Raw genomic sequence first — 144,179 nt, forward strand, 5'->3', positions numbered from 1 at the left:
GTCCAGAATTTTTCACTTGTATGAGAGCTCTCTTACACAAGTTGGGATTACATGAGAGCATGCAAAAGTCTTTGATTGCTTCACACAGGGTTGTGTTCTTAGGGTGACACTTCAGTTCAGAGACCTTTTTTTCCACAGGAAAAATAAAATAAATTTATACCTAGATTTGTTTTAGTTTTTTCACTCAAATGTTGGTCACTGTGATGGAGTAAGTCAGGAATTTGGTTCTCATGATATCTGATTCTCAAAATACCCCTGACAAGACTCCACATGAGGAAGATTCAGTGATATCTGTAGTGTCTTTGGTTCCAGCACCAGCATCCTTCATTTTCAAATCCCAGTACTGTGGTTTACCAGAAGAGAAATCACTTGGTAAAGACAGCAAATATCCTTAAATTCAAGTCTCCCCTACTCTTTTCCTGTTCCAAAGCAATCAATGACTCCAGACAGCTAAGACTTTGCTTGGGGAACAGTTTCAGGAAGAGTAAAAGTACAAGGATGTTCTTCGTTCCCCATTGCTGCAGTCCTTACTGTTGGGTATAGTCCGCCGTCCAGTCGGCCCGAATACCAGAGTATAAGGCTGACGTCGGTCAGGGCGCATTAGACTGACGTCAGTACGTCAGGGTACTAATGCGCATGACCGACGTCATATCCTCAGTCTTTTTTGCCGCATGGTCCGATGCAGAAGCAGTTTTGCGAGTGCAGGTTGGCGTTCTGAAATATTTCGAAACGGAGTTTCAGACCGAAACAGAGTTGGCTAAGTACCCGTTGGGAACATTTTGGTTTTTCTTGCCTCAGTATTTAACGGATGTCAGAAAAAGTGAATAACTGTATTTCTTGTGGGAAACAGATACCTCATAGGGATTACCATACCTTGTGTATACCTTGTTTAGGGCCTGAGCACGGCGTTGTTGGTTGCCGCTCTTGTGCTAGGTTTAACAAACGCACTATTAAGAGGAGGTTAGACTGTGCCAGGTTAGTGTTTGGGAAGCGTTGCAATTATAAAATGCCGTCGGATGCTCCGGCCCGTAAGAAGCGCAAGGACAAAACAGCGAAGCCTAGGGTTGATGAACCGGCAGTCCCGGACGTCGGTTCTTTAGAAACTCAGTGGAGCCAGAGGTTTTGCCAGGAGTTTCCATGGAGTCTCAGGCAGAAACTTTACTGTTACAGGATGTGCCTTCTCAGGAGGTAGGCCAGGCTGAGGGGCTTCTCAGGTAACTGTTCTTCCCTCTCTTCCCAAGGTAGTTAGAGCCTCTCCTTCTGTTGCCAAAACTTCTTTGAGAGGTAGGCCAAGTTCAGCTTCAGTGGGGCTTCTCCTAGCATTTCAGGTTCTGTACCTAAGAAACATATGCTTAAAATGGCAGAAGATTTGATTACTATGATTAGAGGTTCTATGCCCCCTCCTGATAAGAGGCCTAGGGTGGAACCGGAGTTTGATAGTTTTGAACAGTGTTCAGAGGCTTCAGAGTCTTCTGCGGAAGACTTGCAGGAGTATCCTACTTATTCTGATTCTGATGTGGATGATTCCACTCCTACAGCTTCTCCTCCTGAGGATTTCTCATTTTCAGAGACTCTGCATTCCATGAGGGAGCACTTTAAATGGGAAGGCCAGGATTACTCTGATTCAGGAAAAGGCTTAGGGAATTCTTGTTTTACCCCAGCATAGGCCCTTAGCTATTCCTCCTGTGTTGAATGTGGTGGAAGATGTTTTTGCAGAGGCTTCCCTGAACCCTGACTCTTTGCCTCCTGCTCCTGTTAAGCCTGATAGGTATTATAGGGTGCCCGAAGCTCATAAGTATTTGTTTAAGAGTCCTAGGGCGGACCCAGAAACTATTTCTCAAGGGCCTAAAGGTGTTAAGGCTTCTGTGGTTAAAAATCCTGTTCCCACTGATAAAGAAGCAAGGTCTTTGGATAGGTGGGGAAAGAAAGTGTATACTTCTTCCACTCTAGCCATGAGAGCGTTGAATTGTCAGTTTCACATGCTAAATTATCTCCTTTCACAATTAAAATCTAAGGTGGATGCTTTGGCGGAAGGTATTGAGTGTAAAGAGTTGCTGGATTTGGTTCATGTGTCTGAACAAGTGGGTAAGCATTCTTTGCAATGTGGTTTTGATGCTGTACAGGCCTCTTGCAGGGTGGCTGCTACTAGTTCTGTTCTTCGCAGGCATGCCTGGTTGAAGGATCAGAATTTAGCTGAGCATGTTAAGACAAGGATTTTGGATGCTCCTTTACAGTCTGATGTGTTGTTTGGATGGAAGCAGTTTTAAAGAAAATGGAGGACAAAGCTAAGTCTATGCAAACTGTTAAAGATTTTTGCAGGTGCAGCCAAGTTTAGTAGAAATTGGCCTGCTAAGGGGTGGACATATCCTGCTTATGATTCCCAGTCTAGGGGTAGGTCTAGGCGTGGTAGGGGCAGGGCTCAAGGTTCTTTTAGGCCTAGAACAGGAGTTCACCTGCTCAGACTTCTGGTGAGGGCAGGGGTCAGTCCTTTTAGTAAACAGACCCAATGACCTGTCTTTTCAGCTGCCAGTAGATTCTCGTCTGGCAGCTCCTTTGGGAGGAAGACTGTCTCTTTTCAAAGAAAATTGGGATTTAATTACTCAAGACAAATGGGTGTTGGATATCATTCACCACGGTTACAGATTTTATTTCCATACAATGCCCCTTTCAAAGGCATGCCAGCGTTCCTCCTCCACAAAGAAAAGAGGCTCACAAGCAAGTTTCTCAGTTACTCCAGATGGGGGCCATTCAGCCAGTCCCTGTATCAGAAAGGGGCCTAGGATTTTATTCTCGCCTGTACCTAGTACCAAAGAAGGGGAACACGTGGAGACCAATTCTGGATTTATCTCTCCTCAACACTTTTCTGGACATTCCCAAGTTCAAGATGTTGACGTTACAACAGCTTTTACCTCTGCTGGGCAAAGATCACTGGATGGTAACTTTAGATCTCAAGGAAGCTTACCTTCATGTGCCTATAAGGCTAAGTTGCAGGAAGTATCTGCGCTGGAAATTCTCATTATCAGTTCTCTGCATTGCCCTTTGGCTTATCTACTGCCCAGAGTATTCACAAAGGTTCTGGCTCCAGTGATAGCTTACTTCAGGCTTCAAGGAATTCAAATCTATCCTTACTTGGCGACTGCCTGATTCTGGCTCAAGAAAAGGAAGACCTTCTACAGCATCTGGAATATGTTATAGCAGTGCTAAGATGCCTAGGGTATTCTGTGAGCGAAATAAAGTCCAGTCTAGTACCCTCTCAAGACATGTGCTTTCTGGGTGTGAGACTGAATACAGCAGCAGATGGCCTTTTTAACCCCGGACAAACAAAAGTCTATCACTTTACTTCCATCAACTATCTCATCAGTCCGTGCTGACTGCAAGGACAGTCCTTCAAGCATTAGGGTTCATGGCATCTTGTATTCTGGTGCTTCCCAATGCCAAACTGCATATGAGGAAGCTGCAATGGTATCTCAAAATGTATGGACACAGCACTGCCAGGATTTGGACACTGTCATTCAAATAATACCTTGCCTTCAAAAGAATTTTTGTGGTGGGCTCAGGAATGTCACCTAAACAAAGGGACTCTCTGTGACCCGGCCAGAGGCGTCAGATTTTAACGACAGATGCCTCGGACATTGCTTGGGAGCTCATCTAAATGGAAAGTGGATACAAGACAAGTGGCCTGCCAGACTACAGCATCTACATATCAACATGAAGGAGATGTTAGCAGTCAGTTTGCATTAATGGCTTTCAAGGAGTTACTTCTTCCAGGGCAGGTGTTGATTCTAACAGACAACACAACTGTCATGTGGTACATCAACAAGCAAGGGGAACACATTCTTATCCTCTATGCAGGCAAGCGATGATTTTATGGGAGACTGCGCTAAGCTTGCAACTTACTCTTCAGGCAAGGTTTCTGCCAGGAGCACAGAACTCCTTAGCAGATGTGTTAAGCAGACAAATCATGGATCCCCACGAGTGGAAACTGGATCTTCATGTATTTCAGAGATTGACAGTGTCATGGGGAACTCCAGACATAGATCTGTTCGCTTCTCCACTAAACCACCAGCTGCCAAAGTATTGCACAAAGGGGTTTCATCACACAGCTTGGAAAGTGGATGCTCTATCTTTCAGTTGGAAAAACCTTCATGTGTATGCCTTTCCACCTCTACCTCTTCTTCCACATGTACTATTAAAGGTCAGACAAGACAGGCCAAGGATGATTTTGATAGCTCCAGATTGGCCTCGGCAACACTGGTACCCACTACTACGGAGTCTGGTAAAGAAGCCTCCATGGCCTTTACCTCTGATTCCTCATCTGTTATCTCAGAAGGACGGTCATCTGCTCAATGTCAAGCTTCACTCTCTTCATCTGACAGCCTGGCATATTCTGTGTTGAAACACAGCAGGTCTCAACTTCCTCAACAAGTTTTAAATGTGATTATGGAAGCTAGAAGACCTAGTACAAGGAAAGTGTAAAAATGGAAGAGATTTTTATTTTGGAGTACAGCAAAGAATTTGGAGATTTCTGAGCCTAATTTGAGTGTGGCTCTTCAATATCTTACTGAGTTATTGGACAAAGGTTTGTCCTTCTCTTCCATTAAGATTCATGCTGCAGCAATTTCAGCTCACTATGATTGTGACCCACCATTGTTTTCGCATCCTTTGTTCAAGCAGTTTCTTAGAGGGCAAAGAATATAAGACCCCACGTAGAGCTCCTACTCCTGCTTGGGATCTCAATTTTGTGTTGGAAAAACTTACTCTACAACCTTTTGAGCCTGCGGCTACTGCTGAATTGAAATACTTGTCATGGAAGACTGCTTTTCTGTTGGCTATTACTTCTGCAAGAAGGGTGTCTGAGTTGCAGGCCCTTATGGCAGTAGAGCCCTTTTGATTTTCCATAAGGATAGGGTATCATTACGTACTAATCCTTCCTTTATGCCTAAGGTGGTTTCTAGTGTGGCTTTAAACCAAACTATTCATTTGCCTACTTTTTATGCAGATCCCCAAAATAAAGGGAAAAGATTTTGCACACTTTAGATGTACACAGGCAATTCGTTATTATTTAAGCAGGACTAAGGATTTCAGGCAGTCTCAGCAGTTGTTTGTTTCTTTTGCTTTGAGTTCACAGGGCAAGCCTGTGTCAAAACAAACTATTTCTAGGTGGATTGGCTTTTGCATTGCATTTTGTTATTCCCATCATGGCAAGGAGATTCCAGCTGGGATTAGGCCTCATTCCACTAGGGCTACTGCCACTTCAACAGCATTTCTAAGGGGTGGCAACTAAGGATATTTTGGAAGCAGCTACTTGGAGTTCAGTGCATACTTTCTCTAAGCATTATCACCTTCCTATCTACTCTAAGTCTAGGGCTGGTTTTGCCACAGCTGTTTTGCAAGGCATGTTGTCAGCTCCTGCTTCTTTATGATTTGCCAGCCTCCCTTACCTCTGCTTTGGGATTCTACCCAATAGTAAGGACTGCAGCAATGGGGAGCGAAGAACATAGTACAGTTTTGTACCTACCATAAATGTAGATGTTAGGATCCCCATTGCTGCGATCCCCACCCTTCATTGCTGCAGTCCCTCTGTGTTTAGGGGTGGTTGTCTAGGTGAGGTTACATGCTTATATTTTTGTATATATTCTTGTATATATTGTACATATTTTTGGTGCAGGTATTTTGGGCCTTGTCTTTTTAGGGTCTTCTGACATCTGGGGCAAGAAAAGACTGAGGATATGACGTCGGTCATGCGCATTAGTACCCTGACGTACTGACGTCAGTCTAATGCGCCCTGACCCGGCGATCAACTTACTCTGGTATTCGGGCGGACGGGGGGGCGGACTATACCCAATAGTAAGGACTGCAGCAATGGGGATCCTCGAACATCTACATTTATGGTAGGTACAAAACTGTACTTTTGTGGACTTCAAGGACAGATGCAAGCTCATAAATATAAAACAGATGCTTGCCCTGATCGAGGTGTTCAAGTTTCTGAATCATTGATCCTGAGGACCTCTTAACATTGTTGCACACAATACCACAGTCATATGGTTCATAAACAAATGAGCAGGAACTAGGTTGTACTCTCATTGCAGACTAACCATATTTGCTTGAGATATAGCTTGACAGTGCACTTTCACTCTCCAGACATCCTACATTCCTTTAGAGCAAATTAGTGTGATAGACAGACTGAGCAGGAAGAACGCACCAATGGAAACTAGATTGGGGCTTGTCCAAGATTTGATTAATGTCTGGGGGAGTTCCTCAAGTTAGACCTCTTTGCCTCCTCTCTGAACAATTAGCTGGTAAGATTCTACTCCACAAACGCAGCTTCAGTAGAAAACAAAGCTTTCGTACAATGCAGTCCATCACTGTTTTGTCAGAAAGCTTTGTTTTCTGTTAAAGAAGCTGCGTTTGTGAAGTAGTGGATTTTTTTTTCTTTTTTAAATCTTTGCTGGCTGGTCACTTTCCACTTCACCAATTTGCTTACTTCGGATTTTTTGTTAAGATTGTACTCCTTGCAGGAAGGTGTGGAAGAAAGATCCCTTTTCTTTTTCTTGGACAGGAATGTTCCTGTGTGTTTTTCCATGCTTTCCACTAATATCCAGGGTACTTCTGAAGATTCAGAAGGAATATAGTGGCGACTCCATTCTGGCCTGGGCAACTATAATTCTCCCTTTAGGAAAGGGCCATGTATAATTACCACAAAGTTCCTCACAGATTGGATCTACTCGCGTATGAATAGGAGAATTTTGATACTCTCCAACCCCAATTAATTTCATGTGGCTGCCTAGATGATAGGATCTTAATTCCCTTTAGGCATAAGCTTGCTTAAGATGTACATAAAGTGCTAAAAGGGCAAGAAAGTCTGCTACTAGAAAATCTTAGTGAATAGAAAAGGTTTTCTAGTTGGCGCCAGTAACATAAGTAGCATCCATTCATGGCTAGTTCTATGGTTTTGTAATTGTGAGGGTTTCTATCTTGTGATGTTTTACTCCATCAAAGTTCATTTATCGGCCATTTCTGCATGTTTGCCCATGGAGCCTCCTCTTTCAGTGCATTCTCATGTTGGAATGCATTTGAACTAGCTTGCCTGTCTGATGTGAGGTTCTTAACATGGAAAACTTGTTTACTGATTGCTCTGACTGCTACAAAAAGGGTATCTTAGTTGCAAGCTTTTATGCCGCTAGAACCCTGTCTTATTTTCCACAGAGACAGGGTTCTTTGACAACTAGTCCTTCTTTTATGCCTAAAGTGATATCCAAGTGGCTTTTAAGCCAAACTTTTCATCTTCCTTTTGTCTTTCCTGAACTTAAGAATGAAGGAGAAAGGATGCTCCATGCGTTGACGTAATCCGACAACTCTGGTACTATCTGATGGAACTCGATCTTAGATCTTCTGATCAATTGTTCATTTCTTGTGAAGGTAAGAAAGGACAGCCTGTGTTTAAACAGACTAATTCCACATGCTTGAGGCTATTATCTTTTATTATGTACACCACAATCGTATTGTAGTCCTTGTCTTCATCTATGGCTTTTTGGAAAGGGTTAGATTCTATAAGTATTCTAGAAGCCGCAACTTGGTCTTCTGTACATACTTCTACAAAGCACTGTAAACTTGATCCCTTCCCTAGATATAGAGCAGTCCTTTTATGACTTTTCTGCAGGGGCTTCATCAGTCTCCCTTTCCATCTGTCAAATGTAAGGGTAACCTAGCTGTATAGCGGAGGCTCCTGCAGCAGTGATCTATATGATGAACATAGTACAGTTGTGTAAGAAAATTTGCTGTAACAGTAACTGTTAAAATGATTGCTGATGTTGCTGCTCCACTGCTTTCTCCATCCCCCTTAATTTTTCGTGTTTGACGAGGTGAGGACTTTTTTCTTTTGCTGTTTTTAGCATTGTCCTTTAAAGGCTCCAGCCTCCCTCTGTCTTTTGGCATGGAAACTTTGAAAGGCTTGGTTACCCAAGCCTGTCTTCTTAGTCAGTTCAGCTTGAGCTGATGTAGAAGGTGCCAGAGTCTTTGGAAGTGTGCCAGCTGTTCTATCCTATGCAAGATATAATCTGTAATAGCTAAGGCTACTGCAGCAGTGATCATTCTGACATCTGCTGTTATGGTAAGTTGACTTGTACATCTGTACTTTGTGTACGTCTTTCCTACAGTGTTTTATTTTTCTTAGCATGAAGCAGGCCAAAGATATTACTGTTTCATTTTGCCCAGACAGCACTAATGACTTCCTTTATATCATTGTTGCAGATATTCTTCGTGTTTCACTCTTTGTCATCACCTGTGGGTTATCCCTGCTGTGGTAGCCCTCGGTTGGCCTGAATACCAGAGTCAATGTTTTTGTGCACCCGCTGCCATCGCCTGTAGTCTAATGTCAGGTAGTCAGTGCTATAAAGCAAGGCAGCTGATATAATTACATCAGTCTTTCTTGTCGTGGAGCCCGTAGCAGAAGCAGTTCGCAAGAGTGCCTGTCTGTCGCTACCAGAAGTTGAATTTCAGCAGAAAATGTCTAAAGCTAAGTACCCCATTGGGGGGACCCTTTTTTCTTGCTCTAACCTATTTCCGAAAAAGTTAACAATTGTCTCTCCTGTGGAAAGCCGATCCCACACTGAGACTTTCATTCTTAATGCATCACTTGTTTAGGCCCAGACCACGACATCCCTCGTTGCTGGTTCTGTGCCCTCTTTAATGCTAGAACCATTTACCATAGAACTCTTTTTGTAGACAGTTATTTTCATGTTCCGTCTTCGAATTTCGATATGGTGTCTGCCATCTAACAATCCGTCGACATTCCGAAAAAACATAGAGATAGGCCACACAAGGCTAAGCTTTCTGATGACGCTACTGCAAAGCAAGTCAGTTCTCCGGAATTAAGTGAGGTGCTTTCGCAGCCCCTGATGCCCGACTTGCTTTCTACACTGGCCTCTGCCAAGACGCTTTCGGAGTCCAGTGTGTTGCAGAAATCCACTTAGTCTTCCGAGCTGTTTCTGCCTCGGTTGGGTCCAGAGCCGTGGCACAGACACCGGCTTCTGAGGAGGCATTTTGCACTACCGATTCGAGACAGAAAAACGACATCTTCGCATCAGACTACCGCTTCTCAGAGACCGGATTCTGTCTTGCCTAGAAGCCAGGCCACTCCTAGGAAATCTGCTTTTAGCCACCATCTTGCTACTGCTCCCCCACCCCAAGGTCAAATGCTTAAAATGGCGGAGTATCTCTTCTCCCTTATCCAAGGTACTCAGGCCCCCAATCCAAAAAGGAAAAGGCATCCTTCTCCAGAAATTGACAGAGTCTGAGGAATCTGATTATTCTGCTTTTGAAGAGTAACAGCATCCCTTAACTGTTTTAGGATTCAGATGCAGAGGAATCCATTTCTTCTGCCTCTCCTCCAGAAGACCTTTCCTTTGGGGAAGCTCTTCACTCCTTCAGGGAGCATTTTCAATGGGAATCTCAAGACTTCCCACAGTCAAAGAAACGACTTGGAGAGTTTCTGGCCCTGCCCCAGCACAGACCCCTGGCCATCCCACTATTTTAGAAGTAGTGGATGATGTTTTCCATGAATCCAGCTCAGCCCCTGATGACCTGCTTCCTGCTCCAATTAAAAGCTGACCGGTACTACAGAGTACTGGATTCTTACAAATACCTGTACAGAAATCCTGCTGCAGACCCTGAGGTCCTTACACCGGGACCCAAAGGAGCTAAGACTAGTTCTGCCAAGAATCCTCTTCTGACAGATGCCAGAGCTCTGGACAGATGGGGTAAGAAGGTATACACCTCTGCAACCTTAGCTATCAGAGCTCTCATTTGTCAGTTCCATATGTTAAAATATCAACAACACACTTTGGAACAATTAAAACAGGAGATAGCTACCTCTCCTGATGGTGCCAACTCAAAAGAACTGGCAGAATTACTACACTTTGCTTGTCAAGTGGCCAAGCACTCATTACTATGTGGATATGACACTCTAGAAGCCTCTAGCAGGGCAGCAGTGACAGGATCTGTTATTAGAAGACATGCATGGCTGAAGGAACAACCTCTCCCTGATCATGTCAAGTCTAAACGTTTTGATGCACCCCTAGATAAGGAACACCTGTTTGGGGAAAAAGCAGAAGAGCTGCTTAAAAAGGTGGAAGACAAAGCAAAATCTTGACCTAGGAGAGGGGGGGAAGGTACTGCACTCAGACCTACAGTGACTCAAACTTTCAGCATGGATTATACACTAAATACTAACAAGGAGTCCCTGTTAAGCAAACAGGTCCTGGACATCATCATAGAGGCCAGAAGGCCCAGCACAAGAAAATCATATGCAGGAAAATGGAAACGATTCTGCTCCTGGAAACAATCAAAAGGGGGCAGTACTTGCCAACCTTCTATCTCTCTCATCCTGGATTACCTAGCAGAGTTGCTCAATAGTGGCATCTTTCTCCTCTATTAAAATCCATGCCTCTTCCATCTCTGCCCATTATGATTCAGAACAACCCCTCTTCTCTCATCCTTTGATTAAGCATTTAAGCCACCCTTGGACCTGAATTGTGTTAGAGAAACTAACATTACCTCCTTTAGAACCTGCTGCTTCAACAGAATTAAAATACCTGCCCTGGAAGACTGCCTTCCTACTAGCTGTCACCTCAGCCAGAAGGGTCTCAGAACTTCAAGCTCTCATGGCTATCGAGCCCTTCATAATTTTCCATGCAGACATTCTCCCTGAGGATTAACTCCTCCTTTATGCCCAAGGTGGTATCTGATGTGACCCTTAACCAGGCCATTCACCTTCCCACCTTCTTTCCCAACCCCCAAAACAAGGGGGAAATAATTCTACATTCACTAGACATGCACAGACAACTTGGATACTATCTGGACCCTACTAATCCATTCAGAAAAACATACCAGCTTCTTGTAAGCTTTGCCCCAGGGGGAGAGGGGAAGCCCATCTCCAAACAAACCATTTCCAAATGGATTTCACACTATCAATTTTTGCTACAGACTACATGGGAAACCCATCCCTAAGTCTATCCCTACCCACTCCACTAGGACTACTTCCACTTCCACTGTCTTCCTCAGAGGAGTGCCTACCAGGGACATCTTGGAAGTGGCCACCTGGATCTTTGTCCATACCTTTACAAAGCATTACCACCTACCCCTCTTTTCTGAGTCTAGGGCAGGGTTTGCCACTGCAATTCTGCAAGTCCTCCTGACCCATACCCAAGACTCAACCTGTCCTTCCACCCTTTTCCTCAGCTTTGGGAATCCTCCCACAGGTGATTACTGCAACAGTGAAACACGAAGAATAGTACAGTAGTGTACACAAAATAAATGCAGATGCTAGAGTGCATTCACTGTTGCAGTCTTGGTTTCCCCTCCTTCCATCCCCCATTTAACATCATCCCCGGGGGGGGGGGGGGCACAAGCTTCCCAAGGTGGCTTTTAGCCACCAGGACCACTTCTCTCTTCCTTTGTGCTTCTGACGGGTTAGGGCAAGAGAAACTGATGTAATGACATTGGCTGCCTTGCTTTTATAGCACTGACCTGGCGTCGGACTACAGGCAACTGCAGCCGGCGCACAAAAACTTCGAGACTGGTATTTGGGTCCACCGAGGGCTACCACAGCAGGGATAACCCACAGGTGATGACTGCAACAGTGAATACACTCTAGCATCTACATTTATGTTAGGTTTAAACAATTGTACTTTTTCTTTACTAAAGGGATTCCCTGTCTAGGGTAGCCCAATGTACGCCATACTGTATCAAAGCCCTAGGATTGTAAGAATGTTGTATGTCATGTGTCGCCAACGTGTCCCGCACAACATGGGGCGTAAAGGTGACATATGGACATACATACATACCTCAGAACTTCTTTGCCACCATTCTGAATGCCATCTTCAGTAGTCTGCTGAATGCTCCTCCGCTTATGCTGGTTACCAAGCACTTTTCAGCTAAGTGTCCCAGTCAGGTTATCTTATTTTTCTTTTAGTTTGTGAGTTTACATGGCATCCTGAAAGGGAAAATGTTACTGTGGGAGACAGATTCCTCATAAGGACCGTCACAAGCAGTTTTTTTTTTTTTTTTGCTTGGGTGCTTCTCAAGACCATACTACATGCTTGATTTGTCAAGTTTGTTCCCATGACTCTTTATAGTAGTTCCTCCTCTTTGTCTTTCTGCATGGAGAACAGTCAGCGTAATTTGTTGGTGCTTGGTAGTATGGTGGATTCGTCCCATCCCAAGGGTCAGCTGTCTGCCATGAAGACTACCAAAAAAGTTAGGTCGGATTTGGCTACTGCAACCTCCCAGATGTGTCCAGAAGCTGGTGAAAGCCTGGAGGATTGCCTGGTTGCTCTGTTGAATTCCTCTGCCACGACAGTGTCAGAGGTCAGCATGGATCCGGCTTCTTGCATGTCCTAGGAGGCCCTGCAGACATCTGTTGCAGATGTTGAGGGGGACACCGGCTGATCCTATCCATGGACGAGGGTGTGTTCCGCAGATTCTTGTTTGGGAGGAGATTCCCCGTACATTGAGTATTAGCAAGGGTCTGAACCTCCTAAGGCCTTTAGGGCTGATGTTTCTCTTAAACAGCAGCAAACTAAACAGTTCCCTTTCTTCCAAAGATCCCCAGTGTGAATGGCAGAATTTTACACAGGGTTTGTGTAATGCACTCATGGCTTTGAAGCCTTTTCAGAGAGTTTGTTCCTGTCCCCCCTTGGTCGTTTACTCCATTAAGATGCCTAAAAGCAGGACTCTTTCTGATGAAAACTTGGACTCGGGGAAGAGACCTTTGTGTTCTCTCAGATTCATTCTCCATTGGACTGTTCTTAGTAGGTAGATTCCATTAGTCCAGATTCTGCCTTTGAGGAACTCTCTTTTGGGGATACTATTTCTCATATGAACGATTTCTTTAAATGGGACTGTTCTCAGGTTTGACATCAGAAGAGGTATTGCAAATTCCTCCAGATGAAGTTCCCAAAGCCCTCTGCTGTTCCTCTGGTCAAAGCTGCCCTGTTAGACACTTTTCACCTGCAACCCAGGCTCCTGATTCCCCAAATTCCAGCCCCTACAAGCCTAACAGATTTTATAGGGTACCTGATGACTACATTTGTCTACAAAAGTCCCTCTACTGACCCCTCTGTTGGTCTTTTCTGACAAACCTTCCAAGTTCTTGTCTTCTACTAAATTGCTTCCTTCTGACAAGAACAGTAGGACCATAGAATGCCTGGGAGAAAGTGTATACTGCTGCTACCCTGGTCTTTTGGGCTATTAATATCAGACCTGTATGACCAGATAGCTTGATATCCCTTAGCTCTTCTTTCTTAGGCCTATCTCTGACATTCCTGATTCAGAGGGGAAGCTTTTGGCCCTCTTTGTCAAACTCCTCTTAAGTTGCTTGTCATTCTAGTAAATGTAGTTATGATGCAGCCGATGCTTCTAGAGCTACTGCTTTTGTCTCTGTGTTGAGTCATTACTCTTTGCTTGGTCTCCAGCCTTTGCCTGATGATATCAAGGCTAAGTTGATACTCCCCTTGATAATAAAAATCACTTTGGTTCTGCAGCTGCTGAGCTTTTTAAATCCTTGCGAGAAAAGGACAAGGCCTTGATGGAATTAAAGCATATTTTTGTTTCTCTATTCCTGAATTTCAGATGATTTATCCTTCTAAGCCTGCCTCTGTCGTAAGACAGTCTCACCCTCCTAAAGGTAAAGGGATCTCGACCGGCTCCTCCTGTTAGTCAACTCAGAAGCCTCCTTTTCCAGGCAGGCCAGGTTCCTTCTGTCTGCTTCCCTCCATCTTAAGTCAGGTTCCTTTATCTTTGTCTTTCCCCGTCTTATCCCAGCTTGTTAAGGATCACTCAGGATTCTTGGATTTTGTCCATCATCCGTCAGGAATACTTAATGGTATGGAAATCCCTTTCTCCTTTTCTGGGCATTCCCCAACCACCTGATGAGTAGCTGCTTTTCTTTCTGGAGGTACTTCAGGGCCTTTTATCTCAAGGAACAATCCAAGCAGTTTCTGCTCCTCAGAAGGGGAAGAGAGTTTATTCCTGAAAGTTTTTCATCACAGGAAGGAAGGCACCTGGAGGCCCATTCTGGAACTTTCTCAACTAAGCACCTTTCTGAAGATCCCTTCCTTTTGGATGCAGTTTTTTCAGACTGTCTCTTCTATTTCTCAGGCTTTCCTGTTTTTTCTGGATCTCCAGATGCTTTTCTTCGCATCACTATTCAATCCTGTTTCAAGAAATATTTGCATTCCTGATTTGTTCTTGCATTTTCAGTTCTCTGTTTTGCCCTTTGGTTCCCCAGAGTTTCTAATAGGGTTTTTTACCAAAAATGCCTTCTCTGCCCTTTTGATTGCTTTTGCATATTAAGCATTTAAGCCACCCTTGGACCTGAATTGTGTTAGAGAAACTAACCTTACCTCCTTTAGAACCTACTGCTTCAACAGAATTAAAATACCTGTCCTGGAAGACTGCCTTCCTACTAGCTATCACCTCAGCCAGAAGGGTCTCGGAACTTCAAGCTCTCATGGCTATCGAGCCCTTCATAATTTTCCATGCAGACAGTCTCCCTGAGGATTAACTCCTCCTTTATGCCCAAGGTGGTATCTGATGTGACCCTTAACCAGGCCATTCATCTTGCCACCTTCTTTCCCAACCCCCAAAACAAGGGGGAAATAATTCTACATTCACTAGACATGCACAGACAACTTGGATACTATCTGGACCCTACTAATCCATTCAGAAAAACATACCAGCTTCTTGTAAGCTTTGCCCCAGGGGGAGAGGGGAAGCCCATCTCCAAACAAACCATTTCCAAATGGATTTCACACTATCAATTTTTGCTACAGACTACATGGGAAACCCATCCCTAAGTCTATCCCTACCCACTCCACTAGGACTACTTCCACTTCCACTGTCTTCCTCAGAGGAGTGCCTACCAGGGACATCTTGGAAGTGGCCACCTGGATCTTTGTCCATACCTTTACAAAGCATTACCACCTACCCCTCTTTTCTGAGTCTAGGGCAGGGTTTGCCACCACAGTTCTGCAAGTCCTCCTGACCCATACCTAAGACTGACCCATACCCAAGACTCAACCTGTCCTTCCACCCTTTTCCTCAGCTTTGGGAATCCTCCCACAGGTGATTACTGCAACAGTGAAACACGAAGAATAGTACAGTAGTGTACACATAAAATAAATGCAGATGCTAGAGTGCATTCACTGTTGCAGTCTTGGATGTTCTTCATCTCACATTGCTGCAGTCCTTACATATGGGTAGTCCGCTGTCCTCGGTCGGCCCGAATATCAAAGTATTAGGCTGACGTCGGTCAAGGCGCTTAAGACTGACATCAGGACGTCAGGGTACAAATGCGCATGACCGACGTCATATCCTCAGTCTTTTTTGCCGCATGGTCCGATGCAGAAGCAGCGTTGCAAGTGCCGTTCAGCGTTCTGAAATTTTTCAATTCGAGTTTCAGACCGAGTCAAAGTTGGCTAAGTACCCGTTGGGGAATATTTTTAGTTTTTCTTGCCTCAGTGGCTTACGGATGTCAGAAAAGTGAATAACTGTATTTCTTGTGGGAAGCAGATACCGATAGGGATTATCATTCTTTGTGTATTCCTTGTTTGGGGCCTGAGCACGACGTTGTTGGTCGCTTTGTGCTAGGTTCAATAAGCGCACTATTGCCGAAGGTTAGATTGTGCTAGGTTGGTCTTGGAAGCGGTGTAATTATAATATGCCGCCGGATTCTCCGCACCCGCTTCAAGAAGCGCAAAGACAAAGCAGCTAAGCCCAGGCAGAAGAGTCGTCTGCATCGGACGCCGGTTCTTAGAGGCCAGTGGAACCAGTGGTTCGACAGAGGCTTCTCTGGAGTCCCAGGGGGAGACCTTGATATTGCAGGATGTGGCCTCTCAGGAGGCAGGTCAGGCTGAAGGGGCTTCTCAGGTTACTCTACTCCCCTCCCTTCCTAAGGTGGTTAGGCCCTCTCCTTCTGTTTCCAAGGCTTCTCCCAGAGGCAGGCCAGGTTTAGCTTCTGTTGGTGTCACTCCTAGTTCAGCAGGGTCTGTGCCCAAGAAGCACATGCTTAAAATGGCAGAAGATTTAATTACTTTGATTAGAGGTTCTTTGCCCCCTCCTGATAAGAGGCCTAGGGTGGAGCCAGAGTTGGGGAGTTTTGAGCAGGCTTCGGATGTTTCAGAGTCTGAAGACTTGCAGGAGTACTCTCCTTATTCTGATTCTGATGCAGATGATTCGACTCCTTCTGCTTCTCCTCCAGAGGATTTTTCTTTTTCAGAGACTCTTCATTCCATGAGGGAACATTTTAAGTGGGAAGGTCAGGACTTCTCTGATTCCAGGAAAAGGCTTGGGGAATTTTTGCTTTTACCCCAGCATAGGCCCTTGGCTATACCCCCTGTTCTGGATGTTGTGGAAGATGTGTTTGCAGAGGCTTCACTTAATCCTGATTCTTTGCCTCCTGCTCCTGTTAAACCAGATAGGTATTACAGGGTGCCAGAGGCTCATAAATATCTTTATAAGAGTCCTAGGGCGGACCCAGAAACTGATAGTCAGGGACCTAAGGGTGTCAAGGCCTCTGTTGTAAAAAATCCGGTTCCTCCAGATAAAGATGCCAGAGCTTTGGATAGATGGGGAAAGAAAGTCCATACTTCTTCCACCTTAGCTATGAGGGCTTTGAATTGCCAGTTTCACATGTTGAAATATCAAAACTATCTTCTTTCTCAATTGAAGTCTAAGGTAGATGCTCTGGCGGAAGGCATTGAGTGTAAAGAATTACAAGATTTGGTGCATGTCTCTGAACAGGTGGGTAAGCATTCTTTACAATGTGGTTTTGATGCTGTACAGGCCTCGTCTAGGGTGGCTGCCACTGGTTCAGTTCTTCGCAGGCACGCCTGGCTGAGGGATCAGAATTTATCTGACCATGTTAAGACAAGGATTTTGGATGCTCCTTTACAGTCTGATGTGTTGTTTGGTTCTCCTGTGGAGTCAGTCTTGAAGAAAAATGGAAGACAAGGCTAAGTCTATGCAGGCTGTTAAAGATTTTTTGCAAGTTCAGCCTCCAAAGTTTAGTAGGAATTGGCCTGCTAAGGGGTGGACGTATCCTTCTTATGATTCTCAGTCTAGGAGATCTAGACGTGGTAGGGGCAGAGCTCAGACTTCCTTCAGACCTAGAACAGGGAGTTCACCTGCACAATCTTCGGGTGAGGGCAGGGGCCAGTCCTTTTGTAAACAGGCCCAATGACCTACCTTTTCAGCTGCCAGATCCTTCTTGCCTGGCAGCACCTTTGGGAGGAAGGTTGGCACTCTTCAAGGAAAATTGGAGTTTGATTACCCAAGACAGATGGGTATTGGATATCATACACCAAGGTTACAAGTTTTATTTCCATACCTTGCCTCCTTTCAAGGGCATGCCGGACGTTCCTCCTCAGCAAAGACTAGAGGCTCACAAACAAATTTCTCTGCTACTTCAAATAGGGGCCATACAACCGGTCCCTCTGCCAGAAGTGGGCCTAGGATTTTATTCTCGCCTGTTCCTAGTACCAAAGAAGGGGAACACGTGGAGACCAATTTTGGATTTATCTATCCTCAACACATATCTGGACATTCCCAAGTTCAAAATGTTGCGTTACAACCGCTTTTATCTCTGCTGGGCAAAGATCACTGGATGGTGACTCTGGATCTCAAGGAGGCTTACCTTCATGTTCCTATCAGGCTCAATTGCAGGAAGTATCTGCGTTTGCTGGGACTTCTCATTATCAGTTCTCTGCATTGCCCTTTGGCTTATCTACTGCCCAGAGTGTTCACAAAGGTTCTGGCTCCAGTGATAGCTTTCTTCAGGCTAAGAGGAATACAGATCTATCCTTATTTGGACGATTGCCTGATTCTGGCCCAAGAAAGGGCGAACTTCTTCATCATTTACAGTATGTGATAGCAGTGCTAAGATGCCTGGGGTATTCTGTGAACGAAATAAAGTCCAGTCTAGTACCCTCTCAGGACATGTGCTTTCTGGGTGTGAGACTGAATACAGCATCCCAGATGGCCTTTTGACCCCGGACAAACAACAGAATCTTTCTCTTTACTTCCATCAATTGTCTCATCAGTCCAGGCTGACTGCAAGGACAGTCCTTCAAGCCTTGGGGTTCATGGCATCTTGTATTCTGGTGCTTCCCAATGCCAAACTGCATATGAGGAAGCTACAATGGTATCTCAAAATGTATGGACACAGCACTGCCAAGATATGGACACTGTCATTCAGATAATACCTTGCATTCAAAAGGAATTTTTGTGGTGGGCTCAGGAATGTCACCTAAACAAGGGACTCTCTGTGACCCGCCAGAGGCTAGTCAGATTCTAACGACAGATGCCTCAGACAAAGCTTGGGAGCTCATCTAAATGGAAAGTGGGTACAAGACATGACCTGCCAGACTTCAACATCTACATATCAACTTGAAGGAGATGTTAGCAGTCCAATTTGCATTAATAGCTTTCAAGGATTTACTTCTTCCAGGGCAGGTGTTGATTCAAACAGACAACACAACTGTCATGTGGTACATCAACAAGCAAAGGGGAACGTATTCTTATCCTCTATGCAGACAAGCAATGATTTTGTGGGAGACTGCTCTCAGTTTACAGCTAAATCTTCAGGCAAGGTTTCTGCCGGGAGCACAGAACTCCTTAGCAGATGTGTTGAGCAGACAAATTATGGATCCCCACGAGTGGAAATTGGATCCTCATGTATTTCAGAAATTGACTGTTATGGGGAACTCCAGACATAGATCTGTTCGCTTCTCCACTAAACTACCAGCTGCCAAAGTTTTGCACAAAAAGGTTTCATCCCACAGCTTGGAAAGTGGATGCTCTCTCATTCAATTGGAGCAATCTTCATGTGTATGCCTTTCCACCTCTGCCTCTCCTCCCAAAGGTACTCCTGAAGGTCAGACAGGACAAGCCAAAGATGATTTTAATAGCTCCAGATTGGCCTCGACAGCACTGGTACCCATTATTGAGAAGTCTGATACGGGAGCCTCCTTGGCCTTTGCCTTCGATTCCACACTTGCTGTCTCAGGAGAACAGTCATTTACTCAATGTCAAACTTCACTCTCTACATCTAACAGCCTGGCATATTCTGTTTTAAACCCTGGAGGGCCTCAGCTTCCACAGCAAGTTTTGAATGTTATTTTGGAGGCTAGAAGGCCTAGTACAAGGAAAGTGTACGCAGATAAATGGAGGAGATTTTTATTTTGGAGTACAGCAAGGAATTTGATGTTTCTAAGCCTAATTTAAGTGTGGCTCTTCAATATCTTACTGAGTTACTGGACAAAGGTTTGTCCTTCTCCTCTATTAAGGTTCATGCTGCAGCAATTTCTGCTCACTGACTGTGACCCACCATTGTTTTCTCATCCTTTGTTTAAGCAATTCCTTAGAGGGGCAAAGAATATAAGACCCCCGCGAAAGCTCCTACTCCTGCTTGGGATCTCAATTTTGTGTTGGAGAAACTCACTCTACAACCTTTTGAGCCTGCAGCTACTGCCGAGTTGAAATATTTATCATGGAAGACTGCTTTTGTTGGCCATTACCTCAAGCGAGAAGGGTTTCTGAATTACAGGCCCTTATGGCGGTTGAGCCTTTCTTAATTTTCCATAAGGATAGGGTATCTTTCAGTACTAATCCTTCCTTTATGCCTAAAGTGGTTTCTAGTGTGGCTTTAAACCAAACTATTCATTTGCCTACTTTTTATGCAAACCCCCAAAATAAAGGGGAAAAGATTTTGCACACTTTGGATATACACAGGCAGTTGTGATATTATTTGAGCAGAACTAAAGGGTTCAGGCAGTCTCAGCAGTTGTTTGTTTCATTTGCTTTGGGTTCTCAGGGCAAGCCTGTTTCAAAACAAACTATTTCTAAGTGGATTGGGTTTTGTATTGCTTTCTGTTATTCCCATCATGGTAAGGAGATTCCAGCTGGGATTAGGCCTCATTCCACTAGGGCTACTGCCACTTCTACAGCTTTTTTAAGGGGGGTGGCGACTAAAGATATTTTGGAGGCAGCTACTTGGAGTTCAGTGCATACTTTCTCTAAGCATTACCACCTTCCACTTTACTCTAAATCTAGGGCTGGTTTTGCCACTGCAATTTTACAGGGCATTTTGGCAGCTCCTAATGCTTTATAGTTTTGCCATCCTCCCTTACCTCTGCTTTGGGATTCTACCCATATGTAAGGACTGCAGCAATGTGAGATGAAGAACATAGTACAGTTTTGTACCTACCATAAATGTAGATGTTCAAGATCCACATTGCTGCAGTCCAATTTACTCCTCCCTCCTTCCCTCTGTAGTTAGAGGTTGTGTGGTTTGGGTTGTGAATTTTGTAAATTTTGTATATATTGTAAATATGATTTGGGCAAGGGTGGTTGGTTTTTTTTGCTGTCTTTGGTTTTGGCCTTTCTTTTTAGGGTCTTCTGACATCTGGGGCAAGAAAAGACTGAGGATATGACGTCGGTCATGCGCATTTGTACCCTGACGTCCTGATGTCAGTCTTAAGCGCCTTGACCGACGTCAGCCTAATACTTTGATATTCGGGCCGACCGAGGACAGCGGACTACCCATATGTAAGGACTGCAGCAATGTGGATCTTCGAACATCTACATTTATGGTAGGTACAAAACTGTACTTTTCCCTCCTTCCATCCCCCATTTAACATCATCCCCGGGGGGGGGGGGCACAAGCTTCCCAATGTGGCTTTTAGCCACCAGGACCACTTCTCTCTTCCTTTGTGCTTCTGACTGGTTAGGGCAAGAGAAACTGATGTAATGACATTGGCTGCCTTGCTTTTATAGCACTGACCTGGCGTCGGACTACAGGCAACTGCAGCCGGCGCACAAAAACTTCGAGACTGGTATTTGGGCCGACCGAGGGCTACCACAGCAGGGATAACCCACAGGTGATGACTGCAACAGTGAATACACTCCAGCATCTACATTTATGTTAAGTTTAAACAATTGTACTTTTTCTTTACTAAAGGGATTCCCTGTCTAGGGTAGCCCAATGTACGCCCACTGTATCAAAGCCCTAGGATTGTAAGAATGTTGTATGTCATGTGTCGCGCACGTGTCCCGCGCACAACATGGGGCGTAAAGGTGACATATGGACATACATACATACCTCAAAACTTCTTTGCCACCATTCTGAATGCCATCTACAGTAGTCTGCTGAATGCTCCTCCGCTTATGCCGGTTACCAAGCACTTTTCAGCTAAGTGTCCCAGTCAGGTTATCTTATTTTTCTTTTAGTTTGTGAGTTTACATGGCATCCTGAAAGGGAAAATGTTACTGTGGGAGACAGATTCCTCATAAGGACCGTCAAGACCATACTACATGCTTGATTTGTCAAGTTTGTTCCCATGACTCTTTATAGTAGTTCCTCCTCTTTGTCTATCTGCATGGAGAACAGTCAGCGTAATTTGTTGGTGCTTGGTAGTATGGTGGATTCGTCCCATCCCAAGGGTCAGCTGTCTGCCATGAAGACTACCAAAAAAGTTAGGTCGGATTTGGCTACTGTACAACCTCCCCAGATGTGTCCAGAAGCTGGTGAAAGCCTGGAGGATTGCCTGGTTGCTCTGTTGAATTCCTCTGCCACGACAGTGTCAGAGGTCAGCATGGATCCGGCTTCTTGCATGTCCTAGGAGGCCCTGCAGACATCTGTTGCAGATGTTGAGGGGGACCCTCGGCTGATCCTATCCATGGACCGAGGGTGTGTTCCGCAGATTCTTGTTTGGGAGGAGATTCCCCGTACATTGAGTATTAGCAAGGGTCTGATCCTCCTAAGGCCTTTAGGGCTGATGTTTCTCTTAAACAGCAGCAAACTAAACAGTTCCCTTTCTTCCAAAGATCCCCAGTGTGAATGGCAGAATTTTACACAGGGTTTGTGTAATGCACTCATGGCTTTGAAGCCTTCCCAGAGAGTTTGTTCCTGTCCCCCCTTGGTCATTTACTCCATTAAGATGCCTAAAAGCAGGAGTCTTTCTGATGAAGACTTGGACTCGGGAAGAGACCTTTGTGTTCTCTCAGATTCATTCTCCATTGGACTGTTCTTAGTAGGTAGATTCCATTAGTCCAGATTCTGCCTTTGAGGAACTCTCTTTTGGGGATACTATTTCTCATATGAACGATTTCTTTAAATGGGACTGTTCTCAGGTTTGACATCAGAAGAGGTATTGCAAATTCCTCCAGATGAAGTTCCCAAAGCCCTCTGCTGTTCCTCTGGTCAAAGCTGCCCTGTTAGACACTTTTCACCTGCAACCCAGGCTCCTGATTCCCCAAATTCCAGCCCCTACAAAGCCTAACAGATTTTATAGGGTACCTGATGACTACATTTGTCTACAAAAGTCCCTCTACTGACCCCTCTGTTGGTCTTTTCTGAGAAACCTTCCAAGTTCTTGTCTTCTACTAAATTGCTTCCTTCTGACAAGAACAGTAGGACCATAGAATGCCTGGGAGAAAGTGTATACTGCTGCTACCCTGGTCTTTTGGGCTATTAATATCAGACCTGTATGACCAGATAGTTTGATATCCCTTAGCTCTTCTTTCTTAGGCCTATCTCTGACATTCCTGATTATGAGGGGAAGCTTTTGGCCCTCTTTGTCAAACTCCTCTTAAGTTGCTTGTCATTCTAGCAAATGTAGTTATGATGCAGCCGATGCTTCTAGAGCTACTGCTTTTGTCTCTGTGTTGAGTCATTACTCTTTGCTTGGTCTCCAGCCTTTGCCTGATGATATCAAAGCTAAGTTGATACTCCCCTTGATAATAAAAATCTCTTTGGTTCTGCAGCTGCTGAGCTTTTTAAATCCTTGCAAGAAAAGGACAAGGCCTTGATGGAATTAAAGCATATTTTTGTTTCTCTATTCCTGAATTTCAGATGATTTATCCTTCTAAGCCTGCCTCTGTGCGTAAGACGGTCTCACCCCCCTCCTAAAGGTAAAAAGGGATCTCGACCGGCTCCTCCTGTTAGTCAACTCAGAAGCCTCCTTTTCCAGGCAGGCCAGGTTCCTTCTGTCTGCTTCCCTCCATCTTAAGTCAGGTTCCTTTATCTTTGTCTTTCCCCGTCTTATCCCAGCTTGTTAAGGATCACTCAGGATTCTTGGATTTTGTCCATCATCCGTCAGGAATACTTAATGGTATGGAAATCCCTTTCTCCTTTTCTGGGCATTCCCCAAACACCTCAGGAGTAGCTGCTTTTCTTTCTGGAGGTACTTCAGGGCCTTTTATCTCAAGGAACAATCCAAGCAGTTTCTGCTCCTCAGAAGGGGAAGAGAGTTTATTCCTGAAAGTTTTTCATCACAGGAAGGAAGGCACCTGGAGGCCCATTCTGGAACTTTCTCAACTAAGCACCTTTCTGAAGATCCCTTCCTTTTGGATGCAGTTTTTTCAGACTGTCTCTTCTATTTCTCAGGCTTTCCTGTTTTTTCTGGATCTCCAGATGCTTTTCTTCGCATCACTATTCAATCCTGTTTCAAGAAATATTTGCATTCCTGATTTGTTCTTGCATTTTCAGTTCTCTGTTTTGCCCTTTGGTCTCTAGTGCTGTAGGGGTTTCACCAAATGCCTTGCTGCTGTGGTTGCTTTTTGCAGTATGAGGGGTTACAAATCTTTACTTAATGGGATAAACTTACTCATTCAGGCTTCCTTTCCAGAGACCTTGATTGAGCACATTCATGATGCTACTTGCCTCTGGCAAAGCTTAGGGTTTACAATAAATTTCCAAAACCCCTTCCAGACTCCTTCACAAGGTCATGTTTGACTTGGTTGCAGGCTCCAGACCATTCCTGTGCTGGCTTCCTGCCTCCACTCAAGGCTCTGGCCTTTTTTCATTCTCTTTCTTCAAGTCTCAGTTACAGCCAGAGAAAGTCTAAGGGCTCTGGGATTCATGCCATACATCATTCCTATGATACGTCTACCCAGACTAGATATGAGGAAGCTACAGTGGTTCCTAAAGTCAGTATGGCTTCAATGCTGTCATCCTTAAGATTTTCTCGTACTACTTTTTCCTTGCCTCGAACTAGAGCTTTAGTGGTGGATTTGGCAGCTATCAACCTAGAGCTTCCTTTTCAGCCTCAGTCCCTGCTTAAGAATTTTTTTCGGATACTTCAGATGCATGGTGGGGGGGTGATGTTCTTCATTCCACATTGCTGCAGTCCTAACTATTGGGTAGTCCGCTGTCCAGTCGGCCCGAATACCAAAGTATATGGCAGACGTCGGTCAGGGCGCATTAGACTGACGTCAGTACGTCAGGGTACTAATGCGCATGACCGACGTCATATCCTCAGTCTTTTTTTGCCGCATGGTCCGATGCAGAAGCAGTTTTGCGAGTGCAGGTTGGCGTTCTGAAATTTTCTGAAGTCGGAGTTTCAGACCGAATCAAAGTTGGCTAAGTACCCGTTGGGAACATTTTGGCTTTTTCTTGCCTCAGTATTTAACCGGATGTCAGAAAAAGTGAATAACTGTATTTCTTGTGGGAAACAGATACCTCATAGGGATTACCATACCTTGTGTATACCTGGTTTAGGGCCTGAGCACGACGTTGTTGGATGCCGCTCTTGTGCTAGATTTAACAAACGCACTATTAAGAGAAGGTTAGACTGTGCCAGGTTAGTGTTTGGGAAGCGTTGTAATTATAAAATGCCGTCGGATGCTCGCCGCTCCAAAAGCGCAAGGACAAAACAGCGAAGCCTAGGGTTGATGAACCGGCAGTCCCGGACGTCGGTTCTTTAGAAGGCTCAGTGGAGCCAGAGGTTTTGTCAGGAGTTTCTTTGGAGTCTCAGGCAGAGACTTTACTGTTACAGGATGTGCCTTCTCAGGAGGTAGGCCAGGCTGAGGGGGCTTCTCAGGTAACTGTTCTTCCCTCTCTTCCCAAGGTAGTTAGAGCCTCTCCTTCTGTTTCCAAAACTTCTTTGAGAGGTAGGCCAAGTTTACCTTCAGTGGGGGCTTCTCCTAGCACTTCAGGTTCTGTGCCTAAGAAACATATGCTTAAAATGGCAGAAGATTTGATTACTATGATTAGAGGTTCTATGCCCCCTCCTGATAAGAGGCCTAGGGTGGAACCTGAGTTTGAGAGTTTTGAACAGTGTTCAGAGGCTTCTGAGTCTTCTGCGGAAGACTTGCAGGAGTATCCTCCTTATTCTGATTCTGATGTGGATGATTCCACTCCTACAGCTTCTCCTCCTGAGGATTTCTCATTTTCAGAGACTCTGCATTCCATGAGGGAGCACTTTAAATGGGAAGGCCAAGATTACTCTGATTCCAGGAAAAGGCTTAGGGAATTCTTGTTTTACCCCAGCATAGGCACTTAGCTATACCTCCTGTGTTGCATGTGGTGGAAGATGTTTTGCAGAGGCTTCCCTGAACCCTGATTCTTTGCCTCCTGCTCCTGTTAAACCTGATAGGTACTATAGGGTGCCTGAAGCTCATAAGTATCTTTTAAGAGTCCTAGGGCAGACCCGAAACTGTTTCTCAGGGACCTAAAGGTGTTAAGGCCTCTGTGGTTAAAAACCCTGTTCCCACTGATAGAGGCAAGGGCTTTGGATAGATGGGGAAAGAAAGTGTATACTTCTTCCACTTTAGCCATGAGGGCGTTGAATTGTCAGTTTCACATGCTAAAATATCAAAATTATCTCCTTTCACAATTGAAATCTAAGGTGGATGCTTTGGAGGAAGGTATTGAGTGTAAAGAGTTGCTGGATTTAGTTCATGTGTCTGAACAAGTGGGTAAGCATTCTTTGCAATGTGGTTTTGATGCTGTACAGGCCTCCTCGAGGGTGGCTGCCACTAGTTCTGTTCTTCAGGCATGCCTGGTTGAGGATCAGAATTTAGCTGAGCATGTTAAGACAAGGATTTTGGATGCTCCTTTACAGTCTGATGTGTTGTTTGGTTCGCCTGTGGAAGCAGTTTTAAAGAAAATGGAGGACAAAGCTAAGTCTATGCAAACTGTTAAAGATTTTTGCAGGTGCAGCCACCAAGTTTAGTAGAAATTGGCCTACTAAGGGATGGACATATCCTGCTTATGATTCCCAGTCTAGGGGTAGGTCTAGACGTGGTAGGGGCAGAGCTCAAGGTTCTTTTAGGCCTAGAACAGGAGTTCACCTGCTCAGACTTCTGGTGAGGGCAGGGGTCAGTCCTTTCGTAAACAGACCCAATGACCTGCCTTTTCAGCTGCCAGTAGATTCTCGTCTGGCAGCTCCTTTGGGAGGAAGACTGTCTCTTTTCAAAGAAAATTGGGATTTAATTACTCAAGACAGATGGGTGTTGGATATCATTCACCACGGTTACAGGTTTTATTTCCATACATTGCCCCCTTTCAAAGGCATGCCAGACGTTCCTCCTCCACAAAGGAAAGAGGCTCACAAGCAAATTTCTCTGTTACTCCAAATAGGGGCCATTCAGCCAGTACCTGTATCACAAAGGGGCCTAGGATTTTATTCTCGCCTGTTCCTAGTACCAAAGAAGGGGAACACGTGGAGACCAATTTTGGATTTATCTATCCTCAACACTTATCTGGACATTCCCAAGTTCAAGATGTTGACGTTACAACAGCTTTTACCTCTGCTGGGCAAAGATCACTGGATGGTAACTTTAGATCTCAAGGAAGCTTACCTTCATGTGCCTATAAGACTAAGTTGCAGGAAGTATCTGCTCGAGCTGGAAATTCTCATTATCAGTTCTCTGCATTGCCCTTTGGCTTATCTACTGCTTCAGAGTATTCACAAAGGTTCTGGCTCCAGTGATAGCTTACTTCAGGCTAACAGGAATTCAAATCTATCCTTACTTGGACGACTGCCTGATTCTGGCTCAAGAAAAGGAAGACCTTCTACAGCATCTGGAATATGTTATAGCAGTGCTAAGATGCCTAGGGTATTCTGTGAACGAAATAAAGTCCAGTCTAGTACCCTCTCAAGACATGTGCTTTCTGGGTGTGAGACTGAATACAGCAGCCCAGATGGCCTTTTAACCCCGGACAAACAAAAGAGTCTATCCCTTTACTTCCATCAACTATCTCATCAGTCCGTGCTGACTGCAAGGACAGTCCTTCAAGCATTAGGGTTCATGGCATCTTGTATTCTGGTGCTTCCCAATGCCAAACTGCATATGAGGAAGCTGCAATGGTATCTCAAAAATGTATGGACACAGCACTGCCAGGATTTGGACACTGTCATTCAAATAATATCTTGCCTTCAAAAAGAATTTTTGTGGCGGGCTCAGGAATGTCACCTAAACAAGGGACTCTCTGTGACCCGGCCAGAGGTGAGTCAGATTTTAACGACAGATGCCTCGGACATTGCTTGGGAGCTCATCTAAATGGAAAATGGATACAAGACAAGTGGCCTGCCAGACTACAGCATCTACATATCAACATGAAGGAGATGTTAGCAGTCCAGTTTGCATTAATGGCTTTCAAGGAGTTACTTCTTCCAGGGCAGGTGTTGATTCTAACAGACAACACAACTGTCATGTGGTACATCAACAAACAAGGGGGAACACATTCTTATCCTCTATGCAGGCAAGCAATGATTTTATGGGAGACTGCGCTCAGCTTGCAACTAACTCTTCAGGCAAGGTTTCTGCCGAGCACAGAACTCCTTAGCAGATGTGTTAAGCAGACAAATCATGGATCCCCACGAGTGGAAACTGGATCTTCATGTATTTCAGAAATTGACAGTGTCATGGGGAACTCCAGACATAGATCTGTTCGCTTCTCCACTAAACCACCAGCTGCCAAAGTTTTGCACAAAGGGTTTCATCACACAGCTTGGAAAGTGGATGCTCTTTCTTTCAGTTGGAAAAATCTTCATGTGTATGCCTTTCCACCTCTGCCTCTTCTTCCAAAGGTGCTCTTAAAGGTCAGACAAGACAAGCCAAGGATGATTTTAATAGCTCCAGATTGGCCTCGCAACACTGGTACCCACTACTAAGGAGTCTGGTAAGGAAGCCTCCATGGCCTTTACCTTTGATTCCGATCTGTTATCTCAGAAGGACGGTCATCTGCTCAATGTCAAGCTTCACTCTCTTCATCTGACAGCCTGGCATATTCTGTGTTGAAACACAGCAGGTCTCAACTTCCTCAACAAGTTTTAAATGTGATTATGGAAGCTAGAAGACCTAGTACAAGGAAAGTGTCGAGAAAAATGGAAGAGATTTTTATTTTGGAGTACAGCAAAGAATTTGGAGATTTCTGAGCCTAATTTGAGTGTGGCTCTTCAATATCTTACTGAGTTATTGGACAAAGGTTTGTCCTTCTCTTCCATTAAGATTCATGCTGCAGCAATTTCAGCTCACTATGATTGTGACCCACCATTGTTTTCGCATCCTTTGTTCAAGCAGTTTCTTAGAGGGGCAAAGAATACAAGACCCCCGTGAGAGCTCCTACTCCTGCTTGGGATCTCAATTTTGTGTTGGAAAAACTTACTCTACAACCTTTTGAGCCTCGGCTACTGCTGAATTGAAATACTTGTCATGGAAGACTGCTTTTCTGTTGGCTATTACTTCTGCAAGAAGGGTGTCTGAGTTGCAGGCCCTTATGGCAGTAGAGCCCTTTTGATTTTCCATAAGGATAGGGTATCATTACGTACTAATCCTTCCTTTATGCCTAAGGTGGTTTCTAGTGTGGCTTTAAACCAAACTATTCATTTACCTACTTTTATGCAGACCCCGAAATAAAGGTGAAAAGATTTTGCACACTTTAGATGTACACAGGCAATTGCGTTATTATTTAAGCAGGACTAAGGATTTTAGGCAGTCTCAGCAGTTGTTTGTTTCTTTTGCTTTGAGTTCAGGGCACGCCTGTGTCAAAACAAACTATTTCTAGGTGGATTGGGTTTTGCATTGCATTTTGTTATTCCCATCATGGCAAGGAGATTCCAGCTGGGATTAGGCCTCATTCCACTAGGCTACTGCCACTTCAACAGCATTTCTAAGGGGGGTGGCAACTAAGGATATTTTGGAGGCAGCTACTTGGAGTTCAGTGCATACTTTCTCTAAGCATTATCACCTTCCTCTCTACTCTAAGTCTAGGGCTGGTTTTGCCACAGCTATTTTGCAAGGCATGTTGTCAGCTCCTGCTTCTTTATGATTTGCCAGCCTCCCTTACCTCTGCTTTGGGATTCTACCCAATAGTTAGGACTGCAGCAATGTGGAATGAAGAACATAGTACAGTTTTGTACCTACCATAAATGTAGATGTTCGAGGATCCACATTGCTGCAGTCCAATTTACCTCCCTCCTTCCCTCTGTGTTTAGGGGTGGTTGTGTAGGTGAGGTTATATGCTGATAATTTTGTATATATTGTACATATTTTTGGTGCAGGTATATTGGGCCTTGTCTTTTTAGGGTCTTCTGACATCTGGGGCAAGAAAAGACTGAGGATATGACGTCGGTCATGCGCATTAGTACCCTGACGTACTGACGTCAGTCTAATGCGCCCTGACCGACGTCAGCCATATACTTTGGTATTCGGGCCGACTGGACAGCGGACTACCCAATAGTTAGGACTGCAGCAATGTGGATCCTCGAACATCTACATTTATGGTAGGTACAAAACTGTACTTTTTTGGCCCTTACAAGGTTTAGGGACTTTGGCCAATTCATCACAGGGCAGACAATATTAACATCAAGGAGATGAGAGCTCTCCTCCTTTTTGTTCAGGTCTTTCATACTCTTCTTCCAGGACTTCTCAATCTTTGCAGACAATTCCACAGTGATGTGGTACATCAGCAAGCAAAGGTACCTTCTTTGCAGGCTTCAGGTTTTGGATCTGCCTGTCCAATATCAGGTGACTCTAAAGGCTGTTTATTTTCCTTCAGAACCAAGCATTGTGGCAGTTTCTCTGAGCAGGTCCACAATGCAGACTAACGAGTGGCTGCTTCACAGAGTTGTGTTTTTGGACATTGCCCACTAGTTGGGGGTACTGCTGTGGTAGATCTTTTTGCCTTTCTTCTGAACAAACCACTTCCTCGTTTTGTTTGCACCAGAGTCCCAAGTCCTCTGGCATGGAAGGTGGGGAGCCCTGTCTTTTTCTTGGAGGGGATGTTTGTCTTCCTTCCCATCCCTTCCTTTCGAGGGTCCTGCTCAAGATAGCGCAGTACTCCTCCAGAATCTTGCTAGTCACTTTCTTGGGCCAGACAACATTGGTTCCCTCTTCTGCACCAAACCAAGTGCAATCATCACAAATCACCTCACAGGGTAGACCAACTCAGAAGACAAAGGGGTATGTCATCCATTCTCTCTTGTCCATTCTTCAACTGACACTGGTGGTGATAGAGTTTTGAAACTTTTTATGCACTGCCCCCCCGAGGATATGCTGTGGTTCTTAAGAGGCCAGGAAACCCACTACCAGGAAATCATGTGTCCCCAAATGAGAGAGTGTCTGGTGTGTTGCTCATAACTACAGTCCACTTTCTGTGGGAATTCCTCTGGTTTTCTCTTGTTTGTGTGACTTCCTTCATGCTGGGTTGGTGTATTATTCAGTTAAAACTTATCTGTCAGCTGTTTTTGCTTGTCTGCCTCTGTCCCCTCCTCTGGCTTAAGGTCAAACAATTTCTTAAAAGGTGTCCTTCATATTAGATCCCCCAGGAAACCTGTTACTCCTTCCTGGGACCTTTTTTCCTTGAAAATTTGACTCTGGCTCCTTTTGAGCTTGTGGCTTCAGCTTCCTTGCAGCAGTGTACTTGGAAGACTGTTTGGCCCTTACTTCTGCTATGATATTTTCTAAGCTTCAGGCCCTTATGGCTGTTCCTCCCTTTAGTTTTTCATAGGAACAGGGTCTCTCTTTGTACTAATCCTTTTATTTCCAAGGTCGTTTGAATTTTCTCTTAATCTATTAACTTGCCCACTTATTTTTCTTTCTCTGTAGTCAGATAGTGCGAAGGTGGTTCTCACCTTGGATTTGCATAGGCAACCTGGATATTACTTTGGTAAGACTAAAGCTGTTTGCAAGTCTGAGCAGCTTTTATTTCTTTTCATCCCAGATCTTTAGGTTTGGCTGTTGTAAGCAAGCCATTTCTTCATGGATCTCCAAAGCCATTTTTTTGTTGCTACTTTCATGGGAAAGATCTTTCTGCCTCTAAAGGATCATTTTATAAGGCTATGCTTCCTCCTGTGCTTTTTTTCAAAGGAATGGATACTGATGTCCTTCAAGAATGCAACTGCAGTCATAACATATGGGTTGTCCTGCCTCAGGCAGCCCTCGGTCGGCCGAATTCCAAAGTCTGGGTCCAGCGTCGGCTGGTGTTGCCTCCTCTCCGACGTCACCACGGCTGGAGTATAAAGGCATCGGCCGACGCCATCTTCTTCAGTCTTTCTTGCCATGCGGTGCCCGAAGCAGAAGCAGTTCGCAAGTGCCGGTCGGTCAGCTCCTGTGTTTTCAGTACCGAAGTCATCTAAAAGCTAAGTACCCCGTTGGGGAACATTTATTCTTGCCTCAGCCGATGTCAGAACAAGTTGAGAAAGTTAATAATTGTTTGTCCTGTGGTAAACAAATACCTCATAAGGACTTCCATTCTCTCTGCTTTCCTTGCCTGTGCCCAGACCACGACGTCTCGGCCTGTGCTGCCTGTGCTTGCTTTAATAAGCGCACTCTCAGGCGCCGGGCAGAATTCGCCGAGGACTTTTTCGGTGAATCTTTTGCGTACATCATGCCGTCGGATCAACCAACTACCCAGTCTGCTAAAAAACGCAAGGACCGGGACCGACATCCTCGGCCCACGTCCACCACCGATGCTACTCCCAAACCCTGTGCTAGTGCTCCGGTCCCTTCGGAAGTAGTAAATCTACCCCTCCAGGCAGACGACACAGCATTAACACGACCTTCGGACTCTGAGATTTCTCAGGTGCCGGTTGTTGATTTTCCTCCGGAAACCGAAGTTCTGGATCTACCCGACACCATTTCTGTGGACAAGGTTACGCCTGCACATGGGGCTGCTAGGCCTCCTGTATCCATGTCTATCAAGGCCTTTGCACGTGCTAAGGCCGCAAGCCAGGCCAAGGCCCATCCCAGACCAACTGCCCAGGCCCCTTCTTCTGATAAGCAGATCATGTCTCTGGCTGCTGATCTTATTTCCCTTATCAAGGGGTCTCAGCCTCATCCGGAAAGGGGTTCCCAGCCACCTGCAGAGAAAAGGCCCAGATCTGAGCAGGGGGACGACCTCTCCTCGAATGAAGCCTCCGGGGATTCTGAACACTCTGATGCCCAAGAAGAATCCTTCCAGGTCTACGAGGACTCTGATGCTGAGGAATCGATTCCCTCTGCTTCCCCTCCAGAGGCTTTCTCTTTTGGTGAAGTCCTGCATTCCATGAGGGAACATTTTCAATGGCAGGGTCAGGAATTCTCTGACTCCAGGAAAAGGCTTTGTACCTTCCTCAAGCTTCCCCAGCACAGGCCTTTAGCTATTCCACCTGTTATGGATGTCTTGGATGATGTTTTCTCTGACTCCAGTGCTAACCCTGATTCTCTTCCTCCGGCTCCTATCAAGCCGGACAGATATTATAGGGTCCCTGACACTCACAAGCACCTTTTTAAGGCCCACTCTGTGGATCTAGAAACTATTTCACAGGGCCCAAAGGGAGTGGCTGCCTCCTCTGCCAAAAACCCACTGCCAGCAGACAGGGAAGCAAGGTCCCTGGAGAGATGGGGTAAAAAAGTATATACTTCTACTACCCTGGCCATGAGGTCACTAAATTGCCTTTTTCACATGTTTCATTGCCAGGATTTTCTCCTGGATGATTTACAGAAAAAGTTAGCTTCTCCTGAGCCTATTGATAAGGCATTGCAGGATCATATACATAGCACTCAGCAGGTTAATAACCATTTTCTACAGTCTGGTTATGATGCACTGGAAGCTTCATGTAGGGTAGCTATGCATGGGGCTGTGATACGTAGACATGCTTGGTTAAAGGATCAGTCTTTGCCCGACCATGTTAAAGTAAAGTTACTTGATGCACCCTTGGAAAAACAGAAGCTTTTTGGTGCTAATGCACAAGATGTATTGAAATCCATAGAGGAAAAAGCAAAGTCAGTACAGACAGTCAAGGATTTCCTTCAGGTTCAGCCACCCAGATTCAGCAGAAACTGGTCCTCAAAGAATTGGTCCTTCCCTGGCTCAGACAAGTTTCAAAGGGGAAAAAGCAGACGTGCCCATGGTAGAGGACAATACCGAGGATCTCACAGGGGACGCCAATGGCAACCTCCAAATCAAAGAAGTGGTGCAGACAGTTCAGCTGCACCACAAGGACAATCGCAATGACTTGATTTTCATTCCGCCTACAAAGGTTCAAAGAGAAGCACCCTTGGGCGAAAAACTATCCTTATTCTCACAAAACTAGCATATCTTAACCAAGGACAACTGGATTCTGAATTTGATAGACAAAGGTTACAGATTCCACTTCCACACATTACCAATAAGACAAGGCATGCCAAACCTGCCACATCATCAAAGGGCAGAGGCATTCTCTCAAGTTTCTAAGCTGTTAAGTATAAAAGCAATAGAAAGGGTTCCTCCTCAGGAGCAAGGGATTTTATTCAAGACTGTTCCTTGTTCCAAGAAAAGAAAACAAATGGAGACCCATACTGGACTTGTCATCTCTAAACACTTTTCTCATAGTGCCAAAGTTCAAAATGCTGACGTTGCAGCAACTCCTTCCCATGCTGGGCAAGGGGTCTTGGCTGGTCACTCTGGACCTCAAGGAGGCATACCTGCATGTCCCTATCAGACAAAGCTGCAGAAGATACCTCAGATTTATTGCAGGGACAGAGCAACATCAATTCTCCGCATTGCCATTTGGCTTATCTACTGCGCCCAGAGTGTTCACGAAATGCCTGGTATCGGTAGTGGCAGACTGCAGGGGATTCAAATATACCCCTACTTGGACGACTGTCTCATACAAGCAGACAACAAACAAACCTTAAAAGAAAATTTGGACTATGTCATGCATCTACTGCAGGCCTTGGGATACACAGTCAACATTCAGAAGTCAAAGCTACTGCCATCCCAACAGATTACCTTCTTAGGAGCCAAACTGGACACAGAAAACCAAATGGCCTACCTCACAGAGGAAAAACAGCAGCATTTACCAGAGTACTTCAAAGGCCTAGCAAAACTCTCCCAGCTGACTGCAAGGAAAATCCTGCAGGCCCTGGGGTTCATGGCATCTTGCATCCTTCTGATACCTTTGGCAAGACTTCATACGAGAAAGTTGCAATGGTATTTAAAAAATTTATGGTCTCAACATAGCCAAAGCCTGGAGGACATAATCCCACTTATTCCATGTCTGCAAAAATAATTTTTATGGTGGGCTCAAGCCAATCAGCAAAACAAAGGTATGCCTTTCAACAGACCTCAAGCAGGCCAAATGATTACAACAGACGCCTCAGACCATGGATGGGGGGCGCACATGGAGGACAGGTGCATTCAGGGGCAATGGACCCCAAAGGAAAGACATCTGCACATAAACCAAAAGGAAATGTTGGCAGTGATGCATGCTATCGAGACTTTCGAAAAAACACTACAACAGGGACATTTACTGATAAGGACAGACAACACCACTGTCATGTGGTACATAAACAAGCAGGGAGGCACTCACTCTTATCCCCTCTGCAGACTAACAATGCTTCTCTGGGAAAAATCTCTGAGCCTGAAGATACATTTACAATCCCAGTTTGTACCGGGCAAGGACAATGTACTGGCGGACAACCTGAGCAGAAATTTCATGGATCCACACGAATGGATGTTGCATCCTCACATTTTCTCTCAACTGACGAAGACATGGGGAAGACCGGAGGTCGATCTTTTCGCATCCCACTTAAATCATCACCTGAAAAGGTTCTGCACAAGGACTCACCATCCTCTAGCCTGGAAGATGGATGCTCTCTCCTTCAACTGGAATTCTCTAAAAATTTATGCATTCCCTCCTCTGCCTCTGCTGACCAAGGTGATACTGAAGATCAAAGCAGAACACCCAACATGTATTTTGATAGCTCCAGACTGGCCAAGGCAACACTGGTACCCATTGCTATTGACCATAACTCGGACCAAACCATGGCCTCTGACTCTATGGCCCTTGCTCCTAACACAACACAATTACAGGACTGTACATCAAGACCTGAAATCATTACATCTGACAGCCTGGAGACTAACATGACTTCTCCACCTAACTCTCTATCAAAATCGGTTCAAGAGATCTTGCTGGAAGCACGCAGACCTTCCACAAGAAAAACATATTCAGCCAAATGGAAGAGATTCGGCATCTGGAATGCCAACAGGGGTCAGGACACAGCATTACCGAGTATACCTCAGATTTTAGAATACTTGGCAGAACTACTTCATGCTGGACTTTCATATTCTTCAATAAAGATTCATGCCTCAGCAATCTCAGCAAAATACAACTGTGACCCTCCAGTGTTTTCTCATCCCTTGCCACGACAGTTTCTAAGGGGAATAAAGAATATCAAACCTCCCAGAAAACTGCCAGTACCTGCATGGGACCTCAATTATGTGTTGGAAAAATTAACTCTTCCTCCATTTGAGCCAGCAGCAAGTTCAGAAATGCAATTTCTTTCATGGAAGATGGCCTTCTTATTGTTAGTCACATCTGCAAGAAGAGTTTCGGAGATACAGGCACTCATGGCAGTGCCTCCCTTCCTCATTTTTCATCGACAGAGTTTCTCTAAGAACCAATCCTACATTCATGCCCAAGGTTATTTCCAGGGTGTCTCTAAATCAAGCTATTCATCTGCCTACATTCTTCCCCAATCTTCAAAATAGTGGGGAAAAGCTGCTGCATACTTTGGACATACACAGACAACTACGTTACTACTTGGACAGAACTAAGGCCACCAGAAAGTCTGACCAACTGTTTGTAGCCTATGCTGCTGGAGTTCAAGGAAAAGCAATCTCCAAACAAGCAATTTCAAAATGGATTGGACATTGCATCAGATTCTGCTATTCTTTCCATGGAAAAGGTGTGCCAGCCAATATTAGGCCACATTCCACCAGAGCTATGGCCACTACCACAGCTTTCCTAAGAGGAGTGGCAACAAAGGACATTTTAGAGGCTGCTACATGGAGCTCCGTGCATACATTTACCAAGCACTACAACCTGCCCTTATATTCCAGATCCCGAGCAGGCTTTGCTTCGGCAGTCCTGCAGGGGATTTTAGCTACACCATCCTTATCTTAGTTCCATCCACCCCAGCTTGGCTATGGTATTCAACCCATATGTTATGACTGCAGTTGCATTCTTGAAGGACATAGTACAGTTTTGTACCTACCATAAATGTAGATGTCCGATAGATATGCAACTGCAGTCGGATTTTCCCTCCCACCTACCCCTCGGGTCCCTACCCCTTTTCCCATTAGCTGGGGGTATTCCTATGGTGTATCTGTTTATTACTGTTGTGCATGTTTGGGGATTATTTTTATCCATTTACCAAATTTAGCCTTTCTAGGAGGGCACCTGGCATCTGGGGCAAGAAACATTGAAGAAGATGGCGTCGGCCGATGCCTTTATACTCCAGCCGTGGTGACGTCGGAGAGGAGGCGACACCAGCCGACGCCGGACCCAGACTTTGGAATTCGGCCGACCGAGGGCTGCCTGAGGCAGGACAACCCATATGTTATGACTGCAGTTGCATATCTATCGGCATCTACATTTATGGTAGGTACAAAACTGTACTTTTCCATCCTTGAAGCTGTTAATTGGACTTATACCCATACCTTTACTATGCATTACACATTTGATCTTTCCAGAGCAAGAGCTGCCTTTGCCAGAGTTATTTCCTTTTTCCCTTCTGGGTGCACATGTTCCTCCTCCTCTCCTTGGACTGCTGTTCCTCCTGGGGCTATTCAGTTCTGAGGTGTATACACCTGTACGTCACCTTTATGCACTACACTGTGACCTGGGAGCAAACATTATGTATGACGTCCACTCATAAGGCTTTGGTACACTGGCTGGATACCTACTTTTATGGTAAGATATTACACAACTGCACTTTTAGTCAACATTGCAGTACTAAGTCTTTGAAACTGCTGCCAGCCTGAATACCAGAGTCTTTCACCATCCCTCATCCTGCAGATGTCTTTGCCATTTGATGTCAGGATATTGGTGGTATAAAGACAGGCATGTTGGCCATTGCCATTTTCTTGCTGTTAGTCCAATGGACAGGACTATGAATGAGTATCATCAGTTACCTTGAAGTACCAGAGGAATCATTGAATTACTTCATTAGGAACTTATGTTATCTGCTTAAAGTTACAGTTGTCCATCTTGCTGGAAACTGATCCCTCAGAAAAAAAAAACTACCACTCCTATTGCTTGTTCTGCATAGGGCCCCACCATAATATGCCAAACTATTCCTTTTGTGCTAGATTTAGCAAGAACACCATTAAGCATAGGGACATATCACTCCCACAGCATTTAGAGTAAAGTAGGACTCAGCCTTCACATGCTATATCATCCACCAGTTCCCAGGCCGCCATACTGAAAAAACTAAGACAAACACCCGAAGAAGGAAGTGCATCAGTGCTAAGGCCTTCATGTCAGACTCCCTTCTTCATCTTGAGGTAGCTTATTCAAATAAGGTTCTATTGCTGTCCCCGGTGTATAACTGATAGGCCAGTGTCCTCTGCCTCATTCCTTCAGGAAGCCACCATAACAGTGGCCCAGTCCTCGTGCAGATACCAGTCTGCTCCAAAGCTGGTAGGCAGACCATGACTTATGAAGTCAGGTTTCTGGTGGCAGAGGTAGTGGGTGGTATTCCCTTTGTTGTAATTTGAGGGATTACCTTGGAACTGGGTTGAGGTCATGGCCTACCACCTATGACTGGATGAAGGAGAGTTAAGTCTGCTCTAGCCCAACACTACCTGGTTGTCTGCTTCATCGACCCAGTTCTCTTCACAGGGTCCTAGTCAGGTTAGTGCAAGACATTTGTAGACTTTATGAAGTCTAGGCAACCCACCTTGGAATCTGAGATTATGCCTGGACCCTCCCCTTTAAAAATGAAGATACAGGTTCCTCAGAATCGCAAGATGTACAGAAACTTGGCTAAGAAAATAGTCTTCACCCCCCACTTCAACAGTATTTTTGCCCTTATTCAGAAGGCCTTTTGTCCTCCTCTTCACCCCTTGAGGACTTGTCCTTTGAGGACACCCTTCATAGAAGGAATCGTTTGTATGTAGGGAATTGTTCCAGGCCCAAGCTAACTGTAGAACGTTCTTGAACCTCCCTGCCCCTAAAGCACTGGCTATACCGGCAGTTCATGAAGTTTTGGAAGATGTTTGCGGATGTTTTTTTGCAACCTGATTCCCCAATCTTCTGCCACTAGAAAGATTAATCGCTTTTATAGGGTACTTCAGTCCCATAGACACCTCTATAAGAATCCAGTAATGGCACCAGCTGTGATGTTTCTGGAATCCACCAAAGGATGATCTCGGCCTACATTCAAGATACTTTTGCCAAATAGAAAACTTATAGACCTATTTGACAAAAATGTAAACCTCAGCCATTCTGGTCATGAGAGCTCTGAATTGCCAGTTCCATAAACTCAGATACCGTGACTTCCTTCAGGTGCAAATAAAAGCTAAGGCAGATGGGGATACAAGAGCCTCCAGAAAGACATCCAGGAATTGTTATCCAGGTATTCATTTAAGATGCATTGGACACCTAGTGTGGGGCAGCTGCCACTGGTCTGTGATGAGAAAACATGCTTAGCTGAGAACACACCCCCTTTCAGATGTAAAAGCAGGGCTGTTAGATACCCCACTTGATAAGGAATGTGTGTGAACCCCCAGCAGAAAAATTTGTTTGAGATTGGATCACAGGGGGAAACAGTCAGTTAAGGAACTCTACTTCTCCCCAACCCACTATGCAACTAGGTCCAGGCCCTTCCCCCTACACAGGAAAAAAAATACAAGGAGGAAAAGGCCTAGGTGTCAGACGCAAACTGACGCCCAACACCTCCCTCTATTGCTATTTCCACCTACCATCTTGGGGGAGAATCTCCTCCTTACTCAGTCATTGGGAGCATATTTCCTAGCGATAAGTATGTAGTGCAATTAATTAGAATGTGTTACTGACCTATGGTTTTGGAAAGCCAGCTCTTCCTAGGCATTCTCACTTCTGTAAAACAGCAAAACAAACTGATTCCACCTTCTTGTTGCAGTAGAGTTCCATCCAGCCAATCACCCCCCCCCCCTTGGTGGGGTGGGGGGGGGGTCACAGGGTTCTTCTCATGACTCTTCATAGTTCACAGAAAAAAGCAGCCATTTTGGACCTTTCAAAACTTGAATTCCTGGAAGTACCAAAATTCAAAATGTTAACACTTCATGCATTATTGCTTCTTATCATCCTGGAGTATTTGATGGTGATTCTGGACTTGAAAAAAGCCTGTCTTCATGTTCAGATTTTTGAAGAGCATAGCAGCTTCATACTTTTCAGTCAGGAAGATCACACTACCAATTTTATGCCTTACCATTTGGCTGGTCTACTTCAGAATATTTACCAAATGCTTGGCACCAGTCCATTGCCTTTTGTAGAATGAAGGGGTCCATATTTACCCATACTTAAATGGTTACCTGATGCAGGTGAAATCACCAGCTGACACCCAGACAAATCACCAGAGATTCCTTTCAGCAGGTGGGCTTCCACTGTGTGTCCATAAGTCTCAAATTATGCCAAATACCAGATGTGCTTTCTGGGTGCAGCCTTAACTTAGGTGGCATTTCTACCAGAGGGAAAGGCATTGTTCCCCAGTGTACCTCCTTAACCTGTTCGGCAAACACACCATTATTGCAAGGGAATTTAAGGGTCCTGGATTATATGACTTGTACTGTAATGGTTCCACTAGCAAAATTCCACATGAAACTGTAGTGATTCTTTTAAAAAAATGCTGGTCTCAACAGCAGCACACTCTAGAAGCTACAATATTCCTTTTAAGCCATATAAATTCTGTGGCAGAAGGAGAGTATAAAAGCCAAATTGGATCTCCCCTTCTAGTTCCCCAGAAGGGTCCAATCCCTAACTACAGACATCTTGGACCTAGCTTGGGAGCACAGGTGGGATAGCATAGGGTATAGGTGACATAAGACTGGTACAAGGCAGCCCAGCACATCAAAGTAAAGAAGATAATAGATGTTACTTTGGTCTTGAGATCATTGCAAGAAAGATTGGTACCAGGATCAGAGATACTAACAGGCAACACTACAATGATGTGGGTATATAAACAAACTGGGAGGAACTCATTCCAACACCTATACAGATTAGCAGTAGAACCGTGGCTATAGTGGCTCAGCAATTAGGATTTGCTGCCATAGCATCCTTGCATCCCAGTTCAAGTAAGCCTGGTGGCAGACTGTCTGAGTAGATCCCTTCTAGACCCCAAAAAATGGATGCTGAAAAGGGGATCCTTTCCTGAAATTGACACCCAAATGGGGTCTGCCAGAGAGTCATTGCTATAAAAGACAGCCAAGCAAAGTAGAAAGTACTATTCAAGGACTCCCCAGAAGGGTGTGGAGAGCAGATGGGTTCTCATTCAGCTGAGCATATTATCTCTCTCCATTTCCTCCAGTACCCCCCCCCCCCCCAAGAACATTGTAGATAATGAGGTCAGACCATAGATGAAACTGATGTTTCCTTAAGTGGCCTGGGCAGCACCGGTTCTCCTAACACTCTTCAAAGTGAGACTTATACCAGTCTTCATCCTTATGGGTCTCCCAACATAAAACAAGGGATTTTCATCCGTCTCAGGATGAAGATGCTCCAGTTATGTTTGGTTGATCCGTTATTGATTCTGTCCAGACGGTCCTTTCCAGAGCATGTAATAATTGCACTGAAGGAAGCTAGAAAGCAGAGTATCAGAAAATCGTGTGGCAAAATGGAAAAGTTCTCTGCCTGGTCCAAAGCATTACTGGAAGAGTTACTAGGATCTCTCTCCCAGTTGTATGAAGGACTAGAGTAAAAGTGCATGCATCTGCTATGTCTGCATGCCTTCCCTTATCCCTTCCTGCGTGTTCTCCCTTTGACGTGAAGCAATTCCTAAAAGGGGTTTTGTGTCTTCAGCCATGTAGAGACCTAAATTCTGTGTTAGAACACCCTTTGAGCAAATGGCCTGAACACCACTCAGTTTGATGACTGGGATGATAGCTCTTCTGCTGGAACTCCTCAGCCAAGTGTATATCCATATTGCAAGCTTTGATGTGCAAAAAGCCCTTCCTTGTTTCTCACAAACAGTACAACGTTAAGAATTAACCAATCCTTTCTTGCCCAAGGTATTATCTGATGTCCCCTTGAACCAAGATATTTGATTTCCTGTATTCATTCTCAGCCCACAGAAGAGGGTGGATAGAATTCTTTATTCTGTAGATGAACACTGACAATCAAGATGATTCTTGCATGGAGTAAGATTCCCAAATAAATCTGGTCAACTGTTGCTTACATTTGCAGAAAGTGTACAAGGAAAACTGATAGTTTCTCAATGGATAGCCAGTTGGTTTATCCTCACCATGGCAAGCAGACTCCTGGTAGAGTCAGTGCTCATTCTGTAGAGGCAAGGGCTACCACCTCAGCACTTCTTAAAAGACCACCTACACAGGCCATTCTGTTAGCAACCACTTGGTCCTGATTGTACGTCTCCACCCAACATGTTCTGTATCCACAGCTAGGGATGAGTTTGCCTGTGCCATTTTGCAGAGCCTGGTGACACCATCCCAGAACACTTCACAACCTTGCAAGTAGAACGTCTTTAGCAGTTCTCCCAAGGCTCAGTACTGTAATAGACTGTTATGAGTGTAGTACAGTTGTGCAGATAACTTAATATAATTGTAGATGTTCTAGTAGATCAATGTTTCAGTACCTTTTCCCTCCCTTCTACCTTTTTTCTCCACTGTCAGTATGATTGGGTGGGTATCCTACTTATTCACCACTACTTTTCCCCAACTCTTCTTCTCTAACAAATTGTCTCCAGGTATCATTTAGGTCAGTGGGTCAGGTTGTACTTCTGAGAAACCTCCAACTTTGATAGCTTGATCAAGAAATGACTTGAAGATTGAGCCACCTGATGTACCTTTATACCACGAGCAAGCTGATGTTGGATATTTTTTTGAGATAGCTGCACACTGATCAACAGCTTAATTTCATCTCTGAGTGAATACAGAAACTGAGAAATAAGTGGGTAAAATTCAGATCTGAAATAGTTTACTTCATTTGATCTTCAACCTGTGGGTATTGGATCTGAGCCAGCAACATCACAAGCATCTGCTCTGGGCTCCTCCCCTTACCCATAACCAAAATACACCACCACTACTTTCCAACCCCCAGATCTCATTTGTCTCAGCTTCCAATGCATTGTGATTCTTGAAATTCAAGTTGAGTAGGTCTTTTTCAAAGTTTAGTGTTTTTTGTGTGCTTGCTGGTAGTATAGGTTTCCTCCCTTCCTCCCCTTCACTGGTGCGTCGAGTGTAGGTATTGTTGACTTAATTTTAGGTAGTTTTAGGTAGTTTTAGGTAGTTTGTAGTAGTTAGTCCCCCCCCCCCCCCGCCTTCTGTGTGCTTGTCTGAGTGTGTGGTGAGTGGAGTGTCTCTCTTAAAAGACCTTTTTCTTGTTTAGTGAGACATGGCTGATCTCCCTAAACAAGTTTTCAAAAGATGCACTGAGTGTGGCCACAAATTGTCACCTGCTGACAGCCGCACTCTGTATGCTTTGTTTGGGTGTGGCCCATTTAGCTACTGACTGCAGTATTTGCATAGGTTTTAACCTGCGTGCCCTTAAAGATCAGAGGGCGAAATTAGTTATGAAGGGCCAACTCCCTTCTACGGAGGCAGCCGACTTCTCTTCTGCATCTGTCACTGCGGCTGCTGTGACCGCCGCTGCTCCTTCTCCTCACTCCCAGGCTGGGACTCATCCTCCTGCCTCTAAGCCTGTGGAAGCAGAGCGTAGAAAAGGCAGAGCGAAGGAGAGAGAGAGAGAGCACAGATCTGAAAAGAGAAAGAGGTCCCTGAACCTTTCGGCTCCGACTGGACCACCAACCAAAATTCAGCTTAAGCACCTCCCCTCGGCTCAGAACTCCTAGATATTCTCCGGAGCCGGAAGAGCCCAGCCCACCCTCTAGAGCCTAGGTTCTTCGACCTGCCAAGTCTGAGTCCGTGGCTTCGTTGTAGTCCACCCGCAGTCTATCTGAAGATGACCTGGATAAAATGATGCAGAGATTTATCTGCACATAAATTCACATGGGAGTCTTGCCGTCCCCCTCTCCCTCTGGAGAGGGGAGCCCGTTTTCCTTCTTTACACTTGTATCTCTGATCCGACCCCCGGTTTTCGGAGTACATGGATCCCAGAATGCCCCTAGTCAGAGGGGACGGCGCAAACGGTACCAGTTTCCTCGATGCCGACAGCTGCATCGAGCATGTCTGATCAGACTAGTTTAGATCTGAGTGGCTGGCTGAGCTGGAGCCTGGGTGTCTGATCCGAGGGGGTGGAGCTGTTTCCATCTGATCCGACCTCGTCTGGTCACAGCCCCCTTCTCAGAGTGCTGTCTACTTCGGGCCTGGCTCAGATTCCCATGTGGGATCTGGGGAGAGCGGTTCCCTTAATGGTATCCCAGGAAGCTCGCTCTCCCTCTGTGTTCAATGTTGTGGAAAGGGTTCTCTCCAGTGGATCAAGGCCCCAGACTATATCTTTGGACTCTGCCCCAACTCCTGCTTTGTGTGTGAATCCCATCATTTTACCACAGGGACAGCCCATGCTCGAGGACCCCCAGACTGGTTCCCCCTGAGGAACAAGTGGTTTGCGAGTTCCCTCTGGAAAGCCCCACCGGAGAGGTTCCTCGCAAGCATATGTGCAAGATGGAGGCACATTAACTCCTCCCTGGAGGCCCTCACCAAGGACACTGATTTGGATGATGGGAAAGGTTCCCCCAGATCACCTTTTGAGGATGTCTCCTTCGGAGACCTCATGGAAATCTTGCGCCAGCAGGGAGGTTGGTCCAGCCCAAAGCCTTCCTCGGACCAATCCGTGTTCCTGGAGGCTTTTGGCATGGGCCTGTCTACTTCCTGGGTGTCCACTCTTGTGGATCCATTAGTGGAGTTAAGTCACCTTGCGGGCTTGGAAGGAACCGCACACCGTGGAACTGATCTCTAAACACCCAGATAAAACATTGAGCCCCCCCTGCAAACAGACTGGCTTGGAATAAAGGGTCCTTTGTAGACGCTTTGGTGGTAGCAGCCACCACCAAGAAGGAACTAGCCCAGGAGAGTTCCTCGGTCCTTCCTCCTGACCGTGAGTGTAGGATGATGGATCACCTAGGAAAGCGGTATTATGCATCAGCAACTTTTTCTGTCAGGGAGCTGAGCTATCTGGCCTACGTTACTCTACTGAAGCGCAACCTGGTTAAGGAACTGGCTGAGTCTCCCCCAAAATCCATGTTGCAGGAGGACAGGGCTACGTTCTCCACTAGGATGGCTACCTTGACAGTGGTTTCAAACATGTCTATGCGACTCAACTCACACGGAACTGAAGGAGCGGCTAGGGCGGCTGGGTACGACGTGTCCATGAGGTGTAAAGCCTGGCTCAGATTATGTCAGTTCACTGAAACCTTCAAGGCTTCTTTTGTGAATACCCTGTATGACTGCTCTTCCCTCTTTGGTAAGACCATCCCGGACACCTTGGTCCAGAGTGAGAAAGACGGGAAGACACCATCTGCCATCGGAATCCGCTTCTCGAACCCTCAAAGATCCTTTTCCCAGAATCAGCAAGGGCAAAAGATGTGGTTCAGGAAGTCTCACTATTTCCTAGGACACTCAGGACCCTTTTTTCCCTAGAGGCAGAGGGGGAAAGGGTAGATGCTGGCCCAGAGGCAGAGGGAGGTCCAACGAGTTTTGGATCTCGAGAACCATTCTCGTACAGGCCTGCGCAGCAACCCTGAGGGGTTGCCCAACTGCTCTGGAGTCAGTCGGGGGTCACCTGTCATTGCACCTGGCGGCATCGGAGTCCATGTCATCAGACCGTTGAGTGTTTCAGATAATTTCCAGAGGTTATTCAATCCTGTTTGTGGTTCTCCCTACACTTTACAAAAACCTTCCAGACGTACTACCCATGCAAAGGAAGGCAGCAGCACTAGATGTTTCCAAGCTGCTCAAGAAATGAGCCGTCGAACCCGTCCCCCCAGATCAGTCTGGTTCGGGCATCTACTCCAGGCTCTTTTTGGTGCCAAAAAAGATGGGGGACTTGAGGACCATTCTGGACCTGTCTACTCAGAACCTGTCAGTTGCCAAAGAGAAGTTCTGGATGGTCACTTTACAGTCCGTCATGCTATACCTGCAAGAGAGTGACTGGATGTGTTTGTTTGACCTCCAGGACACTTACTATCACATGAAGATGCACAGAAGATCCAGGAGGTTTCTCCACTTCCGGCTAGGAGCCAAAGTGATGGCAGTAGTAGCAGCTCACCTGAGGCTTCAGGAGATTCAGGTCTACCTTTACCTGCACAATTGGCTCCTTACTGCTCCCACCAAGCATCTACTTTGTCAGACCAGAGACTTATTTCTTATAGCTTGCATACTATCTAGGGATTACAATGATCACAGCCAAATCTCTTCTGAATCCTTTCCAGGTGATGGAATACATAGGGGCACAGACACGTTACAGACAAAAGTTTTCCTGACCTCGGAGAGAGTTTAAAATCTAAGGATGCATATCACCTTCATTTATCAGTCTCACCTTTCCTCTGCAGAGTTGGTCTTAAGGGCCCTAGGTTCTATGGCAGCGACGATAGCACTTCTACCATGTGCTCTATTATGTATGCGAGTACTACAGTGGACTCTAGCGGTGCAATGGTCTTTGGATCTTCCGTTGTCACACCCGATGCACCTCAGCAGAGTCGGCAGGTCATCCTTTCTTTAGTGGATGCAGTCTTCAGAAATCTTGGAGGGACAACCTTTTGATGTTATGTGGTCCTATCTCTCCTACATTTCTTACTCACGGGTTCGGAGCCGAGAATCGGCTCCGACTCGGCCAAATTTCTCTAGCACGAAGTCTCTAATTGGCTGGGCTAACCCGGTATGCCAAGATGCACCTCGCCCTAGCCCCAGATCTCGTTTGCCACTCGTAGAGTTAGGACGTGGTCTCGCTTGGCTGTGGCTAAGTACCCTTTTTAAAATACTTATAAGTATTTTAGCAGTCTACTTTTTGATAAAAGCTATTTTGATAGCTAACTTTGTATCTGACTAGTTGTGTGAGTTTTTGAAAGTATAGTATTTCATGGTATCCCTACTGTTTTCGCAGGCTAGGACCATTTAAGTTAGAGGACCTAGTCCTCTCCAGTGTGTTCCCTTGTTGTTTTGTGCTGTGTTCGTGTTGGTGGTTAAACTCCCACTTAGGAAGTGTTTAAATTAGTTTCCTTGTCCATTTAAGTGGTTTTTGGTCTTCCCGCCTTCCTCTTTTTTTGTCTCTGTCGGTTGTGAGTGGCGCGGTTGCTTACCATGTCAAAAGAACTGAAGGAACATAAACCCTCTGGGTTTAAGAAGTGTACAAAATTTAGCTATAAAATATCCATTACAGATGGGCACTCTATCTGTGTTTGTCTTGGTGCTATTCACTTGCAAGAGTCCTGCAGTTTCTGTGGTGTTTTTAGCCCTAGGGTACTGCAGGAACATAAAAATAAACTGATTTTGAAGGGTCTGATCAAGCCCTCCTTTGAGGAGGCCTTGGAGTAGTTGTCTTCTTCTAGTACCAAGTCTAAGCCTCCTAAGGCCAAAAAAATATCTCCGGCTACGTCTGCTTCTTCGGAGCCATCGGAGAAGGTTTGTAAACTGGATACTTCCTCCTCGGCTCCACTATCCTCTTGGCCGAAGGAGAAGGACTTTGAAATGGATACTACCTCCTCGGCTCCATTGTCCTCGGGACCGCAGGAGGTATCTGTTGTACTGGAGTCTACCTCGGCTCCGATACTATTGGAACCTATTCGGAGCCGGTTACCCAGTGTCAGGTATGAGTCTCCAGTCAGGAGATCCTGATCTCCTCCTATTTCTTCCAAATCCTATAGGCTGTCTGATTTGGATGTGGGTAGGGTGGACCAGAGGCTCCTACAGTCTCCGGTGTTGGCAAAACTGTTTTCAGTTCCGGCCCAGTCGGCTCCGGAGCCGGTTCCCATTCTTGTACCGATGATTCCTTCTCTGAACACCCATGTGTTGTCGGAGCCGGAGTGCTCCGCGCCGAGTGATGTTCTGGTGTCGGCTCCGATACCCCAGGTGAGTCTATCTGAGCCGGCTTCGGCTCCAACCAGGTCGGCTCCGTCCTCTGGTTTCGGCACTCTGGTTTCCTCAGTCGGACCAGAGGGGAATACCTCTGGCTCCTGTCTGTTCCGAGCCTCCCTCTTGGTGCTTCGGCTCGGGGAATCTGTACTCCGGTCGTTGTCTCAGAGACTGGTCGGTCCTCGGACTCGGGGGGGGGGGCGGCATGAGGCCATGAGGAGCGCCCTGGCCAGGTCGTCAGGTACATCACCTGGATCGGTTACTCCGTCCCCTGACGCCCCCCTTTCCGTGGATGGCGGAGCCCAAAGGTGTGGGGATACCCCCTTGAGCAGTCCCCTACTTTGAGGGCCCCTCAGTCGGTGCTTAAGGAGCCTCCCAGTAAGAAGTTGTGCAAGAGGAAGCACATAGACTCCCAGGACGAGTCCCTCACTTCCGATACCGACCTCGAGGAATCAGAGGGGTCCCCCAAGTCGTCCTCCGATGTCATTTTCTCCGACATCCTGGAGATTTTGAGACAGAGGCGACTGGCCTTCCAAGACCCCCTTTGAGGAGTCTGTATTCCTTAAGGCCTTCGGAGCTTAACCCTCTGCCTCCTGGGTGTCTCCCCCCTTCGAACTCTTAGACTTGATTTGTCGAAGGGTGTGGGAGAACCCTGATTCCATGGAACTGGTGCCCAGACTTCCAAACAAGTTCCTGTCTGCTCCCCCGGGCAAAGAGTTCCTTACCAAAGGGGTTTCAGTAGATGCCTTGGTGGTGGCGGCAGCCACTCAGCAGGAAGTTGCAGAGGCTTCTTCAGTCCACCCTCCTAACAAGGAGTCCTGGAGTATGGACCGGTATGGGAAGCATACCCTGGCTTCGGCGACCTTTACTTTATGGTCGTTGAATTACCTCTGTCATTTCACTCTGCTCCAAAGAGATCTCCTGAAGGAGCTAGGAGATACTCTGATGGGTAACATGCCTGAGGCGGTAGCGCAGACTAACGCCCAGTTGTCTACCCTAGGTTCCATTGTCAACTCATCTGAGGCTCATATCTTATGCAGCCGATGGGGCGAGTAGGGCAGCTAGCTCAGGCGTAGCTCTCGGAAGGCAAGCCTGGATGTGCTTGTGTCATTTTGCAGAGGCCTTTGTCTTCCATCACTGACACCCCCCTTGATGGGTCCTCTCTCTTTGGACCCAAAGTGAAAGACACCTTCACCAGATGCGAATAGGAGGGAAAGACCCTATCTGCCGTAGGGGCCCATTTTTCTCTCCCTTCTAGGCCTTATCCCAAGGCTCAGAGAGGAGGGAAAATGTGGTTAAAAAGTCTGAGGTCCTTTCCCGCAGCTCAAGGTGAGTCCCCCTCCAGAGGCAGGGGGGGGGTTATTCTGGAAGACGCCGTCCTAGAGGCAGAGGAGGCCCCACAACTCAGGAGACCACGATTCCTTTCGCGGTTCTTCCTTCCAGCGTTCCTGAGGTGTTGCCCGACTGTGCTATTCCGGAGCCAGTCGGGGGCCAAATTTCATTGCATCCGGAAGCCTGGGAAAGTATCACCCAGGATCGTTGGGTGCTTCGAATAGTTACCGGAGGTCACACTATTCCCTTTGCGTCTACACCCCCCCCCCCCCCAGTCAGAAGGATCCCGGACGTCCCACCCAGTCAACGGGATCAAGCAGCACTAGAAGTTGCAAAGCTGCTAGAAAAAGGAGTCCTCCAACCAGTCCCCTCAGACCATGTCGGATCAGGAACTTACAACTCTTTTTGGTGCTGAAAAGAACAGGGGACCCGAGACCCATTCTGGATCTCAGTCGACTGAATCGCTACGTTCTGAAGTCCAAGTTCCGAATTGTCACACTTCAGTCCATTTTTTTCCACTGCTGGAGAAAGGAGTATGGATGTGCTCCATCGATCTCAAGGATGCCTACTACCACATCAAAATGGAGAAGGCATCCAGGAGTCATTTACGCTTTGGCTAGGAGCCAGTCCCTTTCAGTTTCATGCCCTGCCCTTTGGTCTCACCACAGCCCCCAGGGTGTTTACCAAGTGTTTGGCAGTGGTGACAGCTCACCTGAGACGTCTAGGATTCCAGGTGTTTCCGTATCTGGACGACTGGCTTCTCACCGCCCCCACCAGGCATCTGCTCATTCAAGCCAGGGAGATGACCATCTCACTTTGCCAACATCTAGGAATTACTTTGAACTGGGAAAAGTCTGCCTTCCAGCCCTCGCAGCGTGTTGTTTTTATAGGCGCCGAGCTAGACTCTATTCAAATGCGTGCCTTTCTGCCACAAGATAGGATAAGAGTGTTGCCGTCTCAGATCCACGCACTGTGTTGCCCCTTAGAAAAGTTCAGGCCAGGTTAGTTCTTCATCTCTTGGGATCCATGGCCTCCACCATTATGCTGGTACCTCTGGCCAGGTTACACATGCGGATCCTACAGTGGCTCCTGTCGGTTCAGTGGTCCTTTCAGAAGCTTCTTCTTTCCAATTTGATACTTCTCACAGAGCGATGCAAACAGGACCTCCTCTGGTGGCTACGCTCCTCCAATCTGAACAGAGGAAGGAGCTTGATTCCTATGTCTCCAGTGGCCACGGTGACCACGGATGCCTCCCAGATGGGGGGGAGGGGCATTATCTAGGCAGGCCGGTCCAAGGCACCTGACAAGATCACGAGGTACACTTGCACATCAGTGTTCTGGAGATGAGTGGTGTTTCTCGCGTTGCGAGCACTCCAAGACTCTCTACCTCTCGGAACGATTGTTATTCACTCGGACAACATGTCCGTAGTGTGGTACCTGAACAAGCAGGGGGGAACCAAACCTTATCCCCTCTGCAGAGAGGCCATGCGAGTGTGGCAGTGGGCAGTGTTTTCCCAACGGTTTCTGGTGGCAACGCACATTCCGGGGAAGTCCAACTTGATAGCGGACAGGCTAAGCAGAGCTATTCTAATGCCTCATGAGTGGTCCCTGAACAACCGAGTGGTGGTTCAGATCTTCAAAAGGTGGGGTCAGCCTTGCTGCGATCTCTTCGCCTGCCCCCTCAATGCCAAATGCAGCAAGTACTGATCCCCCCATAGGGGGAGTCACCCAGGGATGCTGTAGCTCATGATTGGCCCCCCGGTCTAGTCTACGCTTTCCCTCCGTTTCCTCTGTTACCAAGAGTGATAAAGAAAGCCATATCCTTGGGAAGCAGGATGATCCTTATTGCTCCACACTGGCCTCGACAAGTATGGTTCCCTTTATTTCAACGGTATGCACTGGATGGTCCGTGGACTCTGGAGCCAGTGCCGGACCTCCTGATTCACATGTCAGGACAACTTCATCCATCCCTGCGGACTCTCAGGTTGACAGCCTGGCTGCTCCACTTCCGTCGCTAGTCAGGCGACATTCCTTTTCACCTGAAGTGGTGCACATCTTGTAGTCTTCTTCTCATACGTCTTCCACCAGGAAGGTTTATTCCAGCAAATGGAGGAGATTCTCTTTGGGCTCGGGCCCAAGGTTTGGACCCCTTCACAGCCCCAATTCCGTCGGTCTTAGATTTTTTAGCCATGTTGTTCCGTCAGGGCTCCGCACCCGCTACCATTAAAGTACAGTTGGCTGCAATTTCCAATTTTCACACATCTTACGAGCCCTCTCTTATGGGCCACAAACTCTGTAAAGCCTTTCTAAAAGGTGCTTGGTTACTTTGTCCCCCTGTTTCAGAACCTGTCCTGCCATGGGACCTGAACCTTGTGTGCTACAAGCTGTTACGTCACCACCCTTTGAACCGGCTGCCACTTGTGACTTAAAATTCTTATCTTGGAAGACTGCTTTTCTGATGGCCATTACATCGGCCAGGAGGGTATCAGAACTTCAAGCTTTGTCCATTAAACCTCCGTATTTGACCTTTCATAAGGACAGAGTTTCCCTGAGGCTTAACCAGTCCTTCCTTCCGAAGGTGTCATCCACTGTCAATCTCCATCAATCTAATGAGCTACCAGTGTTCTTTCCGAACTTTTCCAATAAAGCAGAGTTCAGGTTTCTTCAGTTGGATGTGCACAGACAACTGAGATTTTGTTTACACAGGACTAAGCATGTTAGGAAATCTGATCAACTGTTTGTGTCCTTTTCAGAGAACAGAGCAGGTTGTCCTATTTCCAAATGCACAATTTCTAAATGGATCAAAGATTGTATTTCATTCATGTACTTGTCAGCAGGCAGAAATTTACCTTTTCCTGTCAAGGCTCATTCTACCAGGGCTATGTCTACATCAATAGCTTTCCATGCTAGGCTTCCTTGGATGATTTGTGCTGCGGCCACTTGGGCCTCTCCCAACACTTTTATTACTCATTACAAGCTGGATGTGGCTTCTAGGGGCCGGGCTTCCTTTGGTTCCACGGTTCTCAGGAGTATCTTCCTATGAGCCTCCCAGGAAAGAGGTGCTGGGGACACTGTCCCGTGAGTAAGTAATGTAGGCGAGATAGGACCACATAACATCAGTTAGTTATGTACTCACCATAACGATCAATTGTATGTGGTCCATCTCGTCTACATTCCTACGTACCCTCCCACCTGCCCCATTCCTAGAGGATTTGGAGGAATATTGGCTCTGTGGACCCTTCAAGGTCGGTGATTGTGTTCCCTTATCTGGCTGGAATTTCTTCCAGTGTTTGAGTATGGGTTATGATTGGTATAATTGCAAACAAGATCTGGGGCTAGAGCGAGGTGCATCTTGGGATACCGGGTTAGCCCAGCCAATTAGAGACTTTGTGTTAGAGAAATTTGGCCGAGTCAGAGCTGATTCTCTGCTCCGAACCCATGAGTAAGGAATGTAGGCGAGATGGACCACATACATCGATCGTTATGGTGAGTACATAACTAACTGTTCCAGCTCCTGCCTAAGCCACAGTGACCACGGACACCTCCCAGCTAGGGTGTGGGGGGGGCATTGTTTGGGAAGGACAGTCCAAGGCATGTGATCCCCGATAGAGACCAGCTTGCATATATCCTGGAGATGAGGGCGGTCCTTTTAGCGTTGCAGGCCCTTCATGCCTTTCTACCTCTAGGAACCATTGCAATCCAATCAGACAACATGTTGGTGGTCTGGTATATCAGCAAACTGGGAGGGACCAGCTCTTACCCCCTTTGTCGCGAGGCCATGAGAGTTTGGGAATGGGCGATCTCCACCAGTCGTTTTCTGGTAGCAATGCATATTCTGGGACATTCCAACATTCTACCGGACAATCTAAGCCAGACTATTCTGATGCCTTATGAGTGGTCTCTGAATCCTTCAGTACCGGAACAGCTCTTTCTAGAGTGGGGTCGGCCTTGCTGTGATCTCTTCGCATCTCCTTCCAACGCGAAGTGCAGCGAGTTCTTCGCTCTGAACCCCCTGCTGGGGGGGGAGACCCCCAGAAATGCTCTAGTCCATGTTTGTCCTCCCGGTCTTATTTATGCTTGTCCTCCTGTACCTTATTTCAAAGTTCCTACAGAAAGCTTGTCGACTGGGGAGCAAAGTGATCCTCATTGCCCCGTTTTAGCATTGCCAGGTATGGTTTCCCTTCCTTTGGTCTCATCTTCTAGCTGCTCCTTGGATCTTGGATCCCATGCAGGTTCTCATTTCGCACCCCTCAAGGGTCCCTCATCCGAATCTTGACAGCCTGAAGCTCACAGCTTGGCTGCTCCAGTTCCCTTAATTGCTAGGACTCCCGGATTGTCATCTTCAGTCAGGTCTTTTCTGGTGGTAGCTCATAAGTCGTCCACCAGGAAGATGTTTTGCAGCAAATGGAAGCGTTTTCCTTTTGGGGTTCTCAAAGGAGTTTAGATACTTTCACGGCTCCCATTCCAGGTATTCTTGATTTTTTGGCAGATATTTTTCAACAAGGGGCTAGCTCGTCTACAGTCAAGGTTCAACTAGCCGCCATTTTTCATTTTCACGTGGGTGAGAACTCTGCTTCCTTAACCTCTTCCAGATTGTGCAAAGCCTTTATTAAAGGTACCTTTCTCTTATGTCCTCCGGTTAAAGATCCCATTCCCCCTGAGACCTTACTGTGGTACTTCAAGCATTGGTTGCTCCTCTTTTTGAACCTGCAGCAACCACAGATTTTAGGTTTTTGTCTTGGAAGACAGCCTTTCTAGTGGCTGTCACCTCTGCTAGGAGGGTTTCAGAACTTCAGGCATTATCTGTCAAGGCTCCATACATGATTTTCCACAAGGACAGGGTTTCTCTTCGCACCAATCATTTTCTCCCAAAAGTAGCATCTGAGGTTAATATCAAACTATTAATTTTACCTGATGTTCTTCATGTTTCCCTGTTGCAGTCATTACATTTGGGTTATCTGCTTGCAGTAGCCCTCAGTCGGCCTGATTAACAAAGTCTTGGGTCCTGCGTTGGTTGCTGTCCCTTCTTCCATGACATTAGGTAGTCAGGGGTGTAAAACATGCAGCCGATGCCATTACATCAGTCTTTCTTGCTGTGCCCAACGCAGAAGCAGTTCGCGAGCGCCAGCCGGCTGACTCCTGAAATTTTTGTTTTCGAATTTCAGAACCGAAGTCTTCAATTAAAGCTAAGTACCTCATTGGGGTAACTTTTTCTTGCTCCTTACCGATGTCAGTAAAAGCTAATAATTGCATTACTTGGGAAAAGCAAATACCTCATAAAGATTTTCATTTGTACTGTATTCCTTGCCTAGGCCCTGAACAACGACATACCTTGCTGTCGGTTTTGTGCTTTGTTTAATCAGCACACTATCAGTCTGTATATTTTCCCCCTCTAAATATTTTGGCTCTCGGTTTAATTATCCAGAAAAGTCAGTTAGCCATCCGACTACCAGGATTTTGAAAAAACATAAAGATACAGAGACAGGCTGCCGAGGTCTAAAACTGCCGACGATGCTTCTCCTAAGCCAGTCGCCAGTTCGCCGGTACTCGGTGAGGCACTTTCGCAACCCCTGATACCTGCTACTTCTGATTTGCAGGCCTCTATTGCGACCCATTCAGTGTCTGGTATGCCGCAAGATGCTTCAACTATGGAACCTGCGGATGTCTCCACCTTGGATGGGTCCAGAGCCGTTGTGCAGGCACCGGCTTCTGAGGGTGTATTCAGGCCTATGGACTTGCATGTTAAACAGACGCCTCCTTCATTTACGCCTAAATCTCGAACCATACCTAAAAAACTGACGCCAAGGCCGCATACTCAAGCCTCTATGCCTATAAAACAAATAAGAATGGCTGAAAATCTTATAATTCTTATCAGGGGAAGCCAACCTCCCCCTTCTAAGAGACCTAGGACTGAAGTTGTTTATGAATCTTCTGACCACAATTCTGATTTTTCTGATTCTTCTGAAGATCTGAATTTGCTCTTATCTACTTATGAGGATTCTGTTGCAGAGGACTCTCTTCCCTCTGCTTCACCTCCAGAGAATTTTTCTTTTGGTGAAACCTTACATACTCTAAGGGAGCATTTCCACTGGGAAAGCCAGGATTTTTCCGATTCAAAAAAGAGGCTTAGGGATTTCTTACTCCTGCCTCAGCATAGGCCTTTAGCTATTCCTCCTGTGCTAGACATTGTTGATGTTTTTTCGGAATCTAGTTTGGCCCCTGATTCCTTGCCTTCTGCTCCCAGAAAACCTGACCGATATTACAGGGTTCCTGATTCACACAAGTTTCTTTTTAAAAATCTTATTGCGAATCCAGAGACTATTTTGCAGGGACCCAAGGGCATTTAAGGTGTCTACTGCTAAAAATCCTACCCCTTCTGATAGAGACTCCGGGGCGCTGGATAGATGGGGTAAGAAGGTTTACACTTCTACAACCTTGGCCATTAGGGCTTTAACCTGCCAGTTTCATATGTTAAAGTATCAGCAACATAGGTTCATAGGTTGGTACTGGGCTGTCTGCCCGAAGGCATATATTAGCCTAGCCACACTGTGCGGTATTCACCGCCCCTTTAGTAGTTCCCTAGACCCTTGTACTAGCAGCTAGTACCCTTGGCCCCTATCTAGTACTGCTGTTGGTGTGATCCCCGGTGTGAACTTTACCCATCCACTCATCAAGGTTCCTCTTGAAGAGTGATTGTTAGGGGCTCTGTCTTATGTAGATCGGGACCCTGTTCCATAGTAAGGGAAGTCTCTGCAAGGGGAATCTATCCCTCCAGCATGTTCTGTTCATTGTTGTGTTGAGGTTTATATCCCTAGAGCTTGTAGCTAGAGTAGATTTGGTTTTGCTAAGATGGAGCATGTTCAACAATTCTGGGTTGGACATGGCTCTGTATGTTAGACAGAGATCGCCTCTGAGAAAGCGGTATGCAACAGAGAACAGTCTTAGCTTTTTCATTTGTGCTGCATAGGGCAATTGTTTGAGGCTAGTAATCCTCTTGGTTAGGTACCTCCTGTGGTCTCTCCAGCTGCTGGAGATGTCTAGCCAGGTACATTCCAATTGGTGCATTGTACTCTATGGGTCTGATGAGGGAAGAGTAGTGGGGCACCATTACATCCTGAGATCTTGATGCAAACCCTTTCGTGATCAGATGGGTCACATAGAAGGATTTTGTAACCACTTTGGCAACATGGTTATCAAAGGAAAGCTGACTATCTACTTGGGTCCCTAGATCCCTTATTTCTTCAGATTTCAGGGGATTACCTCCTATGTTGTAGTTTGCGAGTACTCTGTTTTTTCCAAAGGGGATTACTACACATTTTTTTGCATTTAGCTTGAGACCATGGCTTTGACACCATGCATGTCTCATTTAAGCCCTTCTGGAGGATCTCCATGTCAGCTGGAGACTCTGTTATAGCACCCAGTTTGCAGTCGTCCGCAAACTTAGTCAGCCACAGCCCTTCCGTGCTTGCCTGTACTTCTGAGAAGTATATGCCAAACAGGAGGGGCCCCGGGACAGAGCCCTGAGGCACACCACTCGTTACTGGTCTGGATTCGGACATAAATCCCGCTACTCTTACTTTATGGGATCTGTCCGAGAGCCAGTTTGCAATCCATCTTGTGACATAAGGGTTTATTTCCAGGCTGGTGAGCTTATCAATAATACCTGAATGGGGAATTGGGGAATGGTATTATTGGATTGCTTAAACAGAAAATGATTCCTGACTGCAGAAAATAAAGAATTACAGGATTTAATGCATTCTGCTAAACAGGTTGGCAAACATACTTTGCAATGTGGATTTGTTTCATTAGTCCTCTTGCAGGGCTGTTGTTACTGGGTCTGTGCTCAGAATGCATGCTTCGCTTAAGGAGCAATCTTTGCCTGATCATGTTAAAGCTAAATTGTTGGATGTTCCCTTAAATCAGGACTGCCTGTTTGGCAGCAAGGCTGAGGAATTTCTTAAAGATGGAAGATAAAGCTAAATCTGTGCAAACTTAGATTTCTTACAAGTTTAGCCTCCTAGATTTAGTAGGCACTGGCCCTCTAAGAATTGTTCCTTTCCATCCCCTTCCAGGTCTTCTCAAGCCAAACCCGGACACAGCAGAAACCCCAGGTTTCTTGTCCCAGGGGACGCACAAGACCAAGCAGTGGGGGGTTTCCGCACCCAAATCAGGGAGTAGTAAGACTCCCTCCTATGGAAAACTGTTTCAATGACTTGCTTTTAAAACTTCCAAGCACTTCCCGACTGAATGCTCCTTTAGGCGGAAAGATTGGTCTGCAGGCCAAAAACTGGGAACTCATTACCCAGGACAAATGGATTTTAAATAGTGTCCCAAGGATACAGATTTCAATTCCACACCTTACCATCACCAAGCGGCTGGCCAGATCTACCCCCAAATCAGTGGGCAGAGGCCCACAATCAAGTACTCTCTCTTAATAGGGGCTATTCATTTGGTACCAGAAGAGGAAAAGGGACAAGGTTTCTATTCGAGACTTTCTGGTACCCAGAAAAGGCAGTACTTGGCCCTATCCTGGACTTTTCTACTCTAAATACCTTTCTGGTGATTCCAAAATTCAAGATACTGACTCTTCATCAGCTGCTTCCTGTGCTAGGAAACATGCATAGTTGGCAACACTAGATTTAAAAGAAGCATACCTGCACATCCCTATCAGGGAGTCTTGCAGAAGATGCCTACGCTTCAAAGCAGGCTACATGCACTATCAGTTCTTTGCACTGACCTTTGGTTTATCTACTGTGCCCAGGGTATTCACAAAGTGCCTAGCTTCAGTCATTGCATTCTGCAGGCAAAGTAGTATTCAAATATATCCATACCTGGACGATTGTCTAATTCATGCAGAAAGCCAGGACATACTTTTGAATCATCTGGCCTTTGTTCAAAGGGTACTGACTTGTTTGGGGTACACCATAAACAGAAATCACACCTGGTACCCTGTCAACAAATTATATTCCTGGAAGCAAGCTTGAATACAACTTCCCAGATGGCTTTCCTCACACCAGAGAAATGGACTCATTTGACAACCTACTTCAAACAAGTGGCCACAAAAAAACAGTTATCTGCAAGGCAAATACTGCAAGCCTTGGGGTTCATGGCCTCCTGCATTCTTCTAATTCCATATGCAAGGCTGCATATGAGGAAACTGCAATGGTATCTCAAAAGCCTGTGGTGTCAACATTCACAGGATCTAGAAGCTATGATTCCTATCATACCTTGCCTACGTCTAGAGTTCCTTTGGTGGCAGAGGCTTGCCACCAAAACAAGGGACTTACCATTCACACTACCCCCTGCCGCCCAAACCTGAACAGATGCATGATTATGCATGGGGGGCTCACCTGGCAGGGAACTGCGTTCAGGGCAAATGGAACCCAAGTCAAATGCACCTACACATAAATCAAAAGGAAATGTTAGCTGTACAAAATGCACTGACAGCCTTCAAGGACCACGTTCTTCCAGGACAACTAATGGTAAAGACTGACAACACCACGGTCATATGGTACATAAACAAGCAGGGGGTACACACTCTTACCCCCTCTGCAGACTAGCCATGCCATTGTGGAACACAGCCTTGAGCTACCAAGTGAATCTGCAAGCTCAATTCCTGCCAGGAAAACTACACTGGCAGATGGACTAAGCAGAAACCTCATGGACCCACATGAGTGGAAACTTACCAAGGATTTTCAACATGTTAAGCAATTGGGGAAGCCCAGATATAGACCTGTTTGCCTCCCCCCAGAACTATCAATTGGACAAATTTTACACAAGGATTCCCCACAAGCTAGGTTGGAAAGTGGATGCTCTATCCTTTAGTTGGAAAATCCCATCAGTTTAAGCCTTTCCTCTTCTGCCTCTGCTCTCTAAGGTACTACTAAAGATCAAACAGGACAAGCCAGGGATGATTTTAATTGCACCAGACTGGCCATGCCAACACTGGTACCCCCTCCTGCGCAGTGTGTCACTCTTGGCCCCATGGCACCTGCCTCAGACTCCTTCCCTGTTGTCTCAGCAGGAGAACGAGATTCTGCATCCTCAGCTGCAAACCCTGAACCTAGCAGCCTGGCTAATTACCTAATCTTTCCTTTGCCACCCTTCAGTAAGTCAGTGATGGATATCATTTTAGAGGCTGGGAGGCCTAGTACTAGAAAATCTTATGCTGCAAAATGGAAAAGATTTTGTACCTGGAACCAATCTCGAGGGATGGTGTGCAGCAGTGCCAAATTTACCTCTTAGATTCTACAATATTTGAGTGAGATGCTTCATAAGGGCTTGTCCTTTTCCTCCATCAAAATTCATGCCTCAGCCATTTCAGCTCATTGTAGCACAGAGCCTCCCCTCTTCTCTCACGCACTGCTCAAGCAGTTCTTCAGAGGGACCAAAAATTTAAGGCCACTGAGGAGAACTTCAACTCCAGCCTGGGACCTTAACTTCATCTTGAAGAAACTCACTCTTCCTCCTTTCGAGCCAGCTGCTACTGCAGATTTAAATTTCCTTTCCTGGAAAACAGCTTTCCTTTTGGCAATAACTTCTGCAAGAAGGGTATCTGAGTTACAGGCCCTTATGGCAGTGGAGCCTTTCATCATCTGTCATGCGGACAGGGTGTTCCTCCGAACCAATCCCTCTTTCATGCCCAAGGTGGTATCCAGTGTGGCTCTTAGTCAGTCCATTCATTTGCCTACCTTCTTTCCTAACCCAGAGAACGAAGGGGAATGGACACTGCACTCAGATGTGCCCAGACAACTTAGATTCTACTTGGACAGGACTAAACCTCAAAGGAAATCTGAACAACTGGTGGCATTTGCTGCAGGGACAGAGGGAAAGCTATTTCAAAGCAAACCATTTCAAAATGGATATGTCACTGCATTCATTTCTGCTATAAGCACCATGGAAAACCTATCCCACAGGGCATCAGACCCCATTCAACCAGGGCTGCATCTACCTCTGCAGCCTTTCTCAGGGGAGTCCCTGCAAGGGACATCCTAGAAGCTGCTACCTGGAGTTCTGTACATATTTTCACCAAGCATTATCATTTGCCAATTTTCTCTAAACCCAGAGCTGGTTTTGCTACTGCAGTCTTGCAGGGCTTTATAGCTGGTCCTAATTCTATTTAAATTCCTCCTCCCAACCTTAGCTTTGGGAATCTACCCAAATGTAATGACTGCAACAGTCAAACACGAAGAACATAGTACAGTTGTGTACACTTACCATAAATGTAGATGTTAGAGTGTAGTCACTGTTGCAGTCCTGGTTACCCTCCCTCCAGCCCCCTTTCTTCTTTTGGCTATATCTCTACTCTCTCACTATGCTCAAAAAGCTTTTTGGTGTATTTGCGTTTTTATTGCAGGTATCCTTGTATTCTAGATTTACGTGCTTCCCATTAGGGGGCACCGGACATCTGGAGCAAGAAAAACTGATGTAATGGCGTCAGCTGCATTTTTTATTCCCCTGATAACCTGACGTCATGGAAGAAGGAACAACAACTGATGCAGGACTCTAGACTTTGTTAATCAGGCTGACTGAGGGCTACTGCAAGCAGATAACCCAAATGTAATGACTGCAACAGTGAATACACTCCAACATCTACATTTATGGTAAGTGTAGACAACTGTACTTTCTTTCCAAATTTTACAAACAAATTTGAATACAAATTGCATTTGTTGGATGTTAATAGACAAGTTACGGTTCTGTTTGCACAGGACCAAAACTTTTCGTAAATCTGACCAGTTGCTTGTGTCCTTTTCTAAACCAGCCTATCTCCAAGGTGACCAGTGCTAGGTGGATCTCCCTATGTATCCTTCAGATCTACAAGGATAAAAGTTGGTCTCCTCCAGGTCAGGTTAAAGCTCACTCGACTAGGTCCATGGCTACTTCTGTGGCTTTTTGGTCGCAAGTATCCTTAGGCAACATTTTTTTCTGCGGCTACTTGGTCCTCATCTCATACATTTATTTATCCCTATAAATTGGATTTAATTTCTTGAAGGCGAGCATCCATTGGTTCCGCGGTGCTCCGGAATATCCTTCCATGAGGGCCACCCATGTGTTTAGTAGCTGAGGGCTCTGTCCCACAGGTTGAAGATCAGATGAAGTAATCTACTTCAGATAAAGTTGTTATGAACTTACCATAACGTTCCATCTGAGTAGATGTTCGTGTTTTACTGTTGCAGTCATTGCCATAGGGTTATCCTGCTGGCAGGCTACCCGCAGTCGGCCCGAGTTCCAAAGTCTAGGTCCGGCGTCTGTTGCTGTCGCCTCCTCCCTGACGTCAGTGTGCCAGGGGTATAAAAGATGCAGCAGACGCCATTTTCTTCAGTCTTTCTTGCTATGCGGTGCCCGAAGTAAAAGCAGTTCGCAAGTGCCGGTCGGCCGACTCCTGAGATTTTCAAATTCAAATTTCAGATCCGAACTCTTCATTAAAGCTAAGTACCCCGTTGGGGAAACTTTTTTCTTGCTCCAGACCGATGTCAGAAAAAGTTAATAATTGTATTTCTTATGGGAAGCAAATACCTCATAAGGATTTCATTCTTATTGTATTCCTTGCCTAGGCCCTGACCACGACGTTGCTAGTTGTCGGTTTTGTGCTAGATTTAACCAGTGCACTATTAAGCGTCGGTACGATTTTGCATGTCATTACTTTGGCAGAAGATTCAATTATATAATCCCGTCGGAACAGCTGACTACCAGAGTTTATAAAAAGCGCAAAGAAAAAGAAAAGGACAGGCATCTGAGGTCCAAAACCAACGAGGCTTCTGTTAGGCCTGTCACCGGTGCTCAGTGAGGGGCTTTTGCAGCCCCTGACGCCCGCTACCTCAGAGCCACAGGCCGCTTCCGACTTGCACGTGGAGCTGACTAGGCCACTGGAAACTCAAGGTATTGGACACTCTGAAACTATTCCATCAGATGGGTCCAGAGCCGCTGAGCAGGCATCGGCTTCTGAGGGTGTTTTCAGACCTACACAGTTGTATGTAAAACCAACTTCAGCTTCAAAGGCAAAGACTAAAGTAGCTCTAAAGACAAAGAAGCAAGTACAGCATTCTCCTGGACAGCCCTCCATGCCTAAAAACAGATGCTTAAAATGGCTGAAGACCTAATTACTTTGATCAGGGGTTCCCATCACCCTCCTAAGAGGCCTAGGCAAGAGATAGAATATGAATCTTCAGATCAGGTTTCCATTTCCTCAGATTCCTCTTCTGAACAGGAATATTCCCTTCCTCCCTATGAGGATTCTGATGCTGAAGAATCTATCCCTTCAGCCTCTCCTCCTGAGGATTATTCTTTTGGGGAGACCCTGCATACTATGAGGGAGCATTTCCACTGGGAGAGCTAAGAATACTCAGAATCCAAGAAAAGGCTCAGAGACTTCCTTTTATTACCTCAGCACAGGCCCCTTGCTATTCCTCCTGTTTTAGACATTGTAGATGATGTTTTTTCAGAGTCCGGTCTGTCTCCTGACTCTTTACCACCAGCTCTTGTTAAGCCAGACAGATGCTACAGGGTTTCTGATTCACATAAATTTCTTTACAAAAACCCTGCTGCTGACCCAGAAACCATTTCTCAGGGTCCCAAGGGTGTCAAGACTTCCACTGCAAAAAAATCTATCCCCTCTGATAGAGATTCAAGGGCCCTGGACAGATGGGGGAAAAAGATTTATATTTCTGCTACCTTGGCTGCAAGAGCTTTAAATTGTCAGTTTCATATGCTTAAATATCAGCAATATCTTATGTCACTGCTTAAACAGAAAAATTTGGCAAATTCAGAATGTGCAGAAAACAAAGAAATGCAGGATTTATTGCATGCAGCTGAACAAGTGGGAAAGCATACTTTGCAATGTGGTTTTGAGTCTCTAGAGGCCTCCTGCAGGGCCGCAGTTACAGGTTCTGTCATTAGGAGGCATGCTTGGTTGAAAGAACAGAATCTGCCCAGTCATGTTAAAGCAAAACTATTAGATGCTCCATTACAACATGATACCTTGTTTGGTGTTAAAGCAGAAGAGGTGTTGAAGAAAATGGAGGACAAAGCTAAATCTATGCAAACAGTGAAGGATTTCTTACAGGTACAAGCCTCCCAAATTTAGCAGGAACTGGCCTACAAAGAATTGGTCCTTTCCAGTGTCAGACAGGCCACAAAGAGGCAGATCACAGCCCCAAGGCTTATGCAGGCCAAAACAGTAGGGTGCTTCTACCTCCAAAAGTGGAGAGGAAAAATTACAGCCATACAGAAAACAGTCTGTGACTTCCCCCTGCCAGCGCCAAGCACTTATCTTCTGGCCGCTCCTTTGGGGGGAAAACTAGCAATTTTTTCACAAAATTGGCACATGATCACCCAGGACAAATGGGTCTTAAATGTCGTATCTCAAGGCTACAGGTTCCACTTTCACACCCTGCCAAGGCCAAACGGTATGCCAGGCCTGCCACACAGTTAATGGGCAGAGGCACAAAAACAAGTTTCATCTCTCATGGACATGAGAGCCATTCAGCAAGTACCACAGCAAGAGCAGGGACAAGGATTTACTCAAGGCTATTCTTGGTTCCCAGAAAGGACAAAGCCTGGAGACCAATACTGGACCGGTCTATCTTAAATGCATACCTGGATACTCCAAAATTCAAAATGTAAACTCTGCAGCAGCTTCTGCCCATGCTGTGCAAGAAAGCCTGGCTTATGACTTTAGACCTAAAAGAGGCATACCTGCATGTCCCAATCAGACAATCTTGCAGAAGATACCTCAGATTCATAGCTGGCTCAATGCACTACCAATTCTCTGCACTGCCCTTTGGCTTATCTACTGTGCCCAGGGTCTTCACAAAATGCCTTGCACCAGTAGTTGCATTCTGCAGACAGAGGAATACAAATATATCCTTACTTGGACGACTGCCTTATTCAAGCAGAGAACAAGGACGTCCCACTACGGCATCTGGCGTTTGTAAAAAGATTACTAACAGGTTTAGGGTACACAGTAAACGAAAAGAAATCAAAACTCGTACCCTCTCAAGAGAGAATATCCCTGGGTGCAAGCTTAAATACAACTGCCCAGATGGCTTATCTCACGCCAGACAGACAACTGACTACTTATTTCAAAATGTTGGTAACAAAGACCCAGTTATCTGCAAGAAAAATACTGCAGGCTTTGAGCTTCATGGCATTCTGCATACTACTAATTACATATGCAAGACTGCATATGAGGAAACTTCAATGGTATCTCAAAAGTGTTTGGACTCAACATTGCCACAGCCTGGAAACAATAATTGCCCTCATTCCCTGCCTGCAACAGGAGTTTCGATAGTGAGCAAAAGCCTGTCACCTCAACACGGGACAGCCATTCACCTTACCCACAGCCAGCAGACATTGACAACAGATGCATCAGATTATGCTTGTGGGGCCCATATGGCAGGAAGATGTTTTCAGGGCACATGGTCAGCAAGTCAAATGTATCTACATATCAATCAAAAAGAGATGCTAGCTGTTCAGAATGCCCTGACAGCCTTCAAGTATATATTTCATCCAGGACAACTACTGATAAAGACTGGCAATACTACAGTCATGTGGTACATAAACAAGCAGAGGGGCACGTATTCCTACCCCCTCTGCAGACTAGCCATGAACTTGGACACAACACTGACTTACCAAGCACAGTTCCTGCCAGGAAGGATAAATACTGGCAGACTAACTAAGCAGAAACATAATGGATCCCCACGAGTGGAAATTGGATCCACAAGTCTTCAGCATGATAACAAGGAAATGGGGGTGCCCTGACATAGACCTATTTACCTCCCCTCACAACTGCCAACTGCAGAGGTTCTGCAGAAGGACTTCTCACAAGCAAGCATGGAAAGTGGATGCTCTATCTTTCAGCTGGAAAAACCTAACCGTATATGCCTTTCCTCCTCTGCCTCACCTCCCCAAGGTACTCATCAGGGTCAGACAAGAGAAGCCAAAAATGATACAGATTGCCCCAGACTGGCCCCGTCAGAACTGGTACCCAATCCTAAAGAGCGTGTCTCAATGCCCAGCTTGGACATTACCTCGAATTCCTCACTTATTGACCCAACAAGACAGTATGATACTGCACAGCCAACTCAGGACCTTAAACCTGGCAGCATGGCGAATAATGTAGCCATTCAAGACTCACCTCTCTCTAAAGCAGTGATGGATGTTATTTTGGAGGCCCAGAGGCCTAGCACCAGAAAATCATATGCAGAAAAATGGAAGAGATTCTGTGCTTGGAACCAGGCACAAGGTATTGACACAACTGTTCCAAATATTCCTCAGATTTTGCAATACTTAACTGAGATGCTGGATGAAGGCCTTTCCTTTTCATCAATTAAAATTCATGCCTCTGCCATTTCAGCTCATTACAATACAGAACCACCTATTTTTTCTCATCCAATACTAAGGCAGTACCTCAGAGGGGCCAAAAACATAAGACCTCCAAGGAGAGCACCAATACCTGCATGGGACCTCAACTTTGTCTTGGAAAAGCTCACACTGCCTCCGTTTGAGCCAGCCTCTGCAGCTGATATAAAATTCTTATCCTGGAAAATAGCTCTGTTTCTAGCAATTACCTCCACTAGACGAGTCTGAGTTACAGGCACTCATGGTTGTGGAACCTTTTATCATTTTGCATCCTGACAGGGTTTCTGTAAGGACAAACCCTACATTTATGCCTAAGGTAGTGTCCTGTGTGGCCTTTAACCAAACAATTAATTTGCCTACTTTTTTATCCAAACCCACAGAATAAGGGTGAGAGACTTCTGCATTATTTGGACATTCACAGTCAGCTACGCTTCTACTTAGACAGAACCAAAGCTTTCAGAAAGACGGAACAACTTCTAGTAGTATATGCTGCAGGATCACATGGAAAGCCCATCTCAAAACAGACTTTTTCAAAGTGGATAGGCCACTGCATTCGTTTCTGCTATTCACAGCATGGCAAATCAGTGCCTAAGGGCATTGGGCCCCATTCAACCAGAGCAGCAGCCACTTCAGCAGCCTTCCTCAGAGTACCACCAACCAAAGACATCTTAGAGGCTGCAACTTGGAGTTCAGTACATACTTTTACAAAGCACTATCACTTACCTCTCTACTCTGTCCAGGGCTGGCTTTGCCACTGCAGTTCTGCAGGGCCAGATAGCCTCGCCTAATCCTATTTAGCACCAGCCTCCCAACCTTAGCTTTGGGATTCAACCTAATGGTAATGACTGCAACAGTGAAACATGAACATAGTACAGTTGTGTACGTACCATAAATGTAGATGTTCGAGTGTATTCACTGTTGCAGTCCAGGTTACCCTCCCACCATCCCCCTTTTTACCTTGCTGGGACTTAACTGTACATGTTAAGTTGTCTATCTCGCCTTCATTCTTGCTGGATGGGTTCGGAGCCGACCTCGGCCACTCTAAAAGCTCGAGAGTTGGTTCCACCGGCTCGAGGCTGCCCCTATATCCCACAATGCTAGGCGTGAATTACCTCAGATCTCGTTTGCCGCTACAGCGATCGAGGTGTTTTTCTACCGGCTCCAGGTTAGTTTAAATTAGACTAGTTTAATAACTTTTAAACTTACTCTAGCTTAGTTTATCCCTTTTGTTACCCTTAGTGTAGTGGATATTTATCCCTTCTACCATTTTATCCAGCCCCTTTTTTTCTCAAGAACTAATAAGTTCTTTCCTTAGGCCTTCGGGCCCTTCCATCCTTCCCTTAGGGTGTGTGTATGTTTTTTGTTAGGATTTTTAACTTAACTTACCTTTCAGAAGTTTTGTTTTAAAATAATCTTACTTAGATTTTCTAACAGTGTAATCTGTGTGGGTGTGTTATTGTGTGTGGTTACACTTCGGTTCCTTGAAAATGTCCAAGGATTCAAAGGTCTCAGGCTTCAAGAAGTGTGACTCGTGCTGTCAGAAAATGTCTCTGACAGATGGTCACACTTCTTGTGTGTACTGCCTGGGACCTTTACACCTGCAGGACTCTTGTGCTGTATGCCATGGCTTCAGCCCTAGAGTCCTGTAGGAAAGAAAAAACAAACTCATTTTAAGGGGTTTGCTTAAGCCTGAAGGTTCCCTTTCTGCTACCTCGGGAAAACCTTCGAAGGCTTCCAAGACCTCGGCTCCAGCTTCTGAGTCGAGGCCTCTGCTACATCGCTGGAGCCGATGAGTCTTTGACTACAGTATCTGTGGTTCCCTCGGCTCTGGCCAGAGCCGAGGCATTAGAGATTCCTGGGTCGGCTCTGATCAGACCATCGGCATCTAGAAAGAGATCGAGGTTACCATCCCTTGGCTCCGTTCATTCGGCTCCAGCGTCTCCCTTGCTGTCTGAACGGAGCCACAGATCTCACTCCTCCAGGTCATCGAGGCTCTCAGATCATGACCTCCAGAGGGTAGTGAGTCGACTTTTAAAGTCCGAGGCACTGGCCCAAATGCTCCAGAGCCCGACTCATCAGTCGATGCCTCAACTTATTCCTATAAATATTCCTCCTCCGACTCCTTTGAGTTCGATACAATTGTCCAATTTCTTCTTTTGAAGAATCTGGTGAGTGGCATCAGACCCTTGTCCGACCCCCCTCTCCCTCTCGGTGCTTTGGCGCTGGTGAGTTCGGCTCCGACATCGGCCTCGGAGCCATCTCTGTCTGTGCCGAGGGAGGTTCTCAGCTTCTCGGAGCGGGGACCTCTGGCTCTGCCAGACAGAGGTGCGTTCGAGGTCATGCAGAGTGTGTTGGAACCTTGTTCGACTCCACAGTCTGCTCCGTCCGCCCCTCCCTCTTCGGTGCCTCTGGTTATGTCGACTCACTCCCTCGTCCCAGACCGCAGAGAGCCAGCTCCTCAAGAATCCCCTGTGGGGATCTCATCCTCTTCCGAGGCCTCCCCTGAATTGGCAGGGGAGCCCCCTAGGAAGAGAAAGTGTAAGAGGAAGCACATACTCACCTGAGTCTGTCATCTCTGACACAGATTTAGAGGATTCGAGGTTCCCCCTTCTGAAGATGTCTCCGACATTCTAGAGATCCTGAAACAGAGGGGAAATTGGCCAGCCCTTAACCCTTCGGAGGATGAATCTGTGTATCTTGAGGCGTTTGGCTCTCGCCCTTCCACCTCCTGGGTGTCCCCCCCCCTTTGATCCCCTCATGCAGGTGGTGGCAAAGAAGGCCTGGACGGCTCCTGATTCAGTGGATCCCACCCCCAGGAGACCTTCAAAATTTATAACAGCACCAACTGACAAACAATTTCTAACCAAAGGTGTTTCTGTGGATGCTATGGTGGTAGCTGCTGCCACCAAGAAGGAACTAGCTGATCCTTCAGTGCCTGTTCATCCCCCTAACAAAGAATCTAGGTCTATGGACAGGTATGGGAAGCGGATGTTTTCGTCGGCTGAACTACCTTTGCCATTTCACCCGTCTCCAGAGAGACTTGATCAAGGAAGCGAGTGAGATGTTGAAGGATCCTACAGCTGCAGATTTTCAGGACAAAATGAACACCCAGCTGACTACCCTTAATTCGATAGCTAACTCCTCCATGCCTCCTTTCATATGCGGCTGATGGAGCGAGTAGGACAGGTGTTGCCTTACGCCGGCATGCCTGGATGCGACTATGCAACTGCGGACCCCTTTAAACGTCTTTCACTAACTCCCGTTTGATGGATCAACTCTCTTTGGGTCTCAAGTGAAAGAAAACTTGAGTAGGTGCGAGACGGATGGCAAAACTCTATCTGCCGGAGTCCGTTTTCTACTCCTTCTAGACCTTACCCCAAAGGCCAGAAAAGTGGGAAAATGTGGTTCATAAACAATCTCAAGGGAATTTGCCTGACGACAGAGTCTGTTCCCTCCAGAGGCAGAGGAGGGAACAATAATGGTAGACGCCCTAGAGGCAGAGGGGGCCCGCAGAACCAGGGCAATCGAGAAACCTTTTCCGATAAGCCCTTTCAGCATCCTTGAGGTGTTGCCCGACTGTCCACCTTCGGAGGCAGTCGGGGGAAGATTGTCACTGTACCCAGAAGCCTGGCTATCCCTGACTCAAGACAAGTGGGTACAGTCCATTTCCGAAGGCTATTCTATTCCCTTCGTTCGCATCCCAAACCAATCAAAAAAATCCCTTCCAGATGTTCCACCCGCTCAAAGGGATCTTGCAGCCTTGGAAATTTCAAAGCTGCTTGCAAAAAGAGCAATTCAGCCAGTTCCAGCAGACCAACTAGGATCCGGAATCTACTCCAGGTTCTTTTTAGTTCCAAAGAAAACAAGGGGACTGGAGACCAATTTTGGATCTCAGTATCTTGAACAAGTCAGTCAAGAAAACAAGATTTCGGATGGTCACGCTGCAGTCCATTCTCCCCCTATTGGGAAGGAGAAACTGGATGTGCTCTATAGACCTTCAGGATGCGTACTATCACATAAAAATGAACAGACGCTCCAGAAGATTCCTCCGCTTCAGGCTGGGAACCAGTCATTTTCAATTCAGGGCCCTGCCCTTTGGTCTCACCACTGGGTGTTTAGCAAATGCATGGCAGTGGTAGCTTCTCACCTGAGGCGTCAAGGATTCCAGGTGTTTCCATATTTGGACGACTGGCTCCTCACAGCTCCCACCAAGCATCTTCTTCTAATGGCCAGGGACTACACCTTTCGCATTTGTCAAAATTTAGGCATTTCAATAAATTGCGAAAAGTCTGTTTTGTCGCCTTGTCGCACTATTACCTTCATAGGCGCAAATCTAGACACAGTCAACATGTCTGTAGACTAACAGATCAAAGAATAACAGACATACACAAACTGGTCTCGCTCCTCTTCAGCAGCAACAGAATCAAAGCCAGGTTAGTTCTGAAAGTATTGGGGATTATGGCGGCTGCCATACCTCTGCTTCCATTAGCCAGATTCCACATGAGAATCCTTCAATGGATGCTCTTCACGCAATGGTCATACCAGCAACTTCCGATGTCCCACACCATTATGATTACGCAAACATGCAGAAATCATCTTCTGTGGTGGATGTCTTCCTCAGCTCTTCTTGGGAAGACCCTTTGTTCCTTCCTCCGGTTGCTACTCTGACAACGGACGCCTCCCTGATCGGGTGGGGGCATTATCAGGGCAGGACTGTCCAGGGCACATGGCAACCAGACGAATGCCACTTGCACATAAATGTTCTAGAGATGAGAGCAGTGCTTTTAGCGTTGCAAGCCCTTCAAGACTCTCTTCCCTTGGGAACGATAGCAATCCAGACGGACAACATGTCTGTAGTGTGGTATATCAACAAACAAGGCGGAACCAGGTCCTATCCCCTATGTCGAGAAGCACTCAGACTGTGGCAATGGGCGATTTCTTCTCAGCGGTTTCTGATAGCAACGCACATCCCCGGGAAGTCCAAATCGCGGACAAGTTGAGCAGAGCTATCCTCATGCCTCACGAGTGGTCTCTGAAAGACTCTGTTGAGAGAAATTTTTCTCAAGTGGGGTCAGCCTTGCTGCGACCTTTTTGCTACTCCCCAAAACAGCAAATGCAGAGATTATTTCACACTGTTCACGTTACCAGACCAGCCCAGCAGAGACGCTCTAGTCCAAGTTTGGCCCCGGGGACTTCTGTATGCATTTCCTCCCTTCCCACTAATCTCTCAAGTGATACAGAAAGCTATCGCTCAGAAGGCCTTATTGATCCTCATTGCTCCTTACTGGCCTCGGCAGGTTTGGTTCCCCTTTCTACATCAATTTCTTTTGGAGCAACCTTGGCATCTGGACCTAGTTCCAGATCTTTTGATCCATCAGTCGGGTCAGTTACATCGCTCCCTCCCCTCTCTGAACCTCACTGCTTGGTTCCTCCAGTTCCAACCTTAGCCAGGCTTCCTCAAATATCTCACTCTGTTCGAGATATTTTGATAGCTTCCCACAAATCTTCCACTCGGAAAATTTATCTGAGTAAATGGAAGCTTTGCCTATTGGGCTCAAGGAAGGGACTTAGATCCTTTCACTGCTCCCATCCATATGGTTCTTGATTTTCTAGCTGAACTCTTTCATGCAGGTTCTTCTCCTTCTACTCTCAAAGTTCAATTGGCAGCTATATCTAACTTTCATGTGGGCATTTCAGAGTCTGCCATAATGTCCCACAAGCTTTGCAAAGCCTTTTTGAAAGGAGTTTTTCTACTCAGACCTCCTATAAGAAATCCTCCTCCTCCTTGGGACCTTAATTTAGTTCTCAGTTCTTTGATTCTCCCCTCCCCTTCGAACCTGCAGCTTCCTGTTCTTTAAAATTGCTATCATGGAAGACTCTCTTTCTGGTAGCTATTACTTCAGCTAGAAGAGTTTCAGAACTTCATGCACTCAGCTGTCGACCTCCTTATCTGTTGTTCCATAAGGACAGGGTATCCTTACGAACCAACCCGTCCTTTTTACCTAAGATAGCCTCGGCGTCTAACCTAAATCAAAGCATTGACCTCCCTGTGTTTTTTCCAGAATATTCGAATAGGTCTGAACAAAAATTGCATTGGCTAGATGTTCACCGTCAGTTAATGTACTATTTGGATAGAACCAAACAATTCAGAAAATCTGACCAGCTATTTGTCTCTTATGCAGAAGGCAGAAAGGGACTTTCAGTTTCAAAGGTATCATTATCTAGATGGCTAACATCTCTGATTTCCCTTGTTTATGAAATTAGACACCAAAAGCTGCCTAACAAACCTAAAGCCCATTCCACCCGAGCTTTGGCTACTTCTATAGCCTTCCAAGACAGACTGCCTATTGACACCATTTGTGCAGCGGCTACTTGGGGTACTCCTCACACATTCATTTCTCATTATAAGTTGGATTTAGCTTCTAGACATAGAGCTAACTTTGGTTCCACTGTTCTCAAGAGTCTGTTACGTTAGGCCACCCGGGACAAGGTGCTAGGGACACGGTCCCATCCAGCAAGAATGAAGGTGAGATAGACAACTTAACATATAGAAGTTATGTTCTTACCATGACGTTCCATGTTAGTTGTCTTCTTCTCGCCTTCTTTCTTGCGTCCCACCCTCCTTCCCCCTGGCCTGGGCAGACCTAGAGGAGTTTGATTGTGACCTCTCTTTCTACCACCTCTTTGTGATAGGTATATGCTCTGCGGTGCATATTTCCTAGATCAGGCTTAGGTCACCCTTTCTCTTCCCCTTGTTTATAGAGGTGGATTTTTTTCCAGTTTTTCCTGGTTGTATTTTTAGCTGGGCCTAGCTCACAAACGAGATCTGAGGTAATTCACGCCTAGCATTGTGGGATATAGGGGCAGCCTCGAGCCGGTGGAACCAACTCTCGAGCTTTTAGAGTGGCAGTCGGAGCCGAGGTCGGCTCACCCATCCAGCAAGAAAGAAGGCGAGAAGAAGACAACTAACATGGAACGTTATGGTAAGAACATAACTTCTATTTCTCTATTCTGTACAACCTATGTGGTGTATTTGCTTGTAGATGAAGGAAAAGTAGATTTTTTGTATATACATGCTTATTGGCATAATTTAGCCTACCATTTTAGGGGCACCTGACATCTGGGTCAAGAAAAATTGAAAATGGCGTCTGCTGCATCTTTTATACCCCCTGGTGCACTGACGGGGAGGAGGTGACAGCAACTGACGCCAGATCTAGACTTTGGAACTCGGACCGACTGCGGGTAGCCTGTCAGCAGGATAAACCTATGGTAATGACTGCAACAGTGAATAACACTCTAACATCTACATTTATGGTAGGAACACAGCTGTACTTTCTACTTAGTTTTTCTTCAACCGTCCCTCCCTCGTTCCCCCTGGTCTTACCATATGGACAGCATTCATAGCTGTTTTTGTGTGTAAGGTGTTTTGGGATCGGGTTGTTCATTGTAGGGTGCAGCAAACTTGATCCGAGGTTTGAAAGGTAGTGATGGTGTATTATGGGTAAGGGGAGGAGGAGCATGGAGCTCAGAGCAAATGCTTGTGAAGTTGCCATATTGGATCCGCTATGGATCCGTTATCCACAGGTTGAAGACAAATGAAGTAGAACTACTCAGATGGAACGTTATGCTGAGAACATAAATTTACTGGCTAGTAAGTACTCCGCCTGGATGCAAAGGAGAAATTTGGAAAACCTGAAGGAAATTCCTCTAGCAAAGGTGATGAGAAACAGCATTTTGTTAAAAAAAAAAAAAAAAAAGGCAGTAAAAAAAAGGGGGGGGGGCAGTTTAAACTTCATCTTTGGTCTGAAAGATGTCTTCCAGTAATTTAGAGGCAACAAATTAAATGTGCTCAGAGGTGCTTCACTTAACCATTGAAAAAATATACAAGTCAAATAAAAGGCTGAAAAAATGGAAGCTTTAACTAGCTATTCAGATAAACTGAAAACTGCAAAAATTAGAGGTTGAATTGAAGAAAAAGCTGGCTGAGTTTGAGGCTCTTTCAAAAAGAGCGGTTATAAATAACATGTGCAGAGAAACCCTGAGATTTTCTGCTGTATCAGAGAAATTGGAAAGAACACTGTATTCATTTTATGAAATCACAAACGAAGTGGACTGGTGATCTACAACAGTATTTGTTATTTGAAAGGGAACGCTGAGTGTTGGCTCCAAACCTAGCCATTAGGATAGCCCAAGACCTGTATTAGTAAAGATGCAATTGTGTCTGCTTGAGGAGTTGATCTGACGAGTTAAAAATTGAAGCCTCTGGAGTGTTTTGTGGAAAATCATTATACACTTAACACCGGGCAGACGAGAAGCAAATTTATCCCAGCTATCAGGGAATGTTGAGAAAGAGTTAAGAGATTTTAACCTGTTGTATCCAGCATTTCTCAAAGTATTTTTTTCTTGAATTAAAGACATTTTTTAGGCAGAACAGGCTAAGGAGGAAATGGAGGGGGATGTGTATCCAGCAAAGTGAGCCAGCAAGCAGATGGTAACTCTGCTCATTTTTATGACAATAAAGCTTGTATAGAGAATGCCAGGGAAAGTTTTCCAGTGTTCCAAAGGAAAATTCTTGAGACAAAGAAGCACAGGAGTTGTCAACAGGAGTCCATTGGATGAGAGCCAGAGTCTGGTGTTGGGAGATGAAAGTGATCAGGAAGACCAGTAACACTCAAAGTTGTGAATAAATGGGAAGACTACAAAGTATCAAACACATTTATGAAATATGGTTTTGCAAAAAAACAAGTCTTTCAGCTTTTTCCAGTTAGGGGTCGCCACAGCAGAACTCTGGTCCTTTAATGATTGGCAGTGGATTTTTGCACTGCCGAGTTGCCAGCCCGACTCCCAACCTTCAAAGAAGGCACACCCATTCACACACGCACCTACCTGCATATCTTTAATGTCACTTGACCGCGGGGAGGACATGCAGACTCCACACAGAAGGCACTCCAGCTGAGAATCAAACAGGAGAACCTCTTGCTGTGAGGCGATGATGTTAATCGCTGCACCACCGCAGCCTACAAAAACAATGATGCTGTGAAAAGACTGGACTTATGTTGAGACTTAAACTTGTAGGTGGACTGTAAAGCCTATACCTCATGTTGTCATTAATGCTCAGGAGGGCACTAAAGGTAAAAGAAATGTTAAGAATTATTTTTTCTTAGTGTTTATATAAAACATTTCATGATATACAACTGAATGTACGGTGTTCAATAGGATATTTTAAATTTTTGTTGGGGGACACATTTAGTGGCTGTATTGCTAAAGATATTAAACCTTAAAAAAGGTAATTTTTACTTTAAGTCTTTAAAGTTCAATGAAAAGAAAAGCTGGACTGAATTAAGTCTAAATTTATAGAATGCTTTGATATTGGGCTGCTGCTCTTGGTGGTGGAGTGTAAAAGCATACTAATTGTATGTAGAGTTAAGATACCTTTTGTTAATGGTGGATGTCTAGATTAATGTTCTTGACTTAAAATTGTTTTTTGCAAGCAAATAGTCTTGAAAATAAGACCAAATGATGAAAAATGCTCAGCTTCTTGCATCTGCAGAGATTGCTTGTTTGTTTCAATTATTATAATCCATTATCAAATTCCATTATCACATTCAAGTGTCGTATCTTGCACTGCACTTGAATTGTTTTTAGTGCTGTTTTAGCTGCTTTTCTGTTAGTAGACCTGAATAGCTGGTCAAGAGGAGAAGGTCAACACTTGAACCACACCACATGGAACACGTAGCACTCCAGAACACACACTAGCACTGCCTTCACATAAAAACACAAACCACACACCCACCTTTGCGGAGGCTCTCAATAAAAATCTACACAAACAGCAGAGATCTCCAAGGCCAGGAACACACTACCATCACAACACTAATCACGAGTCACATAACTCTCCTAATCAGTCTGCCACTCAACCAAAGCCCCTAAGGCAAAACAGCATGCCCAACACACTAGTCATAGGTGACTCAGTAGTGAGGTACACTGATGGTCCCACTCACTAGGTTGAATAAGGAGAAAGTAACAGCTGCCTGTCAGGTGCCAGGATCTGCCACATAACGCATGCAGTCAGGTCCCTCAACAACAGGTGCAAATATGACTGTCATTGTACATGTGGGTGTGAATAACTTGAAATGTTCCTCCATGGACTACATGAAAATAAACTTGGAGGAGCTTTCGGATTATGTAGCCCAGACGGGTGTGACCCTAGCCCTGAGCAGCATCCTACCATCACCCAGAATGATACCACAGTACAAGCAGAAAATGATTGATTTCAACAATTGGCTGTTTCTGGTGTCTTTCTAAGGGGATCCAATATCTGTCTGCCTAGGATGACATGATTGACCGACCTTGATGCTTTGCCAGAGATGGCCTGCATCTGTCACCCCAGGGCTTCCGGATACTGGCCAAGGCTCTTGCTACCTCTATAGTGCCTTTTTTAGGCGGTGTTCCAAAGACCAAATTGCCACCATAACAGCTACAAACAAATGTAATCTGAGGGTCCTGCTGCTCAACATGAAGTTTAAATCTCAAAATGCACTCACTCGAAGCACTAGTTAAAATGGAGAACATCGACATTTGTGCTTTAACAGATACCTGATTTAAAGCTGTAGAAAGCACCCCTGCACTTACCAGGCTATAACTCATTCCACACCTTTCGGCTCCAGAACTTGAACCAAAGCTCCAAAGGCGGTGGTGTTTCCATATTCATAAAGGATGTGCCCACCTCCAGACTGGTAGCCCAACATAGCACATCAGAGATACTTCAGGTGCAGCTAACATTGGGTAAGACAGCAATTCAGGTCGTAGCCTGCTATAGGTCCCCAACCATGTCCCAAGACTCGCACTCCATGTTCCTAAGCACCCTGGAGAATATTAGGGTCCAATCTAACACTCATACTGAGTGACTTCAACTGCCCATCCATTAACTGGAAAAACTACTCGTGTACCAATACACTTGCCCATCGTTGCTTGGAATTAATTCCAATGCCCTGGACCACCTCGTTCTTACCCCCTACACCAATAGTTAACTCCTCCCTGGGTAGAACTTGACCACAAGCTAATCACCTTGGAAATCCACATTCCACTGGAGGCCTCTTGCAGGGCCGCTGCTATGGGTTCTGTCATTAGAAGGCATGCTTGGTTAAAGGAACGCAGCATCTGCCTGATCATGTTAAAGCAAAATTATTGGATGCTCCATTACAGCATGATACTTTGTTTGGTGTTAAGGCAGAAGAGGTGTTGAAGAAAATGGAGGATAAAGCAAAATCTATGCAGACAGTTAAGGATTTCCTACAGGTACAGCCACCCAGATTTAGCAGGAACTGGCCTTCTAAGAAGTGGTCCTTTCCGGTGTCAGACAGGCCACAAAGAGGCAGATACAGATGCCCTAGAGGCAGATCCCAGCCCCAAGGCTCATACAGTTCTAAACAGTGGGGCGCTTCTACCTCCAAAAGAGAAGTCAAATCACAGCCATACAGGAAACGGTCCCAATGACTTCCCTCTGCCAATGCCAAGCACTTATCTTTTGGCAGCACCCTTAGGGGGAAAACTATCACTTTTTTTTACAAAATTGGCACATGATCACCCAGGACAAATGGGTCTTGAATATAGTGTCTCAGGGCTTACAGGTTCCACTTTCACACCCTTCCAAAGACAAAAGGTATGCCAGACCTGCCACACAATCAGTGGGCAGAGGCACAAATGCAAGTTTCATCCCTCATGGACATGAGGGCTATTAAGCGAGTACCACAGCACGAGCAAGGACAAGGATTTTACTCGAGACTTTTCTTGGTACCCAGAAAGGACAAAGCCTGGAGACCAATACTGGACCTGTCTATTCTAAACACTTTTCTGGACGTTCCAAAATTCAAAATGTTGACTCTGCAGCAGCTTCTGCCCATGTTGGGCAAGAAGGCTTGGCTTGTAACTTTGGACCTCAGAGGCATACCTGCATGTCCCAATCAGACAATCTTGCAGAAGATACTTCAGATTCATAGCTGGCTCAATGCACTACCAAATGTGAAGTTGTTCTATCTCGCCGTTTTGTTTTTACATGTGGGTTCGGAGCCAATCCCTCGGCTCAGTCGGCTGCTTTTCGAGCTCAAACTGTCAGAGAAGCTAGAGACCCAGTATATATCCTGTGATGCTTACCGTAAACCCCAGATCTAGTTTGCCACTGCAACGGATCTACAAGACTCGTTGGAGCAAGCTCGGGCCAGTGTTATTTTTTCAATATGTAGCGATATTTAAAAAAAAATTTCTATTAGAAGTGTTAGCTAGTGTGATAGTATTTAAAAAGAAAGAGTTTAGTTAGACTTAGCGGTGTAGTTTATAATACTTTGGAGTGTTTTCTTCAGCTGTTTGTCTAGGCCTTTCTTAGCTTTGGGTGTGACAGGGCTCTGTCAGCTCCTTTGTGTGTGCTTTATTAGTGGTAATTGCAATTAGTTAAAATTAGTTAGGTTAGTTGAAATTTAGCTTTTTGTAGAGAGTTAACCTTACAAAACATAGTTTAATAACTGTTGTTTTAATACTTAGTTTTTGAGTTCAGAGATCTGAACTGTTATATTTATATCTATATATATCTATATATATATATATATATATATATATATATATATATATATATATATATATATACTTTTTCTCTCTTCAAAAAAATGTCTGAGAAGCAAACATCTGGCTTCAAAAGGTGCGAGTGTGGTCAAAAAATGTCTGTTACGGACAACCACTCCATCTGTATGTACTGTTTGGTATCCATTCATTTACAGGAAGTGTAGCGCCAGGGTTCTTCTGGAAAGTTGCAGGAAGCTGGTAGATGGGGGACTCCTGAAGCCTGATTTTCAGGCTGCGCTGGACAAGACTGACCTTTCTTCCAAGGCTTCGAAGGGGTCGAAGTCGTCCAAGGGGTCCTCGGAGCCCAAGTCCTCTGCTCTGAGCTCCTCTAGTATGGTTCGATCATCGGCTCCACAGCCCTTGGAGCCGTATCTCGATCCTTTACCTCGGAGCCCAGTTGTGGAATCCGGTGTTGGAGACTCCTCAGTCTCCGATTCTTCAATCTGTGCCGTCTTCGGCTCCTTCGACCCATCCCTCGACCATTCTTCAAGGTTATCCGATGTGGACCTGGACCACGTGGTTAAGAGATTGCTGGAGAACCCGGCCCTGGCCAAAATGCTTTCTGCTTCGAGCCACTCTGCTTCGAAGCCTGAAATTCCAGCCCTACTTTCTTCTCCTCCTCCGAAGCCCATCGAACTCTCTGAGCTGGGGCAGACAGAACCGATGTTGGTAGAACGCTCTGAGCCGAGGTTCGATCCAGCTCCCTCGGCTTTGTCGACCTTGATCTCCTCGGTCCCGACCGGGGAGTCTCTGAGCCGACACTGCCTCGTTGGCTCCGGGGTGGATAGTCGGACCGAGACTTCTGTTCCGACCCTTCCCCTCGGGGCTTTGGCGCAGGTGGGTTCGGCGCCGTCCTCTGGATTGGAGTGTGGGGTCTCTGCTCGGGGAGGGCTGCTGGCTTCTTCGGAGCCAACAGACTTCTCGGACCGGGATTCTGGTGCTTTAGATGCCATGAGGAAGGTCATGTCTTCTAAGACCACTACCTCCTCTGATCTTTCTTTCCCTCCCCCTAAAGGGCCTCGTTCTGTCTCTTCCCCACAATTCCCTACCAAGCGTCGAGACCCAGAGCCTTAGGTATCCCCATTGGGCGGCCCCTCCACTACAGGGATTTCGGACGCTCCCACCGATGAAGTACCTAGGAAGAGGCTGTGTAAGAGGAGGCACTTGGAATCCCCACAGGTATCCCTGACATTGGATACGACTTGGAGGAATCAGGAGGGTCCCCACAATCCCCCTCTGAGGATGTCTCATTTGCAGACATATTGGAGATCTTAAGGCAGAGAGGTGATTGGCAGTCCCTTGCCCCCACTGAGGACGAGTCTGTACTCCTGAAGGCCTTTCTCTCAACCATCCACCTCCTGGGTTACTCCTCCCTTCGACGAACTAATGTAACTGGTTGCTCGAAGGGCGTGGGAGTCCCCTGATTCAGTGGAACCGGTCCCTCGGAGGCCCAACAAGTTGATTACTTCCCCCGCTGATAAGGCCTTTCTTACCAAGGGCATCCCGGTTGATGCCATGGTGGTGGTGGCAGCCACCAAGAAAGAGAAGTCTGAAACCTCTTCTGTCCGTCCTCCTAATAGGGATTCTAGGAGAATGGGCAGATGTCCTTCAAGGATGCATCTGCAGTCCTAACAAATGGGTTGTCCTGGCCTCAGGCAGCCCTTCGGTCGGCTGGATTCCAAAGTCTGGGTCTGGCCTCGGCTGATGTCGCACTTCACCCGACGTCATAGCTGCAGTTCAGCGGGTATAAAGGCATCAGCCGACGCCATTTTCCCCAGTCTTTCTTGCCGCGTGGCGCCCGAAGCAGAAGCTGTTCGCAAGTGCCGGTCGGTCAGAACCAGAGATTGCTACTACCGAAGACTTCTAAAAAGCTAAGTACCCCATTGGGGACTCTTTCTTGCCTCAGCCGATGTCAGAAAAAGTGAATAACTGTTTAACTTGTGGGAAACAAATACCTCATAAAGATTTCCACTCTTACTGCCTACCTTGTTTAGGCCCAGACCACGACGTAGCAGCTTATCTAGCCTGTGCTTCCTTCAACCGACGGACACTTAGACGTCGGTCGGTCGGAGTTTGCAGAGGAGTTTTTCGGCTCCGCTTTTGCTTATATCATGCCGTCGGAGACTCCGACTTCACAATTAGCTAAAAAGCGTAAGGAAAAGGAAACAGAGTCCGCAGTTCTTCCTTCGGCCGAAAGCATGCCTCCTACTACCGAGGCCTCTTCCAGCATGGCTGAATCTGCTACAGAAAATCCACCTGCTCTTACAGTTTCTCAGGATTTATCAGATACTATCCCCTTAGATGTATCTACTCCTGCACGTGGAGCTGCTAGGCCCCCTGCATCCATGTCAATTAAGGCTTTTGCCAGGGCTAAAGCAGCTAAATCTTCAAAGGCCATGCCTGCTAAAGCCCCCTCTCACAGGCCTAGCTCTAGTACTCAAATGCTTAGTCTAGCAGAGGATCTCATTTCTTTGATCAGGGGAACCCAGTCTCACCCTGACAGGGCCTCTCACCCACCTCCAGATAAGAGGCCTAGAGCAGAGCCCCCTGAGCCAGTTTCTTCAGATTACTCCTCTGATGATTCAGAAAATACAAATCCTCCAGAATGCCCTTATTCTCCATATGAGGACTCTGATGCAGAGGATTCCATACCTTCTGCCTCTCCTCCTGAGGAATTTTCTTTTGGGGAAACCTTGCATGCTATGAGGGAACAATTTCAATGGCAGGGCCAGGATTTTTCAGACTCTAGGAAAAGGCTTAGGACCTTTTTACATTTACCACAACATAGGCCTTTAGCTGTTCCTCCAGTACTTACAGTTGTGGATGATGCATTTAATGATGCTTGTACTGCCCCTGACTCCCTGCCTCCGGCCCCTGCTAAGCCCGACAGATACTACAGGGTTCCGGACACACATTATCATTTGTATAAGGCTCCTATTGCGGATCCTGAAACCATTTCACAGGGCCCCAAAGCTGTAGCAGCTGCCTCTGCCAAAAACCCCCTCCCCTCTGAAAGAGAATCTAGGGCATTGGAGAGATGGGGTAAAAAAGTTTATACTTCTGCTACTCTTTCGGCTAGGGCCTTAAACTGTCAATTCCACATGATTCAGTATCAGGAATTTCTGTTATATCAGCTCACTAAAAAACTGTCCTCGCCTGAGCCTTTAGACCGTAAGTCCCTTCAGGATTTGGTGCATAACACTCAGCAGGTCAGTAATCATTCCTTAAAATGCAGCTATGATGCACTGGAGGCTTCCTTTAGATCAGCTATGACTGGTACAGTGATCAGAAGGCATGCATGGTTAAAAGAGCAATCCTTACCAGACCATGTAAAGTCAAAGCTTCTAGATGCTCCCATGGAAAAGCACAGTTTGTTTGGTTCCCCTGCACAGCAAGTGTTGAAGAAGGTGGAAGAAAAAGCTAAATCTGTCCAGACAGTCAAGGATTTCTTACAGGTCCAGCCTCCGAGGTTTAGTAGGAACTGGCCTTCCAAGAATTGGTCCTTTCCAGACACCACCAGAGCACAGAGAAGCAGAAATAGATGCCCTAGAGGCAGAGGTCAATCCAGAGGTGCCTACAGGGGACGCCAGTGGCAGCCTAACAGCCAGAGAAGTACTGCCACAGATCCAGCCACTACCACTTCCACAGGACAATCACAGTGACTTGGCTCTGAAACCGCCTACCAGGGAACAACTGGGAGCACCCTTAGGCGGAAAGCTAGCCTTATTTTCAGTAAATTGGCATTACATTACAGGAGACAAATGGATTTTACAGACAATAGACAAAGGATACAGGTTTCACTTCCATACTCTTCCAAGGAAGAGAGGAATGCCAAACCTACCTCCAAACCAAAGGACAAACGCTCTACAGCAAATAGACCACTTACTAAGGATGAGAGCTATAGAAAAGGTACCGGCTATGGAACAAGGACAAGGATTTTATTCAAGGCTTTTCCTGGTACCAAGAAAGTAAAGCCAATGGAGACCTATCCTCGACCTGTCCGCTCTAAACACATATCTCATTGTTCCAAATTAAGATGCTGACCCTACAGCAACTTCTTCCCATGCTGGGCAAAGAGTCTTGGCTGGTTACTTTGGATCTCAAGGAGGCATACCTGCACGTCCCCATACGACCAAATTGCAGAAGATACCTCAGATTTCTTGCAGGATCAGAGCGTTATCAATTCTCAGCATTACCTTTTGGCTTATCTACTGCGCCCAGAGTATTCACGAAATGCCTGGCATCAGTAATTGCTCATTGCAGGCTTCAGGGAATTCAAATTTATCCATACCTGGACGACTGCCTGTTACAAGCGGACAGCAAAGACAAATGAACAAAAGATTTGAAAAAGGTTATTCACCTGCTGCAAGCCCTGGGATACACAGTCAACACAAAAAAGTCAAGGCTGATACCATCCCAAAGGATAACCTTCTTGGGTGCAGAACTGGACACATCAAACCAGATGGCATTCCTCACAGCAGAAAAACAGAAGCAGCTACCACTCTATTTCATGGCATTAACAATGCAGAACCAGCTTACAGCAAGGAAAATCCTGCAAGCCCTGGGTTACATGGCATCCTGCATAATATTAATTCCACATGCCAGACTACATATGAGGAAGTTGCAATGGTACCTGAGGAATTTATGGTCTCAGCACAAGCACAGCCTAGAAACCCAAATTCCAATAATTCCATGCCTGAAGCAAGAATTCCAGTGGTGGGCCCAGGCCTGTCAATTGAACAAAGGACTGCCCTTCCACAGGCCTCACCCAAGCCAGACTATCACCACGGACGCCTCAGACCTCGGTTGGGGGGCACACATGGTGGACAAGTGCATACAAGGCTTATGGACTCAAGACCAGATGAACCTACACATAAATCAAAAGAGATGCTGGCAGTAAAACAGGCAATTCAGACATTCAGACCATTTCTTCAACAGGGTCATTTGCTGATAAGGACGGACAACACCACAGTTATGTGGTATATCAACAAACAGGGAGGCACACATTCATATCCTCTATGCCGGATGGCAATGGACCTCTGGAATGTGGCCCTGAGCCTCAACATTCAGCTCCAGGCCATATTTGTGCCAGGAAAAGAAAATCTACTAGCAGACATCTTAAGCAGAACCACCACGGATGCCCACAAATGGATGCTGCATCCAAACATCTTCAAAACCATCACAAGGAAATGGGGACTGCCAGAAATAGACCTGTTCGCATCCCCACACAACCACCAATTGAAAAAATTCTGCACAAGGACAATACCACCCACTTGCTTGGAAGGTGGACTCCCTATCCTTCAGTTGGGAAAACCTGACAGCATATGCATTCCCACCTCTTCCTTTGATGCACAAAGTGCTACTGAAGATCAAAGAAGATCACCCGAGGATCATCTTGATAGCTCCAGACTGGCCGAGGCAACATTGGTACCCGCTACTGAGGAGTATGTCCCGGGAACATGCATGGCCTCTACCCCTACTACCTCTACTGCTAACACAGAACAACTTCAAAATCCTGCATCCAAACTTGAAAACACTGCAGCTAGCTGCTTGGAACATTATATAAGGCAAAATAACCCAGATTTATCTCAAAGGGTTAAAGACATTATCTTGGAGGCTCGCAGACCCTCAACAAGGAAAACTTATTCAGCAAAATGGAAAAGATATCTCATTTGGAGTGCAACAAAAGGAGTAGATGCATCATTGGCAAACATAGCTAACATCCTGGAATACTTAGCAGAGCTTTTCCACAATGGTCTGTCTTACTCCTCCATTAAGATTCATGCATCAGCAATTTCAGCAGAATACAACATGGATCCTCCAGTCTTTTCTCAACCTCTACTCAGGCAGTTTCTCAGAGGAATTAAAAATGTAAAGCCACCAAGGAAACCACCATTGCCTACATGAGACTTGAACTTTGTGTTAGAAAAGTTGACACTCCCCCCTTTTGAACCAGCAGCAACAGCAGAATTACAGTACTTATCTTGGAAAACTGCATTCCTGCTTGCAATCACTTCAGCTAGAAGGGTTTCTGAATTACAGGCATTAATGGCAGTACAACCCTTCCTTATCTTCCATCAGGATAGAGTGTCCATGAGAACTAATCCTACCTTTAAGCCAAAGGTGGTCTCCAGGGTATCATTAAACCAAGCAATACACCTACCAACATTCTTCCCCAACCCGCAGAACAGGGTTGAAAAATTGCTGCATACCTTGGATGTACACAGACAATTGCGCTACTACCTGGACAGAACCAAGAACAATAGAAAAACTGACCAGCTTCTGGTAGCATATGCAACAGGAATGGAAGGAAAAGCAATTTCAAAACAAACAATCTCAAAATGGATAGGAAATTGCATTAGATTTTGTTACTCTTTTCATGGAAAGGCAACTCCAGAAAACATCAGACCTCACTCCACAAGGGCTACAGCCACTACTACAGCTTTCTTACGAGGAGTGGCTACCAAAGACATTTTAGAGGCTGCTACTTGGAGCTCCGTGCATACATTTGCCAAGCATTATAATCTACCTTTATACTCCAGATCCCGAGCAGGTTTTGCCACTGCTGTTTTGCAAGGGATCTTAACTACACCATAAACTCTTAGTGCCTCCTTAGTACCTCCTCCCCCAGTTTGGCTATGGTATTCTACCCATTTGTTAGGACTGCAGATGCATCCTTGAAGGACATAGTACAGTTTTGTATCTACCATAAATGTAGATGTCAGAGGTATGCATCTGCAGTCAGGATTACCCACCCTCCTTCCCCTCTGTGGTACTCCTAGGGTATTTGCCCATCTTGTAGCTAGCTGGGGGAATCTATTATGGTGTATTTGTTTGTATATATGTATATGCATGTTTATTTCTATTTGCTCTTTATTGTTTGGAAACATTTGCATTTATCCAAATTTAGCCTTCCTAGAGGGCACCTGGCATCTGGGGCAAGAAACACTGAGGAAAATGGCATTGGCTGATGCCTTTATACCCGCTGAACTGCAGCTATGACGTCGGGTGAAGTGCGACATCAGCCGAGGCCAGACCCAGACTTTGGAATCCGGCCAACCGAAGGGCTGCCTGAGGCCAGGACAACCCATTTGTTAGGACTGCAGATGCATACCTTTTGGGCATCTACATTTATGGTAGGTACAAAACTGTACTGTATGGGAAACGCATATTTAGTTCTGCGGCATTTTCCATGAGATTGCTCAACTACCTGACGCAATTTACCCGCCTTCAACGAGATCTCAAAGAACTGGGAGATAATCTACAGGGTAACACAGCTGATGCAGTTTCTGAGAACTTGACTGCACAACTCAACACCCTCAATTCTGTAGTCAACTCATCCATGCGGCTCATTTCTTATGCCGCCGATGGATCGAGTAAGGCGGCAGGTTCAGCGATAGCTCTTCGGAGACCGTCCTGGATGTGCCTTTGTGGAAGCCTTCAAGTCTTCCTTCATCAATACCCCATTTGATGGTTCCGCCTTGTTCAGACCTAAAGTTAAGGAGACGCTTACTAGGTGTGAACAGGAAGGAAAGACTCTGTCTGCTGTAGGAGTCCGTTTTTCCACTCCAACTAGACCGTACCCCAAAGGGCAACGAAGTGGAAAAATGTGGTTTCAAAATTCCAAAACACACCTGTGGATACCCCCTCTAGGGGCAGAGGAGGGGGTAAAAATGGAAGACTCCGTCCAAACGGCAGAGGGGGATCCGCAAAATCAGGGTGACAGAGCAGTTCTCTGGTAAAACCCTATCCGAGTTCCTGAAAGGAAGCCCTGCTGTCCTTCTCTGGAGGCGGCCGGGGGTCGCTTGGCTTTATACCCAAACACCTAGCTAAACATTACAACGGATTCTTGGGTAAAAAGCATCATTTCCAGAGGTTACTACATTCCCTTTTGAAAATGCACCCACATGTGTACAAGTATTCCAAACGTTCCACCCAGTCTGCGAAAACTAGCAGCCATAGAGATGCAAAACCTGCTAGATAAGTCATCCAGCCAGTCACGGCGGACCAGATAGGATCCGGAACTTACTCAAGGTTCTTTTTAGTTCCAAAGAAAACAGGGGACTGGAGGCCCATAATTAGACCTCAGCAAACTCAACACCTTCGTCAAGAAGGAAAAGTTCTGGATGGTCACGCTTCAGTCGGTACTTCCATTCCTAGAAACGGGCAATTGGATGTGCTCTATAGATCTCAAGGATGCTTACTACCACATCAAAATGGCCAGATCATCCAGAGATCACTTGCGTTTCCGGCTGGGGCCAGTCATTACCAATGCCCTGCCCCTTGGTCTCACCACAGCCCCCAGAGTGTTCAAATGTATGGCAGTGGTCACGGCTCACCTGAGACGTTTAGGATTCCGGGTGTTTCCATATCTGGACGACTGGCTCCTCACTGCCACCTCCAGGCATCAACTAATCCAGGCAAGAGACAGCACTATCAACTTGTGTTCCCAGTTGGGCATAACCCTAAACTTCGAAAAATCTGTGTTATCGCCCTTGCGGCGTATTACCTTTTTAGGAGCAGAACTAGACACTAGCGATTCAAGGATCAGGTTGCCTCAAACAAGAATCTTATCTCTAAGAAGTCAGTTGTCTAGTCTGTTGACCCAGAACAAAGCTCCTGCGTCCCAGATACTGAAGCTGTTAGGCACAATGGCAGCCACGCTAATAGCAGTCCTGTTGAGACGCATGCACATGCGGATATTCCAGTGGTTATTCTTCCCACAATGGTCTTGCTAACAACTGCCCATGTCGCATGAGATTCTGTTAACAAATCTTTGCAAGAATGATCTCAATTGGTAGCAGAACAGCAACCAGATAGTAGTAGGATGTCCCCTTGTTCTTCCCCAACCCACAGCCACAGTGACCACGGATGCTTCCCTGATAGGGTGGGGGGGGGGCTATTTCAGGGAAAGACTGTCCAAGGTACTTGGTCAAGCATGGAGTCTCATTTGCACATAAATGTCCTGGAGCTGAGAGCGGTGTTCCTGGCGTTGCAACACTTTCATGACTGTCTTCCTCCAGGCACAATTGCAATTCAGACTGACAACATGTCAGTAGTCTGGTACATCAACAAGCAAGGGGGAACCAGATCGTATCCCTTATGCCAAGAGGCCCTAAGAATTTGGCAGTGGGCTGTATCCACCAGGCACTTTCTAATAGCAACGCACATCCCGGGGTCATCCAACGTGATAGCAGACAAATTGAGCAGGGCCATCCTGTTGCCTCACGAGTGGCCCCTCAAACAACAGGTGGCGGACAAGATTTTCCACAGATGGGGGGCCAGCCTTGCTGCGATCTGTTTGCATCTCCGATGAATGCCAAATGCAGCAGCAACTTTGCCCTTTATCTCCCACCGGTTGCAACCCGAGGGACGTGCTTGTACCCGATTGGCTCCCGGGCCTCCTGTATGCCTTCCCGCCAATTCCCCTAATTCTCAAATTCATTGAGAGCCAAAAGTCTGGGAAAGACTGTTATTCTGATAGCCCCATCTTGGCCTCGTCAGATTTGGTTCCCCTTCCTAAAGAAGTATCGAGTGGAAGAACCATGGATTCTGGACTCATTGCCAGACCTTCTGACTCATTCGTCGGGAGTTCTTCACCCCTTCCTCTTCTCCCTAAAATTGACAGCTTGGCTGCTCCAATTCCCATATTAGCCAGGTCTCAAGATTTGTCTCCCGCGGTCCAACATATTATAGTTTCTTCTCATAAACTGTCAACCAGGAAGCTATATAATAGCAAATGGAAACTATTTGTTCACTGGGCTTCTCACCACGACGTTGACCCATATGTTGCACCTATTCATACCATATTAGAATTTTTCTTCCTTGTTCTATGATGGTGCAGCAGCTGCCACCATAAAGGTTCAATTGGCTGCCATTTCCAACTTTCATGTAGGGTTTAACGGGTCTAACATCATGTCCCACAGACTATGTAAGGCACTTTTGAAAGGTGCCCACCATCTCAGACCACCTCTCAGACATCCTCTCTCTCCCTGGAATTTGAATCTTGTTTTATCCCAGTTGATGCTTGCCCCCCATCGAACCTGCGTCATCTTGTAACTTGAAGTTTCTGTCTTGGAAAACAATATTTCTGGTAGCCATTACATCTGTGCGTAGGGTCTCTGAACTCCAAGCCTTATCTTCCAAATCCCCATATTTGATCTTCCACCCTGATAGGGTGTCCTTGAGGACAAATCCTACCTTTCTGCCCAAGGTCTGTTCAGAAACTAACTTAAATCAGTCCATTGAGCTCCCAACCTTTTTTAGACGCCATACCAACAAACTGGAATGTATGTTACACAAGCTTTATGTTCACAGGCAATTGAGATTCTACTTGGACAGAACAAAAGACTTCAGACAATCTTATCAACTCTCTGTCTCTTGCGCAGAGAACAAGAAAGTTTCTGCGGTATCAAAAATCACATTATCTAAGTGGCTTTCTGATTGAATTAAATTAATTTATTCCTCCACTAACCAGCCATTACTGACTAATGTCAAAGCCCATTCTACCCGGGCTGTTTCTACGTCATTAGCTCATGCAGCTCGTTTACCCTTGGATATTATCTGTGCAGTTGCTACTTGGTCCAAACCTCACACGTTTATCACTCATTACAAAGTGGACATGGTCTCCAGGGACAGGGCTTCCTTTGGTTCCACTGTGCTCAGAAATGTTCTCCCTTGAGCCACCCAGGATAAGGGTGCTTGGGACGCTACCCACATGTAAGAACAAAACAGCGAGATACAACAACTTCACATAAAGAAGTTATGTCCTTACCTTGACATTCCATGTGAGTTGTTCATCTCGCCTTTTTGTTCTTACATTCCCTCCCACCTTCCCCCTCCTGGTGAGAAAGATGGCTGCCTTTGTGGATTGGTTGGTCTTGTCAGCCTGTCTTAAGACAGACTGTTTTCCTTTCTGAAAATCTGTAGATTTTTAGATAGGTAGGTACTGCAGTACTTATTTTTTTTAGGCTGTCTTCAGGTGCAGCATACTAGATCTGGGGGTTTATGGTAGAGCATCATGGGATATACACTGGGTCTCTAGCTTCTCAGAGTTTGAGCTTGAAAAGCGGCCGACTCTGAGCCGAGGGATCAGCTCCGAACCCACATGCAAGAACAAAAAGGCGAAATGAACAACTCACATGGAACGTTATTGTAAGGACATAACTTCTTTTTCTCTGCACTGCCCTTTGGCTTATCTACTGTGCCCGAGTCTTCACAAAATGCCTGGCACCAGTAATTGCCTTTTGCAGACAAAGAGGAATACAAATGTATCCTTACTTGGACGACTGCCTTATTCAAGCAGAGAACAAGGACATTCTACTGAAGCATCTGGCGTTTGTAAAAAGATTACTAATTTGCCTAGGGTACACAGTGAACGAAAATAAATCAAAACTGGTACCCTCTCAAGAGATAATAATCCTGGGTGCAAGCTTAAATACAACTGCCCAGATAGCTGATCTCACGCCAGACAAACCAAGGCAACTGACTTCTTACTTCGAAATGATGGCAACAAAGACCCAGTTATCTGCAAGCAAAATTCTGCTGGCTTTGGGCTTCATGGCATCCTGCATTCTGCTAATTCCATATGCAAGACTGCATATGAGGAAACTACAATGGTATCTAAAAAGTGTTTGGACTCAACATTTTCACAACCTGGAAACATTAATTACCCTCATTCCCTGCCTACAACTGGAGTTTCGATGGTGGGCACAGGCCTGTCACCACAAGGGACAGCCATTCACTTTACCCACAGCCAGGCAGACACTAACAGATGCATCAGATTATGCCTTGGGGGCCCACATGGCAGGAAAATGTATTCAGGGGACATGGCCCGCAAGCCAAATGCATCTTCATATCAATCAAAAAGAGATTCTAGCTGTACAGAATGCCCTGACAGCCTTCAAGGATCTACTTCATCAAGGACAACTGATGATAAAGACTGACAATACTACAGTCATGTGGTACTTAAACAAGCAAGGAGGCACACATTCCTACCCCCTCTGCAGACTAGCCATGGCATTATGCAACACTGCCTTGACCTACCAGATACAACTGCAAGCTCAATTCCTGCCAGGAAAGCTGAATACTCTGGCAGACAAACTAAGCAGAAATCTCATGGACGCACACAAATGGAAACTGGAACCATGGATTTTCAACATGTTGACACGCATATGTGGGAGTCCAGACATAGATCTTTTTGCCTCACCCCAGAACTATCCGTTGGACAAATTCTGCACAAGGACTCTTCACAAAAAAGCCTGGAAAGTTGATGCTCTATTATTCAGCTGGAAAAACCTATCCATTTATGCTTCCCCCCCCCCTGCCTTTGCTCTCCAAAGTTCTACTAAAAGTCAAACAGGACAAACCAAAAATTATTCTGATTGCTCCAGACTGGCCTCGCCAACACTGGTACCTACTCCTGCGCAGTGTCACACCCTCCACCGTGGCACCTGCCTCAGACACCTTACTTTACTGTCTCAGCAGAACAACCACATTCTGTGCACTACGTTCCAAACTTTAAATCTTGCAGCGTGGCTAATCACCTAAATTCACCCTTAGCATCCCTCAGCAAACCTGTGATGAATGTCATTTTGGAGGCGAGAAGGCCTAGTACTAGAAAATCTTATGCTGACAAATGGAAAAGATTCTGTGCCTGGAACCAATCCCAAGGATTAAGCACAGCAGTGCCCAATATTCCTCAGATTTTACGATACTTAACTGAGATGCTTCACAAGGGCCTGTCCTTTTCTTCCATAAAAATCCATCCCTCAACCATTACAGCACAGAACCTTCTGTCTTCTCACATCCTCTGCTAAAGCAGTATCTCAGAATGGCCAAAAACTTAAGACCACCCAGGAGAGCTCCAACCTCTGCCTGGGACCTCAGTTTTGTATTGGAGAAGCTCACTCTCCCTCTTTTCGAGCCAGCTGCTACTGCAGACTTAAAATTTCTCTCCTGGAAAACAGCTTTCCTTTTAGCAGTCACTTCAGCTAGAAGGACTTCTGAATTACAGGCTCTTATGGCAGTGGAGCCTTTCATTATTTATTTTTCATGCGGACAGGGTGTCTCTCAAGACAAATCCATCCTTCATGCCTAGGGTGGTATCTTGTGTGGCTCTTAATCAGACCATTCATTTGCCAACTTTCTTTCCCAATCCACAGAACAAGGGGTAGCGGATTCTGCATTCATTGGATGTACACAGACAACTTAGATTTTACTTAAACAGGACAAAATCTCTAAGAAAATCTGAACAACTACTGGTGGCATTTGCTGCAGGGGTAGAGGGAAAGGCTGTTTCAAAGCAGACTATTTCCAAATGGATAAGCCACTGTATTTGTTTCTGCTATATGCACCATGGTAAAACTATCCCCCAGGGGATCAGATCTCATTCCACCATGGCTGCACCTACTTCTACAGCCTTTCTCAGAGGTGTTCCTACCAGAGACATTCTAGAAGCTGCTACCTGGAGCTCAGTTCATACGTTCACCAAACATTACCATTTACCCTTCTTCTCTAAATCCAGAGCTGCCTTTGCCACTGCTGTCCTGCAGGGCCTTATAGCTGGTCCTAATGCTGTATAAATCCATCCTCCCAACCAGAGCTTTGGGAATCTACCCAAATGTAATGACTGCAACAGAGTGAATACACTCTAACATCTACATATGTTAAGTGTACACAACTGTACTTTGCTGATCTGTTCAATAACCCTCTACCCCAGAAGAGGACAGCAGAGCAGATGCCTGTTCCTTCAACTGTACAGGCCTTTTCATTTGCAGTATCCCTCCTCTCCATGGCGTTAGTGATGAGGCAAGACTGGCTACGGATGGTGTGGATAGTTTCTTACTGACCCAGACAACACTGGTGCTCCCTCTCTCTCACCTTCAGCAAAGGGAGTATCAAAGCACTATCTCAGACCATGGACATCCAAACTCAAACCAAAGGGGTCTGTACTCCATCTCAACTAGAAGACAACTCAGTCTGACAGCTTGGTTAATTGGTTGTTGATCCCGTACAGGCAATCCTTTTTAGAGGGTTCATTAGCAATTTTGAAAGAGGCTAGAAAACTTGAAATCAGGAAATCCTATGTAGCAAAACAGAAAAGTTTTTTTTATTTGGTGCAAGACAAAATTTATTCTACTCACCAGAACAATGCTGGAACAGGAATTAGAATACTTTTCACGCCTGTTTTAAGAATTTAGTTTTGTGTAAAAGTGCACATCTCGACTGTATCTGCCAACCTACCCATGTCTCTGTATACGCTAGATCTCTCTTTTTTAAGTTTTAAAAGACTTAAACTTCAGGCCTCTCAAACGAGCTTATAGCTGATTGAAACTTAAATTGTGTACTAAAAAAAACTTGCTTCTTCACCCTTTGAGCTGTCAGACTTTGCCCCCTTAAACTACTGACTTTGAAAATTGCTTGCTCCTGGCACTCAATTCAGGTAGATGTGATATCGTATAAGGAACCCTCTCTCATTATACACAAGGACAGAGTAGCCCTGATAACTTATCCGTCCTTTATGCCCAAGGTGGCATCAGAAGTTTCCTTAAATCAGGTTATATGCCTTGCTTTGATGTTCTTTCCTTATCACTGTTGCAGTATTCTTTACTTTTGGGATATCCATCTTGCTTAGAACAGCCGAACACCCAGCTAGCATACCAAAGCCTTTTCACATTCTGTTTGTTACACATTGGATGCATCTCGTACACTCAAGGCATAAGGTGCATATGGGATGTACGAGTGCCTAATCCTCAAATTCTTTGCCACCAGTCTGAATGCTACCTTTATATTTGGTTTACAAGCCATTCACAGAGTTTGTTCAACTTTCAAGCCTTCAAAAGATAAGTACCCTTACCTCAGTTTACATTCCATCCAGGAAGAAGAAAATTTATGTGAGAGGCGGATTCCTCTAAAAATATTTAAGAGAAGTGTCTTTTTTTGGGATGATACTGTTATATGCAGTGTGAGATTTGTCAGGTGTTGCTCCCCAAGGTGCTCTTAGTCTGCAGTCTGTTTACATTTATTTAGAGAATCAGCAGCTGAAGCTTTTGTCTCAAGGCACCATGGCTGATTCCATCCTCTCTGATGTTCAGCCACTTCTAAAGAATAAAGCCAAAAAGGCGCATACTGACACTGCTGTTCCCCAGCCTCCACCAGACATCTCCATTGGGTTGGATGGAAAACCTGAGGACCAGAGTTGGAGACCGATATGGAGTTGTCTTCCTGCATGTCCTGGGGCTGTGGCAGATGTGGAGGGGGGGAATCTTGGCTGATTATATCAGAGGGATGTCTGGTGATTCTCCAGATACTTGCTAGGTAAGAGGTGCCTGGTATCCTCAATGAATGTAAACAGGAGTCTGAACTCATAGACTTGTTAAAGCTGATGTTCCTTTAAAAAAGAAAGAAGACAAAACATCTGGCTAGTTTGGCTAAGGATCCCCAACAAAAAATGTCACGTTTTAATGCTTTTCAGTGCTTTTATAGCTCTAAATCCCCCTCAAGGATCATCTGTTCCTGCTTCTGTTCCCTGGTGTTCCACTCCTTACAAAGTCCTAGGACCATGTGATTCATCTAATGAAGAAGTTAGACTGTGGTGTGGAGTCACTGGCTTGCTCTTCTCAGATCCACTCTCCTGTTACCCTGGGGTCTTTAGAAAATATTCTCTTTCTCCCGAGTCCCCTGTGGGAGAAGTGGGACTGTTCCCAGATTTTTGACTTTCAAAAACTGTATTACATCTTGCAAACAGATTATTCTCTGCCTTTTGCAGTCCTTCCAGTGCTGTATGCCCATTTGGATACTTCCACTGCAGCTTCTCAGGCCCTCTGTCTTCAACCTCCTGCCCCTAAGAACCCAGACAGTTTCTATAACTTTACTAAAGTTCAAATGTTTTGTATAAAAGGCCTTCTCATCCTGTTATTTCTACAGCCACTGATAAATCATAAAAGTTTTCTATAGCCACTAAATGCAGCCATGCCATGGGGAGATACCTTAGTGTATACTGCCACCTTAGCTTTCAGAGCTATTAATTACCAGATGCACATGACTAAGTATGTCTTGACTTTTCACACATGGATGCATTCTGGCTTGTATGCCTGATTTAGAGGGTAATTATTCTCCCATTTGCCTTTTGAGCGCTGCTTTTCCGGTAGCTCATCATTCCATTAAATGCAGTTATGATGCTGCTGATGCCTCCTGTAGGACAGCTGGATCTGAGGAGGTATTCTTGGCTGTCTCTCTAAGCTCTGCCCGAAGGCATCCGTGTCAAATTTAGACTTCCCCTTTGACCGTCAGAATCTTTCTGTCACTGCTGCGGTTAAATTGTTTAAGACCCTTCATGATAAGGTTAAAGTTGTACACGGTTTGAAGCAAATGTTTGTTTCTCCTGTTAATAAATTTCTTGGAAATTATCCATGTAAGCCTTCCATTGTTCGTAGGCAGTCTAAGTAGTCTTCGAGGGGCAAGAAGACTATAGGAGAGTTTTACTAGACAAGCTTTCTCTTGGTTCCAAGGGTCAAAAGCATCCTTTCCTTGCAAATCTGCTTCTGTTTGACAGTAGGCCACTCCTGCCCCTCAGCCAGATTCCTCTGTCCCCAAGATTGACTCTCTTTTCCTATTTGGCAACAGATAACCACGGATGCTTGGGTATTTTCCATTATCCAGAATGGCTGAGTTTATGGTCTGGAAGGTCCTTACTCCATTGTCAGGCCTTCCTCAGTCCCTGCATTTTCCTTTCATTTTTCAGTATCTGATAGTGCAGGGAACAATCCAGCCTGTCCCTTTGTGTCAACAGGGAGGTGTTTTATTCTGTGATGCTTCTGGTTCCCAGGAAGAACGTGTTGTGGAGAACCATTATAAACCGGTCTTTTTTTTTTTACATCTTTCTCAAGGTTCCTTCTTTCAGGAAGTTGTCTCCTGAGAAGCTTTTCCATCTGTTGCTTCCTCAAGCTTTTCTGGTGTCCCTGAATTTGAAAGGCGCTCAAGCTTGAGCTTTGCTGGTGGATTCAGATTTCCCTGAATCCAAGTCTGCATGTTCAGGTTCTTCTACTCTTGAACTGCACAGGTTACTTCCAGTCTAGGTTGGGGAGCCTCATTCAGCAACCTGCAAATACACAGGGTCTTTGGTCCCATCAACAACTTGCTGAGCATATCAACATCAAGGTGAGATGAGGGCTGTACTTCTAGCTCTCCAAGCCTTTCAATCATTTGTTTTTTTGCAGAGAATCTGTTTTGTGGTACATCAGCAAACCAGAGGGCACAAAATCTTAACCTTCTTTGCAGGCTGGTTGTGTTCAGGCTTAGGATTTTGCAGTCTGCCATCACTTGGTTCTTCAGGTAGTGTACATTCCTTTAGAGCATAAAAATGCGGCAGACTGAGCAGTTGCTGAACAAATCCTAATGAATGGGTACTTCACAGGGTGGTTTACTGGACATTGTACACTGGGTGAGGTACACCTCAAGTAGATCTTTTACCTGGCATCTGAACAGGCAACTTCCTCAGTTTTAGTGCCAAGCCCTCTGGCTTGGAAAGTGGCCATTATGTCTTCCTGGAAGGGGATATTGGTTTGTCTATCTTCCTCTGCTACCAAAGGTTCTGCATAAGATCATGTGGGACCGGTCCAACATCTTGCTGGTAACTCCCGTTTGGACCAGACAGCACTGGGCAGTTGTCACAAATGATTTCACATGATGGATCTTCTCACAAAGGACACGGGATTTCTCATTGACTTTCACTTGACAACCCTTCACTTGATACTTTGGGTGATGGGGTTTTGATTCCTTTTAGATGCCAGTTTTCTGAGGATGTGCTTTGGGTTTTGTGGAAGGCCAGAAAACCCACTAATAGAAAATCCTATGCGACTAAATGGAAGAGATTACTTGGACCCATTTTCTGTAGCTATTCCTGCAGTCATTGTTTGTGTGTTGCTCAGTTCTGGCTTGGTATATTCATCTGTTAATTTGTCAGCCTTTTCCCCTTGTCTGAATCCACCTCTGGCTTCTAGTTCTGAAGTCAAGTAATTTCGGAAATGCACTTATATTCTGCAACCAAGAAGGGGTATTCCTCCTCCTTTAAACCATAGGTAGCGTGAGATCTCTCTACTGGCTGGGATAAGGGGTAACCTCGGGCCAGTAAAGAGCTCTCAAGCTATAGTAAGTGGCCGAATAGGTGCAAAGGATCAGCTCCGAACCCATCCAGCAAGAAGGAAGGCGAGATGGACAACTAACATGGAAGGTTATGGTAGATACATAACTTTTCTTGTTCTTGATAAATTGACACAGTTCCTGTTTAAACCTGCAATTTTCCTCTTTATAACATTGTACTTTGAAGACTAATGTTTATGGCTCTCTTATGCCAAGAAGGGTCTTTGACCCTCAAGCACTCATGACAGTTCCATCTTTTTTTATCACAAGGATAGGGTCTCTCTTCATACCAGTCCTTTATGCCCAAGGTGGTTAATGATTTGTCCTTGATTTGTCCCTTTTTTCTTTTCTCCGCAATCTTATTGAGAGGGTTCCTCACACCCTGGATTTACATAGCTCAGATGTTACGTAGACGAGACAAAACATATCAAGAAATCTAAGCAGTTTATTTACTTTCAGGCCTGAAATTGGGTTTTGTAACATCTAAGCAAACAATCTCTTCCTAAATTTCTAAGGCAGTTTCCTTTTCCTTTTCTTTTCATGGCATATAGCTTTTTTATTCTTAGTGCTCATTCTGCCAGGGTACTGGCCTCTTCTAGTGCTTTTTTTTCAAGAGTCTTGATATTAGATACATCTTGGAAGCAGGGGCAAACTTGTTTGCCTGGTGTATATTTCAGGTTTGCCAAGCATTTTATATTGGCAAGACGGAGCGTAAACTTCAAAGAAGAATATACGAACATATGTATGAAATCCAGATTCACAAAGACCCTAAAGCCCTATTTAAGCACAAACAAAAATGCAATGAAACTTATTACAAGTGTTTTGTCATTGAGCAGGTAAAAATGGATGGAAGGGGTGATCTATAGGAAGAAACCATAGAATATGAAAAGTTACGGTGGCAGATCACCCTCTAAGCAAACAAATTTCCTGGACTCAATGACCACATTTCAATTGCCCCTGTGCTTAAATTAAGGGCGGCGAAACTGTAATCATGGGTTAAACAGAAGAAAATGTTTGGTTAGATTTTTGCAATATGTGCATGACTTTAACTTTTATAACAATTTTTATATTATGTATTTATATATGTATTCATATAACAATATTTTAGAAATTTTGATGGAAACAGCTTTAAACATAATTTTAGTAGGATTATTTTTATTTGTACATAGATGTTGATGCCAAATCACAATGTAAATTTATGTTCAGAGTTCAGTGTTATTAACAAATGGACACTAGAGGGAGCCTTAAGATAATTTTCTATACTTTATTTGCAATAGTTTTAAACTACTTTTAAAAGTTTTAAAGTCCATGATTTTACATGATTTTATATTTATGAAGGATTTAACATAAAATAATTTTTAGATAGAGGTACTTGGGTAACATGGTTTTTAACAAGAAAAATGGTGGTACACATACTCATTCAGAGAAGGTTGTATATGCACAGTCACTTTAAATTTATTGTATTCTGTATTAATTGCCAATGAACATTTTTATTTCATTGGGTAATTTATTCAATTCACCAGGTAGAGGGAGTATAAAAGGGAATGGTTAATAAGTCTGCATCTGATGAAGTAACTTGCAAATGAAAACGTATTGGATAGGAGCTGTTAATGCCTTGAGTGTATGTGGTTTGTTGATTTTCATTAAAGCTGTGTTTTCAACGAAAACTGCTGGTATTCGATCCTTGGTGGTATCTGTGGATTCTGTTTGAAATTAACTTTTGTGATTATTTTACTTTATTCAAGTGTAGAAACAAAAGCGTCTTGAAAGGCTTGCTTCCCTCCACTTGTTCCTCATCTTCTGGAGCTCCGCCTCATTCCAAGAAGTTTGTTGTCCATTGGAAATACTATTGACAAGGCCAGAGACTAAGCATTCCTCTGATTGTTGCCCTCCTTCAGCTCATCTCTGCCCAAGAAATTGACTATCTTCAGGTCTGGCTGCTCTTGCAGATCAATTCATTGTAAGTTGAGACCCTCAGATCCAGGTTTCCCTTTTGATCTGACTCAAACCAAGTTGAAGTCTCCCCATGTTACATAACCCAGATTCTATATCTGGCGCAGATTGTCTTTGAGGCTTCACCCACCTTTTTTTGCAGGAGGTACCACAAAGGAGACATGCAGGTCAGCTACAATCCTAAGGAAGCAGATGTGGACAGGTGGAGAGTTTCTCAGAACCTGGATTCATTTGGGAGTTATTCCATCTGTCACCCATGGGATCCATGAGCCTGCCACCAGTCCAACTCCAACTTCTGACTCCTACTCAATCTGTTTTCTGATTTGAATCTTCGGATCCAAGACTCCCGAATTTTTCCATGCCTGAATTTATTTGGCTCTTGTAGACTTTTACGCCTTTTGTGATGCAGTTAGTTAGGTCAAGGTCGGAACCATACTCTCAGCACTGAATCTGGGGAAATGAGTTTGACTCTGATGGTTATATAGCCATCTCTTCCCCATGGAGTTTCTGCAGTGGACAGCTCAGCTCTGACCTCTGCATCAAGGCAAAATCTTGCAGATGCTTGGAGTTGTCCTGAGCAGGTGGCTTTTGCTTCTACTAGATCAGTTCTTGGTTCCCCCTTGACCTCTGCCTTTATGGCATCGGAGAGTGTTTTCCACATCTGTGGACAAGACATCCTTGCCCCACTTTGGGTTCACCCACTCCAACTGTTACCATGGATCCTGAGTCTTTTAATTCTGTCCCATCGGGCAGCTGTCCCGGTCAAGCCTAGAAACCGTCCTCATCCTGGACTTTGCTCACACATTTGAGTTCTTCAGAGAGCTTGCCAACAGAGACCCCCTCAGAAATGTATGTGGAAAAGGAGGCACTTAGATTCCTCCCATGAATCTTTGAAGACAATGACTTTGAAGAGGAGGGTACCCCAGATCACCCATTGAAGTTGTCTTGTTCGATGAAGTCCGAGCTGGTTCAGCTATGTCCTGTGTTGTCCACCTGGTGGATGAGATGGTGGACCTAATCTCCCACAGGGCTTGGAAGAATGTGAATCTCAAGTGCCTCCTTTTGGTAGAAAGGAATAGTATAAAAAATGTGGACAGTGTTTGTCAACAGTTGTTCACTGTACACAAGGCAGAAGTAGTAAGTTTATCCCAGCAGTCAGGGAATGACTAGAGGCAGGTGTGAAATTCAAGATGCTGTATTTAGTTGTCTTGAGAATATTTTTCTTGAAGGATCAAATACATTTTTGGATGCAGAACAGGCTAAGGAGGAAATAAGCTGACAGCCAGTAAGCAAAAGGGGGGACTCTGCTTCTTAATCATCCACCAATTCAAAATCCCATAGAGAATGTGCCAATGAACCTTTTTCCAGTGTCCCAAAGGAAAATGCTTGATTAGTAGAAAAAAAACACAGTAGCCACCTTGAAGCCCAAAGAAAAATGCTTGAATAGTAGAAAAAAACACAGGAGCCACCTTGAAGCATTATAAGGACTTTGGATTTGAACCAGAAACTGGCATTGGGTGATACTGATGATCTGAAAGACTTGTAACAGCGTGTTGCGATGTCATTGCATGTATAATTTTCACATGTGAAATAGGGTTTTGTAGGTAGTAGTAGCTGAGAAAGATTGGAACTGTGAAGCATGTACCCCACCTTGTAATAAATGTTTAAAAGGATATCACAGAAGTAACTCCATTGTATTTTTTTGTGCTGCTCAATTACATAAAAGTTCATTATGTAAATTACACATTAGTGTAAAACAGGTTTTTATAGGGTGCAGTGAATGTTATTTAAAATGTGAGTTTGGGGTGGGGGTTAATTACTGGGTGCATATGCCAAAGATATTAAAGCAAGAAAGTATTTTCATGCTTGTAGTATCTTCACACTTTTCACTGTAAAGAGATGAGAAAGGCCAGAAAAGTGAGTTAATGTGATCTTGAGCCGCTGGGGTGAGGGATGTAAAAAATATATTGATAACAATTAAGACCTCCCCTGTTTTTATAGGACTGGTTGTTTAGATTATTGCTAAATAGGAGCTTTAAGCAAATAGGTTTAAAAATAAGGCAGAATGAAGAAAGGCAGTGAAAGTAGCAGTTTGCTTTTATTTGCATAGTTATTGGATATTTTTTTCCATTGGCGGAAACTCAGTGAGGGGGCAATAAGTTCACAGTTGGAAGCAGTTAACCATGGGGACTGAAAGTGCTCTAATTGAAATTTATTAAAATTTCCATTCATAGATTTTTTTTTTGTTGCCATCTGCTTTTGCTTGGAAATGAGCTGTCTGCAAGTGTACGCAGTTAATCGTTGGATGTCTGAACACACTGTGCTGAGAGAAATGTATGATGTACATTGGCAACCAGTTCAGTGAAAAACAAATGCAATTTTAAACTCTGGGAAGTGAGAATTATTGAAGATGTTGCCTCCCCAGCAGCTGTATTGCTTCAGAGCATTTAATTTAAGCATGTACATTTTAGGTTATTTAAAGGTAGCCAATGCACTCAGTGCTAAAAAGTTAGCTTACTGAAAGTATGCAAGCTCTTTTTCAAATCTGGGAGGGGGGGATAGAGAAAAAAAAGCATATATCAGTTGGTGTGTGTGAACATAGGCTGTAGCATGCTCTTTAACAAAGTTCTGTGCGGAGTCTGCATGTCCTCCCTGTGGTCGCGTGGGTTTCCTCTGGGTGCTGCGGTTTCCTCCCACATCCCAAAGACATGCTGTAGGTGGATTGGACACTCTAAATTGGCCCTAGGTGTGAGTGTGTGCCTTCTGCGGAAGGTTTGGTGGCGGACTGGCAACTCGACACCATAAAACTCCGTGGACAGGTGATCCGCTGTGGTGACCCCTAACTGGGGAAAAGCCGAAAGAAGAAGAATCTTAATTTTAGATTGGGCAATAACAGTGGGTGCAGCCATCAATTTGGGGCAACTGTGCTCCTATCTGGAGGAGTAAAATTTCTGAAAATGTACATATTTTATTTATTTTATTTATTTTACATTTGTTGACCGGGCTAGTCTGGCTGGATACATGTCCATTTTCAGCAGAGGCCCGAGGAGAAAAGCTCCACTATATACTAGTACATTACATAAAATACATTACTATAAGATACAACTTATAAGGATCAAAGAAGTAATTGAATGCAGGATATTAACAATACAGAAGCATTTTTACAGAAATGTACAGTTCTTAAATTACATCATTTTTACAGAAAATGTATAATACTTAAAATACTAAATACTGTGTAGAATTCCTAATCCCATATTGTTACGAAAAGCAGTAGTAATTTTGAAAAGACAGAAAAGGTAGCACATACATAACAGAGAGGATAGTGGGAGGAAAGGGAAAATAAAGAAAGTAGTAGATATGGGGATAGAAGGAGTCCAAGGGCAGAGGCTAGTCTAAGGTAGTAGCTTAAGAGATGGGTTAAAAATCAGAGTAGATGAGATGATAGGGTAGAGTGAAGAAAGTTAGTCAGGTGTACTACAAGAACAAAGCCAGTGTTCTTGGAAGTACAGTTTAATTTTATGTTTGAAGAGAGGCAAAGAAGTAATTAGTGTTATATCCCTAGGTAACAGATTCCATATCCTACCTACAGAATTTGTGAAAAGAGAGTTGCCAGCTGAGTTGTTGGACTTTATAGAACTGGCCAAGAGTTTACAGGAGGATCGAAGGGAGGTAAGATTGTTGTAAGGGATTAATAGTTGAGAAAGTATAGGGTTGTTTCCAGGTTGGTGTGCAGTATTTTGTGGGCAAAAGTGAGTTGTGAGACTGTAAGGTAGTTTTGTAATTCTAGCCAGCCTAAAAGTCTCAAATTATGACAGTGATGGGTTCTGAAGGGGGTTCCTGTGGCGAAGCGGGCAATGTTATTGTAGCAAATGGCTAGTTTGTTTAGGTTAGCTTTCTTAAGGTTGGTAAAGATCGGAGATGCTTAAAATAAAGTGGATAAGAGATGGGAGTGGGCGATAGTAGCTCTAGTAGCTGGGGTTAGAAAGGTTTTAGTACGGTATATGGATCCTATTTTTCTGTTAACTGATTTGATGGTGTTGTTGATGTGATAATCAAAAGTAAGATTATTATCGATAGTTATTCCTAGCAGTTTAGTTGTAGAGTCAGGGGTGATGACAGTGGCATTATTTGACAAGATGGTGAAGTTTAGTGGGGAGGTCCGAGAGGTTGGGGAGAAGAGAAGAAGTTTTTTTTTTTAGCATTAAGAAGGAGATACCGTCTAGTAAACCATGTTTCAACAGTGGTGAAAGTATTTTTTGTTAGAGAGATTAGATCTGAGGAGGAAGATGCTGAGCAAATAATGGTAGAATCGTCAGCATATTGGATACAGGTAGCTTGAGGGATTACTGTGTGAAGGTCATTTATATAGAGGGAGAAAAGAAGTGGACCAAGAATAGAGCCCTGAGGGACTCCAATGGAAATGGGCAACAATGATGAGATATGGTTGTCCCAAAGAACAGCTTGTTGTCTGTTATTCAGATAAGAGCTAAACCATTTAATGGCAAGATTATCAAATGAGAGGGATTAAAGGATATGAAGCAAAGAAGAGTGGTTGACCATGTCAAAGGCTTTGGAGAGGTCAATGAATAGTGCAGAAGAGAGAAGGTTATTGCGGTTACTATTGATAGTATCTACAAAGGAAAGGAGAGCAGTGGTTGTGCTATGATGGGGTCTAAAGCCATGTTGACAATTAGCTATAATGTGTAATGAGAGGTTTTGAACAAGTTGCTGATGTATACATTTCTCCATAATCTTTGCTAAGGGTGAGAGAAGAGCAATTGGTCTAAAGTTGGCGTATTGAATAGTTACCACCTTTGTGTCGAGGGATAATATGAGAGACTTTCCAGATATCAGGGATAGTTCCCTCTTGGATTGTCCTATTGATAAGTATAGATATTGGGACTGCAATTTCTTTGGCTGCCTTTTGAAGATAGAGAGGGGAGTTTGTCAACAGTGGGGGTACAAGGTTTCAGTTTGTAAATAAGTTTATAGATGAAAGAGGTAGGGATAGGTTGTAAAATGAAGTTGTGAGAAGAGTCTATTAGATTATTTGGGGGATAGAAGTTGTTGGTGTTCAGTTGTCTAGCAAGAGCTCGAATAGTTTAGGAAAAAAAAGAGTTAAAAGCATTAGCGGTTAGATGAGGGTGTCAGCATTAAGGGGTGAGGGAGTTTTGGTTGTTCCTGGTGAGAGGAGTCTATTGACTGATGACCAGAATTGTTTAGGTTTATTTAGATTGGTTTCTTGAGGCCTATAGTAGCATTTTCTTTTGTCAGAGATTATAGCTTTTTTGGTAAGATTCCTAAGCTGGGTGAAGTAAAGAAAGTCAGACCTGTTTCTATGGTTTCTCCATTTGGCCCAGACCTTATTTCTAGAGAGTATTAGTTTCTTAGTTTCAGGAGAGAGCCATGGAGCTGTATTAGCTTTCATTCTAATGGTATGTTCTGGAGCATGTCTGTCAAGAATGGCAAGGAAGGTTGAGTTAAAGAATAATACAGCATCATTAAGTGGAAGCGATTTTAAGGGGTTCCAGTTGCAAGATTTGAGTTCATTTTGGAATTGGTCAATTTTAAAGTGTTTGGTAGAGCATATTTTTCTTATGTTAGGGGGGTTTAGACAATCTTTCTTTTCTCTAATAATGTAAGTTAAACAGTGGTCACTGAGGTCATCTGGCGTAGTTCCTACTAATAATTTTGCTCGAGAGAGGATGTGATGGTTCTAAAAATGTTTAGATCTGATGTTTCATTCATTCCTCAATGTATGGGCCTCTGATCAGACTCTGCCCATCTCTTTAGATTCTTGAATCCAACTCTTGAGCTCCTCCCTTTACCCATAATGCCTCATTGCCAGATTACCTCAGGTCTCATTTGCCGCTCTAACAGTTTGGTCAGGATTGTGTTCTGTCACTCTAGAGTGCTTTGTTGAGTTTTGTGTTTATTTTTATTCATATCTATTTAGCCATCCTCCCTTTACTCCTTACTTCTGGGATACCGTGTAGGTAACTTTTCTTACCATTGTTGGCACAAGGCCCTCTTTCTATACCTTTTGGCTACTCTCTTTAACACTGTTTGTTTATTTTTCCTTTACCAAACTGTGTGTGTATATATACATTTATATAAATATAAATATATATAAATATATATAAATATATATATATATATATATATATATATATAAATATATATATATATATATATATATATATATATATATATATATATATATATATATATATATATATATATATATATATATATATATATATATATATATATATATATATATATATATATATATAGATAAAAATATATATATATATATATATATATATATATATACATTTTTTTCCTGTAATGTCTATATACGAAATGTTAAGTTTCTCCTCTGTTTTGTTTCTGTTTTTTGGCAAGAGGTTGGTTGTTGGTATGGCTGCCAAGCCCCTACCATATTTAAAAAGTGTACCTCCTGTGGACATAAGATAGCCAATTCTGATGTTCACAGGGAGTTCATATATTGTTTAGGCCCACCGTTCTTGCGGGTGTGTTGTGAGATCCGTGCAGGTTTTAACTTGAGGGCAGTCAGTGACTGGCAGAATAAGTTGGTCCTGAAGGGCCTTTTACAAGCTGTGTCTTCCTCTATTCAGCATATTAACTTGTTTCTTTTCAGGTTTTCTTGAAGTGGAAACTGTGGATACACTGCACCTAAAAAGTGCATTTTCTTTAGTACTGCTAGCATATACAGCAATCACCAAAAGCACCAAGTTGCATATAAAATACCTCTGTCTGCATACTATTCTGCACGTACTTTACAAAATAACATTCATTCCTTTTACATCCAGAAACTGTGAAATATTAATGACAAGAACCATTACTTTGTAACCCAAGTCCATTTAACATCCTTCAAAACATTAATAGCATAAAGTGGGACTGAAGCTTTTACAGTTCTCCAGTACCAATTTAACACTCAAGGAATGGTCATTCATTTGTTTTTTTTAGAAGCATAGCTCACATTTCTAAACCTATTTATATATTCAGCTTTTGTGCTTTACAGTTCTCATTTATTCATTAATTTCACTTTGCTGTAATCTTCCTGATAATTTCACCAACTCTCTCTTCGAGTGAGAAGTACTCTTCCCATTGTCCTAGTTGGCTTTTTTTCCATTCAAGCATTTTTCTTTGGAACATATAGTGGTAAATTTCACTGACAATTTCTCTATGGGCTTTATTATGGCAGATGATGGAAATCAGAGCCATTTCAGGTCTCTGGCTCAGACTGTTGGCTAAAGCCTTTTGCTTTGGCCATAACCTGTTCATCCAAAAATGTATTTGATCCTCCAGTAAAAAATACTCCATAAAACAGAAGTGAAGTTGTTAAATCTCGCCGTTTATCCTTACTGATGGTTTGGAGCCGATAGCAAAGCTCAAGGTTTGCCAGTAGCTTGAGACTGAAGCCCCTTATCCCACAATGCACTGCTGGAATTACCTCGGATCTAGTTTGCCGCGGCAAGAGAGATCTCTGTGATCCAGCTAGCTTGGACAATTTGTGATGAAAAAAACAGCAAGTTTTTTTATAAAAAAAAACTTTCTTTTTGTTTTAGAGGATAGTTGTGTATTAGTGTTTGAAAATTTGATAATAGTTTCTATAGTTTTGGATAGTTAGTGCCCTATTGGCTTAGTTTTGTGTGGGCCTTTAGCCCTATTTAGACTTAATAATTTTTTTCTAATAGGGTTTTTCTCTGTGGGCCTCTCTAGCCCTGTATTTGGAGAGAAGGAGGAAGCTAATAGACAGGGGATTACTACAGTATTCCTTTTTTGAGCTGTTAATTAGCCACGAGGGTACTAGCACATCCTCCAAATCCTCAAAATCTTCAGACAAAAAAGGTAAAAACTTCAGAGGGAGGGTCATTGGTTCCACAGACCTCGAAACTGAGTGTACCTTTAATTCGGAGCCAGCTCTCAGTATTGGAGACTGTCTCTGAAGTTCCCTCTTCTCCTCCTCTGCTCCAGTCAGCACCTTCGGTGCATTCATGTAAGTCCTCCGTCAGCCTTTTAGATTTGGACATGGATCGGCTAGTGCAGAAGCTTTTACAAGCACCAGGACTTGCCAAATTGTTGGCCCAGACGAGCTCGTCTGTGCCAAAGACCATGGAACCTGATTTGTCTACTCCTCCGAGCCATACTGGACTCTCTGAGCAGAAGGAAACTGAACCGATGATTGTCGAACCCTTCGAACAGATACCTGCACCGGTGTTATAGGCTCCATCTACTCGGATGTCCTCTGCACTGACCGAGGACTCTAGGAACTGACGCTCTCTCATCGGGTCCGGGGAGGTTAGTGGAACCGATTTGTTGGTGCTGACTCTTCCTCTCAGGGCTTTGGCTCGGATGAGCTCTGCTTTTACCTCTGGCTCGGAGCCCATGGTTTCGGTGCGGGAGGATTGGACGGTACTCTCGGGTCCATCCACTCCTTCTCGTCGGAGCCATGGTGCCTTCGATACTATGAGGAGAGTTTTGTCTCCAAAGAAAACATCAGCATCGGTTTGGCCTTCCCTCAAGCTCCTGTGTCTGGTTCTTCGTCTACCGGTCCCCCTAAGCATAGAGACCCGGAGCCTCAAATATCCCCACAGGGCATTCCCTGCTCTTCTGAGACCTCCCCAGATCCCCCCACTGAGGAGGTGCCCAGGAAGAGACTGTGCAAGAGGAGGCACTTAGACTCCCCACACGAGTCTTTGATATCTGACACTGACTTGGATAAGTCAGAAGGGTCCCCTCTGAGGATATCTCCTATGCAGAGATACTAGAGATCCTTAGTCAGAGGGGCGATTGGCAGTCCAAGACCCCTACTGAGGACGAGTCCGTGCTCTTGAAGGCTTTTGGGTCTCAACCTTCCACTTCTTGGGTGTCTCCGCCTTAAGACGAGCTCATGGAACTGATCTCTCGTAAGGAGTGGGAGTCACCGGTGGCCATGGAACCTGTTCCTCACAAGCCCAATAAATTCTTGTCTGCCCCAGTGGACAAGCCATTTTTGACAAAGGGAGTGCCTGTTGATGCCATGGTGGTAGCTGCAGCCACCAAAAAGGAAGTGTCTGAGACATCCACATCTATCCATCCTCCTAACGGAGATTCTAGGGTCATGGATAGATATGGGAAACGCATGATCTGAAGTAGGAGATTCATTTGTCTGCAACCTGTGGGTTATGGATCCGATATCGGATCCGAACCGGCATGGTTTTACCAGCTATGGATCCGAGCTCCTAGCTCCTCCCCTCACCCATAATGCCCTGCTCTCCCTACATGACCTCAGATCTAGTTTGCCGCGCTGGTAACCAGGTCCTTGGATTCTGAGCTCTTCAGCTAAGTGATTTTTGTAGGTAAAGAAAGCGTTTTATTCAATAGTTGTGTTTTTTGAGTGATTGTATTAGGTTCCCTTTCATAATTTGTTAGTTTTAGCTTAAAATTCTTAATTTTAAGAACTTTAGTTTACCCTCCCCTCGCTGGTCGTAGTTTCTGTGTGAGTGTATTGTGTGGGGCCTTGTGTGTGTGTACTTTTAGTACCAGTTTCTCTTTTGTCTTTGCCTTTTTTTTGTTAAAAAAAAAAAAAAAAGAGACTTTACCATGTCAGAGGCCCCTAAGGCAATTTTCTCCAAATGCTCCGAGTGTGGCCATAAGCTATCCCCTGCTGATGGCCACACTCGCGTTCGATGCCTTGTGGTTGAACACCTCACTTCTGGATGTTCCATTTGTGCAGGGTTCAACCCCAGGGCATTGAAGGAGCAGAGGTCGAAGCTGGTCCTGGCGGGACTTCTGCCCCTGGACTCTGCTTCGGCTCCTGCTCCTGTGGTGGGAACCGTGGCTTCGGTTCCCGCCTCTCCTGCTCTCCCTCCTCCACCTGGGACTCAACCTCCCGCTACTGGCTTGGAGGAGAGAGAGGCAAGAAAAAAGGACCGGAGAGAGAAGCACCACAAGCGGCGGGCCGAGACCTCCGTTTCGGCCCCGCCAGCTAAGCGGGCTTCTCCTCCGGCCTCCTTGGCTACTGGCTCTCCCCTCCCTCTGCTCCGGTCTCTGGTCTGCTTTTCACCGGGGCCTGAGGAGGAGGAGACCCGATCTCAGTCGAGGCTATCGAGGAGGCACTCAAGGCCTACCTCGGTAGCCTCTTCGAGATCCACTTATTCTCTTTCTGACGCCGATCTGGACTGGATGATGAGAAGGTTCATCCAGGCCCAGATGCAGATGGGAGTGCTCCTGCCCCCCCCCCCCTCTGGGGGGGAGCTCGACCCCATTTTTCAAGCCTATAGCTCCTTCTCCGACCCGCTACCCGGGTTCGGAGCGTTCGGAGCCGGGGGTGGGTCGGCGCCGATAGTACTAGGTACTTCGGATCCGATCGTGCCCTCGAGTGTTTCGGATCCGACCTCTCGGAGCCTGGCTCCGAGCTTCGGATCCGGGGGACTCTGTGTGCCTTCGGCGCCGTCTGTGTCTGAGTGCACTGGCCCCTCGGATCAGTGTGTCTCTGGGCCGGCTGCGATCCACTCTTCTGATCCGAGGGGGAGCCGACTTTTGGATCCTTTGGTCGAGGCTGGTTCCCCCTCGGCTTTTGATGTAGTGAAGAAGGCTCTGTTGAGGGCTTCCGGGCCCCCAGCACTTGCTTCGGCTCTGTCCCGCGCTCCATCTGCACTGGGTCAGGCTTCCACCATCCGGCCACTGGGACAGCCCGCTTCAGTGCCCCAAGCTGTTCCTTTGGAACAAGACACTGCTTGCGAGGGCTCCTCTGACAGCTCCCCTGAGGAAGCCCCTCGCAAGCATACGTGTAAAAGGAGGCACATAGACTCCCCCGAGTCTTTGGTTGAAGATACGGATTTGGAGGAAGGGGAAGGCTCCCCAAGATCACCCCCCGAGGATGTCTCCTTTGGAGACATCATGGAAATGCTTCGCATAAGGGGGGGTGGTCTGCCCCAAAGTCTTCCTCGAACGAGTCCGTGTTCTTTGAGGCATTCGAAGCGGGCCCGTCTACCTCTTGGGTGTCCTCTCCTGCCGACCCCCTGGTGGACCTCATTACCACCAGGGCGTGGAAGGAAACGGACACCGTGGAGCCAATCCCCAAAAGGCCAGACCGAATCCTTAGCCCCCCCCTGCAGACCGTGCCCACTGGAGTAAGGGGCCCCCGGTAGATGTCATGTTGATGGCAGCAGCCACCGAGAGGGAACTCTCTCAGGAGAGTCCCTCAGTCCACCCTCCGAGCAAGAAGTCTCGGATGATGGACCGCTTGGGGAAGCGAATGTTTAGTTCTGCGACCTCAGTAAGGGCGTTCAACTACTTGGCACATGTGATCAGGATGCAGCGCAAACTTATTAAAGAATACGCTGCATCCCCCCCTGAGTCCATGTCGGAAGAGGACAAACTCTTGCACTCTACCCGTATGGCCACTCTTCGATCCGTAACAAATACCTCTATGCGGTTGCTGTCCCATGCTACTGAGGGAGCCGCTAGAGCTGCAGGAGTAGGCCTAGTCACAAGACGCCAGGCCTGGCTCCGCCATTGCGATTTCACGGAGCCCTTCAAGGCGTCCTTCGCGAACGCCCCCTTCGATGGTTCTGCCCTTTTTGGCAAGACGGTTCGCGACACCTTGACCCAGAGCGAAAAGGACGGGAAGACGCTGTCTGCCGTCGGAATCTGCTTCTCTGTGCCCCAGAGGCCCTACTCTAGGAACCAAAAGGGCCAGAAGATGTGGTTCCAGAAGTTGCAGCAATCCCAACCCGCTCCGGACAACCAGTCCTTCCGTGGCAGAGGAGGACAGGGAGGACGCCGCCCCAGAGGCAGAGGGGCTCCCAGGAACTTCGGGTCCAGAGAACCTTTCTCTGAACGGCCCGCGCAGCAGCCCTGAAGGGTTGCCCGACTGCTCCACTCTGGAGGCAGTCGGGGACGCTCGAGCACCTAGCGGCATGGGGAGTCCATAACATCAGACCGCTGGGTCCTCCGCATTATATCCAGAGGATACAAGATTCCTTTTAGTCACCTTCCAAAATTAAAATCCCTCCCCGACGTTCCACCCGGTCAGCGGGAGGCCGCTTCGGCAGAAATTGGCCATCTGCTGGGGAAAAGAGCCATCCAGCCCGTCCCCCCAGACCAGATCGGATCAGGGTTCTACTCCAGGTTCTTTTTAGTGCCAAAGAAGACGGGGGACCTAAGACCAATTTTAGACCTGTCCCTGTTAAACCTGGCAGTTCCCAAAGAGAAGTTCCGGATGGTCACCCTACAATCTATCCTTCCCCTTCTGGGAAAGAACCACTGGATGTGCTCTATAGATCTCAAGGATGCGTACTACCACATACTAATGGACAGACGTTCCAGGAGGTTTCTTTGCTTCCGGCTGGGAGCCAGTCACTACCAGTTCAGGGTCCTTCCCTTTGGTCTCACCACAGCCCCCAGGGTGTTCACCAAAGTATTAGCAGTGGTTGCGGCCCACCTGAGGCTTCAGGGGGTGCAGGTCTTCCCATACCTGGACGACTGGCTCCTTACCGCCCCAACAAGGCATCTACTATCATTGGCGCGAGACTCCTTTCTTCATCTAGCTCCCCGATTGGGCATCAAGATAAATGTAGCAAAATCCAACCTGGCCCCTACTCACTTGATAGATTTTATAGGTGCCAGGTTAGACACGAGGGAGTTAAGAGCCTTCCTCACAACCGACAGAGTTCAGAGTTTGCGACTCCAGGTGCGGGCCATCCTACACTCCAGCTCTGTTCCGGCGGAATTGGTCCTGAGGGCTCTAGGGTCCATGGCGGCAGCAATATCTCTTCTTCCTCTCACCAGATTCAACATGCGGGTCCTTCAGTGGACACTTCGGGGTCAGTGGTCTTACCTTGCTCTACCTCTGCATCATCCCATTGCGATCAGCAAGGCTTGCAAGCGGTCCCTCTTGTGGTGGCTCCACTCACAGGATCTCCACGGAGGCTGCCCTTTTTGTGCTTCTCCCCCTTTCGCAACGGTGACCACGGACGCCTCCCGCCTCGGGTGGGGGGGGGCATATTGCAGGCAGGACAGTCCAAGGCACGTGGAACGACTCCGAGACCTCCCTGCATATCAATGTTCTAGAGATTAGAGCAGTGCTCTTGGCGTTGCGAGCACTTCAGGCCTTTCTTCCCCTGGGAACAATTGCGATTCAGTCAGACAATATGTCGGTGGTCTGGTACATCAACAAACAGGGGGGAACCAGGTCTTATCCCTTATGTCGAGAAGCCATGAGAGTGTGGGAATGGGCGATCTCCACCAACCGCTTTCTCATCGCAACGCATATTCCGGGTCGGTCCAACATCCTGGTGGACAAACTGTCGCACCATTCTCTCCCCGTACGAGTGGTCTCTCAATGCTCAAGTAGCGAAACGTATCTTCGCACGGTGGGGAACTCCTTGTTGCGATCTTTTTGCGTCTCCCTTAAACACCAAGTGCGACAGTTTTTTTGCTCTAATCCCTCCTCCAGGGGATTCCCCGAGAGACGCTCTGGTGCATGCTTGGCCTCCCGGTCTTTATGCTTACCCCCCTTTGCCCCTGATGCTCCAAGTTCTTCAGAAAGCCTCTTGGTTGGGGTGCAGAATGATCCTCATTGCCCCATTCTGGCCTCGACAGATCTGGTTCCCTTTCCTAAGGTCTCACTCTGTGAATCCACCTTGGATTCTAGATCCCATTCCGGATCTGATTTCGCATCCATCGAACCTTCCAACTCCGAATCTGGGCAACCTGAAGCTAACGGCTTGGCTGCTCCAGTTCCACTCCTAATTAGGACTCTCGGTATCTTGTCTCCCGTTAAGGCCATCTTGGTAGCGGCTCATAAGCCATCTACCAGGAATGTTTACCGCAGTAAATGGAAATGGTTTTCCATTTGGGCGGAGCGGCAAGGTCTAGATCCCTTCACGGTTCCCCTTCCTCTGGTGCTAGACTTCCTCACCACTCTTTTTAATGATGGTGCCAGTAGTTCCATGGTCAAAGTGCAGCTTGCGGCCATTTCTCACTATCATGTTGGTCATGACTCTGGACCACTTATGTCTGCCAAATTGTGTAAAGTCTTCCTTAAAGGCACCTTTCTCCTTAGGCCCCCTGTAAAGCAAGCGGTTCCTCCTTGGGATCTGTCATTGGTTCTTCAGGCCTTGACCGCTCCCCATTCAACCTGCGGCCACAGTAGATCTTAAATTTTTATCCCTTAAGACTGCTTTCTTAGTGGCCATTACTTCGGCCAAAAGAGTTTCGGAACTTCAAGCCTTATCTTCAAAGCCTCCTTACTGATTTTCCATCCGGACCGCGTATACCTCAGGACCAATCCCTCCTTTCTTCCTAAGGTGGCCTCAGAAACAAATATTAATCAGTCCATTAACCTCCCTGTTTTCTTTCCTAAATATCAAAACAAGGGTGAATACAAGCTGCATTCCTTGGATGTTCACAGGCAGCTTCGGTTTTATCTTAACAGGACAGCTGGTCATAGGCAATCCGACCAGTTGTTCATTTCCTTTGCCAAATTCAATCTGGGTAAGCCAATTTCCAAAGTATCCTGGTCTCGCTGGATTTCACAGTGTATTCTTCTAGCTTATCAAGCCTCTGGGAGGCCCGCACCAGAGGGAGTCCGTGCCCATTCAACTCTTTCAGTTTCTACCTCAGCGGCCTTTAAGGCTAGGATTCCTCTGGATGACATTTGTTCAGCAGCCACTTGGGCTTCATCCCATACCTTTATTTCTCATTACAAGCTGGATATCGCATCTAGAGGTAGAGCATCCTTTGGCTCCGCGGTGCTCCGGAATATCCTTCCATGACGGCCGCCCAAGATTCAGGTAGCTGGGGACTCGGTCCCACAGGTTGCAGACAAATGAATCTCCTACTTCAGATTTAGAAGTTATGTACTCACCATAACGTTCCATCTGAGTAGGTGGATTCATTTGTCTGCAACCATCCCGCCCTCCTATCCCCCTGGCCTTGTCAGTTTCCTGCATATTATATGTTACCCTTTTCAGGGTATTTTGATTCAGGGCAAACTTGATCTGAGGTCATGTAGGGAGAGCAGGACATTATGGGTGAGGGGAGGAGCTAGGAGCTCGGATCCATAGCTGGTAAAACCATGCCGGTTCGGATCAGATATCGGATCCATAATCCACAGGTTGCAGACAAATTAATCCACCTACTCAGATGGAACGTTATGGTGAGTACATAACTTCTAATTTAGTTCAGCGACTTTTTCTCTGCGATCACTGAACTACTTAACCCATTTTACGAGACTGCAAAGAGATCTGAAAGAGCTAGGAGGTACTCTCCAGGGTAAGCTAGCTGCAGGGGTGGCCGACAAAGTCAACTCTCAGCTCGCTACCCTAAACTCAGTGGTAAACTCGTCCATGCGTCTCATATCCTATCCAGCTGATGGTTCGAGTAGAGCCACTAGTTCGGGTATTGCTCTTCGAAGACAAGCCTGGATGTGTCTCAGTTCCTTTGTGGAACCCTTTAAGTCTTCCTTTATCAACACCCCCATTTGATGGCTCATCACTGTCTGGGCCTAAAGTAAAGGAAACTTTAGCCAGGTGTGTGCAGGAAGGCAAGACCTTATCTGCCGTTGGAGTCCATTTTTTCTACCCCTACTCGGCCCTACCCCAAGGGCCCTAGGGTAGGGAAAATGTGGTTCCAAAAAGCACAGGGAGCCTCTCCGGACACACTTGGAGAAACCCCCTTTAGAGGCAGAGGAGGGGGTATTAACTGAAGACGCCGCCCGCATGGCAGAGGGGGTCAGTAGCAACAGGGTGACAGGGGTCAGTTCTCCGGTCAACCCTACCAGTGCCGCTGAAAGGGGGTCCGACTGTTTGGCTCTGGAGGCAGTCGGGGGTCGCTTGTCTTTGTACTTTGAAGCCTGGCTATACATAACATCAGATACATGGGTGCAAAACATCATTTCCGGAGGATATTTCATACCATTCTCTTCCCCTTCCATTCCTGTAAACAGAATCCCAGATGTTCCACCCAATCTCAGGGAACAAGCAATCGTAGAGGTCCACACAGAGTGATACTTGGCGTTGCAGTACTTTCAGGACTCTCTCCCTCTAGGAACTATTGCACTTCAGACGGACAGCATGTCAGTAGTCTGGTACTTGAACAAGCAAGGCAGAACCAAGTCTTACCCCTTTGTCGAGAAGCCCTCAGGGTCTGCAATGGGCTGTCATCCCAGCGTTTTCTGTTAGCAACGCACGTACCGGGGAAATCCAACGTGATAGTGGACAAGCTAAGCAGGGAGATATTGCTCCCTCACGAGTGGTCTCTCAAACAGTTTGTGGAGTTGATTTTCTGCAAATGGGGCCAGCCTTGCTGCAGCCTCTTTGCCAGCCACATCAATTCAAAATGCAGAAGCTACTTTGCCCTAATACCACTTCCCAGTCATCCCCCGAGAGATGCACTTGTACACGATTGGCTCCCGGGTCTCCTATATGCATTTCAACCCTTCCCATTGATACCCCGCCAACACTGGTACCCAATCCTAAAGAACTTGTCTCAATGCCCAGCATGGACATTACCTCAAATTCCTCACTTACTGACCCAACAAAACAATCGGATCCTGCACAGCCAACTCAGGACCTTAAATCTGGCAGCTTGGCGGATAATGTAGCTTTTCAAAACACATCTCTCTCTAAAGTGGTGATGGATGTTATCTTGGAGGTTAGGAGGCCCAGTACTAGAAAAATTGTATGCAGAAAAATGGAAGAGATTCTGTGCTTGGAACCAGGCACAAGGAATTGACATAATTGTTCCAAATATCCCTCAGATTTTGCAATGCTTAACTGAGATGTTGGACAAAGGCCTATCCTTTACATCCGTTAAGATTTATGCCTCTGCCATTTCAGCTCATTACAATACAGAGACACCTATTTTTTTCTTATCCTTTTATTAAGACAGTACCTCAGAGGAGCCAAAAACTTACGGCCTCCAAGGAGGTCACCAATGCCTGCATGGGACCTCAATTATGTCTTGGAAAAACTCACTGTGCCTCCTTTTGAGCCAGCCGCTACAGCTGATATAAATTTTTTATCATGGAAAACAGCTCTACTCCTAGCAATAACCTCTGCAAGACTAGTCTCAGAGCTACAGGCACTCATGGCTGTGGAACCTTTTTATCATTTTCCATCCAGATAGGGTTTCTCTAAGGACAAACCCCACATTTATGCCTAAGGTAGTGTCCAGTGAGGCCCTCAACCAAACTATTCGTTTGCCTACCTTTTATCCAAATCCACAGAGTAAGTGTGAGAAACTTCTGCTTTCTTTGGACATACACAGACAACTGCGCTGCTATTTGCACAGAACCAAAGCTTTCAGAAAGACTGATCAATTACTGGTAGCATATGCTGCAGGATCACAAGGAAAGGCCATCTCAAAGCAAACTATTTCGAAGTGAATAGGTCACTGCATTTGTTTATGCTCTTCTCAACATGGCAAGTCAGTGCCTAAGGGCATTAGGCCACATTCAACCAGAGCAGCAGCCACTTCAGCAGCCTTCCTCAGAGGAGTGCCAACCAAAGACATTTTAGAGGTTGCAGCCTGCAGTTCAGTGCACACTTTTACAAAGCACTACCCCTTACCACTTACCACTCTACTCCAAATCCAGGGCAGGCTTTGCCACTGCAGTCCTGCCGGATCTCATAGCCGCTCCTAATTCTATTTAGTTCCAGCCTCACAACCTTAGCTTTGGGATTCAACCCAATTGTAATGACTGCAACAGTGAAACATTATGAACGTAGTACAGTTGTGTACTTACCATAAATGTAGATGTTTGAGTGTATTCACTGTTGCAGTCCAGGTTACCCTCCCACCATCCCCTTTCTTTTCAGCGTATTACATTGGATGAATTTAAAATTTTAAAGGTTCAATTTCCAGTTATTCCTACCATTTTCGGCCTGCCAAAATTACATAAAGATTTAAATAATCCCCCCATGCGCCCCATTGTTGTTGCTCATAATTCCATTACATCTGCTATATCAGTATTTTTAGATAAAAAATTGAAAAGTCTTTTAAAACAAGAATATCTATGTATTGATTGTTGGGATTTTTTGGCAAAATGTGATAAAATGTTTTTTGATCCTAATTGTTTTCGTTACGATAGATGTTATAAAGACTTGTTTTCTTGTATTCCACATGATGTAGGGTTAGACTGGTTCCAGGATTACTTGGTTCGGAAAGAGCTAATACAGGATCATGTAAATTTATATACTGAATTGTTGGAACTTGTTCTTAGGAATAATTGCATTATATTTGACGAGCAACTATTTTTGCAGAACAGTGGGGTAGCTATGGGGGCGGCTTGTGGGCCTATGTATGCGAATATTATAATGTGTGAATGGGAACGCCGATGTGCGTTTAATCACTCATTTGAATATTGTGTTTTGTATGTTAGATACCTTGATGATTTTTGTCATTTGGAAGGGGGACATGACTGGATTTAATGAATTTATGGATTTTATTAATTCATCCACTATGTTTCTAGAATTCACTTTATGTTGTGGATTTTGAAACTATTAATTATTTAGATGTCCAACTAACGAAAGATCGAGTAAATAGTAGATGTGTGTCCACTATATATAGGAAACCAACTTATTTTAATTCCTTTCTCCATTTTTCCAGCTGTCACCCCAGGTCCCATAAAAAAGCTGTGGTAAAGGGGCAATTCGTGAGAGCTGCCCGTATGACATCTACTTTTGAAGATTTTTTGAATGAATGCTCATTGTTGGAAAAAATGTTTATTAGGAGGGATTATCCTGTGAACTTTGTGGGTGACATTAAGTTGAAGCTATTAATAAACGTTCTTCTGGATTTTATAGTCCTATTTTGAGTGTTAAAAATATGAATGATAGTAGTATTATGACTTCAGTGCATATTGCAGTGAATTCTGAAACTCTTGGAGAAAGGAATTATAGATTGTCCTATATTACTACGTATGCTGTGGACTCGTATGCAATACAAGATATCTTGTATAAGAATTGGTCTATTTTAATGGAAGATAGTAGTTTTAGACCAAAAATTAGTTAAAAACCCCTGATTGTTTATAGGAAGGGGAATAATCTAAAAAGTTTGTTGGAAAGACCGTTGAAACATTAAGCTGATGAACAAAATGGTTCAGCAGATGTCTAGGTGTGGGTTCTGTTGTTGCTGTACACACACTAATACTGGAGAAGTTTTTTTGTTTAAATGGATATTTTTTACACATTCTTGGTAAATATAACTGTAGTAGTACTGGTGTGTTGTGTATGGGGCTTTATGCCAGAATTGCCCAGCTTTCTATATAGGAAAGACTGAGCAGAAACTCAGAACCCACATTTATCAACATTATTATGACATTAAAAAGAAAAAATTGACATGCTTTGTGTAGGCACATTCACGAATTCCCAGAACATTATTTTAAATTTATAGTTATTGAACAAATTAAACCCAATGTGAGGGGAGGTCCATGGCTTGAAATTGGAGGAAAAGTAATTATTCTGGATCCTCCGTTTAAAAGCTGTTGGATGGCCTGGATTAAATGAGCTTGCCTCTAATGGTTGTGTTTTAAAATTAAAGGCTTTGAGATAATTTGTTAAGGGCTTTTTCTGGATTCATATTTGTTTTTTATAAAATGTATATATTTATATGTGCTGTTTTTCATTGTTTTTTGTATGTATGTTTTAAATAGGGTTGTAATTAATTGGTTTTATAATTTATTTCTTTAAATGTTAATTGAGGAATGATGTCAGATTTGGGGCTTTCTTTAAAAATGGTTTGTGGCTGTTACTTTTTGTCTGATGAAGTCCTGGTATTATCCAAGACGAAAGCGCTTACAATAAATTGGTTTCTATCTGCTTCCTTGCCGTGGTGTATCCTTTTTGTTTTAAAATACTGAATACCTACCAGCATAGCAAAATCAACTCTGCTGAACCTCCGGGTGTAACTGCTCAGTGCCTGGAGGAAAAAGCTATACTCCCTCCAAGCTCCTTGGACACTTGAATATAGACATCTGTGCAGTTACTCAGTCATAGTTTAAAGTAGCAGAGATTATCCCAGCTCTGCAAGGTTTCAGTGTCTTCCAAACTTTTAAAGTAGCTGCACAGAAAACTGCTAAAGGAGGAGGTGTCTCAATATGCATAAAAAAACAAGCATACTTCTAGGGTGGTCTAAGAGGATGTCACACTGGAGTTCCTCCATGTGCAGAATCACCATAGACAAAATTCTGTACCATGTCCTAGCTAGCTGTAGGTCATTCTCGATGTCCCAAGAAGCTCATGATACATACTTGGACCTACTGGAAACATACTATCTAGCCTAACACCGTACTCTTGGTAGAGTTTAATTACCCCAAGACTTTTATACAAACATCCTTGACCAAATAGTGAATACATACACTTGAGGCTCCAATATACTGGACCTCGTGCTTACAAGTATGGGAGAACGATGCACCCACCCCAATGTCTCATCCTCCATGGTAAGGTCCAACCATAAAAGCTGCCTGCTTTGAAGTCAACTATGTAATCCCATCAAAACCAGTAATAGTTAGAAACTATTCCAAGGCAAATTATGTTTTAAGTGATGGATTGGGAAAAATTCAGTGCCCTTCGAAACCCAGAAGCCTATGCTAAATTTCTTTCGAACTCTACAACCATGTGAGTGGCTTGCAATAGAGGTTTCTGTACTGACCAGAAGTAAGCCCAGAACTAGCCTTAGAAACAAACCTCCCTGGTGGCATTCCAAATTAAAAAGGATGTATTGCAAATGTCAGTAAGGCCAACTCCCATAAAGATAAAAACCCTGTCATCAAACTAAACATTTAGTGATGTTCTTTGTGTTTCACTGTTGTAGTCATCACATTTGGGTTATCCCTGCTGGGGTAGCCCTCGGCTGGCCTGAATGCCAGAGACTTAGTATTTCTGCATCGGTTGCTGTCATTTGAAGACTGACGTCAGGTCGTTAGTGGTATAAAGGAAGGCAGCCGATGCCATTACACCAGTCTTTCTTGCCTTGGAGCCCAAAGCAGAAGTAGTTGGCCGTTACCCGAGTTTCATTTCCGAATTGAAGTGGAAGTCTTCAAATGCTAAGTACCCCATTGGGGATCCTTTTTTCTTGCACTAACTGATGTCAGAAAAAGTTAAAAAACTTTCTCACCTGTGGAAAGCAAATACCACACCAGGACATCCACTCCTACTGCGTCATTTGTTTAGGCCCAGACCACGACGTCCGTCTTTGTCAGTTCTGTGCTTTAATGCTAGAATTATTTGTCATCTGTCTCTTATTGTAGCCATACATTTCTGTTTACAGTCCTCAAATTCCGATATGGTTTCCGTAAGCCATCCAACAGCAGACCTTTTGAAAAAAACAGATAGACAGCACAGGACCAAACCTTCCGATGACGCTACCGCCAAGCTGGTAGTCAGTCCTCCGGAATTCAAGTGAGGTGCTTTTGCAGCCCCTGATGCCCGCTTCAGTTAATTTTCAGGCTTCTACCGAGACCCTTTCAGAGTCCGGTATGCTGCAGAACTCTTCATCTAAGGATCCTGCGGTCGTCCCTACCTTGAATGGGTCTGGAGCCACTGTGCAGGCACTGGCTTCCAAGGAAGTCTTTCGCAACACCAAATCCAGACATAAACAGACATCTTCTTTCACGGCTGCCGTTTTTTCTAAAACAGAGTGCCTTCGGCCTAGGGGCCGAACCACCCCCAAGAACCTGATTTCCAGCCATTCTTTGGCGCCTGCTCCTTTGCCTCAGTCACAAATGCTTAGAATGGCAGAGGACCTTATGCTGATTAGGGGAAGCCAGGCGACTCCCTCAAGAAGAAATCTATCTCCAGAAGTTTTGTCTGAACAAGAGTCCAATGAATCTTGTATCTGATTATGAAGACATGCAGCCCTCTGTACATATGAGGATTCTGATGCAGATGAATCTGTTCCTTCAGCCTCTCCCCCAGAGGATATTTCCTTTGGGGAAACCCTGCATACTTTAAGGGAGCATTTCAAATGGGAGAGTGAAGACTACCCACAGTCTAAAAAGGAGACTTGAGTTCCTGGACCTTCCACAGCACAGGCCCTTAGACATCCCCCCAGTCCTAGATGTAGTGGATGATGTCTTCCTTTTAATCCATCTCTACTCCAGACACTCTCCCTCCTGCTCCCAGAAAGCCAGACAGGTACTACAGAGTCCCTGACTCTCACAAATATCTCTTTAAAAACCCAACAGCGGACCCTGAGGTCATTACTCAAGACCCAAAAGGGGTTAAAGATACTTCAGCTTAAGAATCCCATCCCCTCAAGACAGGGATTCCAGAGCACTGGACAGATGGGGTAAAAAAGTATACACTTCAGCTACTCTTGCTGTCAGGGCACTAAATTGTCAGTTCCATATGCTTAAGTATCAGCAACATACCTTGGAACTCCTTAAACAAAAAAAAATTCCACCTTTCCTGCACGAGCAGAATCTAAAGATTTACAGGAATTAATACACTCTGCTGGTCAAGTAACTAAACACACTTTGCAATGTGATTTTGACACCCTAGAAGCTTCTTGCAGGGCAGCAGTCACTGGATCTGTCATTCGAAGGCATGCATGGCTTAAGGAACAACCCCTGCCGGGCCATGTCAAATCAAAATTGTTGGATGCACCTTTGCACAAAGATGACTTATTTGGTACTAAAGCAGAAGAGGTGTTAAAGATGGAAGAAAAAGCAAAATCTATGCAGACTGTTAGATTTCTTACATGTACAGTCCCCTAGGTTCAGCAGGCATTTTCCTTCCAAGCACTGGTCATTTCCTGCACCTAGTAAACGGGACCAGCTTAGGCTTCGTGGAAGCATACCTCCTAGACACCAGTCTCGTGAGTTTGCAGAAATCTAAACAGTGGACTGCCTCCACTTCAAAACCAGGGAGTTCTAAGCCACTCCCTTATGGTAAATACTCAAAAGGACTCCCCCCCCACACCTCTCCTCTGCCCACCATCACATACCCCTAGGAGGAAAACTCTCCTTTCACTCAAGCTCCTGGGCCACCATTGCCAAAGGACCTGTGGGTTCTGAACATTGTGTCTCAGGGGTACACATTTTCCTTCCACACCCTTCCAACCCCAAAAGGGTTCCCAGATCTACCACCAAATCCATACCCTCTTCTCCTTGGGAGCAGTAATACATGTTCCTGCAGAGCAGATAGGCCAAGGCTTCTACTCTAGACTTTTTCTGGTACCCAGAAAAGAGGGCACCTGGCGCCCCCATCCTTGGATCTATCCATTCTGAACACCTTCCTGGTGATCCCAAAATTCAAAATGCTCGCCTTCCAGCAGCTGCTACCCATGCTGTCCAAGGCCGCTTGGCTAGTCACCCTGGACCTAAAAGAGGCCTGCCTCCACATTCCCATCAGGGAGTACTACAGAAAATATCTTCTCTCTAGGGCAGGATCTCACCACTTTCATTTCTCTGCACTTCCCTTTGGTTTATCTACTGCTCCCAGAGTTTTCACAAAATGCCTGGCTCCGGCCATTGCTTTTTCCAGACAAGAATTATTCAAATTGACCCCTACTTAGACTGTCTTATTCAGGCAGACAGCCAGGAAAAGCTGCTCAAAGACCTGGCCTTTGTAAAGAATCTACTAACCTCATTAGGGTACACAATCAACGAAAAGAAATCCAAACAGGCATCCACCAAAAGGATTGTCATCCTGGGAGCAAGTCTGGGCACAACATCCCAGATGGGCATGCCTAACACCAGAGAAACAGTTTCCTATCAGCTTACTTTCAGCTGGTCATCAGCCCCCAGCTTTCCACAAGAGAAATCCTGCAAGTCCTGGGGTTCATGGCATCTTGCATACTCCTTATTCCATATGCCAGATTGCATATGAGGAAACTTCAATGGTACCTAAAGAGCCTTTGGGCGTCTACACACTCAAGATCTGGAAACTCTTACCTATTATTCCTAGTCTGAGGGAAAAATTTCTTCGATGGGCAACAGCCTGCTCCCACAACAAGGGACTGTCCTTCTCCCCCACACCCCGCCGCCCAGACCCTCACCACAGATGCATCATACTACACTTGGGGTGCACACCTGCACGGCATGTGCATACAGGGCCATTGGAACCCCCAGCAACTCCCCCTGCACATCAGTCTAAAAGAGATGATGGCTGTGCAGCAGGCCTTGATAGCTTTCAACCCCCTTCTCTCTCCAGGGGTTTTCCTGATCAAATGAGACCACCACAGTGGTGTGGTACATCAACAAGCAGGGAGGGGACTCGCTGCTACCCGCTGTTCAGGCTGGCCATGACTCTTTGGTTCACGGCCTCTTCCATGTATCTACACCTGTTAGCACAATACCTGCCAGGCTATCTCACCTCCCTGGCAGAGCAATTAAGCAGAAAACTGTTGGACCCCCACAAAAGTGACAGCTTAACAGAAACACATTCTTACTAATAACTCAGAAATGGGGAACCCTGGAGGTCGACCTCTTTGCCTCCCACACCAGCCATCAGCTTAGCAAATTCTGCACCAGGGAGCATCACTGCATGGCATGGAAAGTAGATGCCTTGTCCTTCCCCTGGGTAGACCTCTCTGTCTACGCCTTTTCTCCGCTATCTCTACTGATCAAAATAAGGGAGGAAAAACCAAGGACCATTCTCATAGCTCCAGACAGCACTGGTATCCCTCGCTGCGCAGCCTGTCCCCACTGCCCCATGGAATCTTCCTCAGATTCCCAACCTCCTAACCCAGAGGCAAGGTTGATTCATGCATCCCCATTTGCAGAAACTCAGTTTGGCAGCTTGGCTTATAATCTGACTCCTGACCAATCTGCCCTCCTCCGTAAACAGATTCTGGGGATTATCCGAGAGGCCAGACACCCTAGCATCAGGGAGTCTTAAGCTGCTAAATGGAAAAGGTTCAGCACCTGAATCCAGGCTAAGGGGGCCAATACGGCACAGCCCTCCTTCTCTCTCATCCTGCTTTACTTAGCTGACCTACTACACAGTGGTCTCTTTCTCCTCTATAAAAATTCATGCCTCTGCTATTTTTGCTCATTTTCGTACTAAGCAGCCTCTTTTTTTCACACCCTCTGATCAAGCAATCCCTCAGAAGGGCTTACAAATTGAGGCCCCCAAGAAGGGCACCAGCACTGACTTGGGACCTTAGCTTTGTCTTGGAAAAGCTCACCCTGCCTCCATTTGAACCAGCTTCTTCTGCAGAGCTAAAATTCCTCTCCTGGAAGATGGCCTTCCTCCTGGCCATCACTTTAGCCAGCAGAGTCTCTGAGCTGCAAGCACTCATGGCAGTGGGGACCCTTCATAATCTTCCATGCAGACAGGGTATCCCTCAGAACTAATCCAGCCTTCGTACCCAAGGTGGTATCCAGTGTGGCTCTCAACCAATCCATCCATTTACCTACCTTCTTTCCTAACCCTTAAACAAGGAGTAAGGGATTCTGCACTCTCTAGGTGCACAGACAGCTCAGATACTATCTGGACAGGACTTCCATTCAGAAAATCTGATCAACTGCTGGTTAGCTTTGCTTCAGGGGCAGAGGCCAAAGCCATCTCCAAACAAACCATTTCCAAGTGGATAGCACACTGCATCCATTTCTGCTACAAACAGCATGGCAAGCCTCCCCCCCCCCAAGGGGATCAGAACCCACTCCACCAGAGCAGCCTCCACCTCAACATTCCTCAGATGAGTCCCCACCAGGGACATCCTGGAGGTTGCCACCTGGACATCTGTTCACACCTTCAAACATTACCACCTGCCTTTTTTTTTCTAAATCCAAGGCAGGTTTTGCCTCTGCAGTCTTGCAGGGCATGCTAGCCAGCCCCTAGCTTCCTTGACTGCCTCCCCCCATTTCCTCAGCTTTGGGAATCTACCCAGATATGATGACTACAACAGTGAAACACAAACCTAGTGCAGTTGTGTACACTTACCATAAATGTAGATGATCAAATGTCTTCACTGTTGCAGTCCTGGTTTCCCTCCCTCTTTCCCCCTTTTTTCTTTTTGTTACCCTCCTTCCTTGTTCTCCTTTCCTTACAGGGACATTTTGGTATTTTTTTTTCCCACTGGTTGGGTCCTGTCACCAGAGCCTGGCCTCCTACTTTGGGGGCTAATGACCGGTTAGGGCAAGAAAAACTGTTGTAATGGTGTCTGCTACCTTCCTTTATACCACTGACGACCTGACGTCAGTCTTCAAGCAGCAGCAATCGACGCAGAAATACCAAATCTCTGGTATTCAAGCCAGCAGAGGGTTACCCCAGCAGTGATAACCCAAATGTGATGACCGCAACAGTGAAGACACTAACATCTACATTTATGGTAAGTGTACACAACTGTACTTTTCTGGTGAAGTTCTGCTACTAGGAGGAAAAAAAGCGTTCAAACTGCAGATTAAAGGTTTGTTTAAACATTTGGTTCAGCTTTTTTTCCCTACTTTTTATTTTAATTCAAATGGTGTTTAGGTTATTAGTTACTCTAAGTATGGCAACTAAGAGGGATAGTTTGGTCAAGCAAAGACAAGTTTGAGGTTAAGATACCCTCTCTAGTGAAAGATAACCATAAGGCCTTCTACAGCTATGTCAGAAACCTCAAAGGCAACATACAGCAGTGTGCTGAATTGATTATTAATGATACTACATTTACTGAGCCTGTTGATGTAGCAAGACTGTTGGTGGACAAATTCAGCTCCAACTTTACCCCCCAACCATGCCCTGAAACTTAATCCCTCCAGCTGTAACTAGGAAACATGTACTGGCTGCACTCACTAAATCCAAGAACACTGCCTCAGTGGACCCTGTTAACATCCCAGGATGCCTCCTAAACAGTCTAAAAATTACTTATCAGGACCCTTTGAGTGCTTTAACTGTAGTGTTTAATCGGGCTTTGTGTTATGTGACTTGAGGACTGCAGTAGTCACCCCTTCATATGGGAGGACCTTCAACAGATCCTGGAAACTACAGACCCATTAGTCTGACTAGTAAAAAAATAAAACAGGGTGTTTGGAGTGGCAAAACACAGCAAATAAAACCAAAATACCACTCTGCAGCCGATGTTCTACAGCCCACAGCAGCAGTTTATTAAGACAGTCCAAATGGCATAAAAAGAACAAGTAGTAAGTGTAGGTCAAGCGGTTTCGTAGTCAAAACTTCATCAGAACAGTTTGACATCAATCACAGACAGGCTTTTGTCTGTGATTGATGTTAAACTGTTCTGATGAAGTTTTGACTACGAAAGCACTTGACCCACACTTGCTACTTGTTCTTTTTATGCCATTTGGACTGTCTTAATAAACTGTTGTGGGTTGTAGAACATCGGCTGCAGAGTGGTATTTTGGTTTTATTAGTCTGACTAGTCTTATTTGCAAAGTCATGGAAATAATTATGGAAGTTAACAAGGGCGGTGGTGCAGCGGTAGCGTTGTTGCCTCACAGAAAGAGGTTCTCCTGTTCGATTCTCTGCTGGAGTGCGGGGAGTGCTTTTTGTGTGGAGTCTGCATGTCCTCCCCGCGGTTGGGTGGTCGTTCGAAAGACATGTGTAAATGGGCTTGCCTTCTTGAAGGTTGAACGTCGAGCTGGCACCTCAGCGTTTGTCAAAATCTACAGCCAATCATTAGCGAACCGGAGTTCTGCTGTGGCGACCCCTAACTGGGAAAAGCCGAAAGACAACAACAACATCAACAAGGGCATAGACCTCCAGTTACTAGATCCATCTTAATTTGGCGTTGTTAAAGGATGGTTATGCTTACTGGTTTGGGTGGACTTCCTTTGAAAAGGTTAGCAAGGACATGGATGAGGGAAAACTGTGCATACTGACACCTAGGTCTGGCTACGTTATCTGATACAGTAGCCTACTTTGGTATTGTCAACAAAAGGGTCTATATTAGAAGATTAAAACTGTAGTTAATCGAATAACTAAAGCTCGATCTTGTAATATCGAAACCTTAAAATGTCGAACGGTCTATTCAACCCAGGAAAGTGCGTCCCTTGGCCGTTATGTGGATAATGCCCTTTTCTCCAATTTGGAGCAATCTCTGAGTTGGTATATTTAGTTAGGGGGGGTACTTGATTTTAGGTCTTAAGTTTTTTTTTTTTATGCTGCCCAGGGAAGCATTTCTCTGGGTTGAAACGGCCATTCGACATTTCACAGTAGTTACTGTAGTTATTAGATTAAAGTTTTGATGTAATATAGACGCCAACAAACTTATGGCACTAGGTATAAACTCCTTTATAATGCTCTGCATAGCCAGCTTGGCTCACTGATGAGACCCAGGAGGTTAGAATCATTGAGGCCACCTCCACAAAGAGGCCATTCACCATTGGAGTCTCCCAGTGCTTTTTGCTGGGCCCACTCATGTCTGACAACAACTGCTAGGATGTCAAAGCCAATGTCAACAGACTTTGGCTGACCAAGTGATTACAAAATGGAATCAGTCGTTGAATCCCCCCAAGATGGGAACACCCTTCAGGAAGGTGTAACACAAATGTTTGGTACCAAAACCATGGCTTTAATGCATTTCTTGGTGTGTTTTCAGTACCTTTTGTGACGTCTACAGCTCTGGGTAACTGTCATCAGTAAAACTCTCAAAAATTGATTCACTAGTCAGGGATCTGGGAAATCCTTCTGTATTGTTTAACTTAAGTAAGAGCATGGCATCTTGGTCCAGAGAGTTCATTGTACCACTGTACTCTGGTCTCATCAGACCCATCATAGAATATAATGCCCCCTTTGGTATGTACCTGACCAGACATGCAACTGAAATGTCCACAGGTTCTTTACAAAAGGAATACAGGGAGTAAACACAATGTCCTATGCTGATCACCTCAGAGCCTTGCCTTTTGACTCTGTATCATACAAACTTCTGAGAGGTGATCTTTGACTGGCATACAAGACATCCCTTGTCCCTTTTTTGATGAATCTTTTGCACATCTACAAAACAAACAGCATCAGAACTACTAGATTAAAAGATTTAAATTTGCTTATGACATAAATAGGACATATTGAAGAGACAGACGTCTCAGAATTCCAATTCCTCCCGATCTCTTAAGCGCAACTTGGAGCGGTGGATGGGTAATTGGAAATTCACCCCTGGTGTGGCTGCTCTCTCTCTGGACAGCAGCAGTCAGTAAAATCGCCATCTATTTAAATCAAATTTGTGGGTCACCTTTGGGTTGCACGAGTAGGTTTTATAAGGGTCTTAGTGGTCGTTAGCGTAGTATACACCTATGAACCTGTGAATAGATGTGGGGAAAAGAATCTCCTTTTCAGCCGCTTTGGCTTTTTGATTTCTCATTTACAAGGACCACATGTTGAAGCTTGTTACATTATGCTGAACCTTTAAGTGGAGTGTACTCTTCAGCCTTCAAAGGGACAAATTCTTTCTGAATTTCATTTTGTGGTATCCTTCAGGTCTCTAAACATGCCCTGAAGATTGTGTATGATTGTGTGGATGCCGTGTAGGGCCACTACAGCTACTGTCTAAAGGAGGCATGCTTGGGTACATAACCAAAGGCTCACAGATTAAGTTAAATCTGAGATTTTGAACTCTGTTTTGTACTTCCACTACTTAGGTGCTCAAGCACATTATGAAAGAGGGTAATTAGTTGGAGTTGAACTTTAAGGTCTCCCATTATAAGTAAAATAGCTTTCTGAAAGGAGTAATAGATCTGTGTTAAGGGTCCATACCTAACTTTGGCAGATGGGACAAAGGAGATGACAGGAGGGGACCAGTATTAACAAAACTAAGTATCTTTTCTAAAAAAGGCGGTCTACATTTTTAGAATGTGTACCTGCACCCCCATCCCCACTGTGACAATTCTGTCCAACCTCTGGACCTCATTCTCTCCCTTTGCAATCATATGCTCAACCAAATGAATAATAGATTCAGTGCTTTTAGGTCACAAGGACAAAGGTGTTTATTTCAGATAGCTGTTCTTCGTGTTTCACTGTTGCAGTCATCACACTAGGGTTATCTGCCTGCAGGTAGCCCTCAGCCTGAATACCAAGAGTATTGGGATTTCTCGAGTCGGATGCTTTTGCTTCTTCCATGATGTCAGGTCGGCAGGGGTATAAAACATGCAGCCGATGCCATTACATCAGTCTTTCTTGCTGAGAAGAAGCCCGAAGCAGAAGCAGTTCGCAAGTGTCGGTCGGCCGCTACCTGCAATTTTCATTTTTCAAGTTTCAAACCTGAAGTCTAAAGCGAAGTACCCCGTTGGGGATTCTTTTTTCTTGCTCTAACCGATGTCAGAAAAAGTTAACAATTGTCTTGCCTGTGGAAAGCAAATACCTCAGATATTTACATTCTTACTGCATCACCTGTTTAGGCCCAGACCACGACATCCCTCGCTGTCGGTTTTATGCTTTAACGCCTGAACCATTCATTGTGGGCTATTTTTGTAGCTAAATTCTTTCGCTGTCATTCTCAGTTTTCCGAAATGGCTTCGGTAAGCCATCCGACTACTGATCTTCCAATAAAGCACAGAGACAGACCACATGGGTTAAAAACTGCTGCTGACTCTTCCATTAAGCTAGTCGCCACTCTGCTGGTACTCAGTGAGGCACCTTTGCAGCCCCTCATGGCTAAGTCTACAAATTCGCAGGCCTCTGCTGAGACCCATTCGGAGTCCGGTATGCCGCGAGATGCTTCAGCTATGGAACATGCAGATGTCTACCTTGGATGGGTCCAGAACTGCTGTGCAGGCACCGGCTTCTACGGGTGTATTCCAACCTACCGATATTCGTATTAAACTGACATCTTCATTTTTAACGAAATCTGCTGAGTTTCTCAGGCTCAGAGTTCGCACTATGCCTAGAAAACGGACGTCCAAAGCACATGCTCAAGCTCCCATGCAACAAAAACAAATGCTTAGAATGGCTGAAGACCTTATTACTCTAATTAGGGCAAGCCAGCCTTCCCCTGCTAAAAGAGAAAGAGTTGAATTTCCTTCTGATTCTACAAAGTGGGAGTCCGATGACTCTGACCCTTCTGATTACCAAGACATACCCTTATTTACTTATGAGGATTCAGATGCAGAGGAATCCATTCCCTCTGCCTCCCCTCCAGAGGATTTTTCTTTTGGTGAAACCTTGCATACCTTAAGAAAGCATTTCTGCTGGGAATGCCAGGACTATTCTCAGTCCAAAAAGAGACTGGGGGAATTTTTAGATTTGCCTCGGCACAGGCCTCTAGCTATACCCCCCTGTCCTGGATATTGTAGATTGTCTTCATGGAATACAGTCTTACTCCTGACATTTACCACCAGCTCCTAGAAAACCCGATGGGTACTACAGAGTACCTGACTCACAAATTTATCTTCAAGAATCCTGCTGCGGATCCAGAGACAATTTCCTAGGGACCTAAAGGCATTAAAGCTACTACAGCAAAAAAAAACTACCCCTTCAGACAGGGATTCTAGAGCTTTAGACAGATGGGGTAAGAGAGTATGTACCTCTGCAACTCTTGCCATCAGTGCTTTGAATTGCCAGTTTCACATGTTGAAGTACTAGCAACATATTATGGAACTAAACAAAAAATGGTGTTACTTCCAGATTATGCAGAAAATAAAGATGTACAAGAGTTAATGCATTCTGCAAACCAAGTTAGTAAACATACTTTGCAGTGTGGGTTTGATGCCTTAGAAGCATCTTGCAGGGCTGGTGTCACTGGGTCTGTACTAAGAAGACATGGTTGGCTGAAGGAACAAGTCTTGCCAGAACATGTCAAAGCAAAATTACTAGATGCTTCATTAAATCAGGATAGTTTGTTTGGCACAAAAGCAGAAGTAGTTTTTAAAAAGATGGAAGAAAAAGCTAAATCTATACAAACTGTCAGATTTCTTACAGTTGCAGCCACCTAGATTCAGTAGGCATTGGCCTTCAAAAAACTGGTCCTTTCCAGTCCCTCCCAGGCCTTCTCAGTCCAAACCCGGGGGAAACAGACCACCAAGACTACAGTCTCAAGGTATGCAGAGATCTAAACAATGGAGTGTTCCCACCTCAAAAGCTGGGAGTGGTAAGCCAACCCTTTGGAAAGTCAACGTGAACTTTTTCCATGTTATCCTTCCCAGCCATACCAAAGTACTTGCACTCCTAGGAGGAAAACTCGCCCTTCATGCAAAAAACTGGATGTCCATTACTCAGGACCAATGGGTTCTAAACATTGTATCCCAGGGATACAGATTCTACTTCCACTCACTGCCAACCCCAAGCGGATTGCCAGACCTTCCTTCAAACCAGTGGGCAGAGGCTCAAAAGCAAATACTTTCCCTTCTCCATATCAGGGCTATTCACCCTGTTCTAGTAGAACAAAGGGGACAGGGTTTCTACTCCAGACTATTCCTGGTGCCCGGAAAAGAGAGCTCTTGGCGCCCTATCCTGGATCTATCAATTCTCAACATCTTTCTGGTGGTCCCAAAATTCAAAATGCTTTCACTGCAGCAGCTTCTTTCTTCGCTAGCCAAGGATGCCTAGTTAGTCACCCTAGACTTAAAACAAGTTTATCTGCACATCCCCATAAGGGAGTCTTGCAGGAAATCTCTGTTTCAGGGCAGGCTCTATGCGCTATCAGTTCTCTGCACTTCCCTTTGACTTATCTACTGCGTCCATAGTATTTACAAAGTGCCTGGCTCCAGCCATTGCATACTGCAGGCAGAGAAATATTCAAATTTACCCATACTTGGACGATTGCCTGATTCAGGAGGGCAGTCAGGAATTGCTACTTCAGCACCTGGCATTTTTAAAAAGACTTCTAACTCCACTGGGATACACCATCAACGAAAAGAAATCACAACTGGTGCCCAGCCAACAAATGGTATTCCTAGGAGCAAGGTTAAAAACAACTTCCCAGATGGCATTCCTCACTCCAGAAATGCAGGTCCATTTGACAAACTATTTCAAACTAATGGCCACCAAAACCCAGCTATCTGCAAGGAAAATACTGCAAGCCCTAAGGTTCATGGCCTCATGCATTCTGCTAATTCCATATGCAAGACTGCACATGAGGAAATGTCAGTGGTACTTGAAAAGTCTCTGGTGTCGATATTCTCAGGACCTGGAAACCCTATCATAACTTGTCTAAGGGCAGAGTTCCTTTGGTGGGCAGAGGCATGCAACAACAAGGGACTTCCTTTCACTCAACCCCTCGCCGTCCAAACCCTGACAACAGATGCATCAGACTATGCATGGGGGGCTCACATGGCAGGCAAATGCATGCAAGGCAAATGGAGCCCAGAACAAATCCCCCTGCACATCAATTGGAAAGAGATGCTAGCTGCACAGAATGCTCTGACAGCCTTCAAATACCTTATCCTTCCAGGACAGCTCCTGATAAAGATCGACAACACCACAGTTATGTGGTACGTAAACAAGCAAAGGGGGGGGGGGGCTCATTCTTACCCTCTCTGCAGGTTAGCCATGGCCCTGTGGAACACAGCCTTGAGCAACCAAGTGCCACCTACAGCTCTCATCCCTGCCCAGGCAAGCAAATTCACTGGCAGACTACGGAAACTGGAACCCAACTAATTCAAACTTCTAAACCAGAGGCGGGGAACACTGGAGGTGGACCTTTTTACCCCCCCCCCCCACCCCAAACCACCAATTGAACAAATTTTGCACCTGGAACCCTCACAGCAGATCCTGGAATGTGGATGGCCCTATCCTTTACATGGGAAAAACTCTCAATTTATGCCTTTCCTCCTCTGCCCCTTCTTTCAAAAGTACTACTTAAGATCAAACAGGACAGGCCAAGGGCAATCCTTATTGCACCAGACTGGCCCTGGCACCTACATCAACACCCTTCCTGCTGTCTCAGCAGGAGGGACAGCATCCACAGCTGCAAACCCTAAACCTTGCAGCCTGGTTTATCCCCCTGAGCACCACCATCAGCATCACTCTGCACAGGTGCTGAAATCCTATGCTGAAAAGTGGAAAGATATTGTTCTTAACTCAAATCCTTGATTACCCCTGTCCTTCTCATCCATTAAGATTCATGCATCTGTCATCTCAGCTCATTATAATACCTGGGACCTTAACTTTGTACTGGAAGCTCACACTTCTGCTGCTTCAGCAGAGTTAAAATTTCAGCAAGAAGAGTGTCTGAGTTACAGGCACTGATGGCGATGGAGCCCTTCATTATTTTCCATGCTGACAGGGTTTCAATGTGGCTTTAAACCAATCCATCCACTTGCAAACAAGCCTTTCAGAAAATGTGACCATGGCAGACTTCTGCTCATTCTCAAATGCCTTTATTTGACCCCATCATACAGGACTGAGTTTCGGGATTTCATGTTCCAGATTCTATATCCTTAGCTAAGCTAGGAAATTGTGCACAAATTATCATACCTAGGTAAATGGAAAATGTTCTCCCGGTCCCAAAGGATGGGTTAGGATTCCACAGAGGCTTTGGTGTCCAGTGTCCTTACATATGTCAGGCCTTTACAAATCAGGCTTTTCCTATACCCTTTTGGTATGTTTCTGCTATGCCAGCCTGCTGCACTTGATGACCCCCCCCATTTCCATTTTGTAAAAAAAAAAAAATTACTTCAACACGAACCCTCAGTTTGTCATGGTACTGACTCAACCCCCCCGCCCCTTTCTAAAAATCCAATTTTCACCGTTACCTTTTCTGACCAGGTACTCTTCTGGTAGTCTTAGAACCTGGAGAGGCAACTTGGAAATTTTCTTGTTGGACTTCATTCCTTGGGGACTCATCTTACCCAGGACATTTAGTGTATTGGTTGCCGTAATAGCTAATGTCTATTTTTTTCTGTTATACCCCTAATACTCAAATAGTGCAAAACGTAAAGGAGGACAGGCAAAAAATGCTACTGATAGGCCCTTTCCTGGCCCATGTACCGTTGTTTCTCTTCTTTCAAGTCTTATCAGATACAGAACCAGTTTTGCTGTCCCAGACTGTGGGTCTCTTGACTCGGAACAGAGTGTGACTAGAGCATCTTGTATTAGGGGTATATCTAGCCTGAGTGTGCTGTGGACGTGTATTTTACCTGATTACAGCCTGGAACAGCTGCTTGTAATTGTACCACCATTGTGGTTCTTGTTTGAACGTGCATAAGCCCATATCTCTCCTTCACTTGTTTACTTTAAGATGATGACGAATCCCTTCTTGCCTGTATATTAAGGTTTGACTCTGGGTCTGCCCCCACCCTTCGTCCTACCTCTTTCTGGGGATTTTTAATCTGGTCTCCAGCAAGACCACTATTATTTGATAAAAGGAAAGAAAATCCATTGTACCTTAGCATTTTATGTTACACTATTACTTATAGTCAATGCCTGAATCTGCTTTATTGTTGACCTTATTCACTTAACTTAACTTCTATTGCACCTAGCTTGCATGCTATTCCTATTAATTTGTTAGGCGCATTCTTAGAATGCCTATAAGAATTGCATTTAACTTTATTATTAACTGTCTGAATGTAAATATTATATTTTATTACTGCTAGATTTACTTCCTAGAAACTTGCTGAATGTTAACTTTGTTCTCTACTCTACATTTGTCTTCCTTTTTCCCCAGAGTACCCAGCTCAGCATTGTCCTTATCCTGCTATAGCCACAACCTACCCGGTGATAAAAGAACTCTATCCAAACTCCAGTGGCTTCATCTACCTGCCTCTTATTCTCTGCACCCTCTATCAAGGAAGGAAGAAAGTATGTTATGGACTTAGTCCCACTTGTACAGTAGGCCTCTCTCTACTATTTGCATCAGGGCTCCAAAGTTCGCTACGAGCTTTAGCAACCAGCAGCCTTTACCCCTCCCTTCTATCTACCCAACAGCCAACATACCTCTTCACTTACACTAGCCCTCTCTTACTAAGTGTCTCATCTTCCACAGTTCTTCACCATTTAGCCCCCTCACATACTTTCTTACAATACTAGATTTGCCCACTAGGAGACACCCTTCTCCTATCCATTATTCACTGCCTCTCTCCCTGTTTTACCTCTAACTTCACTATATTCCTTAAGTTCTTGACATGCTCCTCCTCTTAATCACCTTGTGCTGAAACAATATCTACCCTCCTGTATCTTATGTTTGTTAGACTCCTGTATTATTTCAGACCTTTCCCACTCATGTCCTGCCTTACTTAGCTCTAGCTACCTGCATTTCTGATAGTTTCTTCTCCAGCTTCTCCTTCAGTTGTTTCAACCCGCTCCATTCGCCCTGCGGGCCCAATCTGCTCCTCTACCCCCAAATCTCTCCCACCCCCAGTGGCTCTACTCTTATACCTATCAAACCACACCCCTTCTCCATTCCACCAATCACCATCACAGTTCCATTAAACAATCTTTATTTTCCTGCCTTTCTTCCACCACTTCCTATCTCTCCCACCACACCCTTTTGCCTTTCCTTACCACACTTACTTTACCTCTGTACCTATAGTAATAATTTATATCTACAATGGCAATGAATAAACCCTCCACCCTAGTCCTCTTACAGAAGCTACTCATACTTACACTTCTACCTCCTTTAACTCTAGCATATCTGCTAACCTCCTATGAGCACCCAATATATTCACACTTCCTCTACTCTACTAAACAGTCTACCTCTTCTTCACTAGCCTCTCACACTGACCATTTCAACATTACGTCCACACACCGCTATCTACTACCTAAATACCATAGGACAGCCCACATCCGATATAACTTCCCTAATAACAGGAGATATCCATTTCTTCTCAGTAAATATACTAATACTAGATATCTAACACTACTCCTCTCCCTAAAGGATGGAGATATTCACCCAAACCCTGGTCCTAACACCTCCACTACTACTCAACTCATCAACCCAAGCCCCTTTGCCATCCACCTGCTTAAAAAAACACCCAACGCACTCTTAATAGCTCACCCCAACATACATAGCATTAATAATAAAATAACACAACTCCATGCTCTCTTGGAACTCCACTCCTTTGATATTATTTGTCTAACAGAAACTTGGTTAAAACCTGTAACTAAAGGCAATGAAGTTATCCCACCTTATTACAACATCTTAGTACTTGACCGTGTAGCCAAGAAAGGTGGTGATGTAGCAGTTCTATTCAAATCTGATTTCTAAATAACCATCTTCAGCCAAAAATCTCCTCAAGACTCTAATGCTGAGATACTTATTACCAAGCTCCAGCTAAACTCAGTCAAATCTATCTGTATTATCTGCATCTGTGTTCCTCCAGGCAATAACATTACTACCATCGAAAACATCCTTTGCTGGTTTTCTCAAAACCTTCCCCAAGAAACCATAATCTTAGGTGATTTTAACATTGATTGGAAGTGTTGCAACAACTACCCTGCTAGCCATAGTAATCTCAATGGCTTTACCCAAACTATTATCTCCCCTACTTGAATAAACAAGACTAATAAGAAAGAAAGCACCTTAGATTGGATACTCATTAATAATCAACCCCAGACTTATGAATCCGGAACCCTACCTGACGACGTAAGCGACCACTCACTAACCTACATTATCAGGCTCAAAACCAATCCACCCATTCAACCCATATTTAGGGCAGTTAGAGCCAAGAAAAACTTCAACTTGGATCTATTCCTAAGTGAACTTGGAGCATGTAATTGGTCCCCCTTAAAACACCTTTCTCTAGATGAAGCTGTTGATTACTTTAATGCTAATTTCCTAGCCATACTCAACCACCATGCTCCTACCTGCTCTATTAGGATAAGAACTAAATCCGCTCCTTGGCTTTCTAAAGAAACTAAGCAAAAAATCCATCCCAGAAATAAATACTGGAATAAATCACGCTTAACTAAAAACCGTGCTGACTTTCAAAACTACAAACAACTGAGAAATGAAACAAAAAAAGCTATACTGTCCGATAAACAAAACTATTACCTACAATCTCAACAGACCCACCATAATAAACCACAAAAGTTCTGGGCAATTATTAATCCATTATTACATCCTGGTCAATCTATCACACCTAACCCACAAGGCACTGATGAGGACCATCCCAAACAAACTGCTAATGCCTTTAATATCTTTTTCACCAAAGCAGTTTAAACTCTTGCCAATCAGCGCTCTCCTCAAAACGTAACTTTATGAAATTCTGACACTAACCCACCACCTCCATTTCTCTTCCAACCTGTCCCAACAGCATTCACTCTCATCCTTATCCGAAAACTCAAACCATGCACTCCCTCTGACCAACTGCCCGCAGAATACTTAGTAGCCAAATCTATTGCTTACCCCATCTCCATTCTCATCAATAGAACCATCACTGAAGGATATATCCACAAACTTTGGAAAGTGTCTGATATTATTCCCCTTCATAAGGGGGGAGACTCCACAGAACTCTCCAGTTATCATCCCATAGCCCTACTTTCTCCTTTATCTAAGATTATGGAAAGATGTATCCACAGACAATTGCTAGACCATCTTCTCCATAATAACCTGCTTTCCAACTCCCAGCATGGTTTCAGACCTTCCCATAGCACTACTACTGCCCTCTTCTCCTTTATAGACACCATCAACAGAAAACGTAACCGTAACATGCTTTCCTCTGCACTTTTCATTGACCTGTCCAAGGCTGTCAAAATGGTAAATCACAATATACTCCTAAACATTCTCAAATCTCTGTCACTTGACATACTAGGTATAAAATGGTTCCAGTCCTACTAAAATGACAGACATCAAGCTGTGCTCTGGAACACCATTCTTTCTACCCATCTACCTGTTAATATTGGTGTCCCTCAAGGGGTCCATACTGGGACCTCTCCTGTTTTCTATCTTCATCAGTGACCTTCAGCAAGTAGTTCCCCAAGCTACATGTATACAGTACGCGGATGACTCTACACTTATATGCTCAGCCACTTCTGTGTCTGAATTTCTCTCCCATACACAAGACATATTTAACTCTGTAGAACTATGGTTTACAAAACGCTGTCTCCTACTAAACCCTAAAAAAAAACTAAACTTCTCCTTTTTACACCTACCAGTAAATCTCCCCCAGTAGACTTCACTGCAACATCCAATAATGGTACTCTTTTATATCCCAAGATCTTACTACCAAACTGCTAGGTATCACCACAGACAACCTTAACTTTGACACCCATATCAACAACACTTTGAAAACTACTAATAAAAAAATAGGCTCTATTTATAGGATCAAACCCTTCCTCACTCCTGCAACTAGAATAACTATTGCCCACACCCATCTAATCTCTACCCTTCTTTATGCCTCACCCATATTTACTAATCTGTCAAAAAATAACCTTAAGAAACTAGAAAACTCCTACAATAATATAGCCAGATTTGCCACAGGTAACCCTTGCAGAACACACCACTGTATCAGTGTAAAGCATCTAGGGTGGCTTGAATTACAGCAGCAGCTGAAATTTAATCAACTTGCCATCGCCCAGAAAATACTTTATCAACCTGCCAAGACACCCATCCTATCTAACCTTATTTACCCCTACTATAACCTGAAGTCCCCAAGATCTTCACAATAACTTCTTGTAAATATCAGTAAATCATCAATAGAGCTGGAGACTCTCTCTTCTTTAATACTGTTGGAAAAACCTGGAATCTACTTCCATCTTTACTTTCCACACTTCCCTCTATTACTCTTTTCAAAAATAAACTTAATCTCTTCCTCAAAACACATTGGATGTGCCCCTGTACTAAACCTGACTGACCAACATGCTCTTGTTACTTGATTCAACCTTACCTTCTCATCTCTGCAACAATTTCATCTTAACAACTACTGTTCTACCTCTCCATCATACTCTTACTTATTACTCTATTCCCAAAAAAGTGACATGTTGTACTACTAGATGTATTACTCAACTGCTACTCCATTATACTTTTTATCTTTTATCTACATTTATACTGTACTTTCTGAACATTTAATTGCAACTTCATTAGTAATTGTACTAAGTCTAGTCAAATATTTTACATTTTTTTTGTACTTTATAAATGTGTGACCACCAAAAATTTCTTTGTTTTCTTTACGGTGAATATATTTGCATATGTACTGCTGTAGATGTGAACTTTATTTGAACTGTTTGGAGGTTATCTCCCCGGGCCTGTACTGAAAATGGACATATATCCAGCTAGACTAGCCCTGTCAACAAATGTAAAATAAATAAAGTAAATAAATGAAGAAAAAAAAAATGGGATGTGCTGAAGCCTAGGTAGGGAGGTCCTGCCTGGCATCTGGCATGGGAAGGATGTCTAGGAGGAAAGTTGATAACTATGCTAACTATAGCAATCTTGTTTTTTCCAGCAGAAGTTCCACAGTTATTACTGCAACAGTGAACATAGCCGAACATTGGCTAGGATAACCTCCTAGATAATTGTAATTGTTAATTTGTTGTATTCACCTTCATGTTTAACATTCTGTTTGCTGGGGAAGTCCGATTTGGAACGACCTAATTTTCAACAGAGGCCTGGGGAGAAACACTTACGTTTTTTGTAATGCCGCCTGTGGTTTTACCACAACTGTTTAGTGGTTTGCGATGATTTTCCATTTTTCATTTTCGTTTTTTTTTTTTTTCTTCCTCCTTCAGTATTGACATATTTATCTCTAGAATGCCCTCTGACCATGTCAGGGATTGCTTAAAGGCCGCGTCAGTTCAGTGCATGAAAGTTATTCTGATGATTAGGATGTTTTTTTGTAGTTAGTGGTAATGTCCAAGTTGTTAGTTGATCTTACGATGTTGGAGATGTTCTTCGTGTTTCACTGTTGCAGTCATAACTGTAAGGTGTTCCTGCCGGCCAGAATTCCAAAGTCTGGGTCCGGCGTCGGCTGTACCAGCAAGTACCCTGACGTCAGAATGCAGAGGTACATAGCTGACAGCCGACGCCATCTTCTCCAGTCTTGTCGTGCGGTGGAAAGCAGTTCGCAAATCATTGGTTGGCGTATTCAGAACAACGTGCTTTGACTTCGGTCCGAAGTTTTCAACTTCTCTTCTCAAGCTAAGTACCCCGTTGGGGAAACTTTTTTCTTGCTCCTCCGATGTCAGAAAAAGTTAGTAATTGTATATCGTGTGGGAAACAAATACCTCATAAAGATTTTCACTCTTACTGTCTACCTTGCTTAGGCCCTGACCACGACGTTTCTTTTTGTCGGTTCTGTGCCAGGTTTAATTCTCGCACTATCAAGCGTAGGTGCGATTGGGCCTTGGTCTATTTCGGTAGACGATTTAATTACAGGATGTCGTCGGATACTTTACCGACAACCGGAATTCAAAAGAAACGCAAGGACAAGGATAGGCCTCCGAGGTCCAAACAGGATTCTTCGCAGCCGGAGCCAGCTTCTGGTTCGGCGGTCTTCAGTGAGGCGCTTTTGCAGCCCCTGTTGTCCGCCATTTCTGAACCGATGGCCGACACGGACTCCCATGGGGGAGCCATCTAGGCTTAATATTTTATCTGCTGCAGGACCTTCGGATGTCGCTCCTTCAGATGGGTCCGGAACCGCTGTGCAGGTACCGGCTTCTGAGGGAGTTTTCAGGCCTTCACATGTAACTATTTCAACAAAGTCAAAGGCAAAGACAAAAACTCCTGTAAAACCTAGGGTTTCTACTCAAGCTGCTTCGGATTCAGCTCCCAAGTCCCAGAAACAATTACTACGGATGGCTGAGGATTTACTTAAAATGATTAGGGGTTCTCACCCTCCTCCTGAAAAAAGGCCTAGACAGGATTTACCTTATGATTCCTCTGATCAGGCTTCTGTGTCTTCTGTCTCTTCCTCTGACCAGGATTACTCTTTTCCTCCTTATGAGGATTCAGATGCAGAGGACTCTATTCCCTCTGCTTCTCCCCCTGAAGATTTCTCTTTTGGGGAAACTTTACATGAGATGAGAGAGCATTTTCATTGGGAAGGTCAGGATTATTCTGCCTCCAAGAAGAGACTCAGAGAATTTCTCCTTCTCCCTCAACACAGACCATTGGCTATTCCTCCTGTGCTTGACATTGTGGATGATGCTTTCTCTGAAGCTAACCTGAATCCTGATTCCTTGCCGCCTGCTCCTTCTAAGCCTGATAGATTTTACAGAGTCCCTGATTCCCATCAATTCTTATTTAAGAACCCTTCTGCTGATCCAGAAACTATTTCTCAGGGTTCTAAAGCTGCTAAGGCTGCTTCATCTAAAAATCCTATTCCCTCTGAAAAGGATTCTCGTGCCTTGGATAGGTGGGGCAAAAAGGTTTATACTTCTGCTACTCTTTCTATTAGAGCTTTAAATTGCCAGTTTCATATGTTCAAGTATCAGCAAGTTCTTTGTTTTAAAGCAAAGGATTTCTACCTTTCCTGCATGTGCAGAGGACAAGGAATTACAGGATGTTTTGCATGCAACTGAACAAGTTAGCAAACATAGTTTACATTGTGGTTTTGATGCCTTGGAAGCTTCTTGCAGGGCCGCAGCCTCTGGTACTGTTATAAGGAGACATGATTGGCTTCGAGAGCAGAATTTACCTGAGCAGGTTAAGGCGAAACTGTTAGATGCCCCTGTTCAACATGATGTGTTATTTGGATCTAAGGCTGAGGAGGTTATTAAAAAGATGAGGAAAAAGCAAAATCTATGCAGACTGTCAAAGATTTTTTACAAGTTCAGCCTCCTAGATTTTCTAGAAATTGGCCCTCCAAAAATTGGTCTTTTCCCACTTCTGACAGGCCTCAAAGGGGAAGATATGGATGGTCTAGAGGCCGGGCACAGACACAGCCCTCTTATAGGTCCAGACAGTGGACTGCTTCACCTAGAAGGGGGAGAAGACAGACCTCAGTCACAAAGGAAGCAGACCCAATGACTCCCTCTGTTGGGCTACAGGTCCTTCTTGCCTGGAAGCTCCTCTCGGAGGAAAACTATCTCTTTTTTACCAAAATTGGACACATATAACCCAGGACAAATGGGTTTTAGATGTGATTTTAAAAGGCTACAAATTCCACTTTCATACTCTGCCAAGGTCTTACGGTTGGCCAGATCTGCCAAAACATCAATGGTCAGAGGCCTTAAATCAGGTGGACGCTTTATTGGCCATGAGAGCCATAGAACATGTTTCACTCCCAGAGATGGGAAAGGGTTTTTATTCAAGACTTTTCCTGGTCCCAAGAAAACAAAATGCATGGAGACCTATTCTGGACCTCTCAGTATTAAATACTTTTCTGGAAATTCCAAAATTCAAGATGCTTACTCTGCAACAACTTCTTCCAATGCTCTCCGAGGATGCTTGGATGGTAACATTGGACCTGGAGGCGGCCTACTTACACATTCCCATCAGACAGGAACGCAGAAAATATCTCAGATTCAAGGCAGGCTCGAGACACTTTCAATTCTCTGCACTGCCCTTTGGCTTATCTACTGCGCCCAGAGTCTTTACCAAGTGCCTGGCTCCAGTAGTGGCTTATTGCAGACTTCAAGGGATTCAAATTTACCCCTATCTGGACGACTGCCTTATCCAGGCGGACAGCAAGGATCTTTTACTTCAACATCTGCAGTTTGTTCAGCGTCTCCTCCTACTACTGGGATTTTCAGTGAACACAAAAAAGTCACATTTGATCCCCTCTCAACAAATGATCTTTTTGGGAGCTCTTCTAAACACAAGCTTGCAAAAGGCCTTCCTGACTCCAGAAAAGCAAGTACATCTGGCATCAATTTTCAAAACCTTGGCTACTTTGACTCGGCTCACTGCAAGGAAATTCCTGCAGGCTTTGGGCTACATGGCTTCTTGCATCCTGTTGATTCCAAATGCAAGGCTTCATATGAGAAAACTTCAATGGTACCTAAAGAGTGTATGGTCTCAGCATTACCACAGCCTGGAAACAATGATAACTCTGATTCCCTGCCTCCAAAAAGAGTTCATTTGGTGGTCCAAGGCCTGTGCTTTAAACGAAGGAAACCCCTTTCGTCTGCCTCAGCCTTCTCAGATCATGACCACAGACGCTTCGGATTATGCTTGGGGAGCTCATTTTCTAGACAACTGCCAGCAGGGCTCTTGGCCAAAGAAACATCTTCACTGGCACATCAACCTGAAGGAAATGTTGGCAGTCCAACATGCTCTTCTAGCCTTCCAGAAATTTTTGCAACCAGGACATCTTCTGATTCGTACAGACAATACCACAGTCATGTGGTACATAAACAAGCAGGGGGGCTCCCACTCTTACCCCCTTTGCAGACTAGCCATGAGTCTGTGGGACACAGCTCTAAATCTGAACCTGCATCTTCAAGCTCAGTTCATCTCAGGAAAGCAAAATCTCTTAGCAGACAGCCTAAGCAGAAATCTTTTGGATCCCCACGGATGGATGCTGGACCCCAACTTATTCAGCAGGATTACATCAATTTGGGGTTGTCCTCAGATCTGTTTGCATCCCATCTCAACCATCAGTTGCCTCTATTTTGCACCAGGTCCTTCCACAAAACAGCATGGAAAGTGGATGCCCTGTCTTTCAGTTGGAGGAATCTTTTGGGATATGCCTTCCCTCTTCCTCTTCTGCCTCGGGTGCTACTGAAAATAAAACAGGACAGACCCAAGATTATCATTCTGATAGCTCCAAATTGGCCTCTGCAGTTCTGGTATCCAACCTTGACACCTGTTCGTGGAACCTCCTTGGATTCTGCCTCTGTCTCCTTCCCTTCTGTCCCAACATCAGGGTCAGATGCTACACGCTCAAATCAAGACTGTTTGCCTGGCAGCCTGGCTCTACAAAGGCCTTTGATTCCTTCTGCTCTTCCCAAACAAGTTTTGGATGTTCTCTTGGAAGCTAGGCGTCCTAGCACTAGAAAATCTTATGCTTCTAAATGGCAAAGATTTTGTATTTGGATGCGGGATCGAGGTTCTTATCCTCTTCTACCTGATATTTCCTCCATTTTACTTTACCTCTCTGAACTCATGCTTAAAGGCCTCTCATTCTCTTCCATCAAAATTCATGCTTTTGCTATTTCGGCTCATTTCAACACTGATCCCCCATTTTTTCTCATCAACTGGTGAGACAATTCTTGAGAGGGGCTAAGAATTTAAGACCTCCCAGAACTCTTCCTGTTCCTGCTTGGGATCTTAATTATGTTTTGGAGAAGCTTACTTTACCTCCCTTTGAGCCTGCTGCTGCTTCGGATATCAAGTTCTTATCCTGGAAAACAGCTATTTTATTAGCATTGACTTCTGCAAGAATGGTGTCAGAGTTGCAAGCTCTCATGGCTGTGGAACCTTTCCTTATTTTCCATCAAGACAGGGTGTCCTTGAGGACCAATCCTACATTTATGCCTAAGGTGATTTCTAAAGTGACTTTAAATCAGACTATTCACCTTCCTACTTTCTTTCCAAATCCTCAAAACAAAGGGGAAAGGATTTTACATTCATTGGACGTATACAGACAACTACGATTTTACCTGGATAGAACTAAAGATTTCAGGAAATCTGATCAGTTGCTTATCTCTTATGCCTCCAGTTCTCTAGGCAAGGCTATTTCTAAACAAACTATTTCCAAATGGATTGCTCATGGAATAAGGTTTTGTTACTCTCATTTTGGGAAACAGATTCCAGGCACTGTTAGGAGTCATTCTACTAGGGCAGCTGCCACTTCAGCAGCTTTTCTCAGAGGAGTTCCTACCAAGGACATTTTGGAAGCTGCCACTTGGAGTTCAGTGCATACCTTCTCTAAGCACTATAATCTCCCTTTGTATTCTAAGTCTAGGGCAGGTTTTGCCTCTGCTGTCTTGCAGGGTCTTCTGGCTGCCCCTTCTTCTGCATAACCTCCACCCTCCTTCACAGCTTTGGGATTCCACCCTACAGTTATGACTGCAACAGTGAAACACGAAGAACGTAGTACAGTTGTGTACACCTACCATAAATGTAGATGTTAGAGTGTCTTCACTGTTGCAGTCAGGGTTTCCCTCCCACCATTCCCCTCTTGTTTTCTGTTTGTTCTATCTCTTCTTTCTTTGTGGTGTATTTGTGTTTCCTTTGGGACACCTTTTGGATATTTTGGGGAGCTTCTGACATCTGGGGCAAGAAAGGCTGGAGAAGATGGCGCCGGCTGTCAGCTATGTACCTCTGCGTTCTGACGTCAGGGTACTTGCTGTTACAGCCGACGCCGGACCCAGACTTTGGAATTCTGGCCGACCTCGGGCTGCCTGCCGGCAGGAACACCCTACAATTATGACTGCAACAGTGAAGACACTCTAACATCTACATTTATGGTAGGTGTACACAACTGTACTTTCTAAATCCTTGCAATGGTGACCCTTGAGTTTAGCAGGAAGTTCAAATGACAGTTATGTTAATTTTGATGAGGCTTCATGGCCTTCTCCATACCTTGTGAAAGGTGTTTAGGGAATCATGAGTAATACTGTTTTTTCTAGAATATGATGCATTTCTTTTGCTTTTAATTACTAAAGGAAATGGTGTGCATTGTTAAACTGATGAATACTTTGCTTTCATTTTGTGGTCACACTTCATGTTAAAATTATTGGATGTTCAAAGTAATAAATGTTGCAGTAGCCTAAGCTTTGTGATGTTATCCCACCTGTACCAGACAGCTTTTAAAAACTTTTGGAACCTACCAGCACTAAAAACTTCAAAG

This window comes from Protopterus annectens, chromosome 17.part0 (genome assembly GCF_019279795.1).
Source record: "Protopterus annectens isolate FY-2018-M chromosome 17.part0, PAN1.0, whole genome shotgun sequence".
In the NCBI taxonomy this organism is placed as follows: Eukaryota; Metazoa; Chordata; order Ceratodontiformes; family Protopteridae; genus Protopterus; species Protopterus annectens.